General features: G+C 38.8%; 8 protein-coding genes and 1 non-coding gene across 18 annotated transcripts; 4 read left to right on the top strand and 5 right to left on the bottom strand.

Moving 5' to 3' along the window:
- The first annotated feature begins 4,397 nt into the window (after positions 1–4,397).
- Positions 4,398–9,636, top strand: LOC103712261 (organic cation/carnitine transporter 7). Of its 2 annotated transcripts, XM_017844066.3 has the most exons (6): positions 4,398–4,669; positions 5,836–6,104; positions 6,709–6,946; positions 7,527–8,058; positions 8,171–8,373; positions 9,078–9,636. In XM_017844066.3, the coding sequence occupies exons 1-6, from the start codon at positions 4,667–4,669 to the stop codon at positions 9,297–9,299; spliced, it is 1,467 nt and encodes a 488-aa protein (XP_017699555.2). In that variant the 5' UTR covers positions 4,398–4,666; the 3' UTR covers positions 9,300–9,636. The 2 variants fall into 2 exon arrangements, with proteins under 2 accessions (XP_017699555.2, XP_026662429.1); XM_026806628.1 differs by lacking the exon at positions 4,398–4,669 and having other exon boundaries at positions 5,971–6,108.
- Positions 9,637–9,934: 298 nt separating this feature from the next.
- Positions 9,935–23,921, bottom strand: LOC103712231 (protein arginine N-methyltransferase 5). Its single transcript, XM_008798701.3, has 23 exons — positions 23,475–23,921; positions 21,778–21,895; positions 19,260–19,369; positions 17,882–17,971; positions 17,694–17,768; positions 16,969–17,060; positions 16,712–16,787; positions 16,525–16,611; positions 16,210–16,297; positions 15,913–16,007; positions 15,790–15,825; positions 15,565–15,633; positions 15,081–15,149; positions 14,846–14,899; positions 12,315–12,389; positions 11,843–11,935; positions 11,654–11,757; positions 11,500–11,548; positions 11,332–11,418; positions 11,043–11,148; positions 10,615–10,702; positions 10,441–10,534; positions 9,935–10,309 (listed from the first exon to the last, which is right to left on the bottom strand). Exons 1-23 carry the CDS (start codon positions 23,607–23,609, stop codon positions 10,226–10,228), a joined length of 1,974 nt encoding a protein of 657 aa, XP_008796923.1. The 5' UTR covers positions 23,610–23,921; the 3' UTR covers positions 9,935–10,225.
- Positions 23,922–33,464: 9,543 nt separating this feature from the next.
- Positions 33,465–63,077, bottom strand: LOC103712262. The gene is made up of 25 exons (XM_039117584.1): positions 62,825–63,077; positions 62,390–62,519; positions 62,041–62,112; positions 59,242–59,343; positions 58,988–59,156; positions 58,720–58,818; positions 57,015–57,164; positions 54,875–54,914; positions 51,593–51,650; positions 49,111–49,199; positions 48,648–48,746; positions 48,424–48,539; positions 48,223–48,341; positions 47,045–47,115; positions 45,644–45,746; positions 45,058–45,197; positions 44,708–44,866; positions 44,530–44,633; positions 44,186–44,361; positions 43,574–43,763; positions 42,629–42,728; positions 42,302–42,470; positions 39,400–39,482; positions 39,240–39,316; positions 33,465–33,862 (listed from the first exon to the last, which is right to left on the bottom strand). Exons 1-25 carry the CDS (start codon positions 62,945–62,947, stop codon positions 33,691–33,693), a joined length of 2,910 nt encoding a protein of 969 aa, XP_038973512.1. The 5' UTR covers positions 62,948–63,077; the 3' UTR covers positions 33,465–33,690.
- Positions 63,078–64,659: 1,582 nt separating this feature from the next.
- LOC103720904 lies at positions 64,660–67,549 on the bottom strand. 3 transcript variants are annotated; one of them, XM_008810871.3, is made up of 2 exons: positions 67,446–67,549; positions 64,660–65,649 (listed from the first exon to the last, which is right to left on the bottom strand). In XM_008810871.3, exon 2 carries the CDS (start codon positions 65,643–65,645, stop codon positions 64,968–64,970), a length of 678 nt encoding a protein of 225 aa, XP_008809093.2. In that variant the 5' UTR covers positions 65,646–65,649; positions 67,446–67,549; the 3' UTR covers positions 64,660–64,967. The 3 variants fall into 3 exon arrangements, with proteins under 3 accessions (XP_008809093.2, XP_026665736.2, XP_026665735.2); XM_026809935.2 differs by lacking the exon at positions 67,446–67,549 and adding an exon at positions 67,421–67,443; XM_026809934.2 differs by lacking the exon at positions 67,446–67,549 and adding an exon at positions 66,957–67,301.
- Positions 67,550–67,576: 27 nt separating this feature from the next.
- Positions 67,577–67,649, bottom strand: TRNAE-CUC. The gene has a single exon. It is a non-coding gene; the product is annotated as a tRNA-Glu (tRNA).
- A 1,327-nt stretch (positions 67,650–68,976) lies between these two features.
- LOC103720902 lies at positions 68,977–78,212 on the top strand. 2 transcript variants are annotated; one of them, XM_008810868.4, is made up of 13 exons: positions 68,977–69,921; positions 70,003–70,163; positions 70,883–70,943; positions 71,091–71,156; positions 71,253–71,338; positions 72,556–72,619; positions 74,340–74,552; positions 75,649–75,714; positions 75,833–75,912; positions 75,997–76,120; positions 76,197–76,356; positions 76,871–76,917; positions 77,891–78,212. In XM_008810868.4, the coding sequence occupies exons 1-10, from the start codon at positions 69,124–69,126 to the stop codon at positions 76,109–76,111; spliced, it is 1,710 nt and encodes a 569-aa protein (XP_008809090.1). In that variant the 5' UTR covers positions 68,977–69,123; the 3' UTR covers positions 76,112–76,120; positions 76,197–76,356; positions 76,871–76,917; positions 77,891–78,212. The 2 variants fall into 2 exon arrangements, with proteins under 2 accessions (XP_008809090.1, XP_008809091.1); XM_008810869.4 differs by lacking the exon at positions 77,891–78,212 and adding an exon at positions 77,035–77,568.
- A 1,782-nt stretch (positions 78,213–79,994) lies between these two features.
- On the top strand, positions 79,995–84,352 carry LOC103720909 (4-coumarate--CoA ligase-like 1). The gene is made up of 6 exons (XM_008810877.2): positions 79,995–80,440; positions 80,584–81,165; positions 81,614–81,812; positions 82,775–82,920; positions 83,744–83,811; positions 83,891–84,352. The coding sequence occupies exons 1-6, from the start codon at positions 80,024–80,026 to the stop codon at positions 84,150–84,152; spliced, it is 1,674 nt and encodes a 557-aa protein (XP_008809099.1). The 5' UTR covers positions 79,995–80,023; the 3' UTR covers positions 84,153–84,352.
- A 2,245-nt stretch (positions 84,353–86,597) lies between these two features.
- On the top strand, positions 86,598–98,397 carry LOC103720901 (squamosa promoter-binding-like protein 12). Its single transcript, XM_008810867.4, has 4 exons — positions 86,598–88,675; positions 89,126–89,262; positions 93,114–93,377; positions 97,446–98,397. Exons 1-4 carry the CDS (start codon positions 88,008–88,010, stop codon positions 97,775–97,777), a joined length of 1,401 nt encoding a protein of 466 aa, XP_008809089.1. The 5' UTR covers positions 86,598–88,007; the 3' UTR covers positions 97,778–98,397.
- Positions 98,398–99,606: 1,209 nt separating this feature from the next.
- On the bottom strand, positions 99,607–112,093 carry LOC103720900 (ranBP2-type zinc finger protein At1g67325-like). Of its 6 annotated transcripts, none has more exons than XM_026809931.2 (10): positions 111,886–112,092; positions 111,132–111,177; positions 110,916–111,031; positions 110,115–110,388; positions 109,698–109,771; positions 109,356–109,416; positions 109,155–109,264; positions 106,752–106,782; positions 106,319–106,470; positions 99,607–102,127 (listed from the first exon to the last, which is right to left on the bottom strand). In XM_026809931.2, exons 1-10 carry the CDS (start codon positions 111,892–111,894, stop codon positions 102,101–102,103), a joined length of 900 nt encoding a protein of 299 aa, XP_026665732.1. In that variant the 5' UTR covers positions 111,895–112,092; the 3' UTR covers positions 99,607–102,100. The 6 variants fall into 6 exon arrangements, with proteins under 6 accessions (XP_026665732.1, XP_026665733.1, XP_026665730.1 ...); XM_026809932.2 differs by having other exon boundaries at positions 102,056–102,127; positions 109,356–109,407; XM_026809929.2 differs by lacking the exon at positions 99,607–102,127 and adding an exon at positions 102,885–105,090 and having other exon boundaries at positions 111,886–112,093.
- Positions 112,094–113,985: the final 1,892 nt, after the last annotated feature.

The raw sequence follows: 113,985 nt of genomic DNA, 5'->3' as shown, positions 1-113,985 counted from the left end.
GAAAAGAACAAACTACACTTGGTAACCACCCTTACGATTCATCGGCGACGATTCAACCTCGACGATTGCAATCATTAGCCCTTTTTTCGGCAGGCGAAAAGGCACCTAGGTCTCCTTTTGGACATGGACCCCATTTTCTGCGTCACACGACCGCCAGATAGAGCGAGGAGGAGATTCCAATTTAAAAATGATAAATTAATGGTTTGCCTGGTTAATGTTTACCGCGTAAGCGTGCCTCGCTCCGAATCCGAGATTCCATTCGGACTTTCGTACATAACCCTCTCGAGCTTCCGCTGGACTCCGAGCGTCGCCGTGTATCCGCCAACGCAGCGCTCCATATGCATGCCAGAGGCATGCATTAATTTAGCTGTTGCTTAAAGAAAGAGAGCATCCGCCGTAGAAAGTAACAACCCCAAGAAAGAGTGCATCTACCGTATAAGCATCACAATCATGACGACTGTGATTGCCTCTCCCTGATACACATATCACACGCCATCTTCGACCAAAAGGCAAAAACGCAAAGCATCAACCAAAAGCAATTGATGTGCTCATCCACATTGTTAGTTTAGCTGTAGCGGTAAATCAGCCGTTTGTTTGTAGTTATAGCTGTAGATGATCTATACCGTAGTTGTACATGAGTTGCACACGATAGCCATCTTTCCTTATAAAAAGAGGGCTATAGCTGTTCTTCAAGCAATAAGAAAAGAAGATTACTTCCCTCCTTTCTCCCCCTATCTCTTCTCCTTCTAACACACATCAAACTGATCGGAGGTGCAGGCGCCGGCATACTGCAATTCCACAGATTTCCAAATGCCCCCCTCTGCAATACAGCCATATGCACAGTTCCTATGTTCTCTCGTGCATTGCAACGTACCGACGAGCGCTGAGAAAATGTCCCGATGAGCAAGGAGTAGCACAGATAACATCATTTAGATGAAATGAGCGGCAAACTAAGTGGGGCACAGACAACTAGCATGTCAAAAAAGGACACCATCTGAGAGAACAAAACCTAGAAGAACCCCCCATTAAATAAAAAGATCTAAGAATAATACGGGCAGAATTTTCTACGAAACGATTTTTGTGGAAAAACATCCTCATTTTCAGCAGATTATCCTCTATAGGAGATATTGATGAACAAGGATCCTTCGAGCAGACATCAAGGAACACATAAATGAAAATCCATGACCTTTTTTTGTCTCTTGCTTGAAATTTTGCACTTCTTAGACGAGGACTACAGAACCAAACCAACAGCGCGGGATAAGACTCAATTGTCTACAATACCTTGCACATAAACACGAGAACAAGCCTCAGCAGTGATGGCACGAAAATGACCGACACCGCATAAAGGCCTCCGGTCTCTTTACCTGTATTCCAGCTCTTGTTCAAATTTTAGCAATCGTTCGCCCATGGGCCTCAGAAACAGCCTCAGATCCTTGCACATCTGCATTTTATCCTCCGTCGGAAGACCCTTTTCTTCACTAAGCCTTATATCTCAATCTGCAAGTAGGAGTAGAAAGGAATTAGAACTGCAACTAGGACAAATCAAATAATCACCATCATAATCTAAGGCCTTTTCCATAGTATACATGGACAAACTCAATCTTGAGAAGGCTCTATGGAAGGATCATATATACCACTTGTTGTCAGCCTGATGTTAACTAGGCATATTTTCAGGAGAGGGGCCTGCTTTGAAACCCATATAGCTAGTTGCTAGGCAGGCATCTCCCTTGGTAGTTGCAATTGAAGCTCATGAAATCAAGAAGCTGCACTCCAAGTTCTCCTAGACCCAGCAAAGAGTGAAGGAGAAGCCCAGAACTGTGGGTACTGAAACAATTTCTACAATCCACATCAGCCCTATCCCTCATCAGTGCATGCTTTATCACTGGAAAACTCTAATAAGCCTGTTTGCTAGTCTAACAAGGATATTTCTGTTTGACTGAAGGAAGAATTCCATGCAAAGAGTCTACTCTGTGATACATCCAGGCAAAGATAAAGGAAAAACCCACCAAATTTCTTCCTTCTAAATGCAGCTTTTGCAATAAGGTGTAGCAAATCAACAACCATTAAGATTTACTCACGTCGCCTCAGCATTCAGAGACTTCTTCGATGTATGCATTACCACTGGAAAACCCCAATGAACCCAAAGAGCTAAGCAGCTCCTGCAATCCAAGATCAAAAAGCAGCAAAAACAAGAAATATAAAGGAATTAGAACATCATAGAAAAGCTAATTGATATAAAAACTCTTGAGCAGAGTGTGCGGAGTACCAAACCTTTATTCGTATTGCTTGCCCATGAATTAAGACTCCTTTCCTCCCAAGTTCCAACCTGCAAACATATGCAAAGCACTATGTTTAAGAGAATAAATGGAATTAAGACAAAACAATGCAAAATAAAAAGAAAATTCCCTACTTAACTCCCTAATCTATAATTTTCAACCTGGGAGAAACACAATCAACTCGAGCAACTAAATTTAGGCCCTATTTACATCTTCATATCATATTTGAATTCCATTTCAAACCACAGGCAGAATTGATTCTGGTCAAAATCTGGCTGATAAATGTACAAGATTGCTATTTATATGACAACAGTTCATAAAAGAAGAGCTCGAACTACGAATTGAACCTTTATTTGAAATTCACGAAGCTTCTACCACAAGCAGAATGTCACGACTTAGAAATGGGCAGAGGGATAACTGGGGTTTCAGCCCTGTGCCATGGTTGGGATGTCTAATATAAGCAAACATGTCCAAAGTCATCAACTAATAGTTATAAGAAGGCAGGTTAAATGAGAGGAGGATGGACAACTAAATTAAGCCCATACAAGAAGTTTCAGGTTGCAGAAGAGGAAAGAGGAAAATTCCTGAAGATTGGTTATAACTGCATGCTTAGATACGCAGGAAGGATAGTACGCAGAGAAGAGCTAAAATATTACTGCATAAAGATATGAAGGAAAAGTTTAATGCTATAGCCGGCAAAAAGGGGCATTCTTTTACCCAAAATTAATGCTATAGCCAGCAAAAGGTTAATAATAACAATGAAGGAGAAGTTCAGATTCTTATCTTTTGAAAAAAACCAACTTCACATTATCCCCAACCCTCGGTGCTGCAACAACTCTAAATCATAAACTTCATAATCTTGTGAACCCAAGAAAAAAGCCATCAAGATTAATTTAGACACATATTTATGCCTTAAAACATAACCTGACCCAATTTAGACCTACATGACTTGCAAGCAATATTCCTCATAAAATAGAACTCAAAGAACAAGAAGAAAGCCCAAATTGGAGTTAAAAAAATCACAGAAAACGATAAAATGCATAACCTATACCAAAAAATACAAAAGTGAAAGTTCCCTTGATGCAGAACAAAAGAAGAATGAGATAGAGAGAAGAGAAGAAGAAGAAGAAGAGCGGAGAGAAGAAGAAGAGGAGGAGAGAGATGGAAGAGCAACTCAATATTCTGTATTCTCCATAACGAAAGAGAAGATATAGCAGATTTATGTTTTAGAAAGAGAGAGAGAGAGAGAGAGGAGCATTGACCTGATTCCAGACGGAGCCCAAGGTGGAGGGCTTGGGTTGCTTGGAGATGTCGTCGACGGAGAGCTTGCGGCGGACGGTAAGCGGCGCGGCGTCCTCCCTCGTCTGCCTTACCCAGTACGAGTACGATGTCTGCTGCTGCTTCTCGGCCACTCCGCCCCCTTCCATCGACGGTTATTAACAATAGTGGTGAAGATGTCCGCCTCCTCACCTCCACCAGCGAGAAGGGGAGAAAACGACGAGAGACCTCTCCGGCGACCTCTCTATCCCGTTCTTTGCCCCTGCGCGGGTGGACAAATGGAGGAGCGAAACACTGGATGGGAGATCTGATCGGATCCAAGCAAGCATCGAATAAAAAAAAAGGTAGGCATGCGGAAGCGACGAGGAGGTCAGATCAGAATAAAAAATAAATAATGCATTGAGATATTTATTTGATGAATGAGATTAAAAAGATAAATAAATGCCCATGATTTTTTTTTTTTTTTTTTTTTTTTTTTTTTGCATGCAGACTAAAATATTATTTCTTCCTCCCGTGCAAGAGTTGTCTATGTTTGGATAATTAGTATTAAGAACTCATTTAGCTAAAAAAAAAAAATCTATTTTTTTAAAAAATCATACCAGATATAAAAAATTTAATTTTTATCGGGTGAAATTTAAAATAATTTTTTTGACATATTTTTAAGGTTTTAGATACGATCGATAAAATCTTTCTTTTTTTATTAAGGATGTAAAAATATTTTATATAACTTTTTCGGGTATTATATATACCGATATTAGTTTTAAAAAAATATATATTTCAACGAGAGTCCTAATAGCCGGTCTCGTCCAATCTATGTCCCTATTATTTATAAATATGGGGTATGGGTCGCCAGCTAGCGTCGAACTCGCGTTGTTATTATTATTGTTATTATTATCTGTTCCCTGTTTCGAGCGTTGAATTGGGTGAGCGAGCGAAGCATCTCCCGCCGGCAGTCTCCCAAATTTTAGCAAACGCACCAGTATCAATTCGCGGAAAGGCCAAGCCCAGCGGGAGAGGACGAAACGCTCCTGCAGCAGCAGCGGGAGCAGGAGGAGGAGGCGATCAAGAGAGGAGGAGGCGACTTCGCTTGGAACCACGAACGAAGGGCTACGATGGTACGGCTCTCTATCTTTCTCTCCAATATCCCTCTCTTTCTTATATATCATCTCTCTATCTGTCTTTCTGCCTGTTCTTCAATTCTGTGAGTTCCGATGATTTATGTCTCATATATAATTCTTGCGGGGTCATGTTTTGATTTCGGGCGTTTAGTTAAGAGCGAAAAACGAATAAGGTAACAAACAGGTAATCGAGCCTTCCTTTTCTGGTTAATCGTTCCCTTCCTTCAAGAATATGGTTTGAAGCTGCCACGCTCGGACCAAATTGTATGAAACCAAGCGCATAATCATCCATAAAGTCCAAAACGATCCCCACTCCTGCAAATACGAAAAAAGAAACCCTTCTCTCCAAAGGAAAAGAAAAGAGGGGAATAATAGTGGATTCTTTCTGCAAAATTAATTCTCGTAAATTTATGGTGGCTGTTGAAGTAGGACAGAAGTTTCAGCATAGAAGAAAGAGCAACTTAACCCACTCGGCATGTTTGAAGAAAGGGAGCTGCATCGGTATCGCTGACGTATTTATTAAATAATGAATTATGCTCCAATTAGGGGAAAAATTATTGAACTCATAAAAACTTGGGAAAATGCTATGCTCGGTACATGATAATTGACCTCAAAATCTAGAAATGCCTCTTTCATTTATGTATATAAAAAAAAAAGGCTCCAAGAACCTATGATCTTTGGTGGCTTGTTCTTCTTGGGCGAATATGGGTCATCTATCTATACAAACTGTTAAATTTGCATTTCCAAGACTAAAGATCCTTAGGTGAACATGGAGGAATCTCATTCTAGTCCTACTCAACTGATTGGCTTGAAAAGATGAATCAAGAATTACAGGATCTTATCTTATATGCCTATCCTGAACTTTATTCCTTGGGATGCATGTAGAACTTTCTTCCCCACACATTGGAGAAAACTACTCACAGTAGACTTGTTAAGGATTTAATTCCAAACATGGAGGCTCTCAACAGATTTTCTTGGTCAATAAACTTTGGTTATGGTGACGCCAACTTGATTTTGATGTACTTTGTTATTGGTGCTGCAACACACACACACGCACATGCACATGCTTGCATGCAAAAACGGAGACAAATTAACACCCGCCATCAATATATTGTCCATTGCAAGTGTTTCACTGAAGCTTCTGTGCAATTGGTTTTTTGCAGTTGAGGGATGAGAGCGCAACATTTACTGTGGATGATGCCTTGCTGTCAATGAGGTCTGGGAAATTCCAAGCCCTCGTGCTTGCTTATGCAGGGATGGGTTCGGTTTCAGAAGCGATGGAAATGATGCTTCTTTCGTTTGTGGGGCCTTCTGTTCGCATGGAGTGGAAGCTTTCCTCTTATGAGGACAGCATGATCACAAGTGCTGTCTTTGTTGGCATGCTATTAGGAGCATATTCTTGGGGCGTAGTTTCAGATAAATATGGAAGGAGGCAGGTCCTTCTTTTCCTTGCATAGTTTGTTCCTGGCCACATTTTTGTTTCTGCCTTTTCGGTCATTTTCCCTATTGCAAGTTGTTGTGCCTCATGTCTGGAAGAATGCGTACTTGTTTTTAACTATCAGCCACAAGGGGAAAAAAAAAAAGAGGGAGAGAAACTCGTGTGACAGCACATGTCAAAAATTGTGACTATTCTTGTTCATTAAATGAAATTTACCATATAAATTGCTTAATTGTGTTGTATAATACCATATGACTGTTAAAGGAGAAAAATGAACTAGAAAAATTGCAAAAGAGCAGCAATGTTTATGCTCATAATAAAATTATAAACTTGGACTTTTCGTATAATGCTGGTTGTTCATCAGGTGTTTCAAAATGGCATGCCCTCAAGTAGGATCTGTTTTGATGCTGATACGTAATTGACTGCATCATAATTTTCTAAATGAAACCTCATCCTTAGAACAATGTACGAATCATCATAATTTTCTTTGTCTTCTAAATCTGAGCCAAATTACAGCTTATTCTTCGTCACTTTTGCTTGTAGGTGGATTCACATTTGCAGGTCTCTTATGTTTAAACTTTTTTCCTTTTTTTTTCAGGATGGGGTTTCTATTTACAGCATTAATCACCAGTGGTGCTGGTTTTCTTAGCGCATTTTCACCTAATTATCTATGCTTGGTTAGTCTCCGTTTTATTGTTGGTATCGGATTGGGAGGCGGGCCTGTGCTCACTTCTTGGTTTTTGGAGTTTGTTCCTTCTCCAAATCGAGGTTATTGGATGGTTGTTTTTTCATTCTTCTGGACTATTGGCACAATCTTGGAGGCTTCTCTTGCCTGGGTATGACTATTTTTAGTGTCCCTCTGGTTTCTTCTCATGAACTATATATATACTGATAGCTATAAGTTCGCACCTCATGATAACTTCGAATTCAATTTTACAAGACCCATGTGGACTTGAAGTCTTGAATGCATACTGCCCATTGTAAACGAATTGACATCAAAACAGCATGCTATCTTGAACTTTTCTTCGATCGTTTAATGATGTTAAAATTATATCTATCAGATTATGATAGCATTAGCCTTTTGGCTTTATAATGATGGATAATATTCTTGGACTTTCACATATTTTCTTTTTGATGTCCATTTCATTGGGTGCATGTAGTTTCTTACTTTGCTTTTTAAGAATGTGGAAATAAGATACCTCTAGAAATCTGTATGAGTTGGATCGCTCGGGTCGAATAAGGATCCTGCAAGTATTTTAGTTGAAAGAAAAAAGATCTCCATTTCAAAAATTCAAGTTGTTAGTATGTGCTTATAGGTCTTGCTTAAAATGATGATCGTACCCATTAAGATGTTGTGAGGCTGGGCGATGCTATGTTCTTTTTCAAGGATTTAATTCTCTGCCTTATATTTTGCAGGTTGTCATGCCATCATCGGGCTGGAGATGGTTACTAGCTTTCTCCTCCGCACCGTCATTTCTTTTGCTTCTATTTTATGGTTTCGTGCCTGAGTCACCAAGGTATCTTTGCATGAAAGGCAGAACAGCTGATGCAATGGTTGTTTTGGAGAGTGTGGCTGAGATAAATAGGGCAACCCTCCCTCCTGGCCTGCTTGCTTCTAATCACAAAACAGAACTTGATGAAAATATTTATCCTTCTGAAGAATCACCTTTAATCACATGTCGGAAGTCTGAAACAGCGACTGATGAAGATATAGGATCTAATATAGGAGCAATCAGTGCATTATATAAGCTTTTATCACCAAAATTGATCAGATCAACTCTTCTTATTTGGATGGTTTTCTTTGGAAATGCCTTTGCGTACTATGGCATTGTTTTGCTAACCTCCGAACTCAGCAATGACCACACAGATTGCGCATCAAAGGAGTTGCGCTCAATCCAAACAAAGGATGTCAACCTATATGAAGATGTATTTATAACTAGCTTTGCTGGTAGGATTATCATAACCTATTCTTACTTTTTCCATCGAATAACATCTGAACTATGCATGTTATATTATTTCGATCAAGAAGGGTAACACTTCAAATTTAATCCTTTAATCAGAGGTTCCTGGGCTTCTCTTGTCAGCTGTAATTGTGGACAGGGTCGGCCGCAAGCTTTCGATGGCAGGCTTGCTCTCTATAAGTTGCATTTTTCTACTCCCACTGATATTTCATCAGGAAGAAGCACTGACGACAACCCTTCTGTTTGGTGCTCGGGCATGTATCATGGGAAGCTTCACAATTATATACATATATGCTCCAGAGGTCCGTATCCAGAATTTGCAACATTTTTCTAAATGCTATCATGACATTCTGTTTTATGATGTTCGGCGGAAGGGGCTACGATGCTAGGCATAAATCAATGAAGTAAAATTCGCAAAAACAGCACGTGGTACTGAGCCTGGAAGAATTCAATGAAAGACTACATTGCAGACATAACCAAATCCAAGTTGACAGCTACCATCCCTGCATCAATAATATTTTTGACTGATATGCATTTTTTTTTTAAAAAAAATTTGGCACCAATTCATAGAGAGTTGACATCAGGACAAGGGCCAGTGATGATGCATTCAAATTTCAGTAAATCATATCTCAATTCGAAAAGCCAGTGATAATGAATATCTTCCTTGAAATTCATGAAATGATTTCGATATAGGGTGATTTTGACATTTCATGTGAGGGATAAAGGGGGTAGAAGGACAATAATACAAATGACTTCCAGCTTCAGAGAAAGAGATGTGCCCTTTCTACCACAGCTGCCGCCACTAGCTAGAATTAGATAGTGCACATAATGCATCTGTGCTGATTGCTGTTTTGAGATGCACATTCCTGTGCCATCTGAAAGTTTCGTCGTTGAATGATCTGTCTTGATCTAATTCTATGGTTAATCCAACCAGCCCTGCACATTCTTTTATATCTAAGAGTTGGTGGCTGAGCTCTACTTGTGTCTGCGTTTGTTTTTTTTGTAGGTTTACCCTACCTCGGTCCGGGTCACTGGTGTTGGAATTGCGAGTTCGATGGGAAGGATTGGTGGGATCATTTGCCCGCTCGTGGCTGTTGGTTTGGTTCGTGGCTGTCATCAGACTGGAGCGATTCTTTTATTCGAATCCGTGATCTTGGTCTCAGGGGTGGCCACCTTTTTCTTGCCTTTGGAGACCAGCGGCCGTGAATTAACTGATTCTGTACGGTAGCTTAGAATAAAAGAGAGGGGAATGGGTTTAATTTCTTCAGATACCTACTTACCCTATAAGCCTTCAATATCACTTATGAACCAAGACTAGATAGTGATTTGGGGAAATGCGGAATGGTAAATTCCAGCCGCACCATTCTTTGCTGCTGCTTCCTGGGAGCCGTCCATTTCAATTGCGTTGAGGTGGGGCAGTACTTTGACCTAAATGCTGCTGGATTTGTCTCTTGGTTAGACCTGTTCAACATTTCAGCCAGCCAAAGTCAGGTTGTAGGCTCAGTCCAAGATATAACTAATATTTATCAGACTCAGGCTTGGCCTGGCCCGGCCCGGATTTCGGACCTACTTTCCAAACCCAAGCCTGGTACCTACTCGGGCTTCGAGATTCAGGTTGGGGCTAAGTTTTTTATTCTCCCTGACCCCAATCCGATCTGATCCTGACGTCGAACAATCAACAGACCATAATCTAGAGGTCCAGAAGAATCATCCATATCAAGCAAAGTTCGTTAAAACCAAAAGCCAGAAACCCGTGCAATATAAAACAAATATAAAATTGTTTCATCGATAGGGCAGTGCAATTACACCGGAACACAAGGTGACAACCATTATGACCTTTTAATTCCAGATCGACTCTTCACCTAGTCATGAAATTTGTAATTTCTATGTAGTTTCCGGATGATTCAATTGCAGTCACAGTTCATGAAAATATTCAATTTTAACATGCATATTTTAGCTGATTCGAATGCCAAACATAATGAAGTGATGCAAATTTTAGTTGTAAATAAAATTGGCCATGGCCATATCTGGATAATACAGTGACGATACAAGGGTGGCGCTCTTCAAAAAAAAATACACTGCATTCCCCAGGATCCTCTTCTCACTATTAAGGAATGGGTTCCCTAAGAGGAGCAGCGTGCCATCATTCCAGAATTACAGTCCTACCCAATACGAACGGCCATTGCTGTTGTGGACAGGTGAAGGAGAAGGTGATGTCACGCACCACTCATACCAGACCTACAAGCAAGGAGGGAAACAAAGGGTGATCAGAACTCAAGCAGAAAATGATTTTTAAATATTGAACCACATGAAGAAAGTATTAACGATAAGGGCACTCCAAAGACATTTAGAAAAGCTAAAAAAAAAACCTTTGCAGAAGCACAGCACCGCCAAAAGTGGACTTCTATAGGAGATCCCCTAGGCACATACAGAGGCGTCCGTAGTGGGAAAAAGATTGGAAACCTGATCAACAGGAAGGGAACCATCACTGAAGGTAGTGTTGTTATCATAACCTGAAGGAGCTGATGAGATCCGAGCAGTACCAGCTAAACATATTTGGTGTAGCCATAGACGGTTCAATACCAAGATGAACATCTCTATATAAGGTAGCATCAAAATAACCAGCAAACCCTGGTAAGAGAACCATGGACATAAGATGAATGAAAGCAGAGCTTGGATGATATATATATATATATATATATATACTGGTTCAAATGCCTGAGTGCAAAAGCATAACACATTAGCACGACGCATGATCATGTATATCTGCAAGGCAAAAGTTAAGCGTCTTCCCAAAGTTCTGCTTGATCTCCACACGTTGATGAGAGTTTCTATATATAGAGCTTATTTCAGAGTTTGAAATGGCATCCAATACCAAATGGCTACTGTTTGAGGAGAAAGACAGGGTTTGGGGGAAGGGAGTAGGTGCACCATGCTAGAAAAGAGAAAATGGAAAATTTGGGTTGCATACCATGCACCATAGCTGATCCTGTATCCAAGGGTATCTCAAAATGCAGCTTTTTGTACCTCTGGTTGCTCTTCTTTGCGGAATATTCCGGATGTTTAAATGAGAATAACTGAGAAAGTACAAACAATTTAAATACGTTAAAGCCGAAGGAAGAAAAGATCGAAACTAAGCAAGCAGGAACAGTTGAATGATTAAATTTAATCAGATCAGCATCATAACATCAACATGAATCTGAAACATAATCATTATGCATATCTGAGAAGGCAAAAGAATCAAAATTCTAACTCCTCACAGGTTGAGAAGGAGCAAGCCTTGCTATTCTGTGTAATTTGACCACGTATGCAGTTTCAAAATGTGCAAGATCTCTGTGTGATTTAACCTGCAACAGAAAAGCTCATACCAACTCAGCGGCTTACTAATTCACGTAGAAAGGGTGATTTTGAGCTTATAGATGGCATACATCATTGTACAACTTTGCTGCTGTTACTGGCTCAATAAAACTTGTATATCTGGCCAGACAATCCATAGATTATTAACCAGTTTCATGAGCAAAATGTTTTGCAAAGGCAACCGAAGCTAGAATAAGGTGCTTGTATTGTAAAAAGAGGGCATACGATGATGGAATAGAAATGCCATCAGGTTTTAAAAATCTTTGTGCTCCATCAAGACACTCGGGAGAAAGTTCATTGTCACCAAAGGAACCCAGCAACTCACTCACCTAATTAAACAAGACAAACCATATCAATACTTACAAATGAATAATGAAATATCTGGGTAGAATACTAGTCAGCTAGCTCATATACCACGATATCCGCTCTCTCAGGGGCATCCCAGCAACGCATGTCACTTGAAACTATGGAGACTATGGCTTCCCACCCTTCCAGTTTAATCAGGCTCTGTCCAAAGAAACCAATCAATAGTTATATATATAAACTTTACCAATGAGACTACATGACAGCAAAACTGCTATCAAAAGGAAGAAAAACCTACCAACTTCCAACTATTGATCACCTGTGATGTTTCCTATTGATTGCTAAATTTGAATTTCTCAATATTGTAAATGGTTTAAAGACTCCTATTGAATGCATGCATAAGCAGATATTATTGTGAAGGTTAGGGCAATTTTATTGAATGCAAGGAATTAAGATCATAACTTGTACAAATGTTAAATACAAAGGAATTTCGAGACATCCTTGTATCTGTGCACTTCCCCATGCCACAGTCTCATTCTTAAATTTATTAATTAGTGACTCAGAATAAGATCCAACAACTCACATGCAGTGTCACCACAGCATTTGGATTCTTCTCCACAGCGTAAACTTTCAATTTGCGACCTGTTTCTTCAGCTGCCTGCATATCCTCCAAGTTAGGAGGCATAAGATGACGCTCAGAAATTGGCCAGTATGTTAACTCCATATTGAGATTTAGTTCAACAGCACATGTTATAATAATAGTAACAATATGATTATACTAACTAATTTAATCTGTCAGGCAATCAATGATGCATGAGTATGGTAAAGTTCTGTGTGTACTACCAGCACACGCATGCATGTATAAAATGCAGATGCACCAATTCTCATGAATTAGGAAAATAACAATAAAAGGCATGTTTAGATAAGTTTTGGAACATCCACTGAAGGTTTTTTCCTTTTTTTTCAAGAGATAGACTGGGGACTACGGAAACTCAAACAAAATTAACATTAGGGACCCCTCCATCAATACATGCTATGTCACAGATGGACTTTTCATGGTAATGTTTAATTGTTCTGCAGAAAAGAACAGAAAATCTTTGGCACTGACATGACCAATGAAGTTCTCCAATAAATATCACTTAATTAGAAAAAATGCTAACAACTTTCTTTTTGTACAATTTTTGTGTAGATGAGGTGCTTTCAAAAGGCTCTTCACCTGCACATTTGTAAGGTGGACACCAAAAGCAATTCAGTCTTGGCGAAGTGCGAAACCATGTGCACTGTCAGTTTCAAGGAATCCTTCTAGAACAGAGTAAAATAATTTATTGTGTTAGAGATCATATATGATGTCTATATCCTACATAGTGGAGAGGATTGATTTATGCAAATCATGTTGCAACTAAGTGTTTTCTCCTCTGAACCTTAACCTGTTAGCGCACAACAATGGTTCCTAGTTTTAATACGTCTATGCAATAATGCATAGATCGAGAAGGCTCCATTCCTGGTGGCCCACTTCCTCTTGCAGGCAGAAAGGCTCCATTACTAAGGTTAGCCAAAGAACAGGTTTTCTTATGTCCTTGAAATGACAGTGTGTTGAGAACTCAAAGTTCTATTCATTGTGACACAGATGATACAGAGTTCGATCAAATTTTTAGCCTTTGTTTGTCTTGAATGATATTGAGCACTGCCTGCTAGGATGGTAAGCTCTTGGAGTAAGCAGCATGGAACGATTTTGGATATTAGAAATAGAAAGAGCAATCTAATGCATTACGGGCTTAGTGTCTTTTTTTGAAGTTGCAAAAGGCATGACACTTTAATTTCAATAGAGATGAACACATACAAGTGATTCGATTTCTTTCACTTGTTTGTTCTTCATAATAAATCGGGCTGACAATTGAAAACCTCTCACACTAAGAATGCTCAAGGTTGACCAAGTGCTGCTCTTCTGGAAATATAGGAACCTCCAGTTTTAATAATGTGATTTGGGACCATTATTTTGGTGTTCTCCAGATCTATGGATGAAAATCTCAAAGAAAGCAGAATACTTATAAAAATCTACCAACACTTCACAAATTGTTTCATACACCATTCAAAGTGTACTAGGATGTAAACATTGCTATTTTGTGGCTAAACGGGAAGGCGGGCCTTAGCACAATGGCAAGATTGGTCCCTTGTGACCTAGTGTCACAGTTAAAACACAGAAATAGCGTCTCCATGTGTCGGGGTAAGGCTGCATATATATGACCCTTCGTATATCACATAGTGGCAGAAGCCTCAAACATTGGGATGCCATTTTTATTATTTTTGTGGATAAAAGAGGTTTTCACATTGAAGCTTGCTCCTATCTTGGATTAGGTATAATAGTGCTAGAAGGCATGGAGTCTTTTACTTATACAAGAAACAAGTACATTAAGGAGGAATAGGAGTTGAACAATCTGAAAATAAGGTAATGGAGAACTTATTGAGAATAATATGACCCTTGAAGGGCTCTTATAAGAGTGATTAGGAGGAAGGATTCATTAAAATGATCCCAAACAGTCAAGAGTTAGGAATTCTGAAGGCTTCGTATTTATGGTTTTCTCTCATCTTTTGCAAACTCTTCTCTTTAATAAGATCTGCCAGTTATACAGTACATAATTGAGCTACTAGCACTATCCAACCTGCACAATCAACTACACAGACAAGTCAAAGTTTGTTGACTTTTGTTAGTATCCACCAAGGTTTAAATATCAGTACAGAACCCCATACAGTTTTAGAACGGCACACTATCGGTACGATGGTACATACCGAGACTAACAACTTTCAAAAAATGGAAAAACCATCGGTGCTGACCGCTATGTTCAGTACGATAATGCCAGTACACATCAGTACATACCAATACAGACCATTACGGTTGATACATACCAGTAAAGCTATTTCAGCAACCGGGCACCTGTACTGGTGCTGGTATCATGCCAGAACTTTTGTGTAACCATGGTATGCACATAACAATTAACAGGCTGCGAGAGAGTAGTATCTGAAGTTTTCCAAATGGTCCTATTCCAACTCTTTCTTCAGGTTCTAAAGTCTAAACCTTCATCAAATATCATCACTACAAAAGACAACAGAACAAACCTGCAAAGATGCTCTCACTAATGGTCCTCGTCCTGCTCCTACCACCATTAGTACCTTTTTGCAGAAAGATGAGAACATGTCACTTTTAAGGAATAAAAGGAGTGTTCAAATAGAGCTAGAATCGCTTACTGCATCCATGCTGATCATTATACTATTGCGGTAATAATTTTTTGAATTACACATCCCGCACTCATTGACATTAGAAAAAGTGAAGAGACTGAAATGCCTAACTCACCGTCCTTGTTGTTAAAGCTTCCTCATCTGGGACTCGGTCAAGCAAAGCTTTACAAATTGCTCTTTGGTACTGTCCAAGTAAAACAACCAATGTAAGCTCTGGAAAGTTTCACATTAGGTAAGCAAGTTTATAAAGTGAGGAGAAGTAGACACTCAATATGGGCTGGGTCATTTGCTTAGTTCATTAAATTTCCAGATATAGTAGCTCAACTAAATGTTTAGTTATAAGCTTATACATTATAAATCTCACTTCAAAAATCATATATCCTGGGTTACTATTAGCATGGTATATTGAAGAGCACTTTCCAAAATAAGATACTTGTTGATGAACATAAGCAACAAGAAATTTTGAAATACTTGTTACGCAATTAATTAACAAGGAACACCTGACAATATCTAAAGCCATAGCTGACAAACCTTATGCCATGCGATTCAGGAGCCTGATACAAACTTTCAGAAAATAACTACCAAATGACGAAACAGACCTGGTTATATTTAACTGTGTCTTTCTCAAATGTCTCGTAAGTTTGGGCCTCCAGATTATCCATAAGAGGCTGTTCCAAGAATAGACATGTCAACAACAAGGTTACACTTTTAGTAAAAGATTTTGTTGTAGCAAAAGGAAAGAGAAGCATTAACAAGGTCCAGACACAAAGCAAAGCTTTTAGCTAATAGCTTGAGACTGAAAAGATACAGCACAATCAAGTTACTTGTAAAGGCGACTGCAAGAAATCCCTGTAACCCAGCTGCAATAATAATAGTATTTACAAGTCAAAAGAAATGCGAGTAGAAGAAATAAGACTAAATCACCATAACTCTAAAAGGAAAGCTACCTCAAAACGTTCTTGCTCAGGTAGTGGATCCATCCTTTGGTATAAGTATGCAACATAATCCAGGTAAGGCCTCAACAGATGCTGGCCAGGCATGTCTAAACCACATAAATATACAAGCCTTAAGAAACTCTATATAGTTAAGAATGTATGAAAACAGTCAGGAATGACAGTCGACAACACACAAAAAAAAAAAACAACATGTGTGAGAAGCAAAACAATTAACAACTCCAAGCAACACAAAGCATAGGTCATTTGTAATATTCCAATTGGCTAGAACGCAAAACCTGTATACCTTACCTTCAATATGATTATCATTACTATTAGAAGACAAATCCTCATAACCTTCCTGAGATACATTGTGAACTAAGCTCCCAGAAATTACTATCTGAAACATGCAAAAGCATAGTAACATGATTAGAGGGAGTATGGACAAATACATACAATGGATGGAGTGGACAACATCAGCTTTCAGATATAAAAAAGCTAAAACAAAAACTACTCAAAAATTATTGCATCTAAGAAAACTTAATTGATGAACAAATTAGTACAGGTCACAAATGCAGCAAAACACATTAAAAAAAAAAACAGAGAATAGCAATATAAGAAAATTACCTGAACAGAATGATTAAAAAACCCCATAATCAATTTCTGATGTCGCTTAGATAGACAAGGGTATCCTTTTGCATTTGTTAAGAAGGACTATTAAATCAAAAACATCATTTATCAGAACTTTAAAACCTTAACAGAACTAGACAAAAAAATTCTAAATTTATATGTCCAAATTTTGAAAAATATTTACATTGGTATGAACGATGGCTGCTCTAACTGGCTCCCCGAACCAACGTGCAAGAGAGTTAACAGAAGGCAGTGTACTCCTGATGAGCAAATTTTGAAACATTGAAATATTTTTTGTTTTTTGAAGCAATTGAAACATTGAAACTTAGGGTTCAACTTTCAGCACTGTAACCTTTACCTGACACTAGGGAACTTGCATGGAGGAAAAGGAGAAAAAGCTAATAAAAGTGAATAGAATACATAGTGGCACTTCTCACTTACAAAATGTCAACAGCTGCGCACAGCTGAGTGTGATGCTCACATAGCAACCGAAATGAATTCCACAATTCCCATGCATCAAACATTCTTCCACTCTGCAGGAAGCAGCAAATAATGATGTATATTTGATTTACTTGTCAATATATTTGTAGAGGTCAACTTCACCTCATTACAATGCTTAAATGATATGTTAGTACCACATATCAGTCACAATAAGGCTGACAAGCTAATAGAATTCTTCTGAAGAAAATATCCACTTAGACCACTCTTGGATTCTCCGAGAGCTTGTCCATGGTATAAACCAGAGGTGGCTAAAGATTTGAGAGTTTGAGTAGGAGAAATGCAATGAGGAGGGAGAGTTTTGACAAGATAAGAATTTTAAGTTATATGAACAGAGACAATATGAATCACCTTTTGAGAGGAACCTAGTAACCAAAATTTTGGGGAAAGGAACCTAGTAACCAATATTTTGGGGAACAGGGACAATATAAACCACCTTTTGAGAGGAACCTACTAACTGATATTTTTGGGCTTACACAATTCAGGGACTTCCCCAAAGCATAAGCCTCCCGCTGGAATATCTTATCAGACTGATAAGATCTTCCGGCATCCAAACAGCCCTTTAACAGCCACTAGCAAATAGCTAAAACTAAAATTTGCATAACAGCATATAAAGAACAGATGATCAAACTGTCACATAGCCACAAGTTGACTGATACTACACTTACTTGAAGATCATTTTTAGCATTCACAGAATCATCATCCATGAGTTCAGACTTCTCCAATGGTACCCTAAGCCACAACTTTAAAAGCAAAAAGATCATAAGAAATGATATATCATAAAAAATGGGATATGGTTAAATATCAGAATAGTATCCTCATTACGCAAATATGAGATTGGGCTGCAGGAGGATACCTGCATATTGTTTACACCTTGCAAGATCTGATTCACACATCTTGCATAATTACCACAAGAAGCAGTCCTAGGTGGAGGAAGAAGACAGGCCTGCAATATACATTTGATGATACAAGATTAATCAGATTATTTGAGATATAGTCCACAGGTAGGCTGAGTGAAAAATTATTACCCCAGCTCCCACCTGCAGTGGCAAACAAGAGGTGGAGGGGTGGGGGCTTGGTTTGAACAGACCAAACCAATGTGTTGCATCTTAATTCAGTCCACTGATATGAGAATTTAGTAACAATCCACGTTTCAGTTTGAGCGAAACACTAATTGAAAGAACATATAACCCATATAACCCACATAGCCCTTGATCTGATATAAGGAATCATTTTACAGAGTCCATATCACAGTTTTATAACCTATAAGTCCCCCATGACAATTTTATAAAGATAATAGAGATGAACAATATAGTATTTGTAGATAAATTAGGTGTTACCAGTAAATCCCTTTCAATTTCATTTTTAAGTATGGCGTACAAATTAGCAACCTATTTGGTAATAAATTAAAGCATTCCATTTCAATATTGTGCACGTATAAGACTCAGGTAAGAAGCCTAAAATTGATAAAGAAATTGACATACCAAGCAAATGCATTTTCTCTATCGGATAATTTGAGTGCACCACTATCTAGGAGCTCTAGGAATCAAATGCAATGACTTTATTTTTCTTTGATTCTTATATGACAAAGATAGGATAAATGAATATTTCAAAGTTCAGAGCAAGAAGGCAGAAAACCTACACTTATACAGGTGTAAAGGTAAATTACATAGAATAGGCATCCGTGGTGCCCGCATACATGAACATACAGGAAGTGACAGAAATAGATAGATGGAAGAAAGAAATTAGGCACTACTTTAACAGGCTAGTTAAAATGTATGAGCAAATGCATGTGGCTAATACTAAAGATTTTAGATATAAGACAAATTGACTTTAGCATGGATTAGGTGCTAATATGCCTTCCTCACAGAATTGTTTAAGATTCACTTTAGTATATTATGTTATTCATCTAGATAAGCTTAAGTTTTGCAATGACCAATAAATCACTATGGTTTAGATTTTGTGCGATCTAGGACTCTTATTATGCACAGAAACATGGAAATCCCAGCTCAAGGAGAGCCTTCCCCATGGACAACTCCTAAGAGTACATCAATGTCTGGATCCCTTTTATCAAGGTTTAGCATGGTTTAAAAAGGAAGAAATCTAATTAGGGCTATTATGGGAATTGAAAAGTTGGGAAATATAGCTGCTTTTGTATAGTGTTAGTATTTTAACGTCAAATGCAAAATGGAAACTATGATAAGATATAAAATATGTGAAATCAGTTGATAAACCTGCAAGGAGAGATGTGACGCCCATGCAATCTCTTGCTTCAAAGTAATTTCAGAATCCAACCGAAGTTCTTCATCTTCTGAATCTAAGTCAATCCATGAGCTAATCTTTCCTGGGCAAAACAAGGAACACTTTGGTCAAACTTACAAAAAGAACCATGATGGGCTAGGTTGCAGCACAGGTTAAAATGATTCATAAAGCTAGAAAAGGACAAGTAATACTTAATAACTCAGGAAGCTCGACCCTTAAAATACTGAACCCCCTCACCTTTCTAGGTGGAGTGCATGACAACTTCATAGAAAAAAGAAGAGTTCAAGTACCAATACAACATTAATGATTGCAGGAAGAAGACAGATTAATTTTTTTTGCAGAAAAGTTTGAGAAGATGGAGCTAATGTTTACCATACATGAACTAAAAATAAACAAGATGTTCTGGTGTTGATGACAAATTTGCGACTGCAATGAAAAGATAAGCAGTTCACAAAACCAAAAAAAAAAAGAGCAGCACATAAAGTTCCATCCAGCCACAACAGTCTTAACAAGAAAAAAATATTCAACAATGATGTTCTCAGTAGATATTGGATGTTCATTAAATTCTTTGCAGTCATCACATATACTCCTCATAGCATAATGCACTTGTTCTCTTAGCTCATAGTCTAGTATCGCTGCAAAGTTCATATCTAAAGCACAGGTTTGAAGATATCTCTGTGGGTGCAGGGTGGGGGAGGGTTAAGACAGTTGAGCTGGACTTCAGGAGTGCAGAAATATGGTCATTTTGAAAAAAAACAAAGAAAACAAAAGAGCAGCACATAAGCACATAATGGGAAACATGACCATAACCACAATCAGTAATATGGAGTAACTTTACGCATCCTCCACAACTTTCCTGTTAAAGGCTACCTTAGATGGTATAACAAGTTTAATAATATCCTTTTTAAAATTCCCACCATGTTGCCAATAGCTCTTCCCCTCCTAAATCCTTCAATTAAGATTTGATTAACAAAGAAGTACTTAGTGATTGAGATTTTTCTTCACAAAATGAACTTGGTGTCATATATTGCATAAGAATTTAACAACCATGTACAGTGACAGAACAATGAATATTTTTATGGTAAAGAACATAAAAATTGGCCTTAATATAGTTGCAAACATTGTAGATTGTAGATTGAAAATAGTCAGAAGATTCCAAGAGTGGCAGCAAGATTCTGGAGCAGAAAATGGATATTCCAGCTACTGAAGCATACAAAAGATCATATTTGTTTTTATGAAGTTGTTTGGTGGCCTGATAATGTGATAGTAGGTTAATATTCAGATCCACCCTTTTCGCTATTCTCCGAGGAGATTAGCTGAAAATAGAAGAAAGTCAAAAGTGGTCTACAAGTGACCAGGTTTATTGTAGTAAAATATAAGAAAAAAGGATATATTGGGAGGACATGATTAAAAAAAAAGATGAGTGAAACAAAAAAAAGGACCTATTTGACTTGAAGTAGATGATCATAATAAACAGCAGAACCCTCCCGAATGATGTCAAAATGGATCTAAGACGCAGTCAGGAACAGAAAGAAAAGAGTGATTCTTTGATGCAAATAGTTGAGTTACATATTCATTAAATAAATATCATAGCAGTAGCACAGCAATTAAAAGTCCCTTAGCATTAGTACAATTAACTATTTTATATTTTATGTATATATTACTAGAGTAACAATTAAAACACTCCCAAAGTAATTAATGCTTGATACAGGTTAAGATTCACACAACAAATGAAAATTAGTAGGGCACTGTGATATAGACTAGCAAGGACACTATAATTGTGACTGTATAATGATAGCATACATACTATATAATACATTCAACCTTTTGGAAATTCTTAGGACGAAAAAATGCCCAATCGAATGTCTCACTACTAGCAAGGACATTACAATTGTGACTGTATAATGATAACATACTACTGCCATAATTCGATCATAATGGTCAAACCTTATGAACTCGTACTATACACAATTTACAAGCTATGACTTGTCAAAAATATGGCCATTAAGTGGGAAGGTTATTATTCTCAAAAAAAATGAGAAGGTTACCATTTCTCCAACAAGGCAACTTACCCATAACCATCAATAATCATCAAGGCTGTCCCAACTATTTAGGGTCAGCTTTAGAATCCTCATTTGCCTAGCACTCTAAACAAGAGGTGCCATAGCTTCCAGGAATACTGAATGTGGACCCATTTCTTCGTTTGAGATGCTCTTATGACAGTCTGACAACCTCCACTTTCTTCAACCAAGCACGGACTGGCATCAATAGTTCCAAAATTGAAGCCAATCCATATGAATGACGATGTTATAATGGTTATTGAAAGAATTCATTTTAAGTGAACTTTGCAAAGAATCTAGAGCATATAAACATCAATATATCACATTCAAGATGATATGAATGATGTGCATACATTTATATTAGAATCTAGGTATGAATTTAATGGAGTTAATTTTTTCAATAACCACAATTATATACAGTGATACATACCAACAACATGACTACTCCACTGTGAGGGGCTAAGAATTAAGTCTGATGCTGCAGCTGGAAGAACTGAACTTCCATCGGCTTCCTTTTTCACTGAACTAGGTCTATAACTAGGATCAATCTGCATTAGGTTGCAAAAGAATAGACATAAAGAAGGGCACATCAAATACAATAAAGATCAATATCTACTTGTCTCTACTGTGTACAAGGCCAACTCTTGAAGCCCACATGCCAAACACCATTCAACCACTAGCCACACTCCTTTGCATTTTTAAGGTTTCACGAGGCACTTTTTGGAAGGTGAAAACTATGGCATTTTTTGCAAGTTTTTAAATTAGAAAAGAAAACCATCTATATGAGCAATCCTAGATCTTCACATGTTGGAAAAGGATCATGAAGTATTTTTCTGATCTTTCAACGAAAATGACTTGAAGTACCTGACAGGAAAAAAAATTATGGCTTCCTAAAATACTGAAACAGCAGTATTATTGGTGGCTACCGACCATTCCACATACGATAGCCAAATTGGCCATATGTGATTGGCTAATTGGCCACCATGAAACTTAGAGAGATATGAGATGAAAACATCACAACCAATATTTGGATTCCTGCAGCACTAGTCACATCATGTGACTGCCTAATGACATGCTCTATATTGTCAGAGACCAGCTTACATTGACCTTTTAATAATTGTGGATTCCACTGACATTTAAGTTCTTTCCCACTTTAATGACAGCTGATTGAAAGAAATGTATATCTTTCCGGAAAGGCTAAACATTTTTTAAAAGGCACACCAATATTTTGTTAGTTTCCATACAATACAATCTCCTGATATCCACCCAACTTACAGATATTAGAAAAGTTCCTTTTCTGAATTAATTGTGAATCTCAATTATGTGGGTTTTGCCACATTAAGTGGCTCATGCATTAAGTATACATCAGATTCACAGGCAAATGTATACTATGCAGGCGTTATGAGCATATGATAAAACAGTATATGGTACTTTTATCTAAAATTTCTTCATTTTTTGGTAATCTGAAATAATGACATAGGCCAAGATGACTATACGTGCCTCTTTCGATTTCAAATGACATGGGACCAATTTCATCAGCTTTCAATCAAAACCAGTTGGATTATGTCCGGTGCATACACAACCTGGACATGGTGTTGGCTAGCATTATTTTTGATTTATCATTATTGTAACTATATCCAGTAGTCATGGTATTACACAGCTAGTCATTACATCCCAACATAACTATCTATTCTATCGCAAAACCGTGAACATAAAATCTTTCAGCGAATCTGGAACTGACAAACTAACTAGACCATTCTCTAACTTCTCTAAGACCTTCTTACTACGTGCTTTATTGCGATTCCCTACCATTCGACTCGACTGAAAGGATTTCCACCCAGCATCATAAGACATTGTGTCCAGATAAAGCAGAATATATGCTAAAACATGCACCCTGTTTGCTATGTAATTTTTTCCAACTTTCTCCAAGCATAACATGTTCTTTTATATTTTTCAATTCTTATTATTTATTATAGCTTCGAAGTGCTGATATTCTACAACGGCAAAAAATGGAACCGAACTTGACGAACAACCAAAGCGAATCGAAGAAACTTCAGACTATGGGAAATTAAGAGAGGCAAGAAAATCTTGTTAAATTAAGAGAAGAGCTGGATAGATACTACGAACCAGAGGAGCCATGACGAAATCGAAGCCACCTGAAAGATTGAAGGTCAAGACCTGAGGCATGTCATAATCGAATTCTGTCTCCACTCCGCAATACCGCGAGTCGCTTTTGTCTCCCACCCTCTGCCCGAGCGGCATTGTTAGAGAAGCAAAAGAGATTAGACGTTCTTGGCCAGCAAAAAGATGCCTTGGATATGTATATATAAAAGAGGGATTTTTTTTTTCCCCCTCCAATCAAGCAACTACTTTATTCTTGGAAGCGTTTCAGGGGTTCTTGAAGATAGAGAGAGAGAGAGAAAGAGAGAGAGAGAGAGAGAGACGAGTTCTTGGAGGTAGTAGAAGGACGCGAAACCCTCTGTCTCTGGTACGGAGTCGGGATCGAGTGGAAAGCGGCGAGAATGAAGAAGGCGACTCGAGAGAGGAGGGGAGGGTTTGCGTAGGGTTTTTCCTCTGTCTCACATTAAATAACACTAGCAACGGACTGCTTAACAGAATAAATTAGAAAATTAACAAATTGAAAATAAAATAAATATATAAATTATATTAATAAATAATTTAAAAAAAAAAAACTTGCTGGGAATTACGGATAAGAGGTGGATAGATTTTTCAAAAAGATTGAGACCAACTGCATTGTAAATAGATGTAAAACAGAAAAAAAAAAAGCACATGTGGATATTAATCGTATTATTTTGAAAATATTCATGAACAGAAAAATTAAGATGTTGTTTAGCATCATTTTTATTTTTTATTTTAAAAATAAAATTAAAAATTCAATGTTTTTTACTAATTTTTTAAAATATAAATATATTTAATATATTTAATTATCTTAAAAATATAAATATAATGATAATTTCTCGTCGGTGGCGGAGGCAATGACGGTATTGGTGGTGATAATGGCCGCAATATAGCAAAAATAAAAATAATAACAATAATGGCAGGGGCATCAACAATGTAACACAGACAACACGACACTCGAGCACCAACTACCTAGTAAAAGTAACAATTATAATAACAATGATATAGTGAAAACAGTAACAATAGAGATGATAACTATATGGTGGTGGTGACGACAACAACTATAATGGAGATAGTATCAACAGTACTAATACGAGTTTTTTTAAAAAAATTAATTATATTTTTATCTTGATTTTATTATTTTATTTTAAAGAATAAAAAAAAGTAAAATGATGCCAAAAGACATTAAAGATATTCCGGTCATAAAATTTTACAGCTCAAAATCATATGCTCCTCTCATTTAACAATATAATATAAATAATGTGAGTTCTAACATTACTCGTAAACTATATTAAATATGAATTACATAAACTGAAGTCAGCAGCCGGTTCCTGCTCCTGCTGCGTGACAGAATATTCGCAGCAGCCACAGCGTGGTTCCAATACCAAACGGACTCTCAAGACAAGAAACTACAAAAGAAAGTTGAGCAACCCACGCCGTTTTGGTTCAACCTGTTCCCTGCGAGGTCAAGAGGTTTGAATAAATGACAGCCAATAGACTCGGAAAACCTACTGTGAATATCGAGCACATCCATTATGGTTCGGCCATTTCCTTTCCATACGAGAAAAATATGAAGGGTCATCCCTCTAATCACCACCCAAGCCACTGGCTCCACGTGGAAATCGGTGATTGGTTAAAGGACACAAGACCGCAGCTAGGATACACCAGGGGCGGCTCAATACATTCGAGGGCCTAAGACGAATCCAATGAACGAGACCTTTTTTTTAATAATAATTCTTTTAATAAATATAAAATACTTAAAAAAATATATGAAAATAGATGGCTATCAAGTACACTATTTCAACAAAGATACATGAATCTAACAAAGATAGACAAGAAGCCTTTTCGATTTAATATAATTCTTGAATGGAAACACATAAAAGTAATTACTCTAAATAAAGGGCCATGAAACTGATTAAATAACTGAGATAATGCTGGGCAATACTGTTTACCACGTCAAGCAAGAGCTGAATAGGAAAAGGTCATCCCATGTGTCACGACCCCCGCCCCGTTCCCGGCGGGCCGCCGCGACGGTCCTAGGGTGCGGGTAGGCATAAGGCCACCAGCCACCACGTAGAACCCTACTACCTATCAATCATCCATAAATTCTGAAAAATTTTGGCATGATGCATGCACAAAATGATCACCTTTCCTATGGTGACCTGTCAGGATTATCTCAATACATATAACACACTACCTGTCAGAGCAGTAATCACATAATCTGTCACATAATAAACCTGGACAATATATAGCAATACATTATCACAGGCACACAACTGATCTGCACACACATATATATATACATGCTTCCCAATCCATCCATGGTCAACCCATATCCACAACAGGATCTATGACTGTAACTATACACTATATACAACAGAAGGTTTATAATACACCAAAAGGGTATAAACCTCTATCTACATTATACTATACTATGGAGCGGCACAGCTAACAGGCAATCACTAATCCTGCTCCTCTCTATACAATACCTGCCCTGCAATCAAAAACACCAAACTGGGGAGTGAGTATATAAATACTCAGTGAGTGGAGTAGAGAGTACTATGCACATGAGACCAGATATAATCATGGCTCGAGGTGAAATCTCAAGATCAATAATAAGATGAACATGATCTCAACATAGAGAATATGGAGTAAGTCATCAATATCACCACAATCAATATCAACTCATCTGAAGCATATATGGAATAATCAAGTCAACATATATGCTACTCATGAATATGCTCAACATGTCATAGTACTGAATCATATAAATCAGGTGTCAATAGGCTGAATCATCAACAAGACAGCTATCGGGAGGTGGGTTTTACGCCCCAGGCGAACCAGCAACAACTCTCTACTGCCATATGCATACATCGAATATGACACCACACCAATATGTAAATCATCACTAGACAGCTGTCGGGAGGTGGGTTTTACGCCCCAGGCGAACCAGCAACAACTCCCTACTGTCACATGCATATGCAGGATAAGACACCATACCGATAACATAAATGCTAGACAGCTGTCGGAAGGTGGGTTTTACGCCCCAGGCGAACCAGCAACAACTCCCTACTGTCACATGCATATGCAGGATAAGACACCATACCGATAACATAAATGCTAGACAGCTATCGGGAGGTGGGTTTTACGCCCCAGGCGAACCAGCAACAACTCCCTACTGTCGCATGCATATGCAGGATAAGACACCACACTGATCATATAAATGCCGGCCAGTATCCAGAACAGAAATCCATCTCACATCTACATACTAAACGGCACCTCGCGGGAATTCTACATCCGCGGAAAGCCATACTGCACCTCGCGGGGTCTTACTATGCCCGGCGGCAAGCAGAATATAAGTCGTAGGACCGGCCGATCCTACGCCTAGGGCCGTGTCCCCCCCTAGGAAGGGACTGGGCTCCGCCCACCCAGAAGGCTACTATGTGCACAAAGGCCGATGTTCAACCCCCATCGACTATAGGTGTCCTGCAGATACTGCCAAGCCATGCATAAATGCCATAATGCACCCTCCCAATACTCTACTAAAAAGGAGTATGATCAAGACTACCGCTCACTCGACTCCGACCCAATCATAAACTAACATCAGGGTTGGGAGTGAGGGGTCAAGGATGTACAATGCAACTCAATATACCACTGAAATGGGCTCTACAAATCTTTGAAATAGAGGAAATGAAATCAATTTACAAAAGAAATCATTTCACAATTCGGAATCAATTTGATTACTCATCAACCCCTCGTAATTCCTCTCAATGTTCCCTCAAATGCATGTACAGAATAATCAAGCATGGAGAATCAAGATTATAGAGGAATCTACTACAATATTAATCAATATGCTCAAGTGGAATCAATTCACACTTGGCGACATTCATGAAAATGAATTAAGGATGCTCATAGTGCAAAGTACATGACTCCCACTCACCTGTCAATCTGGCACAGCCCTGATACGCCTCCAAAAATCTACAGCAGGCAGTGGGGAACTTCTTCCTCTTGTTCCCTAGCTTCTTGCCCAACTGTGACATGCATTTACAATACATTTAGTCTTGTATCAAGGGCTATAATCTACGTGCCAATTATAACATAGGAAACTTTAATTGATTCAACTCCCATGTTCTCTAAATCTTTTCTTTTCTTTCTTTTTTTCCTTTTTAATTAATTAACTCACCATTTATGTGTATTAGGGACTCCTTTGCATGAGTACAAGGTCCCTTTTAGCTTGATCTAGGCTTAATACTCTATTATAGCATGAAATCCCCTATTTTCCACCCGGATGAACAGTAACCCGAACTGACAGTGGGTTACTTCATCCCGGTTTTGATCCACTTTCAGGACTCCAAATTTGATGAAATTTTTACCTAACATTCTACACTCACAGAGGATTCCAAAGAGATAACATGCATCATCATCGGAGGCCGTTTGACCCCCTAAATAATTTGCCGAAGTTGGGACTTCGACACAGTTTTTCCGTAGTGCCCGAAAAATTTGTCAAAATCCGATTCTTCTTCTTTTAACCACCTCTACAACCCTTATCCGACCCCTCTAGACTATATCCACCCTTTGTATAGCCTAATGTCATCAAAAGACTAGATAGAGATGGATATTTACCTTTTTCTTTTTGGAAATCGAGGTCCTTGCGTAGAGGGGAAGGAGATCTATGTTTTTCCCTTCAGCTGGCAGCGCAACCGGGATCTCCTTCCTTTTATTTTTCTTCTTCTTCTTCCTCTTCCTTTCTTCCTTTCATTTCCTCTCCTTCTTTTTCTTCCTCTCTGTTGCCGTCTGTGAACCCCCTCCCTCTTTCTTTCTCTGCTTCATTCCGTAGCTCAAACCCTCCAATTAAATCACATCAAAACACTATTCACCCTTTTTTAATATTATTAAATTCCCAATTTGCCTCTGCCACTTCGATATATCTGCAATTATGCCATTATCTTTTGATTCCTTCCCATTTTGCCCTTAACACTTCAACACATCTACTATTATGCCATTAACTTTTGATTCCTTCCAATTTTACCCCTTATATCAATTTTAAAGGACTATTCTATCCCTTTTTTATAAAAAATTTTTTTTTTGGGGTTATTACATCCTCCCCCCCTTATATAAAATTCGTCCTCGAATTTAAAAGAGTAAATTACCTGATTACTCAAAGGGGTGAGTGTATCTTCTCTTCATTGTAAGCCCTACAAGTTCTATAGCTCTTGCATCAGAACAGGGCAGTCTCCGTATCATCTTTTCAGTCTCCTCCAGGAATCTCTGAGGATCTTCACCTTCTTCCCCCTTAAACTCTGGGGTTCTGAGCCTCAGAAATTCCTGTACAGTAATCCCCTCATCATCTAGAGCCCGCCTGGCCAAACTTCTTGGCACAACTACAGGAGGTGGGATGGATACTACTGACGGGGCAGGAGATTTCCTCCGAGCAATCTGCTCCCTCAGAGCCTGATTCTCCGCCAGTAACTGTTCCATCAATGCATCTCTACTTCCTACCTCCCCTTGATCATCAACTCTCCGCCTGTCTGCAGGAGGAGATTTTTCTCTTTGGGGCTCGATATGTGTGGAACCCGCATCCAATGCTATATCTGGCTCCATCCTCCTTCCAGGACGAGCAGATCCTCTCCTTGGAGGTATTCTTTATATCTTTCTAAAAAAGTCAAAAAGAGAGGATGGTCGTTACACACTGAGTCATGATATATTTTACTGAGTTGTAAATGACTCATAAAATAACATACAGAAAAATCCTATGCTCCATAGTATAATCCTATACTTAATCCTGACTCATCCTATTGCTCTGACAGGACTCTTCTTAACCTTTGCTCTGATACCAAGCTTTGTCATGACCCCCGCCCCGTTCCCGGCGGGCCGCCGCGACGGTCCTAGGGTGCGGGTAGGCATAAGGCCACCAGCCACCACGTGGAACCCTACTACCTATCAATCATCCATAAATTCTGAAAAATTTTGGCATGATGCATGCACAAAATGATCACCTTTCCTATGGTGACCTGTCAGGATTATCTCAATACATATAACACACTACCTGTCAGAGCAGTAATCACATAATCTGTCACATAATAAACCTGGACAATATATAGCAATACATTATCACAGGCACACAACTGATCTGCACACACATATATATATACATGCTTCCCAATCCATCCATGGTCAACCCATATCCACAACAGGATCTATGACTGTAACTATACACTATATACAACAGAAGGTTTATAATACACCAAAAGGGTATAAACCTCTATGTACATTATACTATACTATGGAGCGGCACAGCTAACAGGCAATCACTAATCCTGCTCCTCTCTATACAATACCTGCCCTGCAATCAAAAACACCAAACTGGGGAGTGAGTATATAAATACTCAGTGAGTGGAGTAGAGAGTACTATGCACATGAGACCAGATATAATCATGGCTCGAGGTGAAATCTCAAGATCAATAATAAGATGAACATGATCTCAACATAGAGAATATGGAGTAAGTCATCAATATCACCACAATCAATATCAACTCATCTGAAGCATATATGGAATAATCAAGTCAACATATATGCTACTCATGAATATGCTCAACATGTCATAGTACTGAATCATATAAATCAGGTGTCAATAGGCTGAATCATCAACAAGACAGCTATCGGGAGGTGGGTTTTACGCCCCAGGCGAACCAGCAACAACTCTCTACTGCCATATGCATACATCGAATATGACACCACACCAATATGTAAATCATCACTAGACAGCTGTCGGGAGGTGGGTTTTACGCCCCAGGCGAACCAGCAACAACTCCCTACTGTCACATGCATATGCAGGATAAGACACCATACCGATAACATAAATGCTAGACAGCTGTCGGAAGGTGGGTTTTACGCCCCAGGCGAACCAGCAACAACTCCCTACTGTCGCATGCATATGCAGGATAAGACACCACACTGATCATATAAATGCCGGCCAGTATCCAGAACAGAAATCCATCTCACATCTACATACTAAACGGCACCTCGCGGGAATTCTACATCCGCGGAAAGCCATACTGCACCTCGCGGGGTCTTACTATGCCCGGCGGCAAGCAGAATATAAGTCGTAGGACCGGCCGATCCTACGCCTAGGGCCGTGTCCCCCCTAGGAAGGGACTGGGCTCCGCCCACCCAGAAGGCTACTATGTGCACAAAGGCCGATGTTCAACCCCCATCGACTATAGGTGTCCTGCAGATACTGCCAAGCCATGCATAAATGCCATAATGCACCCTCCCAATACTCTACTAAAAAGGAGTATGATCAAGACTACCGCTCACTCGACTCCGACCCAATCATAAACTAACATCAGGGTTGGGAGTGAGGGGTCAAGGATGTACAATGCAACTCAATATACCACTGAAATGGGCTCTACAAATCTTTGAAATAGAGGAAATGAAATCAATTTACAAAAGAAATCATTTCACAATTCGGAATCAATTTGATTACTCATCAACCCCTCGTAATTCCTCTCAATGTTCCCTCAAATGCATGTACAGAATAATCAAGCATGGAGAATCAAGATTATAGAGGAATCTACTACAATATTAATCAATATGCTCAAGTGGAATCAATTCACACTTGGCGACATTCATGAAAATGAATTAAGGATGCTCATAGTGCAAAGTACATGACTCCCACTCACCTGTCAATCTGGCACAGCCCTGATACGCCTCCAAAAATCTACAGCAGGCAGTGGGGAACTTCTTCCTCTTGTTCCCTAGCTTCTTGCCCAACTGTGACATGCATTTACAATACATTTAGTCTTGTATCAAGGGCTATAATCTACGTGCCAATTATAACATAGGAAACTTTAATTGATTCAACTCCCATGTTCTCTAAATCTTTTCTTTTCTTTCTTTTTTTCCTTTTTAATTAATTAACTCACCATTTATGTGTATTAGGGACTCCTTTGCATGAGTACAAGGTCCCTTTTAGCTTGATCTAGGCTTAATACTCTATTATAGCATGAAATCCCCTATTTTCCACCCGGATGAACAGTAACCCGAACTGACAGTGGGTTACTTCATCCCGGTTTTGATCCACTTTCAGGACTCCAAATTTGATGAAATTTTTACCTAACATTCTACACTCACAGAGGATTCCAAAGAGATAACATGCATCATCATCGGAGGCCGTTTGACCCCCTAAATAATTTGCCGAAGTTGGGACTTCGACACAGTTTTTCCGTAGTGCCCGAAAAATTTGTCAAAATCCGATTCTTCTTCTTTTAACCACCTCTACAACCCTTATCCGACCCCTCTAGACTATATCCACCCTTTGTATAGCCTAATGTCATCAAAAGACTAGATAGAGATGGATATTTACCTTTTTCTTTTTGGAAATCGAGGTCCTTGCGTAGAGGGGAAGGAGATCTATGTTTTTCCCTTCAGCTGGCAGCGCAACCGGGATCTCCTTCCTTTTATTTTTCTTCTTCTTCTTCCTCTTCCTTTCTTCCTTTCATTTCCTCTCCTTCTTTTTCTTCCTCTCTGTTGCCGTCTGTGAACCCCCTCCCTCTTTCTTTCTCTGCTTCATTCCGTAGCTCAAACCCTCCAATTAAATCACATCAAAACACTATTCACCCTTTTTTAATATTATTAAATTCCCAATTTGCCTCTGCCACTTCGATATATCTGCAATTATGCCATTATCTTTTGATTCCTTCCCATTTTGCCCTTAACACTTCAACACATCTACTATTATGCCATTAACTTTTGATTCCTTCCAATTTTACCCCTTATATCAATTTTAAAGGACTATTCTATCCCTTTTTTATAAAAAAAATTTTTTTTGGAGTTATTACACCATGGCACTTCATGGTCAAGGTAAAGAAAAGAATTTGTCCATAAAGAAACCTCTCTATAAGAGAAAGTAGGATCATTATGAGAAATTCACTCCATCTAATTAATAAAAATCCCGTCCCACCATCTCCCCTTCAAGTACCCAAGCAGCAACTGCAACATCACAGCACAGCAGCCATTCAACCCCCTCCCTCCTTTTCTCTCTCTACCACCCAAGAGGGGAGAAGAAACCGGGAGGAGAAAACTAAAAGAATCTCCACCCTCCAAGAAGTCCATCTCCAATCCCCCTATCCTTCTTCCGGATGGCCCAGCTGGATCAGGAGTAATGTGAGGGAAGGAAAATCAAGACCAAAATCAAAAAAGAGAAGGGATGAAAGATAAGAGTGGCTTCAGGCGTCTATCAAGCCAACCAAATCCCTCCTCTCTCTCTCTCTCTCTCTCTCTCTCTAAACAAAACTACTGTCAGCCAGCTCCTGATCCTGTTTTATATGGGACCTTTGCTTCCTTTTGGTCAGCCTCCCGGGGGCCTTCCATTGGCCCGGGCGGTCGCCTAAAGCCCGAGCCGGCCCTAGGATATACCCAGCCCTCACCGCCATGCACATAGAGCTAATCCGTGAGCAATGACAGGACAGATAATATATAACAACAATTTTTATTCGCCTTAGGGATACAAATAGATCTGGTCAGACCATGCTTAACCCTAGTATATCACATTTGGGTCATGATTTTGGACCTAAATGTAACCTATTAGCTAATCGGGTCAAGTCAATTCGGATCTATAGAAAGAATTTTAGATCCAATAAATCATTAAGGCCGGATCGGGGTCGAGCATGACACAGTCCTAATCTGAAATATTGGGTTCGAGTCAGGCTTGTAGTTCAAATCAAGCAGCTAGCTATTCTTTTATAACTTCCCAAATTGCAAGAGCTCAACCAAAAGTACCTGACCGGATACATTTCTGCAAGACAGCAACTCTTCTTGCATGCACGGTCAAAATGAAGATACAATTCTTTTCCAAAAGTGATGCATGCAAAGGTCGCCACCGCTTGATCACTTGGTAGGATTATGCAATATGGATTAGGCCGGAAAAAGGAATGGGAAAAAAAAACAAAAAAACTAAAAAACTAAAAGCAGCCCAAATTGGACGAGAATAGCTCCTCATAAATACAAAGATAAGCGAACACGACGATAATGTCATTAGTCAACTCAGCCTACTTGTCAGCATCCAACACCTTCAGCAATAAAATCAGCTCAGAAAAAATAAAGATGTATAATTAGGGCCAACACACAAAAATTCAGAAACCTGCCATCTACTCATCTTGATCTGCAGACGTACAACTTTGCTACAGTTCTAGCTCTATAGCCCTCAATTGATCTTGGGTTTTGGCCTCCTTGGTCTTAGAACAAACCACAGAATTGCAAAAACCACCAAAAATGCAGGGATCGTGGTCAGGTCAAATTCTACATCAACTTTCTTTTCCCGAGTGCAATGAATAGGATGCAGCGTAGCAACGGTGGAATTCACAACATCTGTAAACCTGCAAAGAGCAAACAGTTCAGAGCAAATATCAACCTCGTTCGGCAACAATCGTTACTTCTTCCCCACTTTATCAAAGCTTCCTGGGGGCATAATGCATGAAATTAGCATACAAAAGTTCAACGGAACTGATGTATGCATGTTATTAATAAATGAATCTAAGCCTTACCATTATCTCCGACCAGAAGCCTTAAAAAATAACCACATGCAAAAGGAAACGGGAAAAACAGAAGATCACTCCGAGCAAGCAAAAAAACACAACGCAGATAATTCACAAAGTTCCAACAAGACAGGTCAGAAAGCTGACAATCTAGTAAGAAGCAGACGAACCCATAAAACCTAAATAAATCGAACAATCAAAAGAAACTATCGCTCTTCAAGCAAAATCAACTCTCGAAGCACAAAAACCATGTACCACCCATCTGTGATGCATAACCTTCATACTCCAGTCCTCAAACTGCATGTTTACGAAATTAGAAAGCATGAGTCGCCAACACCATCAAGACCAATACACGGAGGTAAACTATTGTTGGTGGACAAAATATATACCAAACTGGTTTCTTCACAAACATGAACTCTTTTACGGCACTCGTAACCGACTCGTACTCCTTTCAAAGGTCAATACATAAAGGCCCCTTCCAGGGTCCCTCCAATGCCCACCGTCTCCAGGCAGGTCAATCATGGTGTTTTCCGAAATCCACCTTGAACAGAAGTCAACTTCCTATATCTCTGTTGAATGTTCAATGCAACATCTACCATCAAGACAGAACAAAAGCCCTTGAGATGGCGTTAACACATTACTAGATCGTGACATGCGTGCTGCATGTTACTTTAAAAAAAGGGAGCATCTAATGGATATTTCTGATCATATCTATCTTTCCTTTCTTAGTTGGGAGTGGTACCGAAGGTAAAAAGGCAGAAAAGAAAAATTGGTAGATTGAAGAACAATAAGAAGTGGAGTTGCCAGTCCCCATCTGCTTGCTCTGGCCCACAGTGAAGACAGCAGACACATTTAGCGCCTGCTTGGCAAAATCCTGCTGGATCCAGAAGGATAGGCAGAGAGAGAGAGAGCATTGGGATGCAGGAGGTTGCAGCTCTGATCCCAGAAGGATTAAAAAAAATAATTAAAAATTAGAGGGGAAAAAAACCCTCGAGAGGCCCCTTCTTTTAATATGGTTGATGTTAATGTTGCTTGAATAGTAGAAGAGGAGTCAGGTTGGACACTATAAGACCATATTCAATTCAAACCAATACTTGAATTTCAAAACCATGGCTCAGGTAACTGAATCAAGTATTGATCTAGCAGAGTAGGGTTGAATTCAATGAGCCCAAACAAATCCAATTAGCACTGGTTAGAAGTATTCCCATTAAATTAGACTCGACAGAAAGTCCAGATATGCAGGGACTTGACCAACCCAACTCATCAAGATCTAGGTCAACATCACAGACTTTAAAAAAACAAAATTAGCTTGGATTGGAGCAAGATGGATCTAGGACTGACCTGCATCCCAGTTATAGGGTGTTGGATTACCCTAACTCCAAATTAAGATTCAAAAATAGGGCACATAAGTTTGAACGAGGAGTAGAGGTGCCTAAAAATAAGCCAACTCGACCTTGTTTAGCTTGTGTTGGGACAGGTCTAAATTGGTGTTGGGTCATGTGTAATCAAATAAGCTATTACTCATTAAGTAAGGTCAGGTTTAAGCCAAGGGTAGGCTTTGGTCAAGCAGCCTCAGAAGTATGTCAAGTCAGGAGGGTAATGGTCAAGATAGAAAAGGTTACTATTTTAACTTGACCCAACACACCCCATCCAACCCATTGCCACACGTAATGATGTGTGCAAAAATGTAGCTCAACTCAACTCAATTATGCCTTAATCCCACTCCTTCAGGTCAGCCATATGAATTCTTTTTCTCCATTCCACTCTATTTAGGGCAACACTTTTTGAAAGATGTAGCCATATTAAGTCGTTACTGTTCTATCCCATGTAATTTTTAGTCTACCTCTACCTCTCTTTTCTTTTACATGTATCAAATTGGCACTACCGCCACCTTTCTACGAAGGACCCCATCTCTTATTCTATCTTTTCTTGTAATGCCATGTATCCATCTCAACATTCTCATTTTGACTACACTCATTTTGTGCACATGTTGTTTTCTAACTACCCAACATTCTATACTATAAAGTATAACTAGTCGTATAGCTATCCTATGAAATTTTTCATCAATCTGTCAAGTATCCTACAATCATATAAGTTGTACTTCTCTATTTTATCTAGATTGTTTTAATCTTGTGGATAACATCCTTTTCAAGATTTTCTTCCTTATGAATAATCAATACTAAATATCTAAAATAATCACTCTTAGGAACGACATGATCCTCAATTTTCACTCCACCTTCATTTTCATTTCTAATTATACTAAATTGCACTCAATATTTTCCCTTTTGGACCTACTTAACCTTAAAACCCTTAGATTCTAACAACATCCTCCACACTTTCAATTTACAATTGATTCAAACTTTACTGTTGTCCACTTAGATTATATCATCCACATATAGCATGCATCAAGAACTATCATCCCAAATATGCCTAATAAGCTCATCCATAACTAGTGCAAAAAGGTAAAGACTAAGAACAGATCCTCAGTGGAAACCTATTGCAATTAGAAACTTGCTAGTATTGCCATCAGTAGCTCTTACACTGGTAATCACCTATTGTAGACATCCTTAATCATATTAATATATCTAAAGAAGTTACTTTCTTTTCTAAGACCCACCATAGGTCTTCTGTAAGAACTCTATCATATGCTTTCCCTAAATCAATAAAAACTATATGAAGATCTTGTCTCTTTCTCTATTATTCTTCATTAACCTCCAAATGAAAAATAAAATAGCTTCAATAGTCGACCTTGCTGGCATAAACTCAAATTGATTCTCTGATGTTTTTGTGCCACACCACAATCTATGCTTAATCATCCTCACAAAATTTCATAGTATAACTCATTAGTTTGATACCAACATAGTTAGAACAACATAGAATATCTCCTTTATTCTTATAAATTGGTACCACAATGCTCTTCCTCCATTCAACAAGCATCTTCTTGGTCTTTAAAATCTTATTAAACAAATTAGTCAACCAAGTTCCTCCTACGTCACCTAAACACTTATAATCCTCCTTAGAGATCAATAGGTTTAACCGCTTTACCTATTTTCATCTTTTTTATAGCCTCCTTTATCTCAAATACTCTAATTCTATGTGTATTCTCCATATTTTTATCCTCAATAGAACTAGTAAGGCATCTTAAATCATTTACAAGACTTCCATTAAATAGCTTATCAAAATAACTCCATCTTTCTTTAATCTCGCCCTCCTTAATCAAAATTTTTAAATTTTTATCCTTAACGCACTTAACCTGAGTCAAGTCTCTAGTTTTCCTTTCTCTTAGTCTTGTAATTCTATAAATATTCTCCTTCCCATCCCTGGTTTCTAACTTATAATATAACTATTCATATGCTTTAAATCAACCCACCTTCTTAACTTCCCCCTTAGCCACCTTATAGCTTTCATGCACTTCTCTATTCTTATATTTCGGTAGTTTTGTATAACACTTTCTTTCAGCCATAACTGCCTACTAAACTTTCTTATTTCACCTTCAAGTTTTCCTTCGATCCTTTTTCCTCTGATTCTCTTAATACCTTTATAGCAACTTTCTCAATACAATTAATCATCTCTTCCAATATGGTATTGATTTTCCCATCTAGACCTTATTTTCCTTCCTTCAATATTCCATCCCTAAAAGTCATTTGTTTCTCTAGCAAATTTCACCATCTAATCCCCGGGCTCTTATTTTCCTTCCTTCAATATCTTTAACGCACTTAACCTGAGTCAAGTCTCTAGTCTTCCTTTCTCTTAGTCTTGTAATCCTATATATATTTTCCTCCCCATCCTTGGTTTCTAACCTATAATATAACTATTCATATGCTTTGAATTAATCCACCTTCTTAACTTCCGCCTTAGCCACCCTATAGCTTTCATGAATGTCTCTATTCTTATATTTCGGTAGTTTTGTATAACACTTTCTTTTAGCCTTAACTGCCTACTAAACTTTCTTATTTCACCATCATGTTTTCCTTCGATCCTTTTGCCTCTGATTCTCCTAATACCTTTATAGCCACTTCCTCAATACTGTTAGTCATCTCTTCCAATATGGTATTGATTTTCCCATCCAGACCTCATTTTCTTTCCTTCAATATTCCATCCCTAAAAGTCATTTATTTCCCTAGCAAATTTCACCATCTAATCTCTGGGCTCTTATTTTCTTTGGCCCTTTTTTTCTATTTTCCAGCACATACATCCAAAACTGCCAATCTACATTGGGTGGTTAAACTCTCACCTAGCATAATCTTACAATCTTTATATACAATTTGGTTAGTTTTTTAGTAGGGAAGAAATCTATTTAACTAGTATTATGCCCACTTATAAAAGTTATCAAGTGAGAGTCCTTTCTAAAGCAATTGATGGCTAGAACTAGATTGCATGGCATTGTGAACTCCAAAATGATATTTCCTTTCTTGTTTCTATGTCTGAAACCATAACCTCCATGCACCTTTTTAAAATTTACATTATATTTTTTCACATGCCCATCCCAATTCCTCTACTAGGAATCTCTTGATTCAGTCCATCTAAGTGCAAATATGTTTCTAAAATATAACAACACCTAAGAGGCAAATCACAAATAATTCCACAATATATCTATCATCAATTGATATCATGCCAAAAGGTTCAACACTGAACCAAGAAAAGAAGCATGACTTAAGGATGCAATTAATCATAATAAATCATATGAACCCTAAGGTGAACTCATCATTTCACGACGTCGCGCTACTTATGTTTCTTAAATATGTTTTATGTTTTCTTTGTACACATATTCGGTAATCTAGCGAGACCATAAAAGAAGAAATGAAAACATTGGATTCTTTGAGATTTTGTAGGATCTAGAATTCTCTTATAAAAATACTGTATATACAACAAAAGAACCTTAATTAGACAAGAAAAACAGGTGACAACAGTTATTTGGTGATATGAAATCTGAAAATGGCAGATATTATCAAACACTAACATAATAGAAGAAGATATCTTCCATTGGTGGATGATCAAAAACTGTCTATTAGGTAAATGACTAGAGCCCTATACAATCCAAATGAACAAATCAGTTATCAAAACCAAAGCACAAAATCCTTTTCTTCTAGAGGTCATAGTTATGCACTCTGAATTTATTTATCTATTTTTTAAAAAAAATAAAATCTAAATAACTGATAGAAGCCAAGAGAATTTCTCGATATCAACAATTTTAAAGCAAGTATCTAGTCAAGCTAACCTGCTGGAAGCATCCTCAAGCAAGGATAGAAGCTTCACAGCATCACCATAACGCAGCCCGGCAGAGATTGTCGAAATCTACAATGACAGCAAATAAATCAAAATAAAATAAAGACAGAAGAAGGATACAGGCAAGGATTGTTTGAGCAGTATCTTCTTACTCTCCTCCATAAACTAACAACTGAATTGTATTTTTCCACCAGTACTCGCTCCTGAGTTTTGAATAGTTTAAAACCCTGTGCAGCTAGTTTTTGTTAAGCTTGTCTACATTTTCACTGCCAATAAAGAGGTAGGCCCCATATGATTCTAAAGAATGGTAAAATAAACCACACGGTATGCATTGCAATTGCAATATCAACATGTGGAAGTTAATCTAGTAGGTTGAGCATGACATCTTAAAGCCTGACAAAATTTGATAGATGGAATGCTATGTTCTTCAAGAAGAAAACTCATATGCTGTGATTGAAGATAAAAGGGAACCGCTTAGGCCCCGTTTGGTATTATTGTAGGTAGTAGAGCTTAATCTAAAGAGCTTTGAGAAGTACAACTTTTGGTAGTAGAGTTTTTAATTAAAAAACTATTTATTATTTGGAATTATATTTTTGAAATGCTGGAGAACTTTAACATCTCTTTGGTAACCAAACTAAAAAAGTGCTTTTAGTATTAGAAAATGACAATCTAGGATATTGCATAGCGCTTACAATTGTTTAACTATTTGTATGATAAAAAATTCTATTATATTGTCTTGCTAATTTATAAATTATTTACTTATAATATTTTACAAAAATATAATAAAATTTATGATATTACTATATTATAATAATATTATAATATACTAATATGATATTAATACCGTAAGATCATATTGTAACAATATTATATTATCTATTATTATAATATAATAATACTATATTATTATAATATGATTATAAGAATATAATAATCATGAAAATAATATAATAATATTTTATTTTATTTTAAAGAATATTATACTATTATATTGTATAATATTAAAAATTATTATTAATTTAATTTTTATTTTAATCTAAATCACATAATAAATAATATAATTATTTTTTCTGGGTGATTACCAACTAAAAAGACTATCATAGCATTGAAACTCAATCCTTAACTACATGATTATGGCAATAAAAAATATATAAAATAAATAACCATGGCAACAAAAGTATTTTAAATTATTTTTGAAAAAAAATTATTGTGGGGACTCGAACCCAAGTGTCTTGGTCAAGCTTTTGGAAAACAACTTTTTGATGCAACACAGCTAGAACTTTTACCCAAAAGCTCCAAATTGGAGCTTTTTCTTGGTAGACCTTTTTCATATTTTGCAGGAAGTAGAAAATTGTTTCAAAATTTTTACCCAATACTTCAGAATCACTCAAAAAAGCTTCTGAGCCTCCAAGAACCGCTTTTTGGCCCTCCAATGACAATGCCAAACTTAATTTCTTTATGGTAGTGCTGAAAGAGAAATGCATTCAAATACAAACAAAACAAGAAAATAGAACATGACTACCCCTGTTTAATTTAAATAATAAGGATCATCATATATAGTTCACAAGGGCTTAAATTAAAGGGAAGGTGGTTCTTAAGCATAAGCATTGTCTCCAAACCACCACCACCACCAAAGCTATGAAGTCAAAGGCCTCATGCTTGGGGTTCAGAATGATAAGACCTAAAATTTCAGAGAACAAATGTGAAAAGAATCAAATGAGTTAGTATGTTCAAGAAAATGTTACTGTCATTTTAACTATTAAATATTATTATCAGATTTATACTTGAAGAAATATTGCCATTTTCCACAACAAAAACCAGTTTGCAGCAAGGTTTTAAAACTTGGTTTCAGTTTCAGTTTTGGTCCCCGAGGTAGAGTTTTGGTCTAGGAAGTTGTCTCCAAGATTCAATCATGAAAGTTACAGGAAATCTAAAAAATAAAAAGTATTTTTTAAAAAACAACAAAAGTCATGCCACATCATTTTACTATTTTTTAAGGTATCTACGATCACAATTTGTGCAGTTTTAGACTTGACTGTATTGAAGCTTCATGCATTCCACCCACATAAGAAAGCTCAGACGAAAATAACGCAAAACTGCCAGACCTAATTGAAACTTGCCGAACCTGACCAAAACTAGTCCAATAAAGAAATCTTGGTCAGCTTTTGAAGGTTTCAGCAGAAAACAATCCATCTTGGCCACAACTTTATACCTTAGCTTGAGGTGTATGCAAAAGAAGGACCCTTAAAGATTGACTGCAAGAGGGGGGAAACCTAGTACTATTCATTTTACCACAAATTGGAGTACGAGTTTTTTTTCTTCAGCAAGCATTTCTCAGAACCATGATAAAGACCAGAGGAAGAGGATCACTCTATAACCTCATAATTAAGAAGTAACATGCCCAGAATTGGATATGGCTAGCTGTAAATCTAAGCTTTTCTTTTGTCAAATGTTCGACATCACCTGTACATCCTTCTTAATACAATTCCATTAATTAATCATCATTTGATATTCTAACATGTAAAGAACTTGCTGGCAAAGCAAAAATTTCAAACAAGCTTGCAGAATCTAAACACAGTGGAGGGAAAGAAAAGATACTAAAATAACGGACATTTTGAGGTAACTTGGAGAGAAGCATGGCAATTTATAGGTTACAGCTCAAAGGAATGTACACTCCAAGCATGTGACCAGATTATAAAACCAATTATAATAAAAACAAATTTCTGAACTTGGGAAGCGCAAGTGGCTTTTATATGTTGAAAAAGTGGATTTCATGCTGTAGTTTTGATATTACATGTTCATAAATTTTTAATTTTTTACATGCATCATAAAAGTAACAGCCAACCCAGCCTTAAAGATCAAGATATATCCATCCAGGGCTCATTCTACAAACCCGTTGTCACATGTTCCTATTGTCACATGTTCCTAAGAGGACTACATAGCACTTCTGGAGTCACTAGCCTTAGCAACTTATCATAACAATTTCCTAAATGATGGGGCTCAAGTTCAATTTATTTAGAAGTAGAATCAATAGTGAAACAGAGATAAGGATACTTGTATGCTCCATAACCAGACGGTGAATAGCAGCATTAACTGCTTGTATAGACTCCTCAAGAGCAGTGATGATATAGCTCCGAGCAATCACATCTGACTGAAACTGTGAAAGATGCCAGCCTTGAGAAGTGATGGACAGAGGGTTGCAGCCAACAGACCATGTCCAATCCTGTTACATCAATCCAAAGGTACATAAAGGATAATGCATCAAAATGTTAGAACAAGTGTTAAATAAGAAAATGTAAAATGTCATTTATGAAGTAATATCTCATAAATATCTACAAAGAGGTGATTTGATGCTAAGAGTGGGCATGTGTTTGGACAAACCTCAATAGCAGTTTCATGGGCTTGACTGTAAACCAGGTGGAGAGGAAGTAAACCAGCTAGATGCTCAGCAGTAGCAGCGATGGCTGCTTTTACAGGCATCCTATAAAAAAACAGAAAAATCATAATTAGTATCACTATACCATAATACATAAGCACCAAGGCATTTAATATGATTAGCGGCAAGCTGGTAAGATGGTAGAAGTATAAATAGCAACAAATGCAAAGTTCAAAAATGAAAATTTTAGAGTGAAATTTGGACTCGTTAGAGCAACCTGAGAGAATTTTTGAAAAATACAGACAAACTCAGCTAAATTCATTTTCTTTTTAGTGAAGTCTTGAGACCAACATACTTTCCTCTAGATGGTGGCAAAAAATTAGAAATTTTAATTTTCATGGTGGTAAAACACTGGAATTCAGATATGAAAGATAAAGAGAAATATGACAGCATGATAGAGAACAAATGCCTCAAGTCTATGAAAAGTATCTCAAGTCTATCCAAGAAAGAGATTTGACTATAGCGTATGAAAAGAATTCCTCCAGTGGATGGTGTCAGGAGCATTAGCAGAGAGAACCGAATATAACACAGATCATATGTACCAGTGAAAAAGGCACATTCAATGAAAAGTATCTCAAGCCTATCCAAGAAAGAGATTTGACTATAGCGTATGAAAAGAATTCCTCCAGTGGATGGTGTCAGGAGCATTAGCAGAGAGAACCGAATATAACACAGATCAAATGTACCAGTGACATGTTTTAACTGTAGTGACTTTTGATCCTCACATACTATTAAGCCGTGAACATGCCAATACAGTAGTTGCATATAAATATATAATGGCTAAATAATAAAGTTATTCCCCTGTGAAATTTATAGTCTAGGATTAAGACATGTTGATGTGCATATATTGATTAATAAAATGGCTTGACATTCTATGCCTAAATTCTAACCTCAAGTCCCATAAAAGTGACTTCCCATTGCACTGCAAGTGGCTCTCCCAAGATGATGTCTCAGACTGGACAACTATTATCATGTCAGGAAGTGCCTTTGCTTGATAATGTTTGTCCACCAATAATGGATCATTATGTATGAACCAGAATATTGGAACTTCTAGTGTCGACCTCGCATTCAAGTGTGTTCCTACATAGAGTACAACATTTAAAAAAATAAATAAAAGAGTGAAACCGAGCTTAGTTTATTCACCGACTGAATGAAAATTGCCTTTCTGGCCACTAATAAATTATATCTGCATTACTAATAGCTTCAGCTCAAAATCATCAGTAAGCTTGACCGTAAGCAAGGTTGTAACAGGACACCGAAATCTGATATATAAATTAAACCCTGGTAACCAAATTAACTCCAGGTTTAAAAATGTGACCAGACAATCCAACTTGGATGCTTCATATAGGCATGTCTGCCAGTCTGACCAACACGTCAGATATTTAGCAAGACCAGGGACCTGGACAAAATTACAGGCCCCAAACCCCATTGTCAGGTTTCCTTATGCCTGAACAAACCTGGGCCCTGTGTCAGAAAGCTAAGAGAATAGGCACTAGAGGTACCTTTAAGTGAACCATGAACACTTAGCCTCTGAAGTTGATGTTGAAGAATGGAGGAATCCAAATAGGCACGAACAGTTGACCTATAAGTACCATTGACTAGCAAAAGAGGGACAGCAGCTGCACGTCGGGCCACTGAGAAGGCCATTGTCAGAGCAGGATCCTCAGAAAGTGATAGCCTGATGATTGACAGACATGAATATGACCAGATGCATATAGATAAAATAAAAGTACTCCATTCTCACAATGGAAAGACTTTGGAAGGTAGATCAGCAGAGGATGCTGCATTATAAAAAGCTTCAAATTCTCATAGGTAACCCAAACCTAGAAGAATCTGAAATACATACAGGTGTTGGCTAAACATGATCTTTTGAGAAGGTAGCAGCAAAGAAGAAAGGCCATTCGTCAAAGACATTAGGTTCACAGGCAACTTTTTGATGTTCCTCACTTTCTGGAAAATAATAACAGTGTGAAAGAATCTCGAAACACAACAGTCCAATAAAAACTCAGCACATAGTAGCATACCTCCTGTGTGATAAAATAGATCTGAAATGATATCTTCTCGTAGTAATGGTATGCGCTGTCCGCAATTGAGGGGGCAATTACATGTCTCATAGAACCCCATAATGTAGCCCCAACATGAGCAAGAAATGAATCACGAGCAACTGTGTAATTGTGATATTCCTGCATGGCAAATGGTGCCAGAATAGTTATCCAAATTACATGCCAAAAACTAAACCGACTGTAAAAATTACACTTACTACTCATTCATAAATACTTCTTTTGCGATATCACTGAAAGATGACATACAATCCTACTGCAGATAGATTTGACTGCTAATAAATATGACCCAACAGAAAGTATATAACGCTAACCTCATAAGTATCACTGAACAAATTCCAATTTTCCATTCGCTTTAATGCATCAAGAGCTTTTCTCTTATGTGTCTCGTCATACTCCTCACTGTCGTATCCCTTCAGCTCGCTTTTCAAATCATGCATCCTCTCATCAAGCTCTGAAGTGACAGAAAAGTTCACATGACAGCAATAAAAAGTGACAAGGGAGTCTATGAAGTTTGAGTATATTTTGTACTAAACCACTTAGGTCCTATTAACTGAATAATCAAAGTATTCAACAACAACTGCTTATATGACTTCAATTTTCCACATATGCATGCAAAATATAATTCTACATTTGTAGAACACAAAGTTAGATATTGTTGTCCAAAGTCAACCTCAAAAGTTGATTAAGATGAAAACTGCAAAAACTGCATTTCACGTACATCTATCAAGATTTTAGCTTCACAATAGTTTAACTTTCAGATGCATATCGGCAAAATTGATACGCATTCATGCATAAATTTTCTTAACTACAAATAAACAACATTAGCTTTCCAAGCAAAAGAAAAATGCAGACTCAAAAACATAAGAACATAAATGAAAATGGAATATGGAAGCATACCTTCACAGAGAGCTAGCTTGACCTTTCTTCCCTTGCAATGTTTGAAAGCAAAAATTTCATAGATATCAATTTCTGCTAAAAGGATATCAATGGCTTGATGATCCTGCAGCAACATTTTGATAAGTGGGAATTGTGCAGATAGAGTGTAACCATAAGCATGATCTCAAAATCATACTTCCTACCTAGTCTAAGCTCGGACTGTATATAATGCTGCTATATATAGAAACAAATTAAAAATATGCTCAAACAATAATTTACATATATACACACAAAAAGAAGAAAAAGAAAGAACTCATCCAAAAAAAGCAAACAGGCAATACATCTTAAGTAAGAAACTATGGTATCCATGAAATCCCAATCCAAAGCATTTATCACTTTAATAAAGACTACCCTGTAAGACAACTATCAAACTCTTATGTGCTTAGAATCCTAACAAAACTGTCGCTGTCCGGAGAGGATGACGACAATATTTAACTGGATAATAGCAAGGAATGCCCTGATGGTGAGTTATGACATAGAGAAACACCATAAAGATTTTAAGGAAATTTTATGATGATTATAAGACTATCTTTAATTCTTTATTGTTAGAATCAACATTTTGCACTGTCGGCTTAGCACTGACCTGTTATGCGCAAGCCATGCTGACTGGCATCATGCATTTACTCTTGGAGGAGGACACATGGGCATAATATAAAAATGCTCAGGCAGAAATGTCATAGATAATAGGGCAGAAAAGATTGGTGTGATCATGGTTAAGGAAGGTTACCGCCAACACCACAAGTGCATAAAGTGAGGAAAAAACCATTAAAAATGTTATTGGATATGCACAACTTAGGCTAAAGAGCACCATAGTTAGAAGGGCATCATAGCAGTTCAAAGGTAAGAAAAAGGGCGAGACAAAAGATAGATTAATGAGTGATAAGGAATGAACTTAAAGGCATTCTCCATTTTGCAGTGCTTGAACCTCAACAGGAAGCAATCATGAGATGGGTTCTGAGTCAAACTGATTTCAATAGGATAAGCTTGTAGTTTATGTTACATGCACACTGAAAAGCCAGAATTGACAATACATAAATTCTTATGGGGTCTCACGGGTTTTCTTAATCAACTCAACAAGTGAATGAATCTTTTGACACATGAAGAGAAGAAGAGAGAGGGGGGGAGACTTCAGCAAAAATGGAAGCTAACTAACTTAGGAGATCAATTAAGGTCAAAATCATAATAAGAAGATATTTAGTTATTAAAAAAAAAGCTACTTGATCCTTCAAGTGCAGTTGAATGTAACTTAAAAAATGGCTCGCCGGTTAAGAGGGAACGTTGTGCTAGGTCAAAGCAAAGCATGACTCCACCAAGAATTGATTTTTTCAAGAAACAATCCATCATAGAGAAAAAGAAACTCACATTACCAAATGATGAAAATCTTTCTCTGATTGCATCTTGCAATTTATCTTCAGCTTCATCTTCCGTAATTTCTGAGCAGTACAGAAAATATTTATAAACATGGTCATTTGTGGAATAGAAAGCTAAATAAAAGTTATAGAAATAAATGCCATCCATATATGACTTACTGGAGAAGCTAATGTGCAAATATATATTCTATAATGAGTGAACTGTTGACGATCAGGGATTAGCTATTTAACTAAGTTATTACCAAACCATTCAGCTATTACATATGTTCTGGGCCAATTTTAAAGTCCACATGATTTGTATTTAACAATTATGGGATTTGGACCCTTAAAGTTGACAGAAAAGTCAACCTGCTACCCTCAAGTGGTCACTCTTCAAGACAGGAAACAGATCACAGGGACCTATGGTCTGTCCATGTAGTCCCTGTTCCAGATCATCCTCCCTTTTTTTTCACACTACTCATCCGATTCTTCATTTTTTTTATCAATCTTTTTCCTTCTCATCTCTAACTTTATTGTATTATTTATTTCACTTACTTCACTTCAGGGATCTGGATCTAAAAGGCCTGTGGGTTCTGTACCAAAGCCATAGATCTTAAACCATGAGAAGTAGAAGAACGACCTTGATTGAAATCTCTTTCTATTCCTTCTTTATCACCTCAGATTTCTTCTTTTCATGGAGTCCTCATGTTCTAGTCACTTTCAACAACAGAAATGTCCACTTACAGCCATAACCAGCCAAGAGGTAAATTGTTGTTAGTGTACCCGTGCAGATCATGATCTGTAACATCTACAAAAGAGGTGTCTTTACTTGAGAAATCCCTAGATATACCACACACCTCAAAATCAATGTTGTAATTGCAAAATATGCTTTCATCAAATTGTCATACAATCATTGACGGTAACCTTTGGTACCACAAAATAATACTTGAAGTAGATATAATCTGCATCTCCAAGCAATAGAACCTTCTATTGCGGCTGAAAGTTGCACAAAATCTTATCATACTAAACATTACGAATCTGAACTTTTCAAACTACAAATATGATGTGATGATGGTAGTGTACAGTCAAAAAATAGAACTGGTGATATAACATTCCGGAAAGCACACCCTCAGGCTTAAAACAACCAGCAGAAATATGTTTGAAAGAGGACAGGGCAGGTAGCAGCCATACCTGCAACTGCACCAATAGTTTTCCCCACATTTGGTAAACTCAGTTCAGTACGGACACCTTCTCCACCAACAGACGGACCCCATGAAAAAGGTCCTGCAGTCAGATCAATGAATGCCCACCTGAAACAGAAATAATACAAAATAACTAATCACTGAAATTAGATCTGGAGATGAACATGAGGATTTGAGTGAGGTACTGAACCTGTCTCTGCCTATCCATGTATCTGTAAGACACTCAGGATGGAGACCCTTTAAATCCCCAGATTTTAGCTGTTTCTCAAAAAGAAGATTTATATCATCCTGTTTCCCATGTAACATCTACAAAAATTCAGGCAAAGAATAAATCATGTTATTGAGCAAATTCTCAATTTTGACAATTCTAACAGTTTTATGAAGCTTGAAGTCCCAAAACAAAAGACAAGATACCTGAGCAGCTTTGTTATAAACAATCTCAGCATAATCCTTCCCATCGTTCACTTTCTCGGCACTGGTCAAGGCATCTAAACACCTCTTCGACCATTCTGTCTGATGAACCCCCAAAAAGAAAAAACAAAGAAAGCAAGAGGAAATAAAAAAAGCAACCCATCACAGGATTTCATGAGATGGTGATATACTGGCTACTCATATGATTCAATTCTCTGGAACTTTTAAATAAACAATTGGCCAAATCAACATTTTCTGTGAATACATCGATCAAGCAGAAAATCATAGGGAAAAAATCATCGAAAATGAATTTAGAGATATTGAACATATAGTTTGATGAGACCATTTCATTTCCAGTGAAAATACTGCAATTGCAATTCAATGAGAAAAAAGGATTGCTTCGCCATACCGATAATAAATTAAGCTCTCCAACCTAGAAGAAATAATACTAAGAATGACAACTTACAGTATCAATATCTTCAGTTGTGGTCAAGGCAAAATTTGATGTAGGTCGATTTACATACAAAGGCCTTGGGCTGTTACCCTTATCAAATTCTGGAACACAAAAAAGATGAAACTCTTTACCCCCTAAAAATGTCTTACATCAAATGAACAGTTAAAATACAAGCACAAAGGTATGCATGGAAACAACTTGAGTTTTTTCGTTCAAAATTTGAAAAGAAAATGCTTTCAAAGCTAACATATATATGAAGTGCATATAACAACTGTTTTGCTCTGACCAGAGAATCTAACAACTTGATCCTAAAATGAGAAACAAGCAAAAAATCCTCATGTTTTTCTATGGACATAGATAAAGATATATGAAGTGCTTTGGTCTTTTTCCCAGTGCAATGACCACAACAAAAAGAATAATGAAGTCATTGCACTAGATAAATAACAAAAATGCCCCCATTTTTTATTCTATACCAATCCAAAACATCAGGGCTTTTGGATCATTTTCAACGGTTAGAAAATGCTCCAGCACCCTGGAAAGATTTGCCTGATAATTGTCAGCTATGAGGTAAAACAGTATTGCACAAACATTAGTGGTGGAAGCAAGGGAATTTTTGCAAACAGGTAGTGTTTGCTGCTGCGGTTGTTGCTACAGCTACTACTGTTAAGATCATCTCTATGAAGGTTGAGTATTTGTGTAGGCTGACCTGAATACAATTTAATCACTTGACAAGTTGAATCGAATTTCAATTAAAATTTTACAATTTGCATCAATTCTTAGGCCAATATCTTGCTGGCCATATTAAGAAAGAACAATATTTGAAGATATATGCTCTAATAGGTTGTAGGGGTGATGTAAACCATGAGTCAGAATTTGCATTGGTTGGGGCTGGACCCTCGTTTGGCCTGATAGAAAATTGTGCAGACCCTTGCCCAGGCCCAACCCACTTGCCTCCCTGAGTTGGAAACCAAAATCTTGGTTTAGAGCAATACATAATCCACATATTCAAGTTTTTTTGCTTTAGGTAAAGAAACAGGCTAAATTTGAGTCCAACCAATTCACTTGTCCAAGTACCTATGTTGTTTAGGTAGACAAAGTAGTGATAGAAGTGTGCATACTTATATGCTAATTATCTGGTTGTTAATACACAAACTCTTAAGCAGTAAGCACAGTCTAAAATCTTGATTTAGAGAACATATGGCACTTACTTTTACAAAATTTTGCCAAAATGCCAAACATCCAAGTATAAAACAATATTTATTAAATTAAATTCCAGGACAAGTTTACATGCAAACAAAAGGCATCAGATCCTCTAAATTTTTACAACTTGGGACTGTGGCACATTTTTGAAAGGCCAAACAAAGATTATCTTTCCATCTGAAACAACCAGACAATGTGGGTCCAAGTCACCTAACATATACAAATTCTGCCACAAACACCATTTGCAGGAATTTCCTACTAGATTGTAGAGAATTTGAGCTCCAAACAAAAAGTGCCTAAATGAGCAATCAGAAGTGAAAATCTTTAAGGGACATGTAATTAGGGGTAGCAATTGGTTGGGTCAGGTTTGGGTTAGGTCAAGTTGTGTTCAAGTCAATAAACTCTCAACCCATACTTGACCCATTTATAACCATGTTGGAAAATGTACCGATACACAAACCATTTATTTTACAATAACCCATACCCACCCACGAACACAGTTAAATTTTCGCCCATCAATCATACATATAACTGAAAAACTAAAACAAGATATTGCATGCAAAGATAAAAAATAAGAAAAAAAAAAGCTTCATCCATACCATCATAATCACAATAATTTTAGGAAATTAGGATATATGTCAATATTAAGCTAATAAAGATAAAACTAGCAAAAATGCAATCGTCCATCACAAAATCCTATGAGGCACCCTGTCCATCACTCTATAGAACACAGTTTTTTTGTTATTTTGAGTGAACTGAAACACATGGAAAAATAATTAGAGAACTATCAACTCTATTGGATTTGGGAGCCGGTTGTTTCCCACCGGATCATCCTAAGTGACCCATCGAGTCAGGGGACTAAACAAACCTACCCATTTATAACCGGGTTGATTTCCAGATGAACCAGACCGACTCAACTTTAGAAAGAACCACCAAACCCATTTCTCCGGGCAGGTTCTTGAAGGTCAGATTTTGCCACCCACCTACATGCGATGAAGATATTCTGGTCTTTTCTTTTGGAGTTAATTTTTTCAATCTTGGGTGTCTTAAAAGCTTGAATTCACATTTCTGAGGTCTGGGGGTAGATCAGTTTCAGGTCTGTCACACGTCACAGGATTTTTGGTTTGAGATGTCATTTTCATTGTAATCTTCCACAAGCTTGCAAGCCACTTGGGTTCATGGGGAATGGACAGGAGTTCTCGGTTCAAATTCCAGTGCAACTCAAGGTAAATAACAAGATAAACAGCTTTATATGATTTTTCCATCCAGAACAACATAAAAGTAATGTACTTACCAAGAGAATTTCCAGTGACACTTTCTGATTGGAGAACTTTGGCTTGCAGGGTTTTATTCTGATAAACAAATCAAGAATCATGAACCGAATGAAAGAAGCAGAGCAACACAAAGCTAATACTTTTCTGTTAAAGCTAATAAAAATGAATTATTTGGGCAAATTATTTTCTTGCAAAATGCTTGAGTCAATCTGTTCAACATACTAATCATGTGTCTAAATTTTTCATTCTCAAGTCTATGCAAGAGGAAAAAATATCTCAAAAATGCGAGCCATCATCAAGAATAGCAAATAAATTAAGAGAAGAGTAAATAATACATTGGATCATGGAATGCCGTACCGGTCCGTACCGGCCGGTACGGGCCGGTACGTACCGGTCCGGCCGTGGACCGGTACCGGAACGGATAAAAAACCGGTATTTCCCGGTTTTTTATCCGAACCGGCCGGTACGGGTGCGTACCGGCCGGTTCGGCGCCCGTACCGGCCGGTACCGGCCTCGTACCGGTGCGAACCAGCCGGTTCGCACCGGTATGATTTTTTTTTTTTTTAGAACCACAGCGCCGCGCGCTGTGGTTTTTGAAACCACCGAGTACCGGCCGGTACGGGACCGGTACCGGCCGGTACGGGACCGGTACCGGCCGGTACGGGACCGGTACCGGCCGGTACGGACCGGACCGGACCGGTACCGTACCGGTCCGGCCGGCCACCGGTACGCCGACCGGTACCGGTACGGCGGACCTTGCATTGGATACCTTTAGAACCACAACTCAACTTAATTCAACTAAAATTATTATACTACAAAACAAGTAGAGCAAAGATAATGTGTTTTATTAAGAAAAAGAGAAACATAAATAGTATAATAGAATTTTGCAAATGAGTTCCAAAAAAGGCCCTTGAGGTTAGACCCTCAACAATGCACAAGAATTTGTTGTCAATAGCCATCTTTTTGTACCTAGATAAATTATTTTTCAGCAGCTTCTTATTTCACAAGACCATCCAGTATCATATTTTTCAACAGCTTCTTATTTTGCAAGACCATCTGGTACCATAGTTTCCTCACCTCTACGATAGACAGTCTCTCCAGCATCCACAGTATAATCTGGACCAGCATTTCTTAATCAACTTAGCATCAGCAACAATTCAAAGTCTCTTTAGACTTGTATATGTAACATAACCCTAGCTTATAGAGAAATAACCAGTGGTGGCTTGTTTCCCATCAATAACCAGAGACATATTCCAAACCACCCCACCAAACCCTGGATTTTCAAATTAATCCCATTATTATTTGATTTAGTAAACCCATGTACGTATCCAGACCACCAAGCTGTACCAGTTTTCAGTTCACTTTCCCACACGTTGATCACTTCCTCCCACTTATAACTAAACAATGTCACCAAAAAGGCCTCTCTTAACTCCTGGTGAGACTGTAATTTCATGAAAGAGCATCTTCCAGTGTTTGGTGACCTCCAAAATTCAGTAGAACAAAGTACATTTCATAACATGTATGGAAAGTGTAAAAATTATTCACTTGAAATATTCAGAAATGAACAAGTAAAACAAATCTAGATAGAGTCGTGCAGCTTTTCTAACCAATTCTTTTCTTCCAGGTTTAAAAATTCTTGTCAGTTCCCAGCGAGTCTTTGGAGTTTCAATTTCAGCAGTTTTAGAAGTTTAGCTCCAAGTTACGGAGTTCTAATCAAAAAGTCAAAAACAAAATGTTTAAAAAATAGAAGAAAATAAAAGAAGCCAATAAAAGCAACCACACAACAGTTTAGAGCATCTTGTGATACATAGATTCTTTGCATGTGTAGTTTTGAGACAGTTTTAGGTTGAAGTTAGTATGTAAATAAAATTCAAAAAAATCAAGTATATGAACATGCATGTACACATTTACTTTCAGAAGATTAGTTGTTAGAAAAATTAATATATTTATCCATTATGAAATTTGTTAGTGCCTAGTGAGATTCAAATATTTTCATCACTTTTGACAACTTTTTAACATATTGAACATGGGCTTTTCTTTCTCATTATTATGAGGATAAGTGACAATTTAATTAAACGCATGTAAATCCAGAATGGTATCTTTATGTTATAAGAAAAAATACAAGTTCCTATTTAGCATGTACATATTTAGTTGATCATAATAGTCTTTATAAAAATACTCTCATAAGTGCCTATATGAAATCCTCAACCCATCAACATTAACGCTTATCATCTATCCATTCTTATAACTGAAGAAAAAGAAAGACCATCGAAAATTTGCTTGTATTTAAATACGTAAAGAAATGATCCCCATAGGGCAGAAAACAAAATAATAAAGTTTATAGAAGGGGGAAAAGCATTTATGGCTGGTTTCTCTCAGTTTCAGCTGAAATTGGACCAAGATTAACCAAAATGCAAAAGAGGGGGTCAATTTTGGTGTGGCCTTAGCCATAACTTAAAACCTTCATTTCTCCCTCTCCCCTGCTCCTTTGCTCCTTCATGTTCATCTCTTCTTTCTTGCTCTTAGTTCTTTAAAAGACCCGAGATTCACCAAAAGAACAGCAAAGCTATGTAGTGGGAACTAGAAAGTATTCAAGCTTACATTCTCATGTACTATCAATTGGCAAGCTTGCCACTTCTCGTATTTCTCTATATTGCTCTCAATTATGAGTACTTAATTTAGCTCTTAGAGGAGCATCTTTATTTGCTAGCTAAAAAGCAGGGATATGGCAACTCAAACCTACACTATTTTGTTCTTGAAGCTTTCAAAACTTCTTGGTACATAGAGACTCATGATTCCAAGAAACAGCGAGGTCAGCTCAGAAATTATAACAGTTCAAAATTCAAACCATATGATAAATATTTCTAAAAAAATGAAGGAAAACAAGATCTATAGCCATTTAACAAATTGTTGCAGCAAACTATTAGCCTGATGGCGAGCAGGATAAGATATAATTAAACTTGATCGAGTACTTTGATGTATGTTTTCTACTTTCATATGTGGTTATTGTTCTGTTCATGTAGCAGATATTATGATGAAGACAGAATGCCAGTCATCAACGTACAAGAGATGCACACAATAATTGTCACAGGTAGTGTGGTATATAAGTGAGTGAAAATTCATATTTTCTGTATACATTAAAAAAACAATGCCAATCTATTGAGCAAAAATTGTCAACACTAATGTCCTAAAAATATAATATTCACATGTTCTGCATATCTCAAAAAGAATCGGCGAGTCTACTCATCAGGAACTATCAATACTTGGAGCCTATGTAAGAAGTTAAAAATACAATGTGGTACCTCCCTGAGAAAGCTGATCTCTGACTCAGACAAGCCTCTCCTGTAAAAAAGCAAAAGGACTCTTCAAGTTATATAAAGTTAGACATTGCATTATTGACAGATAGAATTATCGACAGATAATCAGGAAAAGAATGAGCTATCAAAGCAGAAAAGTAACAAAAGAAAATCTAGTGGTAAAAAATAAAACTTGCCTAATAAGATTTGAAGATCATGAAAGGAGATATAGATTAATGCATACAAAAACCAATACAAAAGATCAGAAAAAAATTGAGAAAAAATCAGATATAGCCTCTTGCCCAAGGTTTGCAACAATAGTTTTGGTACCCATACCGGGCACAATTTGGTACAGTGTTCGTATAGGTAGTTCATGGTACCAACACATAATATCCCCCCATACTGAGTATCAATTTACTACCGGTACGCCTGGTATGAGGTGGTACATTCTAGTTTGGAAAACAATCCTCTTACCTATGTCAATACCTCGGGTATCGAGATCCTATGAATCTATTAAAAGGTATTAAATAAAAAGAAAGATAAAGGATCTATATTTCCTGCATGAGATAACTAATGCTAGTCTCCATTTGCATCGATCCTTATATTTCTGACTGACCTCCTATATCTTGAATTGCTTGGGTAAATATAAATTTGTGTTGCACATGCTACTACATTACTTCTCCTTACCCTCGGCAACACAGATGACAACCACCACAAGGCAAAGAAAATGCTACCTCTGCAAGGATCCTTTTCAAGAAGAAACCTATTCTTCATAACCAAATTCCAAAATAAGCAAGAAATTCAAAAACAATTCACTCCAAACTATGGCTTGCCAAAATGTGTTGAACCAGCCAGTTCGGGGCATGCCAAACCAGACTGGTCAAGGATCGGCACAATTCACGCTATTAAAATGAGATGGGGCCGATTCGGCTATTAAACCACCCATGGCCCGCTTGCTTTCATCCCCCCGCCCATGTTCCGGCAGATCCCTCCCTCCCATCGTCTCCCTCTCTTTCTCTCTCTCCCCCCTCCCTCTTCCCCTTCTTTTGCTCTTTAGCGCTGCCATTGCTCCACTTCTTACTTCAGAGTTCATGAACTAGCTCTCAAGGTCAGGCATTTTCTTCTTCCTCCTTTCTTTCTTTAATCCCCTCTCTCTCTTCCTCTTTCCTCTTTCCTTTTGTCCCTCTCCCCTCCCTCTCTAGCTCTCCCTATGTCGGCAACAACTCTCCAGCCGGTACGTCCTCCGGTACCAATTTGGCAAACCTTGCTCCAAATGATTTTCGACATAATGGGAATAAGAAAATAATATGCATAACAAAATCAGGAAGTCATTGTACCTAAAAATTAAATATTTTCAAATTGCTCTAACAGTTTTTTTAGTTTAATCAGTTTGTAGCATTTCTTGAAAACAAAAAAGAAACTCTAGAATTATTTCTGCCCAACTGACACTACTACTTTAAAAGGCCCACAAGATTGTCTGCCTAATTGTTGGAGACCTTGACTAAAAATAATGTGAAGAGAACAAAATATCGTAACCAAACTTCTCTTCATTGATTCACATGAAATTAGAAGCTTTAAGATACCATTATTAAGATCATTAGATTCTACAAGGAGCTTTAACTCCATGGAAGTTCCTAACAATTTCATCCGAGCGCTCACTTGATTAGAGAATAGGAAGACCATGTTAAGTGCAAAAGCACTTTCAATTTCAGATAATGAATGCAGCGTACATCAATGATGAATGCAGTGTACATCAATGTGTAGGTCAGAAACAACATAAGCTTTGATGTAGACTTTGTAACATAAGAATAAGAAATTCCCAATCACAACATTCAGATACAAATCAACTGAAGAGAAGGTATGCTATATAGATGACTAGGGCCTGTCAATTCTCCAAGGAGTCAAGCTTTATGTTTGAACTACAGACAGGCAATTCCTGTCTTCGCCAAAAGTTACAGAGACATTATGAAGAAGATATTTCATTTTCAAGTCTTGTTGCAGGCTGTGCCGCAACTAATGACTACGAGTTGATACCTTATTGCAGAGGGATGTCTGTTTCAATAGAACCTTACAACAGTTAAATACAGCATGACAACGTGCATCACCTAATAAACAAATAAATAGAAAATGCCTTACAAACACTCACCGATAACCATAGTGAACCCTTTTATCATTATGCTTTGGATTGAGAACAAAAATGTTGTACGCATCCTCAATCTTAAGGTATTCAATGAGAGTTGAAAAAAGATACTCCATCCTATCGATGTCAACTTGCCAAAGAACTTCTTCATCCTCCCTGAGGGGAAACAAGAGAGAAAAAGAAAATGGATAAATGAAGAATTAGGTGCAACCATAAACCAGCAAATCATGATCTACAACCTGAATTTTGTGAAACAAAGAAGTTTAGCAGAGCTCCAAAGTTGCACTAAAAGAACTGAAGAGTGTTGCACATAGGCATCAAGCATACAAAATGCAATGAGAGGATAAAAATAATATACATACACAGGCAAATTATGACATTGATATCAGAACTTCATACATCAATATCAGAAGTTCATATGTATGCAAACCTCAAAGCATCAATGATTAACCATGACAGCAGCAAAAAAACAGATTTGCACTAACTAAAAATTTGAGATCCACAAATGCCATGGCATCCAGAGAATCAACTTTCAGCCAAAATTTGGAGTCACATGAATTTGCCAAGCAAAGTTGTTTGGCACTGACTTGTAAACTGTAGATGGGTTAGATTGGATCAGATCACAGATCAAATTGCAAATCCTAAATTAAAAGTGATTAAGAAATTGAAAGCATAAAAGAAATGTGAAACTTAAGAAAAATGAGTCAATTATAAAAAAAAATAGTTCATACTTATACGAAGTCTAGTTTCCACCAATCATAAGCCCATATAAGGCATATCTACTGTAGCAATATCATGTCCAATTATTTATTATAACACTATATTACCTATCAAATCAATTATCCTTTTAGGTGGAATATTCATGAAACAACAGAAAAAAAGAAAAAGATTTAACACATGGTTGTAAACTTGCCTCTTGCTTTTAACTCATGAATTCCAAAATCTCTCTTTAGTTCTTAGAAGTAAAAAATATCAAACAAGCTTGCTAACTTACATGCTGAAGTCATGTTGGTGAAGCAAGTAATATAAGTCAAATAAATAACAAAAAGAGCAGACTTCCTTGTGATTTAATATGTCCGTGACATGATCAGGTCTTATCTTATGATCTAAGAGATTGTGTAATCCATAATACAGCTGTAAGTCACATGATCCTAATAGATCCTGATCCAAGGACAAGATACAGGTAGCTCAGCATCACTTTGATCTGAATTTTGATATCCAGATCATTATATAAGATTTTAAAACTAATGGTATCAAAGTATTAACAGCACATAGAGTCATCATTTAGATGCACAGTGAAGTAAGGTATAATATCTAAAACATTTCTTGTAGGAAGTCAGGATACTCCAGTGTTCTAATCACCTCAGGCTATTTGTGCTAATACCTAGCATATGCAGTGCACATGATCAAATCAAGAAGAATTTGAAGGACCGATGTGATCACATCATGAATACAGGATTAAGTCTATATTTAAGTCATATATGGATACTAATACCACTCCCCCCCCCCCCCCCCCCCACGTGCGTGAGCATGCGAAGTTATTGTCACTTGGTCCAAATTATTTGTGCCCGTATTAATGAATTATTGCCATATGGCATCAACAAGTTCTATAGCAAATATGAATGCATGTTCAGACTTGGTCAAATTACTAGACAGATGAAATTCAGAAATGCAGGCCACCCATGTTCAAATTTATATTTACATACATTACCTGGAATCTGAAATATCTTCTTTACGCGATAGAGCTTTTATGGCATACTCGAAAACAGAAGTAACTTTTTCTCCCATATGTATAGCATGCACAGAAAAGCTGCATTCACAATGGAACACCATAATAAATTTAGAAAAGGGCAACTATCTGCCTGATAACTGACCAAGAGGCCCAAAAAAAAAAAACGGAATGAAAATTCTTGATATCAAATAACTGAATAAGCCATGGTATTCTGCAACTGAAGAGCGAGAGGTCAAAGAATAATCACTTGTAGTTTATGTGACCGATGAGAGGAAGATGATGGCGTTGAACTTTCTCAATGCTGATCTTGTAAAATGGTGTAAGAACCTCCCCAATTGGAGGGACTCGTGTATGTTCAAAAATGTGGTCAATCTTGGTGAACCACCGCTCAAGTTCCTCAGATCCCAGCTTAAACTCTAAGAACAGTCATCATATACATAAAAAATTGGAAAAAAACATCCATTTGATATCAGTACATATAAATAGACAAAATACATGTACCATGGTTCCCTTTTCCTTCAAATCCTATGAAGATGAAGTTCACTGGGACAGGGAGATATATAGAATCAACCTCTGAAACCTTCAAATAATTTGCAATATTACCTGGACATATTACCAGAGAAAATAAAACATAAGCACAGATCACAAAACTTTGGTTCTGAACCAAAATGGCGATACTAGTTTTCTCTAAATGCAATCGCCATGTCATATAAAAGAGATTCTACAATGAAACTTTGTCTATGAAATATAAGCAGTCCAACATAAAGCAGTTTCTATGGATGTTTGCAGTATAACAAAAATCCAAATCAGAGTGTAAACTATGGTAACTGATCATATCTATCTACCACCTAGCATGCATAACAAGTCCTGGAAAACAGTGAACCAGTTTATGCACCTCTCTGGTGTAAGGCACACATGCCTTCCACTTTTTTAGCACACAGTCCTTTTCTTTTTCTTTTATCAAGTGACAGGATCAGAGGTCAGACAACATTAGAAAAGGAGATCGATGCTGAAGATAAGACAGAATATCTCATCTTACAATTGTCAATAGACCAATAAGAAAGTTATCACCTAATTCAGGGGTAAATGATATTTCTCAAGTTCGATGCACAAGTAGGGTATAAATAGAATTGCTTAATTCAATCCAGTTTTAAAATCATACATGTTTGGATGTGAATATAAAGCACATAATTGATGCAAATTTAGCTGGAGATATAGATCAGTGTGTAAGTTCTGGTCTGCATACAGAGTACAATATAAAAATATGAACAAATGGTGATGGTGGTTACAGATTTGAACATACAAGACAGCTTGGTATCGACATTCATTAAGTTTCAAACACTAGTTAGAATATCTAGCATCTGGTTTATAATTAAACATATCATCATAATGATGTGGACCCAGATCCACATAAACATCATATCTTGCTACCATATTCCCTCTCCCTTTCTTTTTATCCTCGCTTCTCTCCATTCTGCTGTTTTCATGCTTCCTTGAAGTCAGATTCCTCAATTGAAAAAATAAAACTGAAGTTCCTAAGTAATTTTGATCCACAATAGTCTGACTGAACCAACTTAAAATAAATTTTGGGCTAACGACCATGGTGAAATAGCGTGTTGGTCAAATTTGATCATCATCATCATCTACAACACTTTCCACATTCAGTGTATTAACTGTCGCTAAGAAATTGGCTTAATTTAGTTAACATTTGCTCATATGTTGTGGAGCATGGAAGGTGTTTTCACTGTAACTTATACTTCATTGCATCTCAAAACTGAACAGTTTTCACCATTACTTTGGTGTCAATCTTCACCCATCTTCCACCAAATACAAACTTGCCCTTTCAATCGAAGTTCATACTTCTCACACCACTTATATTATGACATTTAACCTAATCATTCATTGACAAAAAATCAAGGGAGCATTTGAATCTCATTTTTTAAAGAAAACTCCAGACTTCTCACATCACTTATATGATATTTGATGTGATCACTCAATGATGATGACCAACCTATAGACCATCTCATGAGTGCAATGTCCCCCTGCTAAAAAGTGAAAAGTAAATGCCCTTCTATATATTCAACAAATAACTATCCATTTTTTTATGTATAGCAATAATTCCATTTCTAGATAATTATTAATAGCCATACTTAACAATACATAAAATGATTCGGGTTTCAGTGTATAGAATGTATGGAATTTCTTGGTCTCCTTTTACTTGTAATGTTCATGCATAAATATATGAGTCCTTCCTATTCCCATAATTCATACAGTTATGTGATAAAATATCATATCTATAGTGTTTTTTAAATTTTTCTTTTTGACTCATCAATGAGTCCACCACCACTGCATAGTAATTTTGTTTCATGTAATGAATGAATTGGTCTTTTTCTTTTTTATATGAATCAAATTTAATTAAGTTTTTATTTTGAATTGTAGAACGTAGATTGATTCTATTTCGCTATTTTTATGGTCCTAATGGAGACCATTTTGTCCACGACCTATAGGCTATCATTGTACCCATACGTCCTATCAAACATTTCTTAACCTCCTTTACCACTATGGTTATAATTGCAATTCCCAAGGCTTGATTATAAGATTCAGGTGAAAGAATGTCTTATGTTCACTTTTTTCCATAAATGCCTTCCCGGCGCTATGACCACTGATCAGCATTTGAAGTACTTAAATGATTAATACTTTGACCAAAAACATAGAATTTCCAACAAAATGGAATTCGTGATCAGATTCCAAGAAATATCTAGTTATTCTACTTAAATTTTATAATGAAGAATTTTGCGCTATGCTTGACTGTTTAAAGGGTCATTCTAAAGTTTATCCTGGAAATAGTTTCTGCATGTGATGTCATTGGAACAAATTATGAAGTGCTGTCTGTGGTAAATGTGAAGAGATGACGAGATGAAAGGGAACTGAGACCAAATGTGGTGTAGCGGAAGGTGCAGAAGAAAGGAAGCAATACAATCTTCAGGAATAAACTGAAGAGTGAGACTCCATTTCCGAGAAGAACATGGGTGGAGTATGGTGATGGTAGCTTTGAAGGGGGAGTGAGGTGGGGTTGCTTCTGAAACCCGACAAATTTTAGTTATGAGCAGGCGTTCCATTATGATACTTGTTTCTTATGAGCTATATAGTTTTGACTCTCGCACTTCAATTCTTATATGTTCTTGATGCCATTCAAAAGGGGAGAAAAAACAAAATTGAATCTTTGCAAACTTGGCATGCATGCACATCATCCGATACTTCAGAATAAGTAAACCTTGACACACTATGGGAAGTAATTACCTGCCTTTGTGTAGTTGAACACGGCCATTTTCGCCAAGTCAGAAGATACTGAACTTTCCAAATCATCAAAATCTGAAAACGTTATAGCATGTCATCCAGCAGAAACAACATGATTAACTGTTCAACTAAAAGGGGCAAGATACTACTTCAGGAGGAGCGTAATCTTGCGATTTCTCAGGAAAAAAAAAAACTGTTTTCATGTCATGTCAGAGTTTTGTGGGGGCCAGGGTTTTTCGAGAGTAAGACAGAAGAATATGAGGATCTAAAGCATGCCTTCTCTGTTTATCAAAAAAAGGATCTTCCCTCGTTTTGTTCTTTGATGAAAGGGAGAAGATGTACAGCATCTTACCACCACGAATCACATCTTCGCTCCAGAATTTACTCTTCCCTTTAAGGTTGAACAACGAAAAGACCGACGATTTCCCACTTTTGCGAATCCCCACCTCCGCCGCATCCACCTCCGCCGCGATTGTTAGGAACTGAACAACATCAATGAGGACAAACAGTCTAACGCTTCGCATAACAAGCGCGCATATATGGAGTAGTAGCGATTACGACAAAATCTCAAACTACCGGGGCGATTACCCCAGACGGAACCTAATCTTCATCGTTCTTGACCGCGGGGAACAAAGAAAGAAAGAAACATCCCGAGTAAAGACTCCAATTCTGTTTTCTTTTTTTTTTCCCCCGAAGCGGACGTGATACAGAAGGATTTCAGACGAAAGGCTGGAGGCGGTAAAGAAGATCGGGGTGGGGTGGGGTAGGGTAGAGATGGAACGCTTACCAGGAGGAGGATCAAGAAGCCGCCGATCACGAGAGGGGTGGATTTGGGGGAGGAGGAGGAGGAGAAGGCACGGCCAAGCGAGCTCCGGTAGGTTATGGAGGAGGGATTTATCGCGAGAGCCATCGCCGGCGGAGAGAGATTTTAGAAACCCGCAGCACGGAGGGGATGGTAGCGGACGACTCCGTGTGGAGTGGTGGGTTTGGTAATAAGAGAAGACCCGGGGCCGCTGCCCGCTGCTGCGGGAATAACTCGCAGCGAGTCCCCGTTGCACAAAAATAATAATACACTTTTTCACATAAGCTCCCTGACGTATACAAAATTATAATTATATATAAACCGAAATAAAAATCTATTCCCCTCTCGTATTCAATAAAAATAATAATACACCTTTTTCGCATACGCCCCCCGATGCATACAAAATTATAATTGTATACAAATCGAAATAAAAATTTTATATCCATACTACAAAGACCATTTGAGACAAAACAATGTCATGAAACACCGGTCTTTGCTTTTATTCAAGATTAAAGAACTGATCTTTGCCCCTCGTGATCACTTGCATTCCTTTCCAGCTCTTTAGCATTTTAGCATCTAATCATCTCATATAGGCTATAGCTTCTCTTGAACATGAAGACGGGCATCGCCGCTTGTATTCCTCTTCTTTCTCGTCAAATCAAGAAAAAAGCCTCATGGCAGAATTTCTATCGCACAAACTAACAACTGTTGAAACATTGGGTATTTGGGACTAGTTTGACTCCGGCATGCCCTCGAACTCTGCCTTATCTTCAGCATCTCTGATATATGGATTGATTTCAAAGCACTCTGAATCTACCATATTTTAAAATATCAAGAGAATCTACATCTAATGTTGATGTGCACAATAGAGGAGATCTTCATGCGATTTAGGTTTTTTTTTTTTCTTTTGGATCATATTCCTTGATGCAATCAAGGGCAATTAATGTTGTAGCAATTTCCGCATTGATATATAGATTACCTGGTCAAACAGATGTTGATCTGTTGTTGCAAAGTCCAAAGACCAAAATGGTACGTTAATTATCCTTCATACATTTTGCATCTTGAAATGTCTTGGTTGCGTCTTCTAAATAGCATCCTCTTGCTTTTATATGCTTAGAGCCTTGCCAGATCTATCCTTCTAATGCTTTGCAATTATTAGTTAATGTTTATGCTCATAAATATAGTTTCCAAAGCTCATCTCAGTGTTCAAATTCACCATTTCTTTTGGCGAAAACTCAACTTTTTTCATTCTTTTGAAGAGTTTTCTAGATTGTAATCTTCATGGAGGTATAAAATCAATGCACATGCTTAACATACAAACTAGATACTGCAACACTAGTGTCCTCCTTTCTTCAGGGAAAAAATTGTCTTCATAAAGAAATTTCGCAGATGAGTCTAAATGGCAACCTTCTGCAACTATGACAAGTGAACCTTTTTTTTGTTGCTGAGTCGCTCTCATCAAGTCCAATCTACCCTATATATTTATCTGATGACAAATTCCATCATCCCTAAGGGTGTCAGCTAGAGACTTGACTGCATTTGAGGCTCCTATAATTACTCTAAGACAAGTTCATCTGCTCTTATGGGAGCGAGCATGTCAGCCTGCCCAAAATAGAACCCTAGAGGTTTCATCCTTGGTTGCTAGACACATCGTTGTGATGCGCAAGCATGCAGCTCACTGAACTCTGATAGTATAGGCGAAATTATGTAATAGCAGACCTGTTATAGGACCAATTCGGATTGGCGCTTGTTCGTTTAGAAAATGCAGTTCGAGAAACTATATATGGAGCAATCAAGCATAGATTCAATAGTCCTACAAATTGGCGTGGAGCTCAACTTTGATTGCAGCGGCATAGATGCAAAGCATAATACTCTCATGTGGGCCTTTGAAGAAGAATATGCCAGTGAAATTGCTTGCCCACAGAAGGGGACATGAATGCAAATTAATATCCGCCATGCCTAGAGATTCAATCAAGGTTTCACGAAGAGATCAAGTGGACGAGGGCATATACAAGCAAGACTGAAGAAATCAAGACGCCAACTCTACTAACAAGATGCTTGAAAACAAATCTACCAAATCTGCACCCATTTTAAGACACGGGTGGAGGTCCAGCAAGACCTCATCGCTTCAATCCTTGCATGTTTCAAGCGACAGATCATCCATCCCCGCAACAAGTTCGTCAACCTTTTCTTGGCTCAGAGCTGTGCTGGGATCATCCAGAGGCTGCGACAGATCCTGCAGGCCGCTCCCTGCAAGAAGTTGCTTCAGCTGTTTGATGAGCTCGTCATCATCCTCCTCGTCTGGAGATGGCGTCGCAAGATCCCAGACCTTGAAAATATTCTCACGAGACTCGATATCCTCTTGAATATCCACCACCGAGGCTTCCACATCCGCAGCTCCATCTCTCTGCGTGTCATCTTCAGACAAGCGATGCCCTTCGACATGAATTAGTGCTGGTTCTGCCTCCTCGCCTGTGTAAGCGCATTCGTCGTTGCTCTCTTTGAGCTCGTCCAGTGTTCCATTGACATTGGCAGTAGAGAGGGTTTCATAAGATGTCGGATAGGCACTTAGGGTGTCCAGCAGCGCATCTCTCAGTTCTGTCCATTCATCATCTGAGAGCTCCGGATTGGCCACCAGGCAGGAGTCCACCCAGGCAGCCTCCTCCGGCGAGAGCTCCTCTGCCTTCTCATCAGATTTAGTGGATAGAGAAAGCACAGTAGAGATGGCATCGGAGAGCTCAACCACCTCATCAGATCCATTGGGTTCAGAAAGTAGGGCAGAGATATCATCCTCTTCCTCTGCCATAAAGCTACATGAAACATCAGTAATTGTTAGAATGAAGAGAGTATTATGACAGTGAAGTATCAGTCTGTCAGCTTGCAGAGCGAAGCTAGAGAGGTCATAACTAGGACCATCAACCAGAACAGGATTGAGAAGTTAAAAAAAAAAAACTACCAGACAAGATAAAAGATCAGCATAAACTTGAAGAATAGCAGTGAGATTTTTTGACAATGGGGTTTTCAGCATTCCATGGCTGCAATGGTTGTTTACAAAAAACATAAACAAACATGCATGCATGCACGCACAAACGATACACACGAACAATAGGGATTGAAATGCGAAGCATAACCCTCATTACAATGAGTCAGATAAAGGAAGAATAGGATGATAAAGAAACCAAAGGGAACTAACTAATGGTGGAAGAGAAAAGCTTTCGTTTTCTTTTTATTTTCCTTTTTTCTAGAAATAATCTCTATCAAAGGAGAGAAGACTCGCTTACCGATTGATAGTGGGAGGAGTTTGTCTTGGTTTTGTCAGGTTTATGAAAACCCTAAATCAAAGAGATGTAATTATTTCTATCCAAACCCATCGAACCCCGATGCGGAGAAAAAATTGTTCCAGAACTTGCCTTCTAGGGTTTATTATTCAGATGGGTAGCTTGCCAGGAGATGCATTGGGGATGCAGCAAGATATTTTTTATCAATAGATGGTCATGTACAAGACAACTGCCTCTGAGATGAGACGGTGGAAAAAGAAAAGTTTAGTCCATATACATGCACGTTCAAAATCAAAATTCACCAAACGAATGCAGGTATCGATGTACTAGGACTCTTTGGTGGTTTATCGTGTGATAAGATCTCCAAGTGAACATATGAAGCATAATTTAGGAATGAATATATCGACAAGGGAATTAAAAAGCATCTGATAATTATCCCCAAAAAGAGAGAAAAAAAATCTGAAGCTTTCAGTGCAGAGAGAGAAGAGAAGCATCTAAAGTAGGAGTCATGCATATTATGGAGAAACAAAGCAACCAATCATTAAATACATATCAAGAACAGACATAGATAGGCGTACCAAAAGCAAAACCATCAAAAAAGCCTGCATGTCATGCAGCATTATCTTTTATAAGTAAAATTGAAAAGATGAGCAAATACACAAGATTTTTCACGTTGGAACAAAGTGAACAGATACAACAAAAAGCTAACAATATAAATTTATGATTCACAGATTAGCATCAAAAGCATGCGGCAGATGCATGAATCCGGGACTTAATGTGACAAACTTTGGTGACACAACAAGAAGGGTGCGGCCATCAATTCAAACACTGGTTCTTACGCTGCACTTCTGGAAACACGTCTGCTAAGATTAGCAGGCATAAGCCAGCACTCGGGACCAAAAAAGATGCTACGTTTTCTATGAACAGATCACTGCAGCAAATTAACAAACATCTGGTGCACCAACGGTAGACTGCTATATAACAATTCCAAGATGATGGACCAGCAACAAAAAACAAGAGACGCAGCCGATCTAACCCATACACAAGAGAGGGGAATGATAAGGAAAGAAGAAAACAGATAAGAGAAATCAGCTAGAACGGCAGGAGATAAAAGCATCAGCACCGGCTCCAATAACACGTAATTACGCAAGGCGAGACACAACGGATTTTCTTACGAAGAAAGGATATGAATATGTAGACATAATTAATTTAATGAAAAAGATGATTTAGATGATTCTTTCTAAAACAAAGAAGCTTCTGTTTTTTGCTATTAAAATTAAAAATAAATTTAAAAAAAAAAAACCTGAGAAAGAGACAGATCGCGATACCTGGTGGACGAACAATTTACGGCAGTCAGACGCCGCCGCGCGGCACCAGACGAAATAAATAGGCCAGCCGAAGTGGAGGGGTCAAGCGCAAAATGCTAACGTAAATGAATAAAACGTTTTTTAAAAAAACTTTCCGTTGCCGGGACTCGAACCCGGGTCTCTCGGGTGAGAGCCGAGTATCCTAACCAACTAGACTACAACGGATTACAAAGCTTGGGTTAGATATAAATCTATTCATCTTTTTGCCCTTGTACTTTAATCATTGAATTTTTTCCGAAAATAATTCCAATCAGCTGAATCCATGTTCAAACGGCGCCCGTAGTTATCTTAAGCGAGCTGGACTATCCAGTTCATGGTCATGGACCAGTTCAAAAGTAGTTATCTTAAGCAAGCTTCACGTAAGTTGGACTAGTTCAAAACTAGGATGAGATCGTCAAATAACAAGTCTTTTTTGTATTAATTTTCTATAGATATCCTCCTTGTTAAAGGGTATATTGGAAAATAAAGTGGCAATAGAGAACCAAAATGTTTTGAAATTAGACTAAAACTTGATATCCATAGGACACTTATAAGCATCGACGTCTTTTAAAATCAACGACGCTTTCAAAAAACACCGTAAAGTTGAATATCGATGGTAGCATTGCCGACACTTTTGCGACGCTTTAGAAAACATCGGAAATAAAACTATCGATACTTTTTTACGTCGGTGTATACATTAAGAAGCGTCGACAATGTCTGATTTTTCTGCAGTATATAGATCTTGAGGTTTTTTTTTTTTTGTTAGTGAGAAGATGATAGCAATGGAACTCGAGAGGCCAGGGATGTTCGAGCTTGGATGTGCTTAGATGTGGAAATAACAAAATTTAGGTAATGAGTGAGAGCTTTCTTTTTATCACTGCCGATGAAGAAGTTGTGGAGCCAATGAAGAAGGCGGAGGTTGGGACAAGCTTGGATGGAGATAGGTAAAGAGATAAGAAGAGGAGCCTTATGTTACAAGATTGGCCGGAAGGAGGAAGGATTGCAGAGGAGAAAAATGATCTAAGTCAAGTCTCCATGTCATGAAGCAGAATTCACTCATTCCAACATCATCAAGGGATCTTCGGTAGCTAAGGAAACTAGGAGTTTATATCCTACAAATTCTGCATCTTTTTTAATGATTCAGTTCACCTGAGAGCTCCCCCCTCCTTCTAGCTTTGTTAAAATGAATTGGGATACAAGATCCGTTATTAGAGGCCCCAATTCATCCTTCATTGTGGTAGGCCGTACACACTTTTCTTTTTTATACAAACCGTACCCGCTCATATTTAGAGCGGAGCGGAGCCGCTGATTGGATGGCGTTTCTACGCAGGTAACGGATTCAAGATCGCCCGTTCCCCATCTCTTGTAATTCCTAAGCTGCATCAACCTGCTTAACTGTACGGAATTTTGGGAGCACGCTAAACCCAGGAATAAAATAATAAGCGGAGTAGGCCCAGCTTGGCATCTATCATCACCATCCGATGATAAAGAAACGAGCGATTCAGAAGCAACGTCGGCACGAACCTAAACCCTAAAGTCTAAACCCCCCGAGCCCCAACATGGCAATGCGGAAGAGTTCATATTACTAATTAATCAGAAAAAAAAAGAAGAAAAGGATAGCCAGGTCTCGGCCTTTGGAGGAGGAAGCCGGGTGGTTGGGATGGGGCGTCCGGTGGCGGCGAAGGCGTGGCGGATCATCCCGCGGCCGATCCTGGAGAGCGTGCTCAACAACCACGCGCAGCACCACCGCGTGCCGCGGCCCATCCTCCTCCTCCACGGGCCCCGCGGCGTCGGCAAGACCTCCCTCCTCCTCCACCGCCTCCTCCCCGACTGGAACAACGGCCCCCACCTCGCCGCCTACGTCGACTTCGCATCCGACGACGCTGCTTCGGCCGCCGCCTCCTATCCCAACACCCCCTGGTGGGCCGCCTCCTCCTCTTCACCGCCGCGGCCCCTCGGCCACCTGCGTGCCAGTCTGGAGCGCGAGCTGGAGAGACTGGTGGACCGCGGGGTTCGCCTTGGCGCCATCGGCAGCCGCGACGTTTTCGCCGCCCTCGACAGGTGGCACGGCCTGCACGCCGCCCTCCGCCGCGTCATTGGCCCTGGCCTTCGCCTCTCCCCCCGGCGGGACGAGTCCGCGGCCGCTCTCTGGTCCAAGGCCGTACTCGCTTTCTCGGCGAGGATCGGCCCAGGGGAGATCGATGTCGCGGCTCCTGGTGGTGGAGGGTCGCTCCGGAGGAGGTACTCGATGGAAGAGGCGGCGTACGTGAGGGAGGCGATGGTGGCGCTGAGGCTGGCCAAGGAGGTGATCGGGATGCATCAGGAGTGGAGGAGGGAGGCGGTGCGCCATCTCAACCGCACCGGCGGCTTCTCCAGGCCTCTCGCCAACTCCGCCACTGATTGGCCCTACCTCCTCGTCGAGATCCTTTCCGAGGCTGCACAGGTCGACTTCTTCCAGGTCTGCTGCGCTGCCCAAAGAAATAAGATCTAAAAATCCCCCAAACTTCCGATTTCAAAACCCTTACCCCTCTGGGTGCAGCCAAAGCTGGTTATAAACAACATTGATGTGCTTAAGGCCACGTCGACAGAAGATGATTCAACTGTGTCTGCCGCGATGTACCACGATAGCTTCATATGGAGATTGATAGCCCTTGGTGTGAATGAGGGATGCTTGCCAGTCATTCTTGTGACATCAGATAGGTAAGATCCTAACGCTGGTATTTAGCATTTTTTTTCTTCCTTCAGGAGCAAATTGGATTGTTTTAATAGGACCTGCTGGGTCTGAGTTTCGTTGTCGTCCGATTAAAACTTTACAAGTTTCATGATAAACTGATTACTCTGGGCTGTTAATTGTTCGCATTGAGATCACCGAGTCCTTGTCTAATCCTAGGGAAGTAACATAGGAATTTGCATCTTGCAGTCAAATTTATTCCTTTTATTTTATTTTGTTAAGCAAGGAAGGGCAAACCCATCAATTACGTCCTCAAAAAATAGCACTCTTGAGTCTTGCCCATCTGCCTGAGCCTTATAAGTCACAAACTCCAGATAGTTCCATGCCCTATGTTTGGCAGATTATCGGCCACATGATTCCTCTCGCACAGGGTCTGAATCGCTCAAAACTCTACTCTGACAACCAGTAGGTCCTGAATGTGATGATGCTTTGAAGATCCCCTTCTGTTTATCCAGCTAATATGAATGGCAGATCAATCTTCTGTTCATACTCTTGCGTATGGCTGATCAATGGCATAATAATTCCTTCCCAAACACAGGCTTTAACTCTCTTTCATGATTTTTTTTTGTTAACAGTGACATTTTTTTTTTCATTCTCTTCAAAAGAAGAGCGATCATTTTCTTTCATTGTGTCTTAATGTTTATCTCTTTATGCAGCATGCATCTTTAACTTTCTTCTAACTTTCCAGTTACTATTCCTATCAAGCGTTCATTGATTTTGGATTTCCAGACATATTCATCTCCCGTGAGGTATCTTTTTCTGGCTGCTTTTTTGGCTTTTTGTTTTTCTATATTAAACAGAGAATGGTTTCCTGTACAGCTAATTATCTTAATGAATCATTGCATCTATAGTTTTTCCCTCTCTAACTTGCATATTAACTAATCCATGATCCGAAGGCCTTTGGATGGAGTCCTCAAGAAGCTAAGCTGCACATGGTTTCAGATTTCTTCAGTGAGCCCGAGGTAGTAATCTTTTGTCATCTAGGTAGTAGTCCTCATTTTGTCTTGGTTACCAATTTCTGTGTTTTGATTCTAAAATGATGCTTGTTGAATTTCTAGTGGAAAGTGATTGATGAAGTTCTTGGCCCAAATCCACGACATATTTCTGAACTATATGCGCTTAAAGGAAGCACTCATTACCAGGAGTAAGTCACTTGTCTGCTTTTGCTTATGATGTCTACCTAATTGAGACATGCATGTCTTTTTTTTAACCTTGTTGGACCTAGTTGCTTTGCTTGTTCTTTTTCAATCTAAATGCAAGATACAAGCAACATAACAGGGGAAGGAAGGTGAATGTTTTGTCTTCCATGAACCAAAAGTATAAGATCAAGAACTTGGCATAGAATGAAATCATCATGCCTAGCAAATTACTCTCTCTCTCTCTCTCTCTCTCTCTCTCTCTCTCTCTCTCTCTCTCTCTCTCTTCCTCCCCTATCTTTTAATGTTTCATTGGGAATCACAGCATGGGAAATCAGGTGCTAAACTTTTCAAATGCGAGATTTAAGTTTCTTTCAATAGCCATCACTTTCTTACATGTTCATTATATTTTTGTTGCTTTAATGTAATTGTGAATCTGCTCTATTGTTTTCTGCAATTGCTAGTTCTGGACTTCAAGGTTGCTACGTAGATTTTTCTTTTCTGGCTCTAGCATCATTGCTGTTTTTCTGAATAAATATCTGTTTCACAGAAATGCTGTTTTTCTGAAGAACTATGTTTATTATGATAAATGTAAACAAAAATTACATATTTAAGAGAAGAAATGACAAAAAAATTATGTTATGCCCAACTGAAATGCAGTGTCCGTGCCTGCATTTCTATCAACTTATGATAAACTACACAATAAACTAGGAGCCTGTTTGGATGCCTCCAGAGAATACACCATTTAAAGTGGATGGTGGGAATGAGCTAGCATGGAGTTGGCATGGAAGAGCTTCTCTTTCCTACTCAGGGAAAGTTTCGATCCAGAAATCCTCACAATATGGGATAGTGAAAATTGTGTTTCAAAAAGAACAGAGGATCCAAACTTTTCAGAATTGTTTGTTCTGCGATCTCCCCGATTCCATTGATCATCTTAATCTACCATTGCTGCCTTTTCTCTTAAATATTTGGGTCAGCAGGGGACTTCTTCCTGGATAATTTGTCTGGGCATCCAAACAGCCCGAAAGTTTTAGTTAACTCTTGATCATGATATCCAATGAACTATGTTGTTTTGGCAGGAATTATTTATCGAGCAACATTTCTATTTTTCTGGTAAATGGTAATTCTACTGCTTTCCCTACATGTAAGCAGTATGATACCATCAAGCCTACTATGTTGTACAATCAACCTTGCAATAGACTAAAATCTTTCCTTCTTATTACAGGCTTATGCAGAATAGCAGAAGCAGTTTTGAGGACATTGTTGATGCCTACTTGGCATATTTACAAGTGAGAAGTCTTTGCTTTACTTACCCTACTATAAATTGGATAGTATCTTGTCTAATAGATCTTCTTGTGTTTTGTGCTATCCTTATGTAGATGCTTGTGACTTAGTAGGTCACAATGTCACATCCCATTAAAGGTAAACTATAATAATGTAGTGCAATAAATTTATTTGGCATATATTGATATGAGGCACCTTGAAGCTTAGCTATGAAAAAAATAGCTATATTATGGCACATTGCAAAAATGGCTTCTAGGATTTACTTATTTTGTTTGACATCAGCATAGACATATGCAAGTTTTATATCTTAGGGTTTAGGGTTAGGGTTTAGAAGCATGTTGAATAATGCTATAACATTAAGCAATTTCTTTAGACCTTATTCTTGGCAGATCCATATAACTAAAGTATCTTATGATTTTTTTCTATAATTTTAATATATCACCATCAGTTATTAATCAAACTACTTTGTTCAACCTAGTCCGTAAAAATTATAGGAATAATTTGCTTTTCATAACATTCTTTTGTCAACATATATAAACGAACTGATTAGCTTGGGGTAGGATGTCAAAATCACATCTTTGAATATAGTGTCGACATCACGTCTTTGAATTTGGTTGCATATTTTTCTGAGCAATTACTCTGTAGTATTCCTGGAAATCAACTGACCTCATTGTGAAAGTTTAGCAAGGATACAGACATTTTTTGAGAAATTAGCCACAAAAAGGGCGGCCATCTCTTGACCTGAGGTGCCTTGCTTTACTCATCTTCAAAATCTATGACCATGAAGAAGAACCTCAGATTACCAAGAGAAAGTTTTGATTTTTTCTGGACTGCCTGTGGGCTTCTTAGTCATTGCTTTTGAGATCACCCTCTATTAAATTATAATGTCTGTCCCTTATAATTGAGTGTCTAGGAGTGCCACGGTACATCTAAGAACAAAGCAAGTTGACATTCGCATGCATGATTTGGTGTTATGTAGAAAACAGTATTTTCCGATAAATGGTTGGACTCCAGACAATTATCCACCAAAGGTCCCTTGTTGGAAGCCTATGATTGCTTTCATGATAACCATGTTTAGATAGTCAGTCATCTCAAATACTGCAGATGAGATCTCAAAACTTATTAGTTGATGAATTTGAAGTCTCAAAAAAGTAGAACTCAGGTTTGATATTTGATTCTCCTTCAATCGGGTTGTCAAACTGTTGACCCAGCAACTTTGTTAGTTCTGTGCAACACCAAGTGGTTTATCGATTAAAAGCCTGTAGATGGAACTTCAACCTTTTTCTCAAAAAGATAAAAGAAATATATATTTTTATTTGTCTTTGTGATCTAATTTAGATGTATGTGTGCATCACCCAGTGGTTTATCAATTAAAAAGGCTGTAAGTGGACCTTTGACCTTTTTCTCAAAGGATAACAGAAATATGCATTTTCATTTGTCTTTGTGATCTAATTTAGCAATATGAAGTTTCCCAACGACCACTGCAATAAATTAACAATTGACGTGTCCACAATGGCTTAAAAACCTTTTGATCCTATTTTGTTCTTGTCGAAATAACTCCATTTTCTTCCCATTGTCATATTGTTATTCTACGCCTCTGTAACTTGGAAAGTTTGATATATCTGTAACTTTTTTAAAGAAAATGTCCATGGTTTTTGTGTTTACTTGATTCTACAAATTCATAGAAAAAACTATTTTTATTTATTTTTTCTTGTGCTTTGTTAGGTGACTGTGGTGAACCCAGCCATGGAATCAGCATTAGTTATCCTGCAAAAATTTGCTTCTGATGCACGTGCCGGGAAAATTCCAGAGACTCGATTGTTTTTTGGTGCTCCTTGGAGGCATCCACCTCGTACTGATGATCCTGTTGCATCTTTGAAGTGGGCAAAGGTTCAACTCATGGACTTTGTCCAATCTTTTGTAAATACGGAATTTGGGGTAGGTTTTCTCATCATGCATCAAATTTCAGAGTGCAATGTCTAGTCACCATGAGATCATTTATATATAATTACAGCAATATGTGGAACCTCTGTACTTTTCTTTGAATTGTTTATTTCTGTTTTAATCTCATACAGTTGATGTATGTGCGCACACGTGATGACAACTAGAGAATGCATCTGTTATGCTCATGCTTTGGCCTTAGAAATAGTGATCAAGCTAGTTCATTGAATGCAAAAGAGGCTACCCAGAGAGATGCTCACTTCCCTTTCTAGTGTGAGCACGTGTATCATGAAATACACACTTCTGGTGTTGGAAATTAGTAACTTTTGTCATCAGTGACTGTCCAAATGCTCTTGTTAGCTATTCATTTTCACATGCTTGTAGAATTCTTTTGAGTCTGCAGACACAGACATGCTTTCCTTGTCTGCCTAGCAGCTTTAGTAGTCCCTTGGTTTTTCTATAACTTTGTCCTTTGATAGATATCTTTTCCGGACATTGTAGCTGTTGCCTCCAAGTTGGTTCTTACTGTTTACATTGCTTCAAAGTCAATTGGTTCAGTGGCCCATTCTGTTGCCTCTCCCTTATCTTGTATGATGTGCTGGAGATGGAAGGCCAATAGATGTTTGTCTGCATAATCCTTCGAGGCCATTCTATGTGGCGTTGAAGTATATACTACAGGAGTCATTTGCTTACCTTAAACCTCAAAATTATCTGGAATTTTCATCTGATCAGCTCGTTGGAGATTGTATTGTTGCCAAATCTGTGCAAAGTAGTAAATGTGTACTCTGATGATTACTGCTACGAGGAGGTATATATGTGAAATTATATTTAGTGAGTCAGAGGCCTTAGGCTGTAAGTGGTGTATATATGCAGCTTCCCTTATTCTAAAATTTTGAGTTTGAGGGATTTATTATAATTTCTAGCCTTTTTCAGATAAGAGAAAAGAGTATTAAGAGACCTCTTCATCTTGTTATTGTGAAAACAGTATTCGCTAATAAAGAATCATTATAGCATGCCACCAAGTTGAATTGGTTGTTGTTTCTCTCAAATTTTGGCTCTAGAATTAATTATTTTTATGTGTTTTCTTCCATAGGTGAATTATCTAGCTGATGATAGCCTCGAAATACTGGATGATCCTTCTGCAGTTGCCATGCTGGAGGTACCAGAAGTTTCCAATCAATTGCATAACCTGATTTGCTAAGTGTCACCGACTACTTTTCGCTAATTGTACATCTTAAGCATTCCATGTAATTTAACATTTTCGTATCTGTGGTTAGGTTGGTTTACTCTATGCACAGAGAGATCCATCTTTCATTCGTCCAATTTCTAGAGGTATTCAGAGGTGCCTTGTCAGATGGTGAGTTGCTGTACTTGTTTACTGCCATGAGTTGATATACTCTGTCATTACATTGATTGGCCACTTCCTGTTGCTGGTGCTTAGGCTTGTTCAGCAAAGGATGCAAATGAGCCTTCAAGAATTTTTACTGTATTTTTGGCAACGGATCATACGTGGGCGAAGCTATCGCCATTTGATGAAAGAGATAGGCTATAAATAGGCCATAGAGGTATTTAATAAAGTTTCTACGATTAGCTTATGTTTGTTTGCTGCACCTATGACTTATTATTATATTTTTCTTTCAGGTAATCTCTGAAAAAGAATATAAGCAAACCAGCCATTCATTGTCCTGGTCTCAAAATTATTGTTCCCTTCATTTCCGCTGCCATTAAATTGTGTGCCGACAGATGCCTGATGGGGGCTTATTCTTGCAGAGTTAGCTCAACCCGTTTACCAGGATGGCATGTAAGTTCTGTTCCAAATGTTCATTACATGGTATTCTAGGTCACTTGATTATAGAGAGAGGGCAAGAGAAGAAACTAGTCAAGATATCAAAAATGTTTGTCTTTCCCTCATGATAGTCTACTGATTTGGTGCAGACGTGGCTATTTTACTCCTTTTTATCAAAAAATTCTAGGCAGTTTCCATGTACATATTCAAGTTAGTATTTGCCATTTAATGTAAAGCTTAACTTTCAAGAGGAAAGTCCCGCGTTCTAGCTGGGGATGGTGCCATATGTGTTTGGCTTGCTTGAACTGGAACATTATTTGAACATGATTTAATTTTTGCAACCTTGGGACCTCATCAGCTGTCTAGGTTTTAACATATTCACCTTGTTCGTATACCTCCAAGAAGTGAGATACAAGTTAATGGGCCTTTTCTTTTCCTTCTCAACAATTTCACGGTTCTGTAAAATTTTTGAAGTGGAAGAATTTGTCATTCCAGGAAGTACTAATCCAATCTTGTTCATTTTATGCAGAAGTGAGGCAGTGGCAGAACCTGTAGACTGGTGCTGAGACTGTTTCTGTAAGTCATAGCTCTCTCTCTTGGTGCTAGTGCTTTTACATTAAATTCTTCAAAAGTTTTCAACACTACTAATGTTATCTCTGAACAATATCATACTTCTATTTCCACTATTTGCAGTAAATGGCAGCATCTTGTAGAAGGAATAGAGTGCATTTTATATTTGTCCATTCTTGAAACACTGCAGCTGCTCATCTGGAGATCAAGCATTGATTTCGGGAATTAATTTTGCATAAAATAGTTGTCAAATTATATATTAGTAAGAAGACATATGTGCATGTAATAAATTGAAAGAATAAGTTCAACAGCAACATTTGAGACTAAGATTACTCTGTTTTAGGAATCATGGAGGATTTAGAATCTTTTGATGATTTAACGCTTTGAGATTAGTATTTATTATGCTATGTAATGCATGGTCAAGGATATTAGTTAGCTGCTGCACTAGAAATATTTATTCTCAAAGCTCTTCTTCTTAGAGAAAAGGCAAAGGGGGCAGGGTGGAACATGGTGCGCTTATGAACCTCTGGCAGCTGGGTGTGGTAATTGATGTTGCCCTAAGTGAGAATTTTCAGGATATTGTTGAACTGAATCTTTTGATGACAAGATATTCCACGTAATTTAATGAATGGATTAGTATGGAGAGGAATTAAAATATTTGCTAGAGAAGTGTCCATATTGTTTAAGTATTTGCAAATGCAGTGGGTATCTTATAATTTGTCCCTAATTGGGAGGATCTCTCTCTCTTTCTCTCTCTCCCCCCCCTCCCTCTCCCGTTCGCCCTCTCCCCGTCTCTCTCTCTCTCTCACACAAAAAAAAAATCTCTTTTCCAAATGAATGCTTCATAAGTTGTAATGTCCATATTCTTTTTATAGTCTATATGGCGATCATGTTTATATTTTGGCTTGCTGTGATGCATCCACAGTGGTTTATCTACTAATGTATGGCCGGTATGTGATATATGGAATTTGTTGTGCAGATCCACGTTTTGCCTGAATGAGGGCAGAGTTATGGTTTTCATCAATGCAGTACAGCAGCAAAAAACTGGAGGGATGACATTGCTCTCATAAAACATATAAGTTTGTGTCAAAATTATTGAAATTTCCTCATACTTTTTGGAAATGTTCAATCCTAACTTGTTTCCAATGATTTGATTTTTGTTGATGTTTTGCTGTCAACATCTTATGATAGCATGATGGGGACAGTTTAATTAACCATGAAATTGTAAAACACTGTTTGGAAATCATATAATGTATTCGTTGTAGGTTCATCTCATTAAAGAATATGGAGTTGTAGGTTCATCTTATTAAAGCATATGGTGTTCGACTATTCAGTCATATAAAAGGCAGTCCTTGTAGCATATTACTTGTGAAATGGGAAAAAAAATTACAAAATTGAGGAATGTACTTGTGTATACGTAGTAGTTGAGGTGGTGGTGCCTGTTGTTACTACATTTTCCAGCTTGTATGTGAACAAAATCTGCTGTTCAATTGGCAACAAGCATGCGAAGGGCAGCAGGCTCTTGGTGATCGTTTCAATAGTCCAAGTGAATTCTTTGGCTCCATACCATGAGCAATGGTTTCGACTTTCGGCAGTCTGACGGATTCCGCGACGCCCTGGTTCCCTCCAGAAGGGCAGCGACAACTGCAGGCCGGAAGCAAGAGTATCAGGGTAAAGAGGGACGCAGGCTGTTCGCTTCCATCAACTTCTATCGTATTTTACATGCATGCCATCGTTGGGTTCGGTTCTCTGCGTCTGTTATGGTGAATGTTGCACTGCTAATAAATAAATAAAGAATTCCCTACGTGTGGTCCTCGATCTGAGGTCTTTCAATGGTCCTCCAAAGGCGATCTGCCACGCTGTATCCCCTCTTTTCACCGTTCCCATTGCCTCCAAGTACGCCAGCTCGTACCAGATGCTGCTGCCCGAGATGTTCCCGAACATCTCCAACGTCTTCCTTGAGGCCTCCATGTGCTCATCCGTCAGCTCCAGGCTCTGAGGGAGAGGCCGTGCTTCCCCTCGGCGTCTTCCTCTAGGTGCACCCGCTGAAACTGGACTGCCTGTTGCGTCGTCCGTTACTGCGGTTTGATGTATTTAATGTCCAAAAACTATTATATCAAAATCGAAAAAATGAATGGGATTGACGCAACTACAAGCACTAGCTGTGGTGCTTCTACTCTCTTTTACTTGCTTTCGACTCGAAATTTGATTACTTTTGGATGTGTGCATCTTTCATCGGGCCACTTATGCCTATAGAGAGGCTAACAATGCGGCTGATTGAATGACATCCTTTGCGGCTCAGCATTTTGAGGATTTTATTTAGGACGACCATTCTTTGGTTCCGTCGTCCTTGTATTTTCTTATACTTTTTGATCTTATGGATTCGCCGTTCTATCAAAAAAATCTATATATATATATATATATATAGATATTTGGTTGCACTAACCATGGATACTTGTTATCAAAAATATAGAAAATATTTTCCTGAAAGAATTTTTTGGAAAAAAGTTTTTTTTGGTATATATATCCCTTAAAACTTCTGAATTTATAAATATACCCCTGTAAGCTTGCGGTGTTAAGCCACCTAATTAAGAAAGGATGTATCTACATACTAACATGACCTAGAAAAAGGCAACATTTTTTATTTTTGATGGTATGAAAAAGGAAAGGATAATATGCAAAAAAAAATTATCCGCATAAGCAAAGCATATGTTAACAGCATTATTAAAAGAAAGTCATACAAGTGATTTTTTAGGACAAATTACGAGCATTATTCTAAAATAAATTACCACTAACTAATTAATTTTGGGCTTCTTAATCTAAATATGCGGTGATAGTATATACAGTATACATGACAATATACATAATACATGCATACAATTTACGGCGGGCGCATGCAGCTGTCCGCTAGGTTCTTGAAATCCCGAGGCCATGACCCAACCAAATCTCACCAGCCGATGTTTCCATCCGCACGTCAAATGCGTTTCTTGCCCCGCATGTCACCTGCAACCGGCCAACCACTCTTATGATCTCTTTTATAAACCCCCACGCCCCCGTACCTACGTGCATTCGCGCAACTCAAACGAAGCCACGCTGATCATCAGAAACAAACATGGGGGACGTAGCCATTGCCGAAGAGGAGCAGCACATCTTCCGCAGCAAGTTCTCGGCAGTTCCGGGGCCGGAGGGGACAACGTTGCCTGAGTTCGTACTGCAAGACGCCGAGGACTATGCCGACAAGGTGGCGCTGTTGGAAGCGTCCACCGGGAAGACGTACACGTACGGCGAGGTGGTCCGCGACACGCGAAGGTTTGCAAAGGCGCTGCGGTCGGTGGGCCTCAGGAAGGGCCATGTGGTGGTGGTGGTTCTCCCCAACCTGGCCATCTACCCGGTTGTGGCCCTCGGCATCATGGCCGCCGGCGGGGTCTTCTCCGGAGCGAACCCCCTTGCGCTGCCGCTGGAGATACGCAAGCAGGTGGAAGACTCGGATGCCAGGCTCATCGTCGCCAACAGCTTCACCCATGACAAGGTCAGTCGGTCGATGAAGTCCGGTCTATTCTAATAACCAAGTACCATTACGTCCTGATCCAATATTCTTGAACGCAGCGGATCCATAGCTAACTTATCCCTTGGTTAATTTGTTACCTGCATGCATGTATAACTAAACAACAGGTCAAGGATTTCGGGGTGCCTATCCTAGTCGTCGGGGAAGGGCAGGTGGGGGATGCCATAAGATGGGATGATCTGCTGGAGGCGTCGGACCGCGCGGGTCCGAGCGAGACGGAAGAGAAGGTGACGCAGGGAGACCTGTGCGCCCTTCCATACTCGTCGGGCACGACCGGGTCTTCCAAGGGGGTGATGCTCACTCACCGGAACCTGGTGGCCAACCTCTGCTCCTCCCTCTTCAGCGTGGGGCCCGACATGATCGGGCACGTCACCGTGCTCGGCCTCATGCCCTTCTTCCACATCTACGGCATCACCGGCATCTGCTGCGCCTCCCTCCGGAACAAAGGGAAGGTGGTGGTCATGGAAAGGTTCGAGCTCGGGGCCTTCCTCCGCGCCCTCATTGCCCACGAGGTGCACTTTGCCCCCATCGTGCCCGCCATCATGCTCGCAATGGTCAAGAGCCCTATCGTCGACGAGTTCGACCTCGGGATGCTCCGGCTCAGGTCGGTCATGACGGCGGCTGCGCCGCTCGCCCCGGAGCTGCTCGCCGCTTTTGAGGACAAGTTCCCGGGCGTCCAGGTTCAGGAGGTAATGAATCGATGAACTCATGCATGAACTTAGCTTTGAACGAGCTATTAGCTAGCGATCGATCAATTATTAATCAGAGACACCACTAGCCAATCGAAATTAATGAATTAGCTAATCTGGCAGTGAGAACCAGATCAGCTGCCATGTCAGCCTTTTTTTTTTTAACTCCTTGGAAACCACAAAAAGTCTGGATAGCACTGCGGATTTACTGTACGTTTGCATCGCCTCATGAACTGCGTCGTCACATGAACGACTGTTTGTGTCGCGAGGCAATGCTAGCGAACAAGTTAGAGCTCCCATGAATTGCCCTGCTGCCTGCCTATGTTCCTTTGGAAACAAGCTATATATTTAGTTAATCGGCAGTCAAGGTTATACATATACAGAGAGCAAGCAATAGCTCACTTACGTTCTCACATTCTGGGCACCACGTCCTCGCCTTGAAAAATAGGCATATGGACTCACAGAGCATAGCTGCATTACTCTGACCCATGGAGATCCAAGAAAGAGGCACGGCATCGCCAAGAAGAACTCCGTTGGATTCATTCTTCCCAACTTGGAGGTGAAATTCGTCGACCCCAACACCGGCCGGTCCCTCCCCAAGAACACTCCAGGTGAAGTTTGTGTCAGGAGTCAATGCGTCATGCAAGGTAATTCTCTGATCTCTCTCTCTCTCTGGCCCATTTACCCTGTCTCCTCTCCTCTTGACAAGTATATCAATTTATAATGAATAATCTAGGTTTATATCGCTATCCAGCAGCAATGATTAACTTGTGATTACTCTAATGGGCATTAGATGGGATATTTTTTATAATTTCTCTGGCAATCAAAATTTATTAGCCTGGTTCGAGATAATTCAACTCGAGGCCACCTCAGACCTGCGGCCAATTAGCTAGTAAGGGTGGCAGCACCCAGCGGCATCTCTTGAACCATAAATCCCGTAATCAAGCCACCTGCATCATAATAGAGCTCATCCGTTTCATTAAGCCAGCCAAATTGTGAGGAGCTGAAAATGAAGTGCCGGTCATCATCATTTCGAAGAATTAATGCGTTACTAATTGCATGCATCGATCCAGCCCCCGAGAAACACCGACTAAAGCTGGAAAAGACACTGGCCACCTCCGTGTGGAGAAGGCCCGTGCAGCCAACTGCTGGTCTTATCCCAGTATGCATGCACCCGCCAGTTCCAATTTGCGAACCAAGTAATGGAATAGCTTTTGCAAAATAAATAAATTCATTTTTCTCAACAAAAGTAATTCTTATTTCTCGAACATGTTGTGCTCTAGCTTGGATGAGTCTTTTATTATATATCGATCCTTCTGCTGCAAAAACAATTCATGCAATATTATTCCCTGGATTGGCGATTGAAGTCCTTGGCTTTACGTAATTTTCCCAAAAGAATAAAGTCTCTTTCTCTCTCTCTCTCTCTCTCTCTCTCTCTCTCTCTCTCTCTCGTAAGTAAAACATGAAGTCCTTTAGCTTTGAGAACCGGAGGGTTTTCCTATGGATATGGATGATTAAATCGGTGTTATGATCCATGCATGGCTTTCATCATTGTTTTCGACCAAAAAAATCAAGCCCGCCGGCACTAATCATGCGGCTCCTCCCGCAGGTTACTACAAAAATAACGAAGAAACAGAGCGAACCGTAGACAAGGAAGGGTGGCTCCACACGGGTGACGTGGGCTACATAGACGACGATGGCGACGTCTTCATCGTGGACCGCATCAAGGAGCTCATCAAGTACAAAGGCTTTCAGGTGAGATATCGCATCCCGGCCTCCATAATTTTTGAGATTTTCAGAATAGAGAAATTGGAGGGGCTACTGATCAAATCCCCACTTAACAAACAGAAGAAGATATATATTAATTTAGATGGCAACAGTGGTTCTTAGTGCAGTCTAATCAAAGCACCGATGCCCACTTTTAATCAGTTTATTTTATTTGTTGTCCCTTTTTTTTTTTCTCTCTTTTGGAGTGTTTCCTTCTTGGTGGTTCATCATGAGCACTTAGAGATTGCCTCTTCCAATGGACCAATCCCTTCTTATCTTTTTCAACGCTCCATTAATGGACAAGCAACTGCCAACCACTTAATTAATAAAAAGAAATAATTCTGGCCAGGCGCGGTCGCTCCCTGACAGGGGGCCATTGATGTGCAACCATGCATGGAACGGATCTATCCACTTGCACAAGTTTCTTACGAGATTATACGGCCAAAAAATTTCCACGAGTGGTGGTATAATTCCATGAGCATTTCTTTTTCCAGAGAAATAAATATATGTTGCTCGGAAAATATAACAGTCTATTCATCCGACGTATCTCCACCTAGATTAAAGGTGCCAAATTATCTCCAGATGTGTGATATCAAAGAGAGCCGCACGTACTTGCATGATCGATGTTCCTGCTAGAAACGCATTATGTCCAAATTATTCATCAACAAGTCACATATAGCATGGAAATATTTGTCTCGTCTCCATAAATCGAAAAGAAACTCAGCCCCGAATTAAGTTGAGTTGCCTCGCTACATTGGATCAAGTAGACGCTGAATGATGAAGTTTGCATGACTTCCACGCATGCTTGCAGGTAGCTCCGGCAGAGTTAGAAGCCATACTTCTCTCTCATCCTTCCGTTGATGATGCAGCCGTCTTTGCGTAAGTGCATGCATGGTTCATCAAACATTCGTTCACCAGTCGGAGCGATCGCCAACTTTACAAAGGTAATGGCATGCAGGTTGCCCGACGAGGAAGCAGGGGAGATTCCTGCAGCTTGTGTTGTGATGAGCCCAAAAGCAAGAGATGGCGAGGAGGCAATCATGAGGTATGTGGCCTCCAATGTTGCTACCTATAAGAGGATTCGAGTACTGCACTTCGTGGACTCCATCCCCAAGTCATCCTCCGGGAAGATCTTGAGGAGGCTCCTAAGGGAGAGAGTGACGAAGAAATCAACAAGCCAAGAGAGCACTCTGAATTGCGTGAAGAACGTCCCGCAATAGGAGGCCAAATCGGTCCTCTGAACAAGGTTGATGCGGTCCATTTAGCTTCATGGCTCACATTTAATTAAATTGCTCTTCTTAACTTCAGATCTGCTGCCGATCGATATATCAGAATTTGTTTTTTTTTCTAATCAGAGAGAACGCTGATGCTCTCGCTTCTTAATTAAATACTCCGCATGCCTTACAAAGATTACGAATGACATCAAGGAACATGCGTGATGAGCTCTAGGTTTTGTGGAACCTTTCCCTTCTGTCACTTTTGTTTCACATGTTGTTGTGTCGATGGTTAATAATATGTGGTTAATAATCTATTCTTTGTTATACTAAGTTATTAATCTATCCTTTTTTTTTCGGATAAAAAATATTTTTATTTTTTATAACTTTCAAAAATATTTTATATTTTTTATAATTTCACGTCAACCCATCCTCTCAACTGTGTTTTTGGATGGTTTTATAATCATGGAAGTATGCGTCCGCTGCGCTCCAATCTAGCAGTGATTAGATTGGGGTTTTAGCTAGCTTCGTCCTACCCCATAATCCATTGGCTCGTACAACCAGGCCTATAATTGCCATAAATGCTGTCCCACTTTTAACCAGCCCGAGGCACATGGAGCTGTTGGTCGCATAATTATCGTCATTTGAGCCTTTCCCACCTTTAGGCTGGATGTCATCGTCATAATTCCAATTATTAAGTTAGAACATATTGCAATTAAGACAAGGTTATGTGTTGCAAGCTAAGGAATTAGCATCAAATCTGTAATGCTTTAAGTATGTTAGGTTCGATTCGAAATTAAGATCCATATTCACCTTGCAAACATGAAGCCAATCGTAAGGGTTGGAAGTTTGTAACCTGTCCCTCCATGTAAAAAAAATATGGAGGTATTGGATGACCTGTGACAAACGGTCTTTCCATGCAGCCATGTAGACGGTTGATCGGTAGAGGCTAAAAATACGATTCTACCCTGCAAGCTACGAAATTCTATTAGCCTTAGGCGATCTTATTATATATTAACGTTGGTCAGAAAGTTGGCAGAGAATATTTATGCAGACAAATTGTATGCAGCTCGGTGCATTCATCTCACGGCAAAGCAATGATGATGGAAACATCAATTGGTACAATATCCCGGTGCCCGGCCGGCTCTTTTCAGTTACCGCATATGGATGTCCTTTGGAACGTGGATTCCTCTTAAGAAAGAGAACTCCCATAAGCTATGGGCAGCATGGGCCGGTGTTTCCTACGTGAGGCGGGTGCTCGGGGCCGGGCGGGTATTTCTTGAGGGGGACTCTTCTATTGTTATAGATTGGATCCGGGGGGCGGATAGATATGGAGATGGCCACCCACTTATTCGGGAGACCCGCAGGCTGGCTATGGCGATGGAGGAGTTTCAGGCAGTACATGTTTTCCGAGAGGCGAACAGGGCAGCAGACTGGGTCGCCTCCTATGCTGCACGGCATTCTGGGGAGTTATGTTGGTCATCCACGGCAGAACTTCCGCCTGATCTGTATCTTTTGCTTCTTTCTGATTTGGCAGGATGTACTCAAGTTAGAGCTATATGAATTGCCGTTTTAACAAAAAAAAAAAAAAAAAAAAAGAAGAAGAAGAAGAAGAAGAAGAAGAAGAAGAAGAAAGAAAGAAAGAAAGAAGAAGAAGAAGAAGAAGAGAAGAGAACTCCCATATAGGCAGGCGGCTCATGGAGTGGGTGGTGGGAGCACGCACGGCACGGCTTCTATAAAGAAAAAGTTGAGAAGAGGAAATCTTGTTGAGATAAGAGCTACCTAGTACCTACCATGGGAGCATCGCTTTACATCGACCCCACTTTCACGGTAAAACGCGATAGGGAATAATAATGCCGTTATTTTCGAAGCGGAAAGCTGGCCTTGATTGCCTCTGTCCTCGTGTCCTGCCGCACTCAAAGCTGCAGCCTTTTTCCCCCTCCTCTTCGAGAGAAATGAAAGCTGGCCTGGCTGCTAACAGCAGTCTCCATAAACCTGCGTACGTATGGAAACCGGAAGATAGATCGGACGAGATGAATTCACAGTGAAACAAAAGTAAAAATAAAAATAAGAATATTGACCTTTCGGTTCGTCCAAGAATTAGGAGTACCGGTCCTTCACCCCAGACACAAAGGCAAACCCATCTGGAGATCGGGAATCCAGGGAGCACCCCCGCTGTCTCCCACGTGCGCGCAAGTTATTCACATTTCCTTAGATTACATGGATTGCTGTGGATAGGTAGCCCGTCAACAGGGCGTCTCAATCAATCAATCAATCAATCAATCAATCAATCAATCAATTCAGGTGTGAGGTCGAGGGAGATAAAAAATTAATTTAAAAGAGCATGCGTGTGCCTACATGGACACGCAGATATAATATATGTATCCATTTGATGCGGCTCCGTCCATCCTACAATTCAACGGTTTGTCGCTCGGTGCCATTCGTCGTCCTCGTCGTCGTCGTCTTCTTCTTCCCGTGTTCGATATTCCCCTGTCGGCCGGTAATATAAGTCAGTCGCCAATCGCCTCGGGTCCATCCATTTCGCTTCTCCTCCTCCTACTGTTTGTCTTATCTCCCCTTTCTCTTTCTCTCACTTTCGGAGTCGGTTTCTTTCTCTTTCTCTCAATTCTAAATTCTAAAGGTTAGAATTGAAATGGGGCGCCTGCCTTCCACGTGTGGAAGGGAATAAGGGTGGTTGGGGAATGGGGGCTTCCCTTCGCTTTCCTCGCGCTCCCTCTGCTCCTCCAGCGCACCCGTCTTCAAGCCGAGCCAGGAACGCAGACCCAAGCACAAAAGAAACAAAAATAAGGAAGGATACGAGAGAGAGATTTGGAGCGAGCGGCGCCGCGCAGCAGCAAAGATTCACTCCTGCGATTGTTGGGAAGCAAGTTTCTCGGAGCTTTGCTTTCTTTTTTTGGTAATAATTAACAGAAATGGATGGTAATAGAGAAATAACAAGGCGATGAATGATTTGTGGAGTGGGGGCGGTTAGAAAATTTGAAAGCTCTACTCTTAAATTCCTTGTCCCTGTCTATTTTCCATCGTATTCCTGTCGGGAACGAAAAGATTAAAAAAAAAAAAAAAAAAAAAAAAAACAACAAGAAGAGAGAAACTCAACATATAGCTGCAGCTTAACGTGAGAACACAAAAGAAAAGAAAAGAAGAAGAAGAAATTGAAGTTGTGAGCGTTGAGGAGCACGAAGCATCGCTCTGGGACATCGTGGTGTGGGCTCGCTCATTCGCTTTGCTCTGATTGCAGGCAGAGGCGTCGGACGGCGTTAAGCCGTGCTGGTGGGATGGGCCTCGGCATCCGGAGATCCATGGCCGGATGAATCTCCTCTCTCTCGCTGTTTCAAGCCTCGACCATAACGGAAAAAGTCGAAGAAAGGGACGCCTTTGCGATCAAGGATCTCGGCGGCATTGATCCATGGATTAGTGAAGCAAGTCGATGCAGACAAGGGCCGGTTTTCTTTTTTTCCCACCTCAGGGCTCGTCGCGCGGGCCATTTTTGTTCGATGGCGAAGTTTGCCATCATCCTCCGTACTAGCTTCGTTGGCATAATTCCGGGAGGTAAATAAGATCCGGTTTCCATCAGTTTCTCTCCTCACCGTACCACACACCGATCGATCGATTTGCTTACCTCCTGTTGCCCTCGGCATCACGCTATCTGCGGGTCGGCAGGGTTGGTAGAAGTCATCCTGTGTACTCGAATTTTTTCTAGGGTTCGAAGTTTCTTGTTTTCGCTCGATCTGTCGACCGATGGTGCCCGGATTTATTTGCATAGTTTATGCTTAGGTATCCAGTGCCAAACAAGCAGAGTTCAGGAGTACATGAAATCTTTCTCCAAGGACTTCTCTTGGAATGGACTGGAATGCCAAGGCTACCTTGCAGTGGGATTGGGAACATTTGACGATATTCGGTGGGAAAGAAAGCAAGCTCTCTGGACCTGCACAGCAACATGAGTGGAAGGTTGAAGGTGCGGGAGGAATCGGCGATGCAACTTTGTATTCATCTAGCAGGGGTGCGTGCTCTGGCTCGGAATTGGGCAATGACTCGTCCAGGAGTTCCATCTCGGCCTCCATGTGTTCTTCGTCAAAGGCAGCGATTAAAGTGCCAGAGTTTAACTTCGAGCCAGTTGAAGGGTTTCCTAAGAATCTAAGCAAGAGCAAAGAATTAGCCAGGGGGGAAGACACGGGAACTTCTCCTGTAGCCATGGCTAAAGTTGGTCCTGGAGAACCACCAATAGGTCTGAAGCTTGGCAAGAGGACCTACTTTGAAGATATCTACGCAGGGAATAGCATCAAGAATCCATCTGCTTCTTCTGTGATGCCATCAACTGGCTCGGTTAAGAGGACAAGGGTGTCTCATCAGAGCATTCGGACTACCTATTGCCAGGTCGAAGGTTGTAACATTGATCTCACTGCAGCTAAAGATTATCATCGCAAGCACAGAGTCTGTGAAAGCCATTCTAGATCACCCAAGGTTCTTCTTGCTGGTCAGGAGTGCCGGTTCTGTCAACAGTGTAGCAGGTAAAACTCTTTCAATTATTATTTAGCATTCAGATTTAACCTATCGCAATGCTGATCGATTTGTAGTTAGGGATTCTTATCTTCTTAGCAAGACTTTCGCTGGTTAATGGTATTTGTTCTTCACTTTTCACTGCAAGCGATGTCATAAATCTCAGTTGTAGCAGCTCTGAGCTGCGAGACAGGACCATTTTGTTGCCTGTAATTGGTACCATGATAATAAAGAATTTGAAGCCACAAGCAGTAACCGAGGATGTACCTTTTAAAACGAATAAATGATGAAGGATTCATTAGCCAGATTTCACATTTTTGTGATAAGGCTTCATGGTCGTCTGCATGGTTAATATTACACATTCTTCTTGAATTTATAACTTTTCATAATCCAGACTTCGAGCAAGTATGTCTTTTTATTCCATAATATGTATGAATTTATATTTTTCTTCTGTGTTTAAGGTTCCATGACTTGTCCGAGTTTGATCAGAAAAAACGAAGCTGCCGCAGACGTTTATCTGATCATAATGCACGTCGACGCAAGCCACAGCCAAAAATTATCTCATTTAATTCTTCAAGGCTTTCTTCATCATTTTATGGTATTCTTCAACCATCATTTCCCTTTTAAGATGACTTGTTTTAGGGTATCTAATTTTGGAATATGATATGCTTCATCCTCTTTTTCACATCTTTCCTCATAGACAAGGCATGAATCAAGCAGTAACTAATGGTTTTAATGGTAGATATTCCATTGCTCCTAAAAGTAGATGTATCATTTTCTCATCTAACTGAAACTCTGAAGTCATGCTCCAGATAAAGTAAATATTACAGCAAGTAAAGCTCTTCATAGAACTGTTCCATTGCCGAACCTTCCACACATGTAGATAAATCTTGTCCGCATGGCACATCGACCCCATCTTTCTTCCATTTGTTTATGGTCCCCACGTGGAATGCTGGTTGGCCCTGCATAGGGGGCAGGAAGGTGGTAGTTCACTCAGTGGTTAGATGAGGTTAATCTACATGTGCATGGTCATAAAGAATACTTCATCTGAATTTGAATGTTCTATTTTTTGAAGTTTGCTAAAGAAACAATTTAACTTTTATTTGAATTATGCAGTGTGCCATAATATGATTCAAGATAGATAATGCTATTATGTGGATTATTGTCAGTTTTAGCAGAGTTTTCTTTCCTAGTTTACTACCACAAATTGGTCAGGAATGATCAGAGATTAGAAGTTTTTATTCATGACTTGATGAATCCATTTCTCACTTAGGAGTGCCGAAAATCTGGCCATTAATCTAATATGCTTGACTTTCCCTCCTCATTTTATGAATTGTTTCATAAAAGCCTTTTCCTACAGTAGTAAGTGATCGATGTCAGTTTCCTGCCGTCCCCTCTTATCCTTATCTAATCTGGTGTTGTTTGATGTTCACATTACGTGTGGGTAGTTAGGTGGGATCATTTATATGTTTACTGTACAAGGTTGCCTCTGGGGATTGGAGAGATCGTGGAAGCACTTTCTGGAAACACTAGTAGAGAAGGTTGCCTTGATATATTTGTGGAGGTAGGGAGAACTTATCTTTATAAAAAGAAACATTGTCCTTGTCAAATGAATGCCTGCGAGCCTGTCAATATGGTCTGCAGACTCTACTGATACTTTGATACTATGTTGAGGTGGCTGCAAATTGTAAAAACTAGGTTCTTTTGGAAATGGACAGAGGGAATTAGGGATCTTTTCCAATGAGTTGGAAGATAGTTGTTGGGCTTAGAGGGAAGGTTGTTTGGATCAAGATGCTTAAGGTGAACCTCATGTTTCATGCTATCTGGCCTGGGGATTAAGGGCTATCTAGTGGTTTTGAGAGGACTGCAAGAAGAAAGCTAATGGAGCTTAGATCAGTTGGGTTGGGATGCCACCTCATTTATATTTAAAAAAAAAAAAAAAACAGGAGTAAGCATCTTATTTATTATGCTCTCTTCTGTATGTTGATGGGTATTGTAGGTACAAGTTTTGGTGGTTTGAGCTTATACCTGATATATCCTTTTTTTCTAGGGAGGCCTGGGATGAACAGTGTAAAATGTACACTTGAAAAGACATAAGTCCCAACCTGTTTGACACCTCTAATCAGAGTAGTGACAGTGCAGTTTAAGATTGACACTCCAGGTTTCTCATGTGGAACAAGTTAAGATATCAGGGAAATTTGTGCCATGTTTCTGTTCCTCTCAATTTATGTTATTTTACCTTTCTGCTATCTCCTTTTAGGAGGCAGTCATGCAGAGATGTTTCAAAGATGGGGTCTCTTTGGTTTGGTATCCCTTTTTATAATAAAAGTTTTCAAATATCATGAATTTAATGAGCATTGAACTCATCAGAGCACACCACAGATCCATAGAGACAGTCAATGGGGAGTTTTGAATGAAATCCTAAATAACACTTTGACTGACCTTAGAAAGTTTCTAGAAATAAACATATTTGCACAGCTTATTTTTTAGGGTCAGATTATGGGAGGTATGATCATATGAGTTGATACATGATAAAGATGAGATCATTCTGAACCTACATAATGTAGATTCATCATATGGATGTGGGAAAGAATAGTGTCCCCACTCCCCTCTGTTAGGTCAGATAACTCATTCAGCATATTCTTCTCGAGTGAAATACTGATGCTATCATAATTTTAGGTGGGTATGCTTCTTCTTTTTTTTCTTCTAGGTTTTATCAGAGATTTAGTATATTTGGGAAGAGCTGCTATAGGGTTTATTTGACATAAAATGGACCTTATTTCATGTGGAAAATGGATACCAGGGTAGGCCATTTGTATAGAAGAAAATGATATTTTGCCCCAAGAGCCTCGCTAACTGGTTTTCTATCTGGTGAAAACATTTTCAAAGGCTGACTTATTTCCTGAATGATGACCCAGACATACTAGAGTATTCTAGGATGAACATTTCAATAAAAGAGGATGAGTAGGAGCTCTACACATCAGATGAAAATGTGAAGAAAGATGTTGGCCAGTTAATGGCATTGCAAAGAGGAGGTTCTGTTTGGTAGAGTTCTGGTGCCTGAATTACTGGAAATTGTTGTGTTATTTCTTTGTTTTTGTGACTTACATTAGATTTGATCTTGAGCATTCATCCCATAGATCAACCACTTGCCCTTCGAACATCCAGAACTAAATTTTGTTCATATTTGCTGACAGTTGATCTGAACATCCAGTAATAACTATTACCTATAGAGTCTTATATTTAGTAATATCTATTGTTTATAGAGTATAAGAAAAAAATGTATTGCACTATCACATATGCAGTATAGAGTATTAGAAAAAATGTATAATATAATTACATATGCAGTCTTATACAATATATTTGTCTGCAATTTAGTGAGATGTGGGGCAAACAAATTAATTGTTTTGTTTGGCACTAATAATCCAGATCTGTTAACCAAAAATTTACTTTCTGTTTTCCTTGTTTTGGTGGCTATTTATCTTTTCATCCCTGCCTTATCTGGAAAATAAAGTATAGGTGTGTATAAAGCAGGAACAAGTACGTATAAAATTGTTCATAAAATATGCCTAATTATGTACATAATAATGCATAATTATATGCCAGGGTGCAACATAAAGAAGAGACATGACCAATGAGTAATTGTTAAATTAATTCAGTACAAGGGCTAGGAAATTTTGTTGATCCCGAGTTCCTAAATCCCGAGTTCTTGATCTTTGCCAAATCAATGCATTTTTCTTTTAACATAAGTTCACCGTGTGGCCATAAATTAGCTTTTCCACAAACATTGATATGCTTAGCAATTTTACTTGAATGCTATAAAGTGATTTTCCCCCTCGCTCAAGAGGTTTCAGTATACCTGCTTCAAATCATCTGCCTGAAAGTTTATTGGTTCTATACAACTGTTCGGTGATGGTTGCTACAAGTAAAACCAAATATAACATTTTGAGTTAGGCTTTTTGGTTTTGCTTAATTGAGCTGATGCCAGATTGATAGATCAAGCCATCTAAATCCATTGTTACTATTGTCGACAAATTAGCTTATTTAAACTCTGAAATAAGTATGAAGGTAGCTGTAGCTTAGCACAACATCAGATTATTGGATTTCAGAAGCCAGCCACCTGCATTGGGAAGCAAGCATTGCCAATTGCTAACACAGAAGTGGTTTGTCCGTGGCATCACCTGGTCACTTGTGCAATTCAGCAATAACTCTGAGCACGTGTTGTTTCAAACCTGTTTCCATTTTAATTTAGCCTGTCACAATTGACATCTCAGAAATTATCACTGGTTTCTGCTTGCTCGCCAATATTATTATTTGCTATGCAATCTTAGTTATTTGCTGAGGTATATTTTGTAAAGGATCCTAATAGATATGTTTGTGTTTGTTTGGGTGGCTGTTCTGTCACTTGCTAGTTTGTGACTGTTGAAATTGTTGCCATGGCGTCTGCAGATGATAGACAACAGATGAATCTTCTTTTGAGTCAAGTTCCCTTTGATCACACGCAGTCCATCACAAGCTCCATATGGGAAGACTCAGTTGGATTCGCATGTACACAAATAAAAGAGTCTCAACTGAAGTCAACGAAAGCTGGAGGCATTGACAGACAGCTGCATCTTCCTGGCAGTGAGCTGTTGAATAATATTTCCACTCTTCATCATGACTTAGATAAGCTCTTTCCTTTCAAGGGCACCACTGCCGAGGTCCTCAGTCAAGGTAACGCTTTGATACACTTCTCTCAGCTATGGAGGATAAGTAAATCCCTTCCTAAAAGCTTAAAGATCGATGCAATAGCTTCCCAGCATTCTGAGCTGACAATACTATACCTTCTAAATATCCCTTTATGCATTTCAAAAATAATGTTGTTTTTACGCTATATAGTTAACTAAGTATGTCGACGTCTCTAATAGAGTTCTGAATGGCCATGTATTGGCAGATATAAAACAGCAACCTAGGGCTTGTATAATGTTTTTTTCCTCCAACACCCTAATTACCAACAGAATCCATCATCAGTTGAGAACATGAGTGAAGGATACATCATATTGCCAGTTAGTATCATCTCAAATATCCTAAAGGATGAATTTCCATGATGGTGTTGTGGGCTTCCACCTCTAATCCAAGAAAGTACCAAAATACTCTCTAGCGAATATTCAACTATTGAAGTGCTCTAACCTGCCTTTTGAGGTCTTCCTGAGATGGCTCTGTACTCCTCCAGCATTCTTTCAGCATGAGCAGTGTAATAGGAAGAAGGACAGTTGTTATCTACCTGGTTTAATAGGATTAGTGTTTGATAAATGGCTGTGAGTCAGTGTGATTTAGGAGGGAATTATAAGCTTTGAATGATCATGCTTTTAGCTGGTTGGAGATCACACTTTCTTTTCATCTTTAGGGATGCAAAGGCTTAGAAGCAGAAAAGACAGAGGTTTAATTTGGAGGGTGAAAATATGAGGCTTGAATTCCTTGGATATGTAGAATCCTTTCCTCACTCAGTTCTCTTTACGAGCTGGCTGTCTAGATACTACCAAGAGGCTTTGCTACTATGCTCTGTCAAGTTGAAAAATCTATTACAGAAAAGAGCTAAAGACTTTTGGAGTCCTAGCATAAAGTCCTCCCTAGGCATGTTACCTGCTACTCTGTCAGAGATTCACTTACCTCAAATTTGATCAGCTTTATGTAGCTTTATGTGGATCTCGTTCAGCACCATGGTCTATCTTATTTATCTCTGACTCCAATACTACAAATGTTGATCAGGTGATGACTTGTTAGTATTCATGTTGGTCATATGCAATTCCCCACCATAGCTTTCGGACCTCTGAATCTCTATCTTTTTGCTCATTTATGTTTTTTAGCACATGTACTAATGTTGACGGTTTGGTTATCCTGTTGATTTGCATTCCACTGCATGCTTCTATGTCTTCTGAATTCCCATATAACCTATAAGAGCAATATGGAAGAGCATTAAGCAAGATATTGTTACCAAAGCTTGACCCTGAGTTCCATACAGGGTGTCACGTTGCCATGGAGGTTAGGCAGCATTATCACCTTTGATTGACTTCTGAAATGCATTTCATACTCTCAGTCCTCGTAGGTCGAAATTGTGCTTAGATGAAGCGCATCAAGATCATCGCTATTTTGCTCCTCTTACCTACCACTTAAGCACTCATGTGATCTGCTACTAGCTCCCATATCCTTTTCACAAAGACAGACTGCCCTGTATTTGGAAAAAATCCTTTGCAAAACTTTAGGTCCAGGATGTAACAGTCAAGACCTGGAGCTCCATACTGACTGTATATAATTGTTATATCCAACCACATTTTTGTGAGTGCTATGTATGACAAATACAGTCCTGTAGCCCATGGGTGGATTTTTTTTCTAGAGGGACCTGTACCGAAATAAGAGAAGTTTGAAAATGAAAGATGTAAGTTTTATTTTATTATTAAATAATTTTTCTTCTTATTTTTATTTGTTGAGAAGGACAGAAAGGAGATGAAATTCCATATTTAACTTTAGTTGTCAAATTTGTTAATGTATTTTTTTAAATTTTGGAGCTAGAGGGACTACGCACTATGGTTCAAGAGTATAAAAAATTCAAGAGCGCCCCCTAGCATTTTTCTTTTTTTACACAAAATCAAAACCAATGATTAAAATTAGTTTACTGAAGCATAGAACATAAGACTTAAGTAGGGCATAAACGAGCTGCACATGAGCGAGCTAAGGTCGACTCAGGTTCAGCGTGAGCCTCTGATGACCAGCTCGAGCTTGTATGATCTAGGAAGGCCAAACTCAAGCTTGGCCCATTTTCTTGTCAAACTAGCTTGACCTGGTTGGATTGAGCTTGTAAGAGATTAAGAAGAAAAGCACTGATTCCAGAATAAAAACCTAGGATAGCACAGGCATGGGTGGAGGATTAAGAAAATAGAGGATTAAAAATATAAAGTTCAACAAGTTTGATCGTGATCATTGGCAAGCTTCATCACTACCACCATTGTCAGAGAAGAACAAGAAGGATAGGAGGGCAACTCAGGAGTTTAAACGTGAATATTGGGGATAGGGGCTGAGGAGGAGTTAGGTTTTTTTTTTTTTGGTACATCGGCGATTCACACACAACGGGTGTGAGTGTAGCCCATAAAGTCAGAAAAAAAGCAGAAAATGCAAAAGAGATGGTACAGAGTTGTGTCTTTCTCAGATAACACCTCCGAAGTGATGAGCCGCATAAGAAGCCACCCAATCTATAGCACTGTTGGCCTCTCTGTACACAGTAGAAGCCCGAAAGGCAATGCATTCACCCAAAAGATGGCGGATGTCGTAGAGCAACTGCATCTCCTTGACAGACCGTCTGGGATTCTGAATCTCCTGGATCACTGTGGCAGCATCCCTCTCAAGAATAATGCGGACCGCCCTCCCAAGCGGCTCTGACCTCGGCCTCGGCAACTGTCTAGTCGAAGATGCATCGGCCCCTGGCTGCTACTAATCTAGCTTGCTAATTTCTGATGACAAACCCGGCGCCACAACATCCACCTGCCGTGACACTGCTGTCGAAGTTCACCTTGAGGAAATCAGGGGGTGGGGGCTCCTAGGAGATGAGCATAATTCTGGACGCTACATGAGCGGAGTGAGAGCTCCAGATTTTTCTAGCCAACCTAAGGGACGCCGACGCAGTGATGTCAAGGACCTCCGCCGCATGAAGTAGGGCCTTATCCATCACCACTCTTGGATGTACACCTCTATCCTCAAAGATTCGGATGTTTCTATCTAGCCAGCAGTGATAAGGTAGATAAGCCGCCCTGATCCCTTGCTCCAGCTGGTCGGGCCTTCGAGAGGACTCTGCCATGAAGGTCAGAAAATTCTCAATCGACGCCCACCCTCTGTACAAATCAGAAAAGGTCAAAGCATACTCCCAAATCTGAGCAGCCCGCTGGCAACCGAACAAGACATGAAATATAGACTCCTCCGCCTCCTGACAGGCCCCACAAGCTGGGGTGATGCTCACCCCCCCTCCGAGGCAGCATAGACGTAAGAGACTAGGAGAGAAGAATTGCACAAGAGGGGGATGAGAGGAGAGACTAGGAGAACAATGAGGATATGTTGCTGCCATTGTTAGTCCAAAGAGGGCTGCCTAGGGTGGCGTCCCACATTGGTTACCAAGATGTGAGCTGAGAAAAATTATAGGGATTTGAAATAGGACAGGAACTACCAATTCCTAATCTTCTGGATTGTTTTATTTCTCCAAAATTACATTTAGATTCTCTCCTCCGGACATAGTAATTCAAAACGATATTGTAGGAGGCAATGCAGGTATAAAAAGAACAGCAAGCTAGAAGGGGGTTTTACCCAGGACTGTGAGGAGCTCTCCCCACCTCACCAGACCCTTCATTGCACTGAAACATTGCTTCATTAAGTGATCCATCAAAGCATTTATTTATTCCAACACTTGCTCCAAAAGTTAAATTTCAATTTTTGTAAATATATTCCATGTGGTGTGATGACGTTGTTTGCTATGTTAATAGTCATAACTATTTGATACTCATTCCTACTTTTAATATCATGACCTCCAGATGTAATGTAACAAGTTTACTCCATATAAAGCAAAAGAATAGTGTTAAACACCTGCTTGGATAGGAATATGCGATTTTAGAATGAATTGAATTAGCACCATTAAAAGTCTGTTGAAACCATAATGTCATGTATTCATGATTGTTTCGATAATGCTTTCAGAGGAATGTTTTAGGTACTTTTTTTCTTTAAGGAGGTTCGAATTCAATTTAATGTTTCTATCCAATGCAGGTCTGGGGGCATCTGTCGTTGCTTCCAGCTTGGATGGAGCACCGGATCTTCGGCGTGCTCTCTCTCTTCTGTCAACTGATTCTTTGTGTTCGGCCGAAGCAGGGCCAATTTCTCACACTCGATATGTGAGCGTAAACAACACTACTGCAGCTCGTCCTGCAATGCATGCGGTAGACACGTCCCCGGGATTTTGGGAGGTTGTGCAGCCTGTCGCTCAACATACACAGGTGCTGCCATTTGACCTGCAGAGCGATGGTGGTCGGTTTCAGGAGATTCAGCTGCTAAAAACACCTTATGAGGCCACCCTCTTTGATTCCAGTCAGATGCATTGATAATCTCCAGTCAGAGGGCCATTCTATTGCGTCCAAAGCATGAGGTTGCTTTTCTACTTCTGCTATGAGCTTCCATGCGACCCTCTCATCACGAGCATAAATTTAGCAGCAATTCTGGAAATAAGGAGTTGATACAAAACTTTCGTTAATATGATAAATATTGGTGCGAGATGATATGGCAGCCATGATAAATATAGTTGCGAGATGACATGGCTGCCCTTATAATCGTGACTAGTTTGTTCAGTCTCAGGTATCTGGCAAACTTCTAGTGAAGGATGCTGCAGCTGCAACTACCTGCGGTTATCAGCTGGAGAAATAAAAGTGCGACTCCTCAAGGCAGTGGTTTGTTGTTATTATTACTGTTCATTTCCTTCATGGATGCTGAAAGGCGGTTCTTTGGAGGACTTTGTGGAGCTTTATTGATGTTGTTGTGTTTAGGCCTTGAACTTCTTTTACCCTTGGACAAATTGTATCTTGGAACCCCAAGTATGTCCTTCTCATATCCTTGGCATAAAAATTTGGGCGCACATCATCGAGAGCACTGCATATAGTCATTATTAGCAGTTGGCGGCCCATCATCTGTTTCCTCATTCTGAATCGAGTTTGTCATTTGACCTTGCCATGCAGAAGTAGTTTCAACTTGCATGCTTCTGAAAATTTTGTGCATCGCGTGCCGAGTGTGATTGTAATCGACCGTTATGCTGCTGTTGTTTTTTTTCTTTTCTTGTTTTTTTTTTTTTCGGGAAACTCGGGCGCGCATGGAATCCTCGGTAATTCGTCTCGACATTTTTAAGGTTGCTGCTGGGGTATATTTTTGCGATCATCTATCCAGTTTAGATTACCTGGAACCGTTCGAGGTTATGGTGGCGACACGCCTTATCGCCCGCCCGTGCAAAGCACCTGTAAGAGGGGCAGGGACGTGCGTGGCCGCTCACCTCACCGCCCGTGCATTCAACAAATCTCTCCCTTCCTGCTACACGTACGAATCATTATTCATTGAGACCCGATCGATTTATCTTGCCCCCTATTTGTCCATTAGAAGCCGTGTATGAACCATCGCTCGTGTCAGGAGCTCACATAACCATTCGGGTTGCGGATTATCTCGATGTCATTTTAAACATTTTTCACTGTGATTTGGGCACGTCGCAGCTTTGCAGACTTCAGCCACTGGCCCCGTCTTGCAGCCTCTTCATCAAATTCTCCCAGCCCCAGCAACTTCCCAATAGCGACTTTCAACGTTCCGCAAATGAATAGACCGGCTTGAATTTGGCAGGCTGCTGCCTTTTCACGGCTAGGTTGTTGTTCTGCCTCCCTCCCTCCCTCCCTCCCAATCAACGAGACAATCCTCAAAGCTCCCAATATGGAGCACAAAGTAATCCAAACATTACATCAAGCCCACCATCAATATGGGTATTACACTTATCAAAAACATGTTGATCATTGCAGCCCCCACAAAGCCATTAATAACTTCTCTTCCTATAAAGCATTTGACGAGGACACCAATACCAACACCAATCAACCCCACCTCTAGTAAGAAACTTGACTTAATTCGCGTGTAAATAAATCATCTGTTTTACCGCCATAGATGCTGGCACACTGCTGCAGCATATAATGCCATGGCCTGTAGTTTTACGAAGTTTTTGAGAACATACTCCATCGTAGCCCGTAAACTATCAATTACCTGAAGCTTGTTCTGCAATTCTCTCCTACACAACCACATTCATGTCTTGGCGGCAAGAAGTCATGACAAGGTACATTGTTCAACAAATGTCTCAAACCAGTAAAAGCGCATACCAATGATCAAGGAGCAAGCTCAGAGAATTTGCAAATTTCACAAAATAAAAGCCATCGGCTTCGAAATTACGCATTAATGATCATTTTCCAAGTAGACATCATATCACCTAAAAGTGTTTGAATCGAAAGGTACAATCTCGGACCTCTGCCCTTGCAAAACATAGATAATGTTTACAACTAAAAAAACCGAATATGCAAGTTTACAAAAAAAAAAGGAATGAAAAAAAATCTTCGACTGGACAATTGATGAGGTCAATCACCTCATGCTAGAAATTGTACTAAGATATGCAACCTTGCACAGTTAATAGCAATGTTTCAAGCGACATACCTCAACAGTATCCTATCCTGAATTCACAGCAACAATAAAGCGGCCAACTTTGCAAATTTAGAGAGGGGGGACAAGCATCATAAATTGTATTGTTAAATGAGAATAACCGGACTACAGTCTTTTCATATGGTTAAGGATGGTCCATATCATGCATAGTATTCTTGTCCAAAGGAAATCTCTGCCGTTCTCCATGCAGCAAAACAAACTTCTTTTTCCCTTGTCATCGCATTCATATTACTATAACTTTTGCTCTCTTTCATTCATGGTTCCATACTATAGTCAACAAGGAAGATAGCATTCATCTTAGCTAGTTAAGACAATAGCTTTCATAGTTGCATTTAGTTACAAGATTTCTGTAATTTCTTTGAGAAACATAATTAAATTTTTAACACCACTTTGGCCTCCACAGCCAACCATTAGTTTCCTTGACAATCAAGATTTCGTATGTCCTTGAGCATTAATCATCCATGTCCTCAAATGCTTCTGAATAAAGCTAACATGTCTACGCTAGGCCCTCTAGCTCAAATTTGCCTACACTGATAACTCAACTTTCTTTGCTAGAGGTTAGCATCATATATAGATGGCAGTCATGAAACTTCACCTACATGTGTTCCATGATGCTCACATGCGCAGAATTTGACCCTCCATGGAAGTAATGAACCTCTCGCATTAAGATCAATGCAAGATTTATGGTGCCCCATCACTCTCAAGCCAAGTCATATAACCACAAATTCAGTTAAGAGACATTTACTACTTCTGTGAGAGAGGGGAGGGGGGAGTCTCCTTCCCCTTCAGAATCATTGGGCAACCAATCAAATGACACCCAAAGGCCATCCATATCATTGTTATGGTCACCCATGTTACACGACAAGATCTCAACCTTCTTCTTGATGAATTGTCTGCTCATATATCTACTATATTTAGAAGGCATCTAAATTTTTTAAAATCTAAATAACAACATAAACACCTAATGCCACCTCCAGGTCCAAGTACTTGGGGAAGTACTGCTCAAGACCCGAACTTAGAGCCTCCCCAAAGAAGAGCAAGGATGTAGGAAGCGGTTTGACTCGCCACAATTAGTAAGCACCACCATGGCATGGACAGTGAATGCAAGGCGCTCATGCATGATAAGCCTCTCATGTATTGCACTCCTGCGCACAATACAAGGAGAGCATGCATCACTTTCTTCAATCTGTATCCACCTGAGGTTGCACTTGCCACTGGTGGCAAGGTAAACCGTTCCAGGTGTAACTACCAATATCATTGACCAGCTCACCTATAATTGTCATCATTTACAGCACATGATACACCGGGAGGGCATGCACCGCATGCATGCACCCTGTAATCAGTGTCCATCCAGGATCATACTTACCACCAGTGGCTGATGGTCAGCTAGACCAATTCCAAGCATGACTACCTGGAACATTGCCTAGCTCGCCTATATCTGTCACCATTTATAGCAGTACTTAACCGATCCATTTTAAATGATGCATGCATACTTTTTTTAACTTTATCTCAAGCACCAGAGGTCTAGAACCATTATTTCAAGCAATGAGAAAGCTTGCTGTCGCACCAAAATCATCAAGTTCTGTCAGCAACTCTTAGCTAGTGACCGTGATCCAATGATGAGGCAAGCAACCAGAAAACAATAAAAATATATAAATAAAAACTGAAGGAACCTTGAAGAATATGAAATGAAAAAAGGGAAGAAGAGAAGGTCCAAGCAAGCATATTTAAGCAGCTAATGGTTATAATAGATGTAAAATAGATGAACAAGAATTTTCAGCTGGATTTCATGGCCATCATTATCCAACAAATAATTTGTAGACAAGCAGATCTTAGGAGAACGCAATGTTAACAGTGAAGTAAACAGCCATACATAACATTGAAATTTATTATGAATATATTTACAGCGTTTAGAGTCTAGATACAAGGGTAAGGCTGCTAGCTGAAGTGACTATCATCGCAGTTAGTGAATGCAAATAAGCTCTAGTAAAATTATAAGAAAAATAGACAGGATGCATTTCAGACATAGTACAAATAAAATTCAATACCTTTTTATTTCAGAATTTCGTCTTTTCCCTTATATTTATTCTATTTCCTCACTCTTGCTTACGTTACTCTCCAATGTCTGTCTAGGCAACATGCACAGTACAAAGTTCATCATGCAGAACTCTGTTGATTCATCTTTTTGTTCCTTCTCACCGTGATCCCAGATTGTACACAATCTAAAATTGATGAATGCATTTAAAACATGTAAACAAATCATAAGAACATCATAAACTCTATTTTTAGCAACACAAGATCAGATGAAAGATTGGCATAGTTGTTCCACCCAAAACAGCTCAAGCTTATAAAGCATTGTGAGTGATGATACACGGAAGTCCATCTCTACTGGCAGGATTAGCTTTAATAGGAACCAAATCTTGCGAACATTCTATGTGCATTATTAACATGCATTATATTCTATGGGCTTAGATGCCCGCATACAAGAAAGGCATAGTGTGCTCTTTAAACTAAGGACTGGTTAAATGATAATTAAAGGAAGGAAGGAAGTTGTCAGAAGCTAGGCATCAAATGATTATGGCAAATGTTGGCAGCAGGTAAACTACTCATAATGGTGTTCCAATCAAAGCCAAAAGTTCATTTTATGGCCCTGTTTCTATTTGTCTTCAATAGTACTATGTTCTACTATGTGGATTAACAATGTGATATATGAAAAAGGTAACAGTATTGTGCATGAGACGTGCACAAATTGGAGATTATGGTTTATAGAAATTGCCACATATCTATGTCTTGGAAAGAAATATCAGATGATCACAAGCCCTGATATTTCTTTTTCAACATGAAAAATATTATGATCTCAAGCCCCGCCATTGTCAATATGGATCTAAAAGAACCTGAATAAATTTTCAACATACAAAATTGGTTGGTGAGTACTGAAAAAGCTAAGGGTAATGCAGTGAACAAGAGATACAACGAGTATTGACAAAATAAATTAGAAGCGTAGATCATATTGATTAAGAATAAAGTAATGGATTATACATTTAATGGCATGTTCATGCAGGAGGCTCCAGAGGAAAAAGACATGGATTTGTGCAAAATAACTGCATCACTGTATAAATAAGAAGATTGATTCTTTTCTATCTAGGAATAAGGTCTCAATAGAACACATGAAACAATATAACACAAAGTCACCTGGGAAAAAAACACAGCGACAAGATACAAGGCAAGAAAGCAGAAAATCAACAAAATTATCCAGATACTTTCTTTCAACCCTGCCCCTGCCCAACCCAGAAAAAAAGGTGTCACCACCTCAAAACAATAAGACAGTATATGTCATTCTTAGGCACCCTATAAATCAATTGCTTGCATAGATAATGTATGTTTTAGAGGTTCCTTCTAAAGTGGTCCTAAAAATAAGAGAATTTCTTGTAAAACTAGTGATTTTAGAAGAAACTGTCTCTAAGCTAATGTATATTTTTGTTTTTTCCAAAAAAAAAAAGACTACCAATGGTTGGATTGGAAAAAAAGATCGCATTTCTTGTTTTATCAAAAAAAAAAAAAGTGTTATAGGTTCTGAACAAAAGAAGCACATTTTCAGAAACCATAACAACCATGTTACTGCACCTTCCATAACACATAAATTCCCTGTTATATTCCATATAAAACCAAATCATGATTCGTTTATTCTTTTTCAAGCAAACCTTTTCTTCTTGCTGAAGAGCCCAACCTATTTTAACAAGATTTCAGAGCATACAATCCATACTTAGATCCTTTCTGTCTCTCACCTATTTCTTTTCTTTTTGGTGAACAATATTAGTCAACGACAGATTAAAATTTGTTATTCTGATCAAAAGGAGTAGTTGGCCGGACTTATTAACTAATCCTTACAGGCAGATTTCAGATTTTTAACATAAACTGTTTGATTGATGTAATCTACAGGGAAGTTACTGTTTTCTTAAAAATAAGGCTATGAACCCACTGTTAGGTGAATATTTTCTTTCTTGGAACAAGACAGTCAATGCTGGCAATATCGACAAGTCTATTTTTCCCTGATGGAGAGTCCAGATCAAGTAGGATTGTTGTTTAAGATGACATGGTGTTTAAGTCATCATGCATCAACTTTAAGGCTGGATATGGTTGTGATGGATGGATCAAATTCGTATGAACACATCTTCAGGACCTTCATATATGGATAAAATAGGAATGACGAATAATAAAGTGGGATTACGGAACAAGTTTTCCTCTTATATTCATTCACCACCTTCCTCGAAGTACACAAAAATGCACTCACCAAGTCCACAATGAAAATTAGAATCCAATGGCCACAGAATTTCTCGATTCCTTTTAATCTAATTCCCTTATCCCACATTCTTACCAACTTCCTACTCCTTCCCCAACCTCAAATCCCTAAACTCATTTTTCCTATATGATTTTAGAACACAATAGTTCAAATTTATCCTACTTTCAGAAATCGACGGGCAAATATAATTTAGAAACCCAAACTCGCAACTTGAATAGTACGAGTGATCAAGATATAGCTTAATTCCAGAGCCAATTAACAGGTGTTATCATAGATCCTCCACGAAAGCCTCCATAATTTGAAACTGATAAAGGTTTCCAATTAAACAACGGCTTGTAAAAATCATAATTCAAACTTGAAAACTTATGTCACTGGAACCTTCCCACCCACAGCTGTCAAAGTTTTCTAAAAAAAAATCAAAAGTACAAAATAATATGATAGTTGAGTACTCAAGCCACTTGCTGTGTTAGCAAAATAACAAATATAAATCGAAAAGCATATCCCAATAAATAATCATATTAAACTAACTCCTGAAGACCAAATAATTATAATGTATTTTCCCTAATAAAATACAAATTCAAAAACTTTGCCAGAAAGACAATACAAAATTAATTGAAAAGATTATTCTGATTGCACAAATTTACTTATAAAATACAAGTTCTGAATCCAAAGTTTGATCTGGCCATTTTTCTTGTCTGAGTCCAAAGAGTGAGAAACTAACTTATTACCTAGCCCAGAAAAGAGGAAGCAGTATCAAAGATTTAATAACTAATATGATGTCTTACAGCCACAAGTGGCTAAATGTATACCCAGATGCCAACTCCAATGCGCAGGATTGATAAAGTAAACCAAGGACAGGCAATGGAGAGAACCAATTACTGCACCCTGATGTCAGAATGTAATGATCCATGATAACAAGTTGAGGCACAAATCTAAAGCATTCAACACATATGTCATGACAAAAATACAGGTATCATATGCATATAGCAAAGATGATTTCACTACAAATAATTATAATAACTGAAAAATACCTGAACCTGTGAAAGTCTTAACATAAAAGTGATCCAGGTTACTTAGAAAATCAAAAGCCAAGTATTAAACATTATCTGAATGGTATTCAAGCCTTGCAGTGCAGAATTTAGAAAAGGGAGTGCTGTGGATTAGGGGAGGAGCAAGTCCTAGACCACCAGATGACCAATAAATTCTACAATACTGCAAACTCGAGTCAAAGGTTTAGTTTCATCCACTACTACAGACAAAAACCAGACAGCACCCATTCAGATCTCATACTAGAACCACTTTGACATTAGCAAATCAAATAACTTTCCTAAAATACCAAAGGAAGAGGATGAAAACTTAGTGAACAAGTAAAACTACAAGCCTCCAGATTTTGAAAGCGCAGAAGCCAAAAACCTACTGGACAGATAAATGCAAGGAATGAACAAACACAAATCTAACCAACTGACAACAAAACCATTAACACCAAATATCTGATGGAGATATCCCCAGGGGGTTCCATCATTAAAGCACAGACAGTATATAAAGATAATAGAGGATGTAGGAAACAGTCCACCAGAACAGACAAACATTCAAATCGAAACACAAAGGCCTTCCGAAGTGGCAACATAAGTGAACCAACCTGCAAATACCACCAGAATCTGGAAGGTCCACACATGACATTCTTGAAGAAAAAGAACTGTAGAGGCAACATGCCAAGATACCATTCGCAAACTGGCTAAGACATGTTGCCACTAGTACAACGACTCAACTTAGATCTCAAGAGTGTGGAGAAACTCATGACAACCGCCGCAACTATACGACACATGACTGACCATTCAGACAATCATATGGCTGCAATGCCGACGATGACTCTGAACCTTCTCGACCCTCATTACCGTTCTAGGACTCACTGTAACAGTAAGCATGGTGATGCATCAATGTGTGCAAGAAAACATGTCGAGAGAATGAAAAGAGAGATGTTCGCAAACATATATATCTTATCGGAGAAAGATGAGATCACTTGTCGTCTCTCATCTTCACCAGGTTTACTACTCAAACAAAACAAAAGCAACACTACTACAGAGCATGAGTCTAAATGCATGAGATAACAAACCTGATCATCCTCATCGGATGTCAGCCCATGAGTTGTGTTTGCCTGAGGCGGTTTTTCTGCACCACAATTCTGTCTGTTACACTTGGTCCGGAATGGGTAGTTTATGTTATTACACTTTTCACACTTCCAGCTGCCCTCTGGCATTTTTGTTTCTGCAATACAAACCAAGAAAAATGTATTAGAAAATACATCGAATTGCTGATGAGGAACTTTTAAAAAGAAAAGAAAAGAAATAATAGCTACCAGGTTTTCCTTTCCACATCAAAAGGTATTGTGAGCATAGAAAATTATAAACACATCAGACATTCAGTAACATATGCTTTTTTATTAAAAAAAAGTAAAATTACAATTCCACGTACTCAAGTTGAATTCAAAGAAGTCCAGGAGCCTGCATAACTAAGGGGAAAAGGTGAATATGAAGAAGCATACTTACTGGAGCCTTTGGAATTCTCAGACTTTGAACCCTGTATGAATAAGGAGGAGAAACGTGAGTGAAGTTTAAATATGATGGAGAAATTATAAGTTTGAATTATATGATGCTGAGACAGGAAGCAATGCAAGCAGTATCATCATGCATTGAGAAAGCCTGAATTTAAAGATTTTAATCTTAATAATAAGAGTGCCTTAGAAATTAGACCTTGAACTAATCATTTCCTTCAAAGACCAAAAAACACCTTAAAACAATAACTCCTGACAGATAACAAGTTTGATTTTCCTTTTTTTTTTTTAAGCAGAGAGTAGAATCTATCAAATCCTCTGAATTTCAAGAACATAATAAATGAAAAGGAATTAGCTTGAAGTGCACTCATTGAATAAAGTTTTCCAGTAAAACAGAAGCATAAAAGAAAATTTCATATTAAAACTAAAATTTCCAGCCAGTCACCTATCTCTACCTTGAATATGAATATGTGATCATCACAGAGGTCAATTGCATCTTCTCTCACTCCTATAATTTAGTTATCCACCAAAATTCACCCAGCTCTCCCTTATTTTATTTGAGATCAGAGGTTTCAGCCGGTGCCTTCCCCATGGATCCCAACACATCATGCTTATCTTGGTGCACAGAACAGTTATGATTCAAGTGATTTTCAAGAAGATCCCTAGAAGACATTCTCCCATGCAAGTACCTCCTCAAAGGCTTAAGTTGTGACCAAATAAGGTAATCTTCTTATGCACCATCCTCCATGCTTGGTTTCATGAGAGACGTCTCTTTCTTGCCTAAACTTACCTTAGAAAAATAGCACTAGTTTTTAAATGGTTGATGCAAGTTATAGCCAATCATTAAGATCTGTTTGATTTGATGGAGCCTTTTAAGAAATGTCCCCTGTAGCAATTTCCTTTTTGATGGAAGAAGAGGCCTAAACTTACCTTAGAAAAATAGCACTAGTTTTTAAATGGTTGATGCAAGTTATAGCCAATCATTAAGATCTGTTTGATTTGATGGAGCCTTTTAAGAAATGTCCCCTGCAGCAATTTCCTTTTTGATGGAAGAAGAGTTGATAATGGTGAATCATCACCAACATGAAATTAATCATACATCATCATCATCATCATCATGGAACTAATACTTCAGTATAAAAAAATAGCTTTAATACATCTATTAAGTACTAGTTATAATGAACATGCAAATGCACATCGCTGCTAAAGATTTTGGACATTGGGTAATTTGGCTAAAATCTAAATTTTAAATATGCAAAATTAAATGACTATTAATTTTTGCAAAAATGTTTATGGTGAGCAAAAGTTAACAGGTTGCTGGACCAATGAAGCTAAAGAGTTTTGAGGACTGGAGTTTGGATGGGCGGAGGGAGAGATTAGGATTGATGGGCAGAAGAATGACAAGAAATCCTAGGGATAACGGGCCTAGTGTTGGAAGAGGGTGCCCAGATTAGAGTGGAGACACCGTTTTAAGGACATTAAAAAACTAACTAGGTGCATTATGGGAAATGAAAAGTCAGAAGAAAACCTACTTTGTATAGGGTATAATGTCATATTATTACTGTTTTAACATACCTAGAATAACTGATTGGAAAACTCATCCCTCCACCATCTGGTGTAAAATGTTAAAAAAAGGGATGCATCTATTGAAACATGTCTGAGATCATAGTTAGAAGTAACATTAACAGATAAATTTATTATTGGTCAGGACGGAGAAATCAAGGATCACTAATTTGTTGGACTGCCATGTTTTTGCCATCTAAGTACAGTGTAGCCAAGATAGACTGCATAGCCGTTAATATATGTTTCATTATCACTGAATTAAGTGTAATAATCTTCAAAATAATATGTACATCTTATGATGCAAGTAAATAAATCCATGTTGATGCATTAAAGTTTCTCTTGCTCGTTACACATGAGAACGAGCAGAATTCTGGGAAGCATCATTCGGTTCAGGAATAGAACTGGCATAAGCCTCGGAATGAGTTTTATGCTGGCCAAACTGGCTTTGGAAATAGGCATAAGCAAGGATACCAGTCAAACTTGCTTATGCAAGGCATAACTATTTCAAGAGAAAGCTGTATCATAAGCTATTCTGGGAATCAAGAAATATTTCATGCCTATCCTACTTCTTTGCCGACAAAAACACCCTCTGCCAAAGGTTATTACATAAATGGAAGCCAAATAAAAATATGAATAACATGTGATTATGCCAATAGACACAGCTATTGTTATTTCACCTTTCTTTTATTCCCAAACCATGCAGAGCTATAAAGTCAGGATAAAGTGTAAAAACACAACAGGTCAAGAGCAGTGTTAGGGACAGGACAAGCTTAACAATAACAAGCATATCAAATGAATAAATATAAAAGCTTAACAAAAACAAGCTTGATCTAACCTGGGTCCCAGGCCTTGGAGTATTGCACTTCCTCATGTTACAGACAGTTCGGAAAGAGAAGTTATTGTTGCCACAGTTAGGGCACGTCCAGTCACTATCACGTCCTGTGCCTGGATATATTTGTGAAACCAGAAACAGTTAAAACAGAAAAGAAGCATAGTGTCTTCAACCTGGGAAATGCTAAAACTTCTAAACACAAACCTGCAGCCTTCTTTTGAGAGCTCTCATCAGGGTATGTTCCAGGCCTTGGTCCCTGAAAATTCTCAAACCAAAAAAAAAGAGAAATTCACCATGGTAGGAAGGAAATTTATGAGTTAGCAAGTATAAACCCAGATTGTATTGAAGCATCGCAGTTACATATAATAGATGAGGACGCATGCCTCCAGAAAGCCGTACACTACTAAAATTGCAAGAAAAAAGCATACAGCTCAAATTAACACAACATTCTGAAAATAATTATCAGATAATTTTTCTACATTACAAACCAAATGAATGCCATGCAAGATGACTAGCGAAGCCTAAAAGTTTCAGTACTAAACTTACCATTGTACCATGACCCATGGGTGGCAAACCCAAGCCATATCTGTCCACCAGAGGAGGCATACCATACATACCACCTAAAGAATAATCAAGAAGACAATATATAATGTATCATCAGCAGGATTACAGCTAGCACAGTAGAACATAAGAAACTATTACATAAATTTGTGTTTGACTTGAAAATGTTACGTGCTGCTCAACCCATGCAGCATAATGTTAATCATGACGAAACTTGCATTCAGAGGAACTAATCTTTCATTTAATTCACAAACCAATAACAGAAAAAACATATGTAAAAAAATATACCCTTCCACTTATTTGGCTTTTCCAAACTATGATTGGTACTTGTAGACAGAGACAACGTAAATTAAAAATGCAGATACTGTGCTTCTAGGGATCAATATAGTTGCAGCAAAATACCTGTTCCCATCATAGATCCACTGGCATAAGGAGGGGGTGCAGACATATGCAATGGCCCATAAGGGCTGCCAAGAGAAAGGCGGTTGCCGTACTCATAATGATAAGCAGAACCTCCAGAGAAAGGTAGATCATAGGGAGGCAATTGTGGCCCATTAAAAAGGGAAGACCCATACGGAGGAGCACCAAGGTACATTGAAGATGGAGTAGCTGAACCCAGATAGCCAGTTGATGATGTGTAAGGCAGAGGAGCCTGTAAAGGCTTTGGCATGGACTTCTGAAGGAGGGAAAAATGTGTCAGAATGAATCTAGCAGTATACCTGGCATATCGAACAATCCTCTAATTTACCTGGATATGCATTTTATTTTATTAAAAAAATCAATGTCAGGAAACAAGGATAGTCAAATAGGTTCCCACAAGATTAGTGCACAATTTCCTACAAGTACAGATATTTCCTTCTAAGTGCTTCGAAAAGGTACCTTTCATAAGCACTGTTATATTGGCATGCATGATACAAAAAATTGGGTGTTCTATCATCAAGATAAGCCACACAAAATCTATATAGAAGTGGCTTCACCCTTCCATACGAATTAGTTTCCAACAGCAGTTTTCTTGCTGCACTTGCTATTCACCGAGGCACATGAGAGAGGGGGAGGAGGGGGAGAGAGAGAGAGGGGGGGGGGGGGGGGGGGGGGGGGGCAGGGGAAGAGAGGGAGAGCGCATGCACCTTTTACAATAATGCAAAAAAGCAATACAACAATTCAGGGGGAGAAATTCAATGTCGCAGCTGATGCAATACTAACCGTGTTATGATCTGCAGGCCTTGACTGCGTACAGTTCCGCATGTTGCATGTTGTCCTGAATGAGAAATTGACATTGCCACAGCTAGGACATGTCCAGTCGTCTTCTCGCCGACCACCTAACAAAAAAAAAGAGTGTTTTATTTTCTCTCCTACTCTTTATCCTTCTGCAATCAATCAGCTCTCTGCTATCATTCTTTGAAAGAAACACAAAGTTACCATCAGTTCGAGCACGCTTGCCAGCAGAATAATTCCGGTTATCCACCTACAAAGAATGGAAAAGTAATTAGCAACCAGGCAGATTTCAAGATGCATTTCTCACCTTGCATCGTTCTTGACAGAGGATGGAAGTTAATACGTCTTGACAGGATCGGTAAATCGTTGAACAAACGAGGAAAGAATTATTAGCACGAGCAGAACTAGAATAATGGCGGCTGGAGCGTTTGCTGGACAGCCATCGACATGTAAAGACTCAAGAAAACGAAATTCGATTGGAAATCAGCATAACAAATAATATATCAAAGAATATCCGAGATCCGCACGGATGTCGGCAAGGCAAGAACTCTTCGTTCCTAATCACAATGGAAGTTAAGGAATTTGAAGACCTAACCCTAAGAGGGCGGATCCATCTAAATCCAAGAATCAATGTCGTGCGAAATAGCAATGAACGACAGCGTACACGAGGAAGGAAATTATTTTTTATTAAAAGAAAAAAAACAATTAATCACGAGCTCGGGACCGACGAAAGATTCGCAACAGCGTGCAAAACGATAAAGTGTGCCAAGAAAGAAACCGATGATCGCCTTGATTCGATAGGAAGGCGCAGAGAACCGACAAAATTAAGCTCGTCTGCACGAGAATAGAAGACAAATCGCGAAGGGTATCAGATGATCGATCTAATAAACGCGATGCGATGCGGGAAAAAAAAAAGAAAAAGAAAAGAGGAGGAGGAACCGAGAGGAAAGCGGAGTACCTGAGACATGGCGGCGGCGATGTGGCAGGGCCTCGGAGGAGAGACGGGGCTCAGGACGCCCTTCTTTCTTTCTTTCTTTCTTTTCTTTCTCTCCGCCCTAAAACGCGAGATGGCGGCGACGGCGGCGGCTCGTCGAGGAGGATAAGGGTTTTTGTTTTACAGTACGGGATGCCGAGTGCGACGACCAACGGATAGGATCGTTTTGTGAATTTTAGACGTGATGTTCGAGTTAAATAATTGTTTCTGGTCGGAATTGTGACGCATCCGAACCCACGGTCCCCATACACTGCATGGTTAGCAAGGGGAAGGATCAACTCGGGCATGCACAGGCTGACCCGATCGTGAATTCGACCGCTCCGAAATTATTACGAGGGCCTGCTCTCCTTTTGGCTCGTGTGCGAGCACCTAAGTTACCTAGGCCCTCGGAATTGATTTCAGATATTCCCACAAGCGATGCGCAAAATAATTTTTTTTTCCCTCAACTGATGATAAATTATAATAAATAGAGAATTTTAATAGTTAAATTTCTATGGTTATTAAATTTATATATTAGCGAGCAAAAACTCTAACAATTAATACTGGCATCCATATCATAAATAAAGAATCTACACAAACTAAACAAGAGAAACTCCAATATTAATAACGATAATGTAACAAATTATAATAAATAAGAGGCATTAATAGTCAAACCTCTATATTATATTAAACGGTGAACTTTAATGATGATCGAGCATGTTAATACTAATGTCACTAATATCTTTTACATATTAAGCAATAAATTTTAATGATGACCAAGTACATTAATTTTGTCGGTGTCAATATCAAGACCATGTCGCAAATGGAGAGCTCTATACAAGTTAAACCTTTATTTTAGATATATCTTAGCATATAATACGTTCCATACACAAGGTACAGGTTTTTTTTTTTCTTTTTTTAGTTATTCTTAAGATGTAATATAGAAATATAATAAATTACAATAAATAAAAAGCTTTGATAGATAATTTTTTATTGTATCTTAAGCAATTAACTTTAATGATGTTTCAACAAAAACTTCAATCTTTACTACTCTCATCTATGTAACAAATGGGAACTTTGTGCAAGCTGAGCTTTTGTGAAAAAATTTTCTTTATTAATATCGGCCCCATGCAATGCATGGAGCATAATTTTTCTTCTTTTTCTAATCAATGCTATATAACAATGTAAAAAATTGTTATAAATAGAAAGCTTAAATAGCAAAATGTTTGTTGCACATCAACTAATGAACTTTAAGATGGTCGAGCAAAATCTTCCATCAAATAAATGATATAACAAAATCAATTTACATAAATTGTTTGCCTCCTCTCTTTTTTCGTCTAATAGGAGAGAGATGGGTGCACCAAAAAAACTTATTGGTGCTTTTTTCTCTTGCCGAGGTGATAGAGAGAAGGGTGGCAAGTTTCGTAATTAGGTTAGATAGATGCACGGGCATGCCATTGGTATTATATTAGCCAGAAAATGGCTAATAAAAATATAATAATGAGAGTAACATGGATCTAAGTGCTTTGACCTTTAAGAATTTTCATTACCGTCACACCGTCCATTGGGAACAAGAAAAATATAAGATGTAACTGGAGTTATGTTCAAAATACTTTACTTTTGTTCCTTTTTGTAAATTAGAGACATACTTGGAAACTAAAAGCAAGTAATTTAAAGATAAAATCAAGCATAACTTAAAAATAAAGATAATCTAGTTTCATTGATCAACGAAATGATCATTCGTTCATATTACAATCTATTATTTATACACCTAACTAAAAATGTTGAATAACTAATGTATCTATGTAATCGTCCATATTGGCTCACCACAATCCTTAGCAGTACTGAAAGTTTGTCTCACAATTCCACGTACTCCTTATATTGCATAACTACAAGCCATATCCGATTTTGAAATAAAGTTAACATCCTTCAGCTTGTGTCCTTAAACTTGTCATGGTCACTCGGTCTATCACGGCCGAGTTCAGTTAGACCTAGCAGGGTTCACATGACTCCATCTTGTCCCAGTCCTTAGCCTCATCGACATGGAACCTATTCATGACCGTTATCTAAATTGTCAAGACAAGG

Source organism: Phoenix dactylifera, unplaced genomic scaffold (genome assembly GCF_009389715.1).
Source record: "Phoenix dactylifera cultivar Barhee BC4 unplaced genomic scaffold, palm_55x_up_171113_PBpolish2nd_filt_p 000243F, whole genome shotgun sequence".
Lineage (NCBI taxonomy): Eukaryota > Viridiplantae > Streptophyta > Magnoliopsida > Arecales > Arecaceae > Phoenix > Phoenix dactylifera.
This window is presented reverse-complemented; position numbering and strand designations above follow the sequence as displayed.

Excerpts from the sequence above, each read along its gene's own strand:
- LOC103720902 (XM_008810868.4), top strand. The coding sequence starts at position 69,124 with ATGGGGCGTCCGGTGGCGGCGAAGGCGTGGCGGATCATCCCGCGGCCG. Across the intron at positions 75,715-75,832 it reads CTGCAGTTGCCATGCTGGAG|GTTGGTTTACTCTATGCACA; the intron begins GTACCAGAAGTT and ends ATCTGTGGTTAG. Across the intron at positions 75,913-75,996 it reads CAGAGGTGCCTTGTCAGATG|GCTTGTTCAGCAAAGGATGC; the intron begins GTGAGTTGCTGT and ends GCTGGTGCTTAG.
- LOC103712231 (XM_008798701.3), bottom strand. The coding sequence starts at position 23,609 with ATGCCGCTCGGGCAGAGGGTGGGAGACAAAAGCGACTCGCGGTATTGC. Across the intron at positions 17,972-19,259 it reads CGTCACATCTCTCCTTGCAG|GCCTGTCTTCTTCCTCCACC; the intron begins GTTTATCAACTG and ends TGTATATTGCAG. Across the intron at positions 10,535-10,614 it reads ACACCAAATATGTTTAGCTG|GTTTCCAATCTTTTTCCCAC; the intron begins GTACTGCTCGGA and ends CCTGTTGATCAG.
- LOC103720904 (XM_026809934.2), bottom strand. The coding sequence starts at position 66,997 with ATGCCTGCTAATCTTAGCAGACGTGTTTCCAGAAGTGCAGC. Across the intron at positions 65,650-66,956 it reads CGTGTTTCCAGAAGTGCAGC|CTTTATGGCAGAGGAAGAGG; the intron begins GTAAGAACCAGT and ends TGTTTCATGTAG.
- LOC103720909 (XM_008810877.2), top strand. The coding sequence starts at position 80,024 with ATGGGGGACGTAGCCATTGCCGAAGAGGAGCAGCACATCTTCCGCAGC. Across the intron at positions 82,921-83,743 it reads TCAAGTACAAAGGCTTTCAG|GTAGCTCCGGCAGAGTTAGA; the intron begins GTGAGATATCGC and ends GCATGCTTGCAG. Across the intron at positions 83,812-83,890 it reads GATGATGCAGCCGTCTTTGC|GTTGCCCGACGAGGAAGCAG; the intron begins GTAAGTGCATGC and ends AATGGCATGCAG.
- LOC103712262 (XM_039117584.1), bottom strand. The coding sequence starts at position 62,947 with ATGGCTCTCGCGATAAATCCCTCCTCCATAACCTACCGGAGCTCGCTT. Across the intron at positions 51,651-54,874 it reads AGATCAGCTTTCTCAGGGAG|AATAAAACCCTGCAAGCCAA; the intron begins GTACCACATTGT and ends TTTGTTTATCAG. Across the intron at positions 44,362-44,529 it reads ATCATGTTTAGCCAACACCT|GCTATCACTTTCTGAGGATC; the intron begins GTATGTATTTCA and ends GTCAATCATCAG.
- LOC103720901 (XM_008810867.4), top strand. The coding sequence starts at position 88,008 with ATGGACTGGAATGCCAAGGCTACCTTGCAGTGGGATTGGGAACATTTG. Across the intron at positions 89,263-93,113 it reads GCTTTCTTCATCATTTTATG|ATGATAGACAACAGATGAAT; the intron begins GTATTCTTCAAC and ends TGGCGTCTGCAG. Across the intron at positions 93,378-97,445 it reads TGCCGAGGTCCTCAGTCAAG|GTCTGGGGGCATCTGTCGTT; the intron begins GTAACGCTTTGA and ends TATCCAATGCAG.
- LOC103720900 (XM_026809929.2), bottom strand. Across the intron at positions 106,471-106,751 it reads TGAGAATTCCAAAGGCTCCA|AAACAAAAATGCCAGAGGGC; the intron begins GTAAGTATGCTT and ends TTTGTATTGCAG. Across the intron at positions 105,091-106,318 it reads CATCCGATGAGGATGATCAG|GGTGCAGTAATTGGTTCTCT; the intron begins GTTTGTTATCTC and ends TTCTGACATCAG.
- LOC103712261 (XM_017844066.3), top strand. Across the intron at positions 6,105-6,708 it reads TCAGATAAATATGGAAGGAG|GATGGGGTTTCTATTTACAG; the intron begins GCAGGTCCTTCT and ends TTTTTTTTTCAG. Across the intron at positions 8,059-8,170 it reads ATTTATAACTAGCTTTGCTG|AGGTTCCTGGGCTTCTCTTG; the intron begins GTAGGATTATCA and ends TCCTTTAATCAG.